This window comes from Astatotilapia calliptera, chromosome 15 (genome assembly GCF_964374335.1).
Source record: "Astatotilapia calliptera chromosome 15, fAstCal68.1, whole genome shotgun sequence".
NCBI classification, from domain to species: Eukaryota; Metazoa; Chordata; class Actinopteri; order Cichliformes; family Cichlidae; genus Astatotilapia; species Astatotilapia calliptera.
This window is the reverse complement of record NC_137436.1, coordinates 23819909-23963744: the sequence shown is the minus strand read 5'-3', so window position 1 is coordinate 23963744 and position 143836 is coordinate 23819909. Positions and strand designations below refer to the sequence as shown.

The 143836-nt window shown below is 41.0% G+C and overlaps 6 protein-coding genes and 1 long non-coding RNA gene across 12 annotated transcripts; 3 read left to right on the top strand and 4 right to left on the bottom strand.

Annotated features, from left to right (window-relative positions):
• Positions 1 to 6501: 6501 nt before the first annotated feature.
• LOC113006743 (Fc receptor-like protein 5) lies at positions 6502 to 13624 on the bottom strand. 4 transcript variants are annotated; one of them, XM_080290114.1, is made up of 6 exons: positions 13497 to 13624; positions 13391 to 13426; positions 8570 to 8833; positions 8245 to 8307; positions 7526 to 7666; positions 6502 to 6925 (listed from the first exon to the last, which is right to left on the bottom strand). In XM_080290114.1, the coding sequence occupies exons 1-6, from the start codon at positions 13525 to 13527 to the stop codon at positions 6843 to 6845; spliced, it is 618 nt and encodes a 205-aa protein (XP_080146240.1). In that variant the 5' UTR covers positions 13528 to 13624; the 3' UTR covers positions 6502 to 6842. The 4 variants fall into 4 exon arrangements, with proteins under 4 accessions (XP_080146240.1, XP_080146239.1, XP_025998681.1 ...); XM_080290113.1 differs by having other exon boundaries at positions 7526 to 7810; positions 13497 to 13623; XM_026142896.2 differs by having other exon boundaries at positions 7526 to 7810; positions 8245 to 8490; positions 13497 to 13620.
• A 5324-nt stretch (positions 13625 to 18948) lies between these two features.
• LOC145420670 (uncharacterized) lies at positions 18949 to 22364 on the top strand. The gene is made up of 2 exons (XR_013901984.1): positions 18949 to 19625; positions 19736 to 22364. It is a non-coding gene; the product is annotated as an uncharacterized LOC145420670 (long non-coding RNA).
• A 20809-nt stretch (positions 22365 to 43173) lies between these two features.
• LOC113006588 (hepatocyte nuclear factor 3-beta-like) lies at positions 43174 to 46513 on the bottom strand. The gene is made up of 2 exons (XM_026142652.2): positions 46250 to 46513; positions 43174 to 44343 (listed from the first exon to the last, which is right to left on the bottom strand). The coding sequence occupies exons 1-2, from the start codon at positions 46322 to 46324 to the stop codon at positions 43282 to 43284; spliced, it is 1137 nt and encodes a 378-aa protein (XP_025998437.1). The 5' UTR covers positions 46325 to 46513; the 3' UTR covers positions 43174 to 43281.
• Positions 46514 to 53242: 6729 nt separating this feature from the next.
• Positions 53243 to 55137, top strand: LOC113006688 (protein CEBPZOS). Its single transcript, XM_026142790.2, has 4 exons — positions 53243 to 53418; positions 53991 to 54108; positions 54198 to 54242; positions 54848 to 55137. Exons 2-4 carry the CDS (start codon positions 53991 to 53993, stop codon positions 54928 to 54930), a joined length of 246 nt encoding a protein of 81 aa, XP_025998575.1. The 5' UTR covers positions 53243 to 53418; the 3' UTR covers positions 54931 to 55137.
• Positions 55138 to 56608: 1471 nt separating this feature from the next.
• On the bottom strand, positions 56609 to 66309 carry cebpz (CCAAT enhancer binding protein zeta). Its single transcript, XM_026142902.2, has 17 exons — positions 66059 to 66309; positions 63913 to 65405; positions 63594 to 63828; positions 63333 to 63486; positions 62893 to 62981; positions 62745 to 62798; positions 62552 to 62654; positions 61923 to 61982; positions 61753 to 61819; positions 61556 to 61662; positions 60888 to 60948; positions 60358 to 60557; positions 60070 to 60105; positions 59185 to 59283; positions 58994 to 59055; positions 58788 to 58869; positions 56609 to 58309 (listed from the first exon to the last, which is right to left on the bottom strand). The coding sequence occupies exons 1-17, from the start codon at positions 66242 to 66244 to the stop codon at positions 58146 to 58148; spliced, it is 3252 nt and encodes a 1083-aa protein (XP_025998687.1). The 5' UTR covers positions 66245 to 66309; the 3' UTR covers positions 56609 to 58145.
• Positions 66310 to 67477: 1168 nt separating this feature from the next.
• On the top strand, positions 67478 to 78961 carry ndufaf7 (NADH:ubiquinone oxidoreductase complex assembly factor 7). The gene is made up of 10 exons (XM_080290112.1): positions 67478 to 67863; positions 67979 to 68139; positions 68501 to 68581; positions 71517 to 71627; positions 71728 to 71941; positions 72865 to 72923; positions 73457 to 73570; positions 75741 to 75884; positions 77571 to 77744; positions 78224 to 78961. Exons 1-10 carry the CDS (start codon positions 67785 to 67787, stop codon positions 78446 to 78448), a joined length of 1362 nt encoding a protein of 453 aa, XP_080146238.1. The 5' UTR covers positions 67478 to 67784; the 3' UTR covers positions 78449 to 78961.
• A 1751-nt stretch (positions 78962 to 80712) lies between these two features.
• On the bottom strand, positions 80713 to 137542 carry LOC113037457 (serine/threonine-protein kinase D3). 3 transcript variants are annotated; one of them, XM_026194546.2, is made up of 19 exons: positions 137273 to 137542; positions 133336 to 133996; positions 103662 to 103800; positions 100452 to 100583; positions 96964 to 97121; positions 94622 to 94811; positions 94302 to 94379; positions 93138 to 93312; positions 92550 to 92673; positions 91495 to 91572; positions 88571 to 88847; positions 84761 to 84813; positions 84579 to 84651; positions 84382 to 84488; positions 83959 to 84120; positions 83736 to 83834; positions 83146 to 83413; positions 82970 to 83055; positions 80713 to 82147 (listed from the first exon to the last, which is right to left on the bottom strand). In XM_026194546.2, the coding sequence occupies exons 2-19, from the start codon at positions 133630 to 133632 to the stop codon at positions 81974 to 81976; spliced, it is 2670 nt and encodes an 889-aa protein (XP_026050331.1). In that variant the 5' UTR covers positions 133633 to 133996; positions 137273 to 137542; the 3' UTR covers positions 80713 to 81973. The 3 variants fall into 3 exon arrangements, with proteins under 3 accessions (XP_026050331.1, XP_026050329.1, XP_026050330.1); XM_026194544.2 differs by having other exon boundaries at positions 82970 to 83413; XM_026194545.2 differs by having other exon boundaries at positions 82970 to 83413; positions 133336 to 133993; positions 137273 to 137528.
• Between the last annotated feature and the right edge of the window lie 6294 nt (positions 137543 to 143836).

Here is a 143836-nt window from a genome sequence, read left to right as displayed (position 1 = left end):
CTGAGCTGAGAGAGACAGGAGAGGAACTCCTCTTCCGGGATGTGGACTCTCGCCAGCAGAAGACCAGGGAGGAGGCTCCTATCTCCACCTGACTGTGCGCAATCGTGCAGTCCAGCTACTCTCCACCTCCGCGCACGGCCTCCCTCGTAGCTCCGCCAGATGCAGGCAGAGGCGTACCCCTGCCCTACTGTGGATTTCACGCGTCGCCTCCCACGGTCGCTATTCTGTCCGTCGGGACTGGATCGCCGGGTTGTGCTGGCCGATCGCCGAATGTCTCGTGGCGCCCCACAGTCAGGCCAGAGGTCCTTCTTCTCATATGCTGGCTTGCACACGTTTTGTTTTCCAGCTCTCCACTTTTCGTGTGTCTCTCTCTTTTTAGTCTTTGCGCTCACTATCTCCCTTAAGTCAGTTTGGTGGCTGATAGGCCACCACGGGGAACGCCCCCACCTCACAGGTGCCTACAATTGTCCGCTTAATCCACAGTGGAATAATAAAAAACATATTGTTCAATCAACACTAAACACACACTATAAATATGGAGATAAAATCATGCAATAGGAATATCAATAAACAAACATGCAATATCACTATTACAATAAAATCATGCAAATAAAATCGACACTCTGTACCAACACAGTCTGATCCAAAACAAAATATAAAAACACAATTTTCCACTGTGTGACATTAATAAGTTTGAAACCACCACTCAACCCATTTGAGTTCAGATATATACACTTAAAAGGGCAGGTGCAACAAGCCAAAAATAAAATTAATAATAATGTTGTCCCCTGTTGAAGAAATAGACAAATCTACAGAGGCACAAGAGGCCAGGTCCAGCTCCATAGAGCGAAGACTAACAGAAAAGGGGCAGGAGATGCATGAACAGGAAGCCAAGAAAAATGAAAGGTCATTTAGCAAGGCATATGAGTCCTGGAAGGAGTTAGCAAGAGGAGTTAGAACAAAGCTGAAAGGTTTCTGCTCAAACGAAGACCTTGTTAGAACACAAACGGACATTAAGGCTAAAGAAGTATTAATGCATGAACTGTATGAGCCTATCCGACGTAATCATACTTCTACTCCAGATGTTGTCAAGAAAATGCGTGTGTTGCCCTAACAACAGAAATTTGTGATCTCATTAGTAAACGACTAGAAGATATAGATAAGACTTTTAATGACAGGCTCGAGAAGGAGCGTGTAAGGATGATATTAAGTAAGGAGGAGTATGGATCTGTTTTTGGGAAAACAGAAACAGTTATTTCAGAGCATTCAAAGGGCTCAGATTCATACTCTGGAGCCACCTCTACGACTTCTAGCAAACGTGTGGATGCCGAAGCTGACCTTGCAGCTAAACTAGAACAGGCGAAGGCAATGCAACGAATACATGAACAGCAAGCCAAGTTGAGTAGCTTAGAGCATGAGTGGAAAATCAAGGAAGCACAAATGATTGCAGAAATGACAGCAAAGCTAGAGGAAGAGAGAACTAAACTGCAACAGCTACAGGCAGAAAATGAGGTAAAAGTAGCAGCAGCCAGAGTGAGAGCTTACAACAACTACGATGGATTGGAAAGCCTTAAGTATGAAGCAGATGACAAATCACAACTTGATAGCCAAATCATTGAATCTCAGAATCCATTGAATCCACAGGCTGAATCATTTCGACCTCAGTGTGCACCACCTGAGATTTTGCAAAAGCAACAGGAGGTCAGCTTAACACAGGAGCTTGCAAGCTTGTTCGTCTCCAACCGTCTGCCTGCACCTGAACCCACAGTGTTCACTGGTAACCCTTTAAAGTTTATACACTGGAAGATATCCTTTATGGCATTGATTGGCCACAAACCCCTCCCCGCAGGAGAAAAAATGTTGTACTTGAAAAGTTATCTTGCAGGTGAGGCACGGAAGGCGGTCGAAGGATTCTTCTATCGAAACTCAGAAGATGCATATCAGGGTGCCTGGGAGATTCTTCAGGAGAGGTATGGAAGTTAATTTGTCGTCCAAAAGGCTTTCAGGGATAAACTGATGAAATGGCCAAAAATAGCTCCCAATGACCCAGTAGCCCTCAGAGAGTTTTCAGATTTCCTTCAAAGTTGTGCCGAGGCCATCCCTCATGTTAAAGGGCTGGCAATTCTAAATGATTGTGAAGAAAATCATAAACTTCTCAAAAAACTACCCGAATGGCTGGTACGCAGATGGGGTCGCGTTGTTGTGGATGAACTAGACAGATGTCAAGAGTATCCACCATTTGCTCATTTCACCAGATTTCTACAAAGGGAAGCTAGAATAGCCTGCAACCCCATTGCTTCTCCCTTCTTATTAACCACTAAAGTAACAGATGAAAGGCTTCCTAAGAGAACCAAGGCACTCAGCACCAATGCTCAAGCTAAGCACTCTGCAGGTAAACCAGGGACCTTAATTTCAAAGCCAAGACCACCATGCTTCGTCTGCAACGATGAAACACACGGTGTCGCCAAGTGCCCAACCTTTGCCACAAGGCTTCCTGATGAAAAGAGAGCTTTCATTCGTGAAAACCGTCTTTGCTTCGGCTGTTTAAGAAAGGGCCACACTAGTAAAGAATGCAAAAGAAGGCACACATGCACTATATGTGGTCGAAATCATCCAACTTGCTTGCACATAGAGAGAATTGAGGGAGCCAGTGAAATGTTAAACAGTGATTCACCATCTGCAGGAAATGAGACAAAGGAAGTCCGTAATGTCATGTCACACACATTGACAAGATACTCCTCAGCTACGTCTAGCATTGTTCCAGTTTTTGTGTCATTGGCAGAAGACCCCCACAGTGAGATTCTCACATATGCTCTGCTCGACACACAGAGCGATTCAACTTTCATCTTGGGAGATCTGGTCTCTGCACTAAATGTGAAGACTCAGCCAGTGCAATTAAGGCTCAGTACAATGACAGCAGTAGACACAGTCATAGCTAGCAAAGTGGCTTGTGGATTGCAAGTTCGTGGGCTCCATAGTGAGTCGCATGTTCAGCTACGCCAGGCATACACAAGGATTTCATCCCAGTCGATAAGTCTCACATTCCTACAAAGGACACCGCACTTCAGTGGCCACATCTGAGGCAACTGGCAAACAAGCTGCAGCCACTTCAAGACTGTGAAGTGGGATTGCTGATTGGCTATGATTGCCCATCAGCACTGGCCCCTCTAGAAGTCATTGTAGGGTCAGAAAACCATCCATTTGCTCAAAGAACCGTGCTTGGCTGGAGCATCATAGGATCAGCAAATCCATATCTTGATAGAAAGGAACATCAAAGCTTTGTACACAGAGTGGCAGTAAAGGAAATGCCATTGCCTCCGGTCAATGATGTGTTAAAGGTCCTAGAAATGGATTTCAGCGAAAGAAACTATCAAGATAAATATGTTTCTCAAGATGATGTTCATTTTGTAAAACTCCTCGGCAGCACAATCACAAAAAGGAAGGATGGACACTATGAGATGCCACTTCCTTTCAAGGGCAGCTCTCCACCCATGCTGCCAAACAACAAGCGACTGGCTGAAGCTCGTTTGCAACACCTCAAGAGGAAGTTAAGGTCCAATAGGCAGTACCATGACCTAGAGCTGGGCGATATGAGATTTTTTCATATTAAGTTTCAAAATAGAACAAACGAAACAGACTAAATTGTCAATTCCACTTATTCTAAAAATAAATCTTAGTTTGTTTTACAGAAGAACAGACAAAACTGACTAACTTTTGTCGATATCAAATAAACTGAAAACTAAAAGGAAATTCTCAATCTCTCCTTGTTGTATAGCTGAGCTTTTCAAACAGTTTTAACAGTTACTTTAGTCTGACAAAAGCCGAATGACGAATTAGCGCTTCCAGTCAGAGACTGAGGCTACGTCCACACGTACACGGGTATTTTTGAAAACGGAGATTTTCCGTTTTCGTTTTAAAAAATAATCCCGTCCACACATAAAGGCAGAAATGAAGGAAAACGCTGCTATGAACATGCCAAAGCAGCAGGTGGCGCTAGATTCCTAACCGTGCGGAAATGTTGGCCAATCAGAAGTCTAGAAGCCTCGGTGGGAAAAAGTAAACAAAGCTGGGGCATAGAAGCAGAACCGAGTCGTATATGTAAGCATTTAAACACTGCAGAGAGTACAATTAACAGTATTGTATTGACGACAAACACCGACAACTAACGCCGAGGAGAGGGGCGGTGCTGACTCACGAGCGAAGCAGCGAGTGAATAAAATCAAACAGCCGTACCAGCCTTATGCTGTTCTGTGGTTTCTAAAGCTGCTTTATCACTGAGTAAATTAAGGAAATTATTTCTAAATGTCGCCTGGAGGACAAACAGATGTTAAATAATACGTCACGTTTCATTTGAGGTTTGATGCTAAACAACAGCAGGACTGTTAGAGCTTATGTTTTTACAGGAATGAATTATTTATGACGTTACAATAAGAGGCAGTTCCAGCAGAAACAGAGCCAGTCACAGGCTGTCACTGCAGAGAAGAAGTTAACTCATTTTTACTTTACTTAGAAAGCTTAGGTCTACTTTTCTGTGCATGTATTTATCCACACAGACAGATTTGGTCTTGATTACGGTTACAGTTTAAAAGCGGCAGAGGTGAATTTAACTGTGTAGCTTTGAAGCGCTCAAAGCAAAATTGTAGAAAAAAAACACACAGATGAAACATGGTGGATACATAGACGGACCAACTACAATGACAGAAGACGCGACTTAAATACACACAGAGAACACAGGGAGATTACACACAGGTAGGGAACACAGCTGGGAGTAATCAACAAGACGAGACAGAGGTAAAACTGAACACACACACACGAGACGCAGACCTTCACAATAAAACAGGAAACAAGAACACTACACAAAGACGCAGACTCGACACTGAGAGACAGACAGAAAATGACACATGGAACTAAACCCACACAAAACATGAGAACACAAATAAATAGAAACATGGAACTCTAATAATAATCATCATAGCACCCAAAACCACAACAATCATTCAAAAATAAACTAACAATCAAAACTCAAAATACTGGTTCGAAACTGACCCAGAACCGTGACAGTACCCCCCCCTCCAAGGGCTGGCTCCCGACAGCTCTAAACAAAAACCCAAAACAAAACCGAGCACCAGACCAGGGTGGGCGGAGGGGATCCAGGAAGGAGCGTCCGAAACAAAAAACAAGGAGCACAAGAGTCCAGAGTAAACCAAAAACACAAGAAAACAGTCCAAGAACACAGGACAACAGATCAAAAACAAAACCAGAGCTCAACAAGAGTCCGAGAAAAGTTCAGGGGGTCGACACGGGGGTCGACAACACAAGGACCAAGACAGTTCCGGAGGCCGACCGTGCACACGGCAACGGCGGCAGAGCAGGCAAAACCAATCAGGAGATTTGTAAAATAGCAATTGTGTATTTTGTTCACCTTGTATATATTGTTCACTGCAGCAGCCTAGTAGGCGTGACAAACCATTTTTGTTGATTAAGTTTTCTCCTGTTTTTCGTTTAGAAAGTTAGGTAAGTGAATTGTCTTTTGGTTGGTTTTCATTTTGTGTAGGAAAGTGTAGGGACCATTAGGGAGTTTTGTTTGTTATTTTTGGCACTGCTCACTGCTGAAGCAAATAAATGGCTTCTTAGCGCTTTAAAAGATACTACTGTTTGTGTTCTTTCTTGGGTGGTGCGTGAGTGGGGCCAATTTGTTGTTGCGTTCAATACACGCCTAGACTAAGAACGTAACACATTGAAGAAACCTGTAGCATGGCACATGGTGGACCCACTTTTCAGTCGGGTTGAGTTCTGGACTTTGACTGGATCGCTGCAGCACTTTGATTCTCTTTAAGCTCTTCTTATGGAGATTTGCTGCTGTGCTTCGGATCATTGTCCTGTTTCCTGACCCATTTTGGTCAAACTCTAGCTGTCATGCACATGGCCTCAGATTTGACTGTAGAATACTTTGGTGTGCAGAGATGTTCATGGTCATCTCAGTGACTGCAAGGTGCCCGAATCGCCACCCCTCCACTGATTCTGTCCTGTAGCTTCATAAAGTAAACAAAGGAAATCGCTGCAGTTTGTCAACAGATCAAAGTGAACTTCTCTTTTTATTGAGTGATATTATTGCTAATAATTAGCCTACACGCTGATCTGCTTTCTAGTGGCTGGAGCTCCAACAGAGTAAATGAATGTGAATGCATGCAAATTCCATTCATTGCTGGTTTCATATATAAAGAGTGAACATCTAGGCTTACAGTGTTGTCCGACAGTCCCTCCTTGGGTGTTTGCCATGCATTCTCTGGACACATAGAAGAAGCAGCAGAAGTCATCTGGTAGTTTATAAGCACTGATGGGTCTTAGATTTGGTAAATCACATAGATTAGATATTATATAGGAAATATATCAAAGTTCGCAAAGATTGTGAAATGGGGGTGTAAATGTTGGATTTTGGGGTTCCTGCATATGTAAGTGTAGAAGGAAATGAGGATTTGTACATATTACCAAAACATTAGGTGAAATTACAGTCATTTAATTTACAGATACCATTAGGCAAAGCTGAACTTAAACCTACAGATCATGGCAGGAGTACTGAGACATCAGTGATACAGGAAAGCATCTATACAACATTGAAAAACATGTTGGTTGTGGGAGGAGTGGGTAGGAGTGGAGTAGAAGAAATCATTTGTCTCTTTGGTAATAAACTGGGCTTGTAGATATGAATATGCAGTCAAAAAACTGCACTTTGTTTACCTCCAACGTTATACATGACTTTGTGCTGCCATAAAATATCAGATCTATTTAATCTAATATTTATTACTTTTACATGACAAAAATATTTCTCTGTTCTGTGCAGTTTAGAAATGATGCTCGATGGTGACCTCCATGATGTCAAAGTCCTCTGTCAGTTTCTGCTCAGGGTGGGGGTGTGGCGCTGTTGCTATGGAGACAAAGAGTTCAGTCATAATGAGGTAATAATAAGTGAGAAAAACAATCAGAATTTAAGGGGACCCATTTCCACATCTGTATTTTTCTTCTAAGGCCCTTCTAAAGTTGCTTTGCATGATTTACACTTCAAAGTAATCAACACAGCTTCACCTGTGCTCAATTTGTCTTACTTACACCTGAGAATTGATTGATAGATCAGATTGTCTTTGTTCTTACAGTATCTCGGATTTCGAGGCTCTCCCGACATTCCCAGTGTGTTAGCTAGTTTCAGTGTTTCCATGTATGATCCCATGCTTGTTTCTCAGTTTGTTTTCTTTATACTATATACTATGCAGACTGCCTATCTGTGCCAAACTGCCTACAATTTTTAAATAAAGATTTAGATTTTGGATTTTTTTAACAGGTCTTCTCTGTTCTGTTTTTGTGTCCTCTCTTCATTAATTGTTCTAACTTTGGCCGTTTCAGGCCTCTAATAGTCTTTATATATGGCAAAGTCCACCACCGTAGCTGCATGCATACAATTATGACAGAAAATAAACAAAAACACAACAGATCCCCTTTAATAGATTGATCATCTGACAGTGAAAGTTACCTGTGGGTCTTTGTCGATATAAAGACACCATTAGGACAGTTGTGATGACATATGGACAGAACACCACCAGGTGGCAGACCACTCTCAAGACAAGTGGTCGGTGAATGGAGACAGCTGGTGGAGCTGAATCAGTAGGCAGAGCTGTGGCAGAAGGAGACGCCATGGCAGTGGATTGGATCGGTGTGGTCATTGGGGTTGAGACAGAAAGCAAAGTTGAGGCAGAAGACAGGGTTGATGTAGAGGGTGGGGATAATGTGGAAGGCAGGGCTGTAGTTGTAGGTTTACCTGTAAAGAGAATGGCACTGTTCAGGTGATTCATGGATGAAATCTAAGATGGTAATCTTAGATGGACGCAACTTTCAGATCTCGTCTGAAAAGTGACGCTATCCATTGGCCACCAGGGGGCAACTCCTGTGGTAGGAAAAAAAACCTTTGGATGGTGTAGAGGTCTATGGGAAACTCAGCTTCCTCACTCTGCGACCTCACTAAGCACCTTCCTGATTACTTTATTGGGTAGTTTCAGGTTAAACAGAACACATAAGAAGTCTTTAGCCAATTAAAGTCTTTGGTTGGATCCGACCTGCAGGTTTGAAAACATCGAAGTGGTGATAGCTAAAAAGCCCGAGGTCTCATATTGGGACTTCACTGACTAATGGGTGACCTCATGCTATCTATGTCCATCTATGGATGAAATAAATGTTGATCATACTGAAAATTACCTGTGACAGTGATCCAGCTGGGTGGAGACTCCCCATGTTGACTGATGTGACATTTGTAGAGGCCTTCGTCAGACAGGGAAACATGAGGAATGGTCATGTGACCTGTCGACTCAGTCCTGATGACGGAGCCATCTTTATAGAAAACAGCTGAGAGGTTTGAATGTGGGGGCTTTGATTTACAGAGCAGCGTGATGCTGTCTCCCTCCATCACAGGAAGCACAGGACTCTGCAGGATCACTCGGCCACCTCCACACAGACACAAACTACAGCATTTCATCCACTGACACACAGCTTCACCAACACTAACTACACACAATATTCTTACCAGTCACAGTGATGTTGACGGTGTTACTGCTTATTCCCTCTCCGCACTCACACCAGTAAACACCACTGTCCCTTCTGAAGATGTAGGTGATGGTACAACACGAACCGACTTGTTTTCCCCACCCATCTCCACACCGACTCCTTTGTCGTTTGGGCGTGTTCCTCCTCACAGTCCATCCAGCAGGGCAGTCCTCAGCCTCACAGCTCAGAGACAAAAAGTCACCTTCAAACAGCTGAGAGCTGCTGGGGCTCACAGTCAGACGAGCTGTGGGGAAGATATGGATTATGCACATTTACAAAACCCTGAGGCAGCCATCAGATTGTCTCTGAGAATTACAGTGAAACAATTAATGCACACAGAACCATCCACAAACACCAACATTTAAGTATGGAAGGTGGTTTTTAAGGGCAGTAGTTGTTTGGGATCACTCCCATTTATCCAGGTTTATCTAGGGTATGGTTAAACTCCATGCAACCACAGTTATTCAGGATTAGATTACATTAGGTTAGACTGGAATTTCTTATATCCCCTGGGTCTTGGAATCTCATCATATGAGATAAAACATACAAACGCTCATTCACAATTTCATCTGTCAGTTTGATTGATAAAAGCACTTAAGATATTTTGTGCCTATTTAACTAATAATTTGGTAACCTGTAGCTTTTCCTGAGGACATCAGTTTATAATCTTCATTAAGGATACCCATCAGTCTCTTCAAATATCTCCTGGAGGAAGTATGCCAATTATCTTTGAATTTGAGATCTGAAGTTGTCAGAATGATTACCAAAACATGTAGTAAAGCTATAATGAATAATAGGTTTGTCATAGAGTAGTGCAGCCCTTAGTTTCACAGTTGAAACCTGAGGACATTGTGGGGCATTTTATAGTCTTTGTGACTCGGGTGATTGCAGTTAATTGCAGAAGATTCATAGTGCAGAGTGATTGTTGATAAAGGTTAAAAAAGAAATCCACACCAAATGGAATGTCAGTGAAGTGGAATCCTTCAGAACGGAGAAATGAAACCGCCAAATGCTGCAGTTCCTTTAATGTCCACCTGAGACTGGCTCCAAAAGTGGGCCATTCACATGTTAAAATGTTCAACTTTAAAGCAGAAATAAACATGTTAATTGAATTGAATTGATATACCTTTATTAGTCCCACAAGGGGAAATTTCATAAGGCTGCCGACCTATTGCACGCAATGGCTGCGCCATCTTACCCTCCGACTATACATACATTACACAAAACATCACATGGGGAAGACAGGTCAGAGAGGTATAACAATGGAAAATGCACCACATGAGAAAGGATAAGGAGAAAAAAATAACTCCCCCCACACTGAGCTCCAACAGGGAGATCAGTTTGAGAACAGAAAAAAACACCTCTGCACATAAAACATGAAAAAACTTTTAATACACCAAAGAAACACATGAAAAGCAACAGGGGTGGGTAAAGGGTGCAGCATCGGAAGGGAATAAGCGTCGAAGGCGTTTGGAAAGGGAGGGGGGATGAGTGTGTGCATATCAGTGTATATGTCTGTGCGTGTCCAGAGTTCAGCTGAGACAGTGTCCTTCGCCCTGCTAGGCTAAGTAAACAGTCTTCCAGCCAACCCAAGTGGCCTTGCATGGAATGGGAAGGAACAGTCTAAACACAGTCGTTATCAGGGTGTTTTTGTTCAGCTCCAGCCTTGAGACCGCAGCTGGCGCCAAAGGGGTATCCGCATGAAGTGATGGCGCTTTTTACTTTAGTGCGAACAGCTCATATGAATTTCAAAGCAGTTCTACAGTCCAACACTGGTCTCTCAATCTCCCGTTGGAGAGCCGCGAGCTTCGCCATACTTGCGTTCTGTGATGTTGTCATTTCATGTACTCAAGGATTCTGAGAACTCACGGCAGTGTGCCTCCCCCGAGATGTCATCCAATTTGCGCCCAGAGATGTTATTCCGAGCTAGCCCTTCCGAGATGTATCCAGTCTGCAGTCAGAGATCTTATTCTGAGTATTCACAGCAGCCGTAGCTTCTCCAAGATCTTATCCGTGCTGCACTCAATGAGCCCATTTTGAGAAACTCATGCCTCTCCCATCGTTTCAATCCCAGCGGGCAGCCTTGTGGGGGTTTGAACAGCCGGTTCCGCTTTCTTAATTCTTCAATAAGTCAGGGCCAAGTCAGCTCCGATCCGCCAGAACCCTGTTATCATGATTCCGAATAGGTAGATGTCTTCAGCACTCAAGCTCACCCAAGCTCAAACTTCTCGTTGAGAGAGGGGTGTCAATTGCATTCAGGGACCAGTTGATCCAATCCATAATTCCTCTTTTAGGTTTTAGAGAACAGACTGTGAGAGAGTGTTCCAGGGAAAAGTAATACAAAAAACACGAGACTAGACAAGGACATAAGAGGCTAAGCAGGGAAGCTAAGGGAGAGGAGGAGGAGGAGAGGAGAAAAGTGCGACCGCCTTCGTCAAGAGCAAGAGCAGAAAAACAAATGTTAACAGCCTGCTACAAAGCAATGTTTGGGTTTTTTGGGTAGTTTCCCTTGTTTTCATAACATAAATTCTTTTATTTAACTAATCCACTTGGATTTTGTTGAGGATTGGCCAGGTGTGGCACGTTAGACTGATAGTTGGATGGTGATATCGGCTGCTATAGATGCCAAAATCTGTACGGCTTTACCTCAGTTAATCAAAGTCACTCAACTGAACCTCTGAAGCATGATTGAGCTGCTGGCTCTATTTGAAGCATTTAAATTATGTTATTGAGCCTCCTGTGTGGTGCAGACCGTTGATTTTTCAGTTTTAATAACTGAAGTTGTAGGAATTGGATTGGTATGTTACTTAGTATCAATTAAAACATAAGTGTCTTTGCAGTGTATCCAGTTTGTGAATGCGGGTTTCTAACCAAGCATGCTAGCATTCATTTATCACTCAATTGTCAAGTCTAAATATGTTCACTTTTTATTTGGAATGGAAAGTTTATATATAGTTTGTGGTGATGGTGAGCAGCAGGTTAGGTCAAGATTCAAGGCGCAGAGCACACCATCTACACAGGATGTTTTCTGAGATGAGAGATGCCCAGTTTACTTATCTAAATGCTTCAAAATCAGGAAACAGTGTCTGTCATCAAGCTGAACAGGATGTTGTGGGTAAGTGAGCAACAGCTGTTGCAGAAGGTGCAATGGTGATCACCTTTCTTTCTGCAGGTCAAAAAAGGTTATGTGAATTCTCTTTTCTTGTTGTTATGGAGTCAGTCTGCCAGTCTGTTTATGCAGACATTGTTAAGAAGGCTCTGAAATGCTGGAAAAAAAAATAAAATGAGGCAGAATTTCAGAGCCCTCTTAACTAGAAAATATTCATAGTATAAAAGGTAAAATGTTGCAGAGCTTTAATTATTTTACTACTGAATGACCCACGTTCACATCTAATGTGACCTTTTTTGTCAAGACTAATCACTGCTGATGAAAGCTGGGTCTCCAACCACAACCCACCGACCGAACAGTAGCTATAAGTTTAAGTTTACAGTCGAAGTCCGAAGCTGACGAGTTTCAACATTCACGAGGTTGTGCATTATAAACTCGGGTCATATCATCAGTGAGGAGCTAACCAACCTGAACTGTGGTGACTGCTATCTTGTGCATGCATTTAAGAGGGTTTCTTGGCCACAGCAAAGCATTCAATGCACACCACTGCCCCCCCCCCCCAGCAGCTCAGCCTCAAAATGAAATTCAAATGAACGTGGAGACAGTACTTTTATGTGTAAATACAAAACTTCAGTATCAACACCACTGGATTACTACGTTGGGCAAAATTGCTGAAGCTTTTTTTAAATACTTCCTTTTAGCTGGATATCATCTAATGATTTGAGAAATCTGTCTCTAATTGCATCTTTTCCTTGCTCAGCTCAACGACCCTTCATCAGATTCACTACAAAACTGTCGGGGTATTTTGTGGACGTGAGCAAGTTCCATTTTGAGTTTGAGGTTATTTGGACGAAAGGTTCCTCTGTTACCGCTGCTTCCTCCACGACAGCTGCTGCCTGCTGTGTATACATGAAGTGTTATACAATACACACACAGGCATGTATGTTTGGCTATATTTGTGAGGACATTTACTCTTATTAATGCTTTGCCAAACCTGTTACGCCTAAAACCAAGTCTTAACCCCTTAAATAGGCCTTTGAAAGGGTGTGAGGGGAAAAAATCCTTCGTCACTTTGAATTCCTAAAATGTAAACTAGTTTGTACAAAGACAACTGGACATGACTGGATTTAGGCTTCTTTGTCTTTGGTTTCCTGTGAATCAGTCACTTCACCATAAAGTATATAGCAGTAAACCACGATTTAAAAAAACACATAATCATGCATGCACATTCAGCGAGCACATATCCTTCTAGCCTTACGCTTTTTAACCATTAATTAATGATTGGTATAAACCAAGAGTACCTTGTTGAAGCAACTTTTATGTATTTGACTACATCTTTGTTATGAAGCCTTCATTTAAAAAAATCCAGATTTAGATGCATATCTATATTTATGTCTCTGAATCACTTTCCACTGAAACTGCCACCAGAAATGACCTTTTATTTTATTTTTATTGTATTAACCTTGATACTTAAACCTTTAGCTTATCTCTGTACCTTTTTCTGTCTCAGCTCTGTTACGAGCTACATGGAAATAATTCATGGGAAAACTACGGAGGCCTGTGAAATTATATGTTCTGGTAAGTGAAAGCATATCTTAAAACATTCGTTTGTTTTTTGTACACCATGTTGTATTTAAACATGTAATTGTATAAAGTGGGGTTTCCTGGTAGAATAAAACAAAGAGATCTAACCTTGATTTGTTGAGCCACACAGCAGGGAGATCAACCCTAAATAGAATAACACTCAGTTAGTTTAAGTTTCACAATAATCTGACAAAAGAATATGTGGTGTACTTACACAGCAGCCACAGGACATATGCACCCTTCATTCTTTCAATTGGTCATATTTGACTGAGACTTAATAATGACACTTCACTCAGTTTACAGTAAAATGAAACTCGCGTCCCCTCCCTTTGTGGTTTCTTTGTCTGAATATAACGAAAGACCCTTTTCCATTCCATAGAAGCAGAAAAATTACGTAGTAAGAGATTTGATTGGACCACAACCTTAAGTTAACCATCAGCTCTCTCGTGGTTTGTGTGTTTTTCTGTTTTCAGTCATTGATTTATATTTTTCAGTATTGGCCTCTGTTTGGAGTTTCTTGAATTGCAGTCAGTAATAAAGACAAGGTGGGAGTTTTGGCTCAGACAATAGTAAAGATCCAAAGCGCAGAAAGTATGACAGCTATAGCTGTAAAACAGTGTCTCATGGGCCCCGGCTGGTTAAGGATGTTGTCTGTTTTTGTGTTCTCTTCACCTGCTGTTTCTGAAAATGTTGGGCAGGTCCTGTCCAGACCCACCCACTGGGTGGAGTCCTCAGGTTCCCACTTAACCTGTCACTCCTGTTTACTCATCAGGCATCCAGTATTTAAGGACCAGCTCGAGCTAGTGACAGCTAAATGAAGCTTCATGAAGTCTTTCAGCCAATTTGATTGCAAAAGAGTTTAATCCTCAGGCTTTATGTGCACACAGACCTCCCTCGCCACCTGCTGGTCAAAAACTGCCAAACACACAGACTTATCACTCTTCATTTTAAGTGCAGTCTTACATGTTGTGTTGTTTTTTTGTTTTGTTTTGGGGGTGTTGTTGTTTTTTCACTATGGATGCAAAGTCTGTCAATAAAGATTGACTGATTTACTGATCAGTAAAATTACAGATATTTGATTTTCAGATATCATTAAATAAAGCTGTGGTAAAACGAATCATAAATGATCAGACACAAAAAAATAGGGCAGAAGCACTGGGACATCAATGACACAAAAAGTAGTGTATACCATATTCAAAAGGAAAGCAACACAACCAATGGAACACCAACAGAAAATGTTAACAGAGAATAGAACAAAAGGCAGCCAACATCCAAAGAGGATCAAAAGCACTGGCAGCAATATCTAGGGACCTGTAGCCCCTAAAGCACCCACACCCATAGCTATATATTATTATTATTGTTATTATTATTATTATTATTATTATTATTATTAATAATAATAATAATAATAATAATAATAATAAAGTGTTTTCAGTAATAGGATCAAATTTGGAGACTGTATACAAAGACTCCAGTCATTTGTTTTTATTGTTGTGCTTTTTGTTAAGGACAATTAAAGACACTAAAATGTCATTTAGTGCTTTTATTATTATTTTATTATGATCATATTAGTTGACATTATCCCAAAAATCAGCTAACATGAGAAAAGTATAACAACACATTGTTGACAAACATGACACTCAAAATTACATTTTTCATTAGTATTCATGTGAGCCTTTTAGTGATATCAGCAGTGATGCTGGCACATTTGGGGAGAACTGTCTTTATCTGAATCTGGACACAGGCACACACAGCAGGGAAAAGCAGAGAGAGGGGGACGGAGACCTCTGACCTTTTAACTTGTCAAATGTTTTAAATACTGAGCTTCAGCAAACATTGAATGTGAAATTATTTCATATCACTTTATATCTTTTTTATCTCAAAGGCAAATGTCTCTTACACTGTATATAATGATGCATTATCTATCAAATAGATAAATATTGTTTTTCTAAATATTGTCTGAAAATGAAAGCTTACTTATACGATATGGGTAAAAAGAAAATCCCAAGATGTAAAAAATGTAATAAAATAAGTAGAGTAATATATTAAATATTATTTTATTGGGGGAGAAAATCAGACCTGTCAGTCATAACTGTCTTAATTCATATAGAATAGATACATATAAATGTACGCTGGTCCGGCTGTGGCCCGCGGGCCTTGACTTTGACACATGTGGTTTAGAGGCTGTAATTTCTGCAAAAGGCGGATCTACTAAATATTGATTTCATTTCTTTTTTTGTGGCGAGATCATTTTATATAGATTTATTATTATTGTTATGCATGACCCGGCGATATGAGGCGCTAATAACACACAAACTACAGATCCCATTATGCAGCGCTGCAGCCTCCTTGCAGAACGCTAGGCTACCTGGGAACATTCCCCCGTCAATCAGGTCAAACTTCTGTTAGCTAGCCCCTCACAATGGCGAAGAGAAAAGTTGATTCTGAAAACAGAGCCTTTCAGCACCGGCGGCGGGAGACTGAATATATGTTTACAAACATTGCTGGTAAACCTGTATCTTATTTGTGGCTGTAATTAAGGGGTTTAATTTAAGACGGCACTACGAGTCAAAACATAAGCTGAAAACTGAGCCTGTGGCCTTCCATTTTCTCAATATGTTCCTAACTGTGGAAACAGACAGCTTAAATCTCTGAGACAGCTTTCTGTATCCTTCCCCTAAACCAGTGGTTCCCAAACTTTTTTTTTTGTTAGGCCCCCCTTTGTTTTACAAGAAAATGTTTGCGCCCTCCCCCCATGCGTGCGCACAAACACATCCTCCAACAACACACACCCATATTTTGCTCCATTACGGTTTATTTCACACCTCAAACATTTAGTAAACAATTAAGCAAATACAAGTAATCTGCAATAAATTACAGGTATAATAAAATAAACTACTAACTCTTTTACGCTACATCCACACCTACACGGGTATTTTTGAAAACGCAGCTGTTTCTATGCGTTTGGGCCTTTCGTCCACACGTAAACAGCATTTCTAATCACAGAAAACTGAGATTTTTTAAAACTCCTTTTTTGCGTTTATGTGTGGACGAGGAATACAGAGTTCGTCACGCAACGTCAAAGGTATGTGCCTTTTTTCACGTCACGCTGTGCACCACGTTGTTTACATGAGATGACTTGCAGAATGGCAGATAGTCAGATTAACAGTATTTTATCTCTATCTGCAGGTTTTACACGCTTGCATATAAACACGCAATTACTGTCCCTCTATTTAGAAAGGCAGAGGCGTCACGGTGTGATTATTTTACGTGTAGTTGTTTTTTTCCTGTGTAATAATTTTCAACATTGCTATCAATACATTTTTCAAAAAATGCCTCTCTGTGCAAAATGGGTTTAAAAATATAAACAACTGTGGGATGCTGTTTGTCCGTGATTTGAACCGGGGGACAAATCATTGCAGGATCAGCCTGATATTATTTTTATCCCGCTGTAACTTTACTGTATAAACATCTCCAAAATGTCAGGAGTAGTTAATCATTACAACAAGTGTTTGTGAACTAAAAATCAAGAATGTGGGATACCGTTTGTCCGTTTTTTGAATAGCCCAGCGCTGCTCCCGACGCAGGGAAAACCAATTCTGCAGGGGAGACCTACCTCGGCACTTGTGCAGGTGAAGCCAAAGGGCAGATATGCGTCACCATATTTTCTAGTCTTTGGCTTAGAATGAAGTTGGTTTGGAAACATATTCAGCGATGCTTCATCTCCTGCTTTGTGTTTGTGTGGGAGCCCCGTGCTAGCAGTGTCCAAGCATTTTTTGTCGTCCCCCCCCTGCTCCCCCCTAAGGGGCGGGCCCCACATTTTGGGAAGCTCTGCCCTAAACCATGATGGTGAACAATCTTTGTCTTCAGGTCAATTGAAGGTTGTTTTGAGACCCCCATTGCTACTCTTCAGAGAAAATTAAAAGAGGAGGGAAACTTACAATTGGCCCCCTTAAATACTCTTTCTCATTATTGGATTCACCTGTGTATGTAGGTCAGGGGTCACTGAGCTTACCAAGCCAATTTGAGTTCCAGTAATTAGTTCTAAAGGTTTTGGAATCAATAAAATGGCAACAGTGCCCAAATTTATGCACCGGCCTGATTTTTAAACAATTATTGCACACTTTCTGTAAATCCAATAAACTTCATTTCACTTCTCAACTATCACTGTGTGTCTCCTATAATATATATATTTAACTGACATTTTTTATTGTAACAACCAATGATTTATACAGGAAAATAATGACTATTAACAAAGTTGCCCAAACTTTTGCATCCCACTGTATCAATGTGTCTCCAGGAGTTTAAATTGGTGCAGGGCTGCATTAAAATCCTCTACATTCAATCTTTTAGCCTTCTGATGAATTAACACTCAAATATAGACGCAATAAGTGTGATCTGGAAAACTGACTGCTTGTTAAATCAGTTTCTCCTTCAGCTCGCTATTTACCAGAACATTCTGCTATATCACAGGTAGACTGGTGCAGCATCAGCTATCTGTCTCACACGTCACTTTTCCATTATTCTTAATAACATGCAGATATACCCGATGAAGCTCTCACATCCTGCTTGCTGCTAGATATCTCACGTTCCTTCACAGGTATATCTGGACTGACATTAGTAGGTCTCAGATTCATAAAATCTCAGCTGGTGAACACGTACTCTTTTAACACTAGAACACCAGGACCCCTCCTGCAACAACAACAGTAATGGTAATGATGTCATTTCTTGAAGCAGTTAAGTTGTTAATTTTCAACCAAAAAAATAAGATTTGACAGATCAAGTATTTAAGAGTAATGTAATTGAGATTATTTGTGAAGGGTTGTATTATTATTTTAAATAATAATTTAGGTAATATCAGCACAGATTATGAAGTTAACATACACATTAGAATAACAGACAAAGGGTAAAACAAATAATACAAAAGCTAAGACATTAGAATTACACATTTGTATTAGTTTCCCTAGAAAAAGATGCTGTGAAGAAGATTGCCTACAATTTAAAATTGACCTCACAGCCGGCTACAAAAATGTAAGAACATTTGAAATCATTATGAAATTAGAACATTCAAACTTTTTCATCTTTCCCCAGTCACAAAATCTGTTGCCTGTCATCCAACATCAACACTGCTCTGCCTCTGCAACATCACCTCCTAAACTGTCTTGCTCAGGCCTGAAACATGTTTTGCTGTTCACTTGTGGATTTCATCCTTTATTTTCTCAGATTAGTTCTCCCCACTCTACTCTCTGCTCAGTTCAGATACATTTCCCCTGCTACTTTTCTGTTTGCTTCTCCACGCACTTGGTAAGGTAATCCCCCGATTTGCTCAGGCTCAAAATCCTATCATCAGCCTGGCAGTAGTTACAAATTTTTTATCTACCTATAGTCCCATTTATTTTATTTTTGCAATCATATTTAGCTAGCTTTTGCTCATGTTATAGCAGCCTGCATGTAAAATGTGTGTAAACAATCATGTTGCTGGACTATCGAATGTCACATAATAGTGGTTTTACATCCATTTCTATAGGGTCAAAATGACGTCCTAGGTACAAGTGGTCATTATATATATATATATATATATATATATATATATATATATATATATATATATATATATATATATATATATAATTATATATATATATATATATATATTTTTTTTTTTTTCCTTTCAATCCTACACACCCCAAAATTCAGTATTTGATGAATGACCCCATTTTAGGAGAAATTGTGCAATATAAGATCATGGGGTTTTAATTAAAAAAGTTACAGAATTTTTAAAAAGCCAATGGGTCAAAGTGACCCAGTTGGCATTTCTAGTGTTAAAAGGATATGCTTTTATCTCTCTTTGCTATTTATCAAGTGCGTTTGTTGTACGTTTGGCATTATTCAAAGTATTGAAACCGTTGTCCTTTGAAAGCTGTGACAGGTTCCAGCACAACCAATGACCCTGAAATGGATCAGCTGAAGGTGGGGGATGATTCTGCTCCTTCAGTACAGGAAAATGTCACAGCTGAACCTGGAGAGACTGTCATTCTCCCTTGCAGAAATCCTAAAAATATTCCAGTCAAGGTTTTAGAGTGGCACAGAGCTAACAGTAGTCAGTATGTGCTCAGCTATCGCGATGAACAACTTGATTCAGAAGACCAAGATCCATCTTTTATCAACCGAGTGGTTGTGAAGGACAGAAATATGACACATGGGGATTTGTCTTTGATTATGACGAATGTAACAACTAATGACACAGGGATATACGAGTGCAGAGCCTTTCAGAGTGGACCAAGCCGCATGAAGAGAGAAATTCTTGTCGTCAGCATTGTCAACCTGAAAGTCGCTCACTCTGGTGAGTTTATAAAGATAAATAAGATAAATTTTGTTATAAAGATGTTGCAGAGGGCACTTTTCTATAAGATGATATCTAACAAAAGTCCAATCATACACCTCTGTCTGCAGGCCAAAAACCTGGCGAGAGGATCGATGGACTGAAAGTGGCCCTGTATGTTGGAGAAGGGGTGATTATTGCTGTTGCAGTTGCAGTTGTAGTTGCAGTTGCAGTAACGGCTGGAATTTGTATCTATAAAAGACCTTCTCGTAATTCTCAAGGGGTAATATAGAAAAGTACACAATTTTTTTTAACAAAGGTCATGACTGAAGAGCAGAATTCATTTCCTATCTGAACCTGGGATGGGAGGAAGCGAGGATGGATGTGTTGGACTGAAGACCAAATACTGCCGCCGTGTGTCTGTTTGCATTGCTCTCAGTCTTCACAGAAAGGATGACTTGATAAAAATCTACCAGTGCTGAGGTTACAGGACTCGCTTGTGTGCAGCTTCAAAAAGATTAGAATTTCTAACACACAACTAAATTCAAATTTAAGAAACAAAAGTGACAGTGCCCGTTTTTTAACTAATTTTCCCCAGAGGTCTGGTGGTCCCTCTCTGAAGCCAGACTATTTATAACAGTTCCCAGAAAACTGAGAGTAATGAGTTAAACTCAGTCATCCAGATTTATTTGGTGGGAATTGTGCTCACTATCTTGATCTTTTAGAGCACAGGTAACAGACTCCAGTCCTCGAGGGTTGGTGTCCAGAAACTTTTCCATGTGCAGCACAACTGAATACAATTACTCAGGTGGCTCAAGAGTTGGCATTTCGTCTTGTAATCGGAAGGTTGCCGGTTCGAGCCCCAGCTCTGACAGTCTCGATCGTTGTGTCCTTGGGCAAGACACTTCACCCGTTGCCTAATGGTGGTGGTCAGAGGGCCAGCAGCCTCACCTCTGTCTGCCATCACCAGTGTGTGAAGGTGTGTGAATGGGTGGATGACTAAATGTAGTGTAAAGCGCTTTGGGGTCCATATTATATTAATTTAAAATAATTTCTTCCAACTTTCTTCCAACTTTCCTTTGATAATCAAAATATAATTAAAATGTTGTTACTGTTTCACTTTGTACTGTGCATAATGGCAATTGGTCCCTTTCCCGTCTATGTCTTCAACCAATCAGCACACAAGCTTGTTCCTTCTGAGTCGGTTAAATTGTGACGGCGCTCAGCTGAGAGTTATGTAAACAGACACCAAAGCAAGAGCAAAAATCCAAGAAAAGGAAGTAAAATGAAATGTTTGTTATGACTTTATCTTTCAAAAGTCAGCTTTTAAACTGTCCCTTCCACTAACGCTAATTGATATCAAGTTGAATTACCTGCTTTTCCATGTTGACATTTTTCTTTCTTTCGTGGAGCTTTGTCACTTTTTGCTCTTCTGAAGTTTTTCAAGAAATTGCTTTCTAATGAAGAAAGTCATTTGTGTTTCCAGTAGAGTCCTACTGGAGGATATTGCAAACATTTTTACTTTTTTTTTTTTTTTAATGAAAATGAAGTTGTTAATTTTGTCATTTTGTTCATACACATATGGGCAGCAATGGAAAACATTTTACTCAGAAGAGATGGCTGTTGAAAACGGCACATGCTTTTTATTTTTCTCTTTTTTTTGTAAACCTGGCTGTAATATGACCAACACTAGCAAGAAAAAGTACAAGATCAACAGAAGCAAGAATAGGATTCATTAAGAGAGAAGAAGGCTTTGCTGGCTGATGACACTCCAGAAGAAATTTAGCTGGGTTGCAGACAAAAAAATCATCAAGAAGATGTAAAAATGCCACGTCGACTCAACTTCATGGTCATTTTGGAGAAAAGTTTGGAGATGCAACAGGACTACACATGTTTGAAGCTCCTCATCAAAAATTACCTGATGTCCTGAAGTGTGACTGAATGGATCTTGTCCTTGACTACAGACCAGCGTGCTCAATCAGCGTGAGGCTAAAAGTGTCCCTACCAGCCTCACAACTGAAGACATTGTTCATTGACAGGCTTTAATCTAACAGTTTTCTCTTGTACATGTACAGATCACAAACTGTCAACAAAAAGGTGCTTATTCAGCAAACAGCTTAATCAGTAATGCTTCCTGATTACACAAAGGCAGCCATACAGCCAACCAACAACAATATGTTTCACAAGCCTGAAAATGAGTCTTTTAGTTCTTGCACAGATTTCCACGCATCTCAAAGTGAAAGCTTCACAGGCCTGAACCATCAATTCAATGACTTAATTCGTTTAGCTGTACCACACATTCCTCCTGCTGCTAAAACCATCTGGAAAACATACAACTTCAAACAAACTTTGCTATGATGAAAACTGACTTCACAGCCAAATTCTGCTGTAGTTCCATTCATCTTTTTACTTCAGTGATGTTCTTTATATCTCCATCACTCACTGCTGCAGGTAACCAGGCCAAACTGTTTCTCAAAGTTTTCTGTTTGTGATTTTGTGTTTTAGATCGTCACATGGAGTTTTGGCATGAGCCATCAATATGGAGCTTCCCTATCTTTCCCAGCCTTATAGATACATCCAAGGTGAATGACCTGTTGGCAGCATGCTGCTTAGTTTGTTTGCCTTGAGGTTTTTTTTTGTTTTGTTTTGTTTTGGGTTTTTTTTTAGGGAACTAGACAGCCAGCCCAGAAACACTACTTACTTGAACAAATTATTACTATTTTATCAATGTACGAGGCCAGTAAATTGTTGTTTCTCAGATTTATGATGTCACCCGTCACTAGTTGGGGCTTTGGCAGGAAATTTTGGACAAAGAAAATAAGTGGTTGTAAACTCACATTAAACCACCTGATATCTCACAGGTGTGAAGTGGGGGGGGGGAATAAGAAAGCAAACCAACCATACATTTCAGGAATATTTAAAATAAACTTTTACCATTGAAGAAATTCACTACATCTTTTGGACACTGATTACTTTAAGAACCGTATTTAACCTCCTCCGTTACACAGACTGATTATATTTTAATGTTTTCAGAGTGTTTTTGTACTTTTTTCCCCCTCCTGCTTAAACAGATAGAAAATTATTCACCAGCAATATTCCTTACACGAGTACATTAACTGTCTCTCTTTGTTAAAGACGTTGATGAAAAATCCTGTCACCAGGGGGTGACTGCCCTGACCGCAAAAAATGATTTTTGGCCTTCTAGAAGTCTGATGAGTTCATGAGCTCAGTCACTCGCTTTGTGTTATACTTAATACTAAAAGGAGGATTATCCAGGAAATACCTGCATATATGTTTTATATGAGGGGTCAGATCCACCTGCTTACAAAAAACAGTACAAAAAACCAACCATTTGTACACATATTTACAAATGGCCTGCTGAATGGTGCATGGAGCATGTTCATTGGTTCATGGACCTCCCTGAACTAATGGCATTTATTGCAATTGTCATCTTGCGGGGGGTTAACAGGGTTCCATCTCTAAATGACTGCTGGTCAGCAAACCTGGGAAACCCACAGATAATTGGAACTATGGCACGAAACCGCTTCCAAGACATCACGCTAAAGCGTAGGTGTTGCATGGTTTTTTGTACTGGTTTTATCAATAAATCTCAGCAACAAAGGACATACACCCATGTGTGTTGATTTCTCCCTAAGATGGCAAACTGAAACACTCCAAGTTGGTGACTTTTGGAGATTTATTTCCCTGGATGATTGAGAATGCATCAAGATGAAACACAAAAGGAAGTGCACAGCTTTTAGCAGCTCCCCCACCCCCTCAATCACACACCCCCACTCGCCTCCCTCCAGAATTCCCAGGTAACAACCTAATATACATATGAATGACTAGCCAATTTAGCTTCCACTTGGCTGAAGCTAAAGCTTAGCTAAAAGCCTACCAGCCATTTGGCTGCTCTCCGGGTTTTATAGGTAGAAAAGCCAAATGGCTGCTCTCTGGGAGTTTAAGTGTAAAGACTGACCATTGAGGACTGAGATCTGGAAAGTTTTCTGTTCATGGCTTCAAAATGTTAATCTGAGCCACTTAATCATCACTTTTACCTTATGTAATGATCCTGTGTGATGTTGGAAAATACAGATTTGTTCCGTTTGGTCAGTCCTTAAAAAGCTGAAAGTCACAAACTGTGATCATCTAGGAGCTCTAATGAGGCAGGAATGGATCTCCATGAATCAGGATTTGACCCAGACACTGATGTCCATCATGCCACATAATTGATAATAATCAGTTTTATCATGTTTTTGTTTGTTTGTTTGTTTTTTCCAACAGGAAAGAGGAAATGAGGGGTGCATGTCCTTCGTGCACTGATGGAGATGTTAACGAGGCTAAGGAGAAACCTGAACACTTTACCCAGATGTTCAGGACATGAAGAAAGGGTGGCTGCTGCACAGAACCAGGATCGGGCAATCCACGCTTGTTTTCTAAAGAGGATTTCTACCCAAAGTTGGGCAGATTTTCCCAAAGAAAATACTCCTGTGTCTCTACCAATGGATAAAAATGTTGTATTTTAAGTCTGTAAAATATTCTGTTTACTATTATAATGATGTGTATGCGTAGTTTTAAATCTTCTTTGATAATAGGCTTTTTAACAAAACTGGCTGATTTTAATGCTGTTAACTGTGCAGTTAAGTGATCATGCTCATTTAATCAAATTAAAACCTACTGATGTTCTGACCTTCATAGTCAATCTAGTATCTAGCTGTAGTAGTATGTTACAAGCAAAATGTATTTTAAGTATCACAATTACTCTTATAATCTCATACAATGTTGTGAATCAATGTTTGTTTCATTTGTACAGTCATTAGCAGCAGTCTTTAAGCAATTAGTTAGCAACTTGCAGTTATCTATAGAAAGAGATATTATGTAAAAATGCAAAAAAAATCTGAGCTAATAGACTCAACATTTAATATAGCGTCATGCACGCACCCATACATTACTTTTATTTCTGTAGAAATCTGTATTAGGACCTGTGTTTAACTGTATTTTAAATAAATTAACCTTAAAAAAAAGAATTCTTTGTTTACCTCAAACATTCAGGCGATCATACTTTATGATCGGATGATCAGGTTAAGAGCCTCGGATGACACAGAGGCTCTTAACCTGAGGAGAAGGGAAAACTGTGGAGTTATCGATGGTGGTAATTAAATGGGGGGGGGGAATGATAGGTGAACAGATTCCTTAATAACAAACTACAAAAGAGAAAAGACAAACGTTGATGGGATGCTGTCATGCTTTATCAGAATAAGTCCATCTATTTTCCTCCAACTTTTTAAATTCAGGGTTGCAGCAGGGGTGAGGGTGTTGGAGTCTATCCTACGTGTTACACAGTCCACCCTGGACTTTCACACCTACACCCAGATCAGCTAACAAGCATGTCTGGATTGTTTGGGGAAGCTGGAGAGAACCCATTCATACACAGGGAGAACATACGAGCTCCTCACAGAAAGACCTCAGCCAACCGGCAGGTTCAAGCTCAAGAACTTCTTCCTATGAAAAGATAAAAAAAGATGCTAGCAATATCCCGTTAGCACTGCCTGAGTTTTTAATTCAACTAACCTCTGTACCACTGGGCTGGCCATGGTGGTAGGTCCTAGATTTAAATCTCCCTGCTGGCTGGTGTCTTTCTAGAAACGTATGTTCTCCGTGTGCTTGTATGTACTTCAGCTTCTTCCCACAGTCCAAAGACATGCATAGGTTAGGTTAACTGGCAATTCTAATTCTAAATTGGCTGTACATGTGAATGGTTTTCTGTCTACAGACTGGTGATCTGTCCAGACTGTACCCTGCCACTTTCTGTATGACAGCTGGGATACAGTGTTTTCCTGTTTTGTTTTGTTTTTTGGCGGGGCCACTGTGTTATACTGAAGTCTTTAAAACATAATGAGACCTGATGTGAGTAGAGGCACATTCATTCACATCCTTTTATCCAAACTGAGCAACAAAGTCACCACAGTTAAAATGAGCCACACCAATAGTGACTCGTTTAAACTGACTTTAAGTAGAAATATGTTCTAATTAAAGACATCTGATGTCTTTAATTAGTGCCTATAATGTAACTGTGTCCAGGAATATCGGCATTAGCACACAAGTGTCCAGAGACAGAGGGAAAGTTTTAATTGTAAGTACTTAAAAAGGAAGCAAACCTGGTTAAGAAAAAAGGAGTAAAATAATGAATCATCAAACACATCCATAAAACATGGGGTTAGCTACAGTGGTAACCATTGCACAGCCCTACTGTAGCATTTTCTTAGGTGGAAATGAAAACAAAAAATGAAGTTTCTTTTTTCTCATTTCATTTCTCATTGTATTTGTTCAAAAGTAAATGTTAAGCTTTGTAAACCTTTGACGACTTCACATGCTCCTGATCAAAGGCAAACCATCACAGCTCGTTGGTGTGTTCATCATCATCTTTAACCTCTTGCTTGAATGTCGCTCCCAAAAGAACAAATGTTTTCCTGACACGTATAAGACTGATAATTATACAAAATTGTCTTTCTAATGATCTTTGTGAAGTTATTGTCTGCTAGCGATAGCTTTGATAGTTTGTTTTTCCTATCTGAAGAACCTAATCTAAACTTTACAGGTGACTCAGGTAAAAAAAACGTGCCAGTGCTGCTGATGTCAGCCTCCATCTTTCCATCTTTAGTATGTTGGCGCTGCACATATGGTCATGGCAGCTTATTGTGGCGAGCAGAGCCGAGGCTGATGGCTTTACAGAAGCTTTGCGCTCCCTGGCAGAAAATGACTCTCAGGCTTTTGAACATTAAGACTCGATTTGGAAGTCTGACACAGCAGCTGGTCGCTGTAACGAGCCATCTCACCCACGATCACTTCTCAGGGTTTCTGACTTAAAGGGATTTCTCCCCCAGATTCCCATTTGGAAGGCAGACAGCTGCATCGTGCTGCTGAATGCAGAATGAGACGACAGGAAACCTCAGAATGATGACAAGATCTTTTTATCCCTTTCAAATGAGAAAAGATTCATTATAAAACTGGAAGAGAGGAACTAAAGGGCAGCCGTGGTGTGTTTGGGCCGCTTTTCTATTGAATTTGAGCATTCAAAGTCCTTTTTTACTGCTAGCCTCATTTACTCATACATGTACTTTTAACTAAACACGCTTGCTATGTTGGATCGATGCACTGATGGATGCCTCACGGGCAACTTGGGATTCAGTATCTTGCCCAAGGATACTTCAACCTGCAGAATGGAGGAGCTGGGGATCAAATCACCAACCTTCCAATCAGTAGACAACTGAATCTACTTCTTGAGCCACATGTCATCCCTTGGAGCCCTCCAAGTTTCCTTGAAGTTTTCCTACCAAGGCCAGTGTCCTAACATATAATTCCCTAGTGACCTGATTTTGCATTACATCTTCAGATTATCTTCCATTTCTCTGAAATTGAACCTGGAAGTTTTTGCAAAATCTCAACAACACACCAAACAAACGGCACCAAAAACATTCTCCCAACTTTGCTTGACTTCAGTGGAGCAATAAATTTGGTAAACTCTACAAGCAGCTTTACTGGCTGGGATAATTTTGCATTTTTCACTTTTGTTGTACACATTTAGTGAAATCAGGACCTGATCAAAACTGCATACCTCCATCAGGAGAGCAATCACATACTAAGCCTAATACTTTCTACCACCAGAGTCCTTGTGTGCTTCCTAACATGGATTATTTTCACTGTTTTAAAGTGAAAACCCTAAAATGCGTCATCTCATTAAAGCTTACAGAGGTTCCTTCATTAAGCTGAAGGAGTCCAGCACGTGTGGATGAATTTGTACCATCAGAAGCTTAAACAGCGAGTTGGGCTGAATGTAAAGCCTGAAGCTCGTCCACATATGGACCTCTTGTCACACATCTTTTTGTATCTCATGATTGGTAGCTAGAGGATGCTCCAACCCCCAACAAATGCTCCATTTCTGTCCATTCATTCTTTCTGTCACATCCATCCTCTTTATCCAAAGATGTCAAAACACGAAACAGTTTCTGCTCAGCAGTTCTTATTAATGTCTAATTTAAAAAACATCGAGCAGCATGTCTCCTGTAATGTCAGGGTAAAAACAAAAACAACTGAACAGAACTTCAGTGTTGATTTCTGCAGAAACACAGCTGTCCACTGGTGCTTCTGCACTTTGGCCAGCAGATGGTGCCCCTGCGCTGCTCCTCGTTCCACTGCGCTCCAAAAATAAAGAAGTGAAAAAAAAAACATTCTGAGTCTTAAACATTCATAAAAGAAGCTGATAGCATAACAGGAAACTATAATAAAGAGAATAAATAATTAATGCACCTGAATATGTCTCAATTTAGAAATAGAGAGGAGAAAATAAAATAAGTACTTCTTTATTTCCACCTGTCCTTTTTAAATTATATGTATATTGTATAATATTTACTGTAATTCAAGCAATTTGATGACATTGACCATAAAAACAAGAATTCTTGTAAACGCTACAGAAATATAAGGTAAGACTCCTCTGTCCCCACAATTTAAATAAAACTATAACCAGCTGAGTCTCCCTGGTGACTGATTTTTAATATGCTCAACAACACCAGCTAAATCTAAGTTATTAATATGTTACGATGTCAGTTCAGCAGCAACAACAAAAACTCTTTTTTTCCAGATCTTCATGTGGCTGCTCATGAACTCAGGGTTATTTAGTAAAACCATGTGCATGCTGATGTCAAATTCAAGTAAAGAATTAGTTCTGCTCCTTAACCACGTGTGTCTATGTCAGTCTTGCTAGACCTGTTTTTACAGGCCTCAGCATAATAAATCAGATAAATCAGCGTTTGTGTAGACAGTTTACCTCTAACACACAATCTGACCTTTTGCAGTCAAACTGGCTCTACATAAAAATAAAAGCTGCCTTTACAGCTCCGTCATGTTGAGATTTGTATTACAGAAACATATTTTACTGCAGTTACATGCCTCTTCACAGTGTTCTCTGTTCATGTGAATGCGTGTGTGTGAGAATGCAAATGTGATCATCATTATGACACAGAATATGTTATTTAAAAGCTGAAATCACACATGGACTGCTCATTCTGTCACCTGAGATGCCTTCAGCATCAGCTTACACCTGTCTGTTCAGTATGGCTTTACATGCCGAGCACTGCTTTACAGACTGCAGCTTAAACTGAGCTGTCCATATTTTATTATCAGACCAACCAAGCTGGATTTGGCCTGCCTTACTTCGGATAAATGGGGTTTGCACCGTCACAAAAACAAATCTCTATCATTTAAATCATTAAACCTTTGGGCAAAGACTTGGTCTAAGATTCAGGGAGCTTTAGACTGGAAGGGTTAGGCGGCAGTGTTTCTCAAACTTTCTCCATCATGCTCCACACCACACTATGAACATCGCAATTTCTATCAATCACAACCGAAAAGATCCAAGTTGATATAACAGAAACTCCAAATGTCCCTGAAATGAAATAAAGTGAACGTATCTGAGTCGCATTTGAGCTCTGTTAGCTCTGAATGAGTTCCAGCAGCAGCAGATAAACAGACTGTTTGTTGTGGCTCAACGAGCCGCCGCTCATCTGGACTTTCACTCCTCTTCCTCTTCTTCTCTCAAATTGAACTTGAACTAACTGAGGACAGTTTGATATATTTATTTTGTTTGCTGCATTGCAAGATAACCAAAATAGGCTGATAATATTAGCCCCTGCTCTCCCACAACCAGCCTTACAGTTAGCAAAGCATCATCTGGAGTCTTATAGATGTGTAATCTGCTTGAATTATTGACATCTTTTGGGATATTCTGCAGCCACAGCTGGCTTCCTGTCATTTAAAACCACAGCTGGAAGGAATCTTCCCTCCATGATCCTCAGAAGATTTTAAGATTTTCCAGGTTAAACCTGAGGAGATGCAGAACAAGCTTTTTATTTCCATGATCATCCTGTGAGCTTAAACACAAAGACGTCTTTTTTCTCTTTAGGTTTTGCCTTGAAGAACCCACATGCAAAATCGCCACCAGAGTCCATTTAAAAGACGGTCGTTTTTGGTTTATCTTAGCAAAAGTAGCTCATTTATAGAAACAGTGCAACAGAGTCCGTCAGATTTATCAGCTACACAAAACTTATATTCTTGAATGTCAATCAAATATTATTTTTCCTGTTCTTTAAGGACACAAACAAATGGGTTTCTTTAATATTTAACCCCAGAGGACACAGCTTTATTCTCTGTGCTCTGGCATTCTTTGTTCAAGGCTTTTCATAGCTTGCTCAGCGTTTGCGGCCTCCTTAACAAAGAGCCACTAATGTGCTGATAGCACAGAGCACCAGATGTGTTTATCACTCCACTGTGTGCTTTACTTTGAATGACCTGCTCGTGGTTTTTAAGTGGAGGTCAGGAACGAGGCAGCAGGGAGTTTAGAGAAAGATAGATCTTTGTATGCAAAATGAGCTCTTTATTTGTGGCTGTTGAAACTTTTGACGAGTCCCATTTAAGGGGAAAAAATCCACTTTATTAGTTTTGTTCTCCAAATTAAAATGCATTGAAGCATTTTTTGATCTGAGAGCTCTGTGTAGATAAATCTACAGCGGTAACCTAAAACTTTGTGGTTCTTGACCTTTAGAGGACTTTCGTCTTCACTGGACGAATGAGCTGTCTAATGTCAAAGCTTCAATGACCTTAAAGAAAAAGCTGCATAAACTTTATAAATGTGTGGTCTCTGTCTCGTCTCTGACAGCCAACCTAGTCTCCATGAAAATACAACAAACCTGCCTGATTTACTTTTTATTTGATATGCGAGACTTAACCTATGTATTTTTCATCAGTCTGATATAAAATAATGATCATCTGCTGACTGATAGCCATGTACACGAAGTGAAGGGAGATGGGATGTGTCCACCATTCACACCTGAGATTCATTTCATTTTTACTTTCTTGTTTGTTTTGAAAAACATGATGTTGTAGGGTGAAATCATAGACTGTAATTAAAAGATGGACATAGCCACCGTGCCATGCTCCTTTTGGTTAGTAAAGTTAGCATAGCCTCAAACTGAGCACTTTTTAACCATCTTGGTGTTCGAAGTAACATGGCGAGGTGTGGACTGTGACCACATGGATCAGTTTACTCCAGGTAATCCATCTTTCTGGGGTTTTTTTTCATGTTCATAATCTACAAAATTAACTTTTATCCAATAAGGCCCAAAAGTAGAGGCCACAGAGCAAAGTAGCAAAGGCCTTTTTTCCTATTGGCTCGTCGACAACTCACCCCCCTTCAATGCAAAGAATGCAGGTATAAGACATGTTAATATGGATTTTACTATATACTGAAATAAAATGGTGATTTGAGGACCTAAACAATGTACTTTCTATGTAACCCTGAATTATTAGATAAATTGAATACAAATAGGCTAAGCATGATTTAAATTGGTGGCTGTGGTGTTAAAATGTGTTTGTGGGAGCAAGAGCTGTGGAGAAAAGATCTGCCAGAAAAATAGTTACTGGTTAGTAGTACAGGTTTTTTTTTTGCATGGATTACCTTTGACTCCACCCTGTGTGTAATTCTTTTACCAAGTTATTAAACTTTTCTTTTAGTGATTTTCTGTAAAATCAGGTTCCTGAAAAAGAGATTTTCAAACTTTAGAAGTTGTCTATGTGGTTAAATAAAAGCTATCTAGTAAAAGTTCTGAAATGCTGTGAAACTTTAATCTGGGAGCCTTCGCCACTGATTTGTTGCTCCTCCATGCTCAGACTTCGGTATGATCCTTTGCCAGCTATGTTCAGCTCCTCGTGTACCTGGCGGTCTCTGGAGGAAAAGGCACAGCTAAAATAATCTTTAGACATAATCCTTAAAAACTGTTGACCATGAGCGAGCAAAGCATTCACATTTTTACTTTGAAATGATTCAAAACTAGAAACAAAGGGCTGAAAACAGAGTTGGACTCTCCCTGCTGCCCAATATTTGTGCACCTTGTGTATCGAGAAAGCTTTAATAATCTCCAATAAAACATTTCAGGGAGCGTTTGGTGATGGGTGGCCCGCCCCTTTGGCTTAAAGCAATTAATTCAGCTTTCTGACATCAAACTCTGGGCTCAGCGTGACAGCTTGGAGCTCAAATAAAAAAATAAAAAAGCCAAGTTCTCCTGGGAACAGAGTAAAGATGGCAGGCTCTTTTCTCCACTGTTTGCTCAGTGGCTCTGAGAGCAATCTTCCCCCAGCCTGAATGAAATGCGAGGGCACAAACAATGTGCCGGAGTAGAGAAAGGGCCGGCGGGGAATGAACAGTTTGGAGTATTTGCTTAGTGGAGGAGCCGCCACAAAGGCAGAGCCACAGCGTTCCCATGAATCAAGGCGCCGTCTCAGGCGCCTTTTTGTTGCGGCGGGTCTCCGTCGCCAGCTATTAAACAGCACTACATATAACTGGTTTCATGTCACTTAAAGCCTTTTCTCAGTGAAACTGTACCATCAGGTGACCTGCTCTTGCTTACTTTATCAGGCTGGTCGGCATCCAGGCGGTTGGCTGAGCTCTGCTCTGCACGTGGCACCGCAGTTCAGCTCTAAATATTCGTTTCTCATCGAGTGTTTTCGCACTTCAAAGTTGTGAGAATGAAGATGACGTTTAGACCAATAACTCTGACGTTTAGCCATAGTTGACCGTTGCCCTGCCAATTTCCATCCCCAACCCAAACGCCCAGACTCGGAGCTCTCTGGGTGGCCGTGCTGGAGGTCTGAAAGGCACCCAGATTGACGCTTAAGCTCTTTTTCGCCTTAAGAAAGCGTCATTGTAGATCTCCATGAATGGCAAACTGCTGTTTATCTAAGATGGACCCTTTTTTTCAAAGACGTTCCACCAACGCAAGACCACAAATTCACAGTTCTCATCAGAGCAGGCGACTATTTTCATACTGAGATCAAAGATGAGAAATGGCCCTTTAAAGCAGCACTTGGCAAAACTTTACGGACAGCATCCAGCAGTCTGACCTGAGTGTCTGGCTTCAGGAGAGCTTGGGCAGCTGAAACTAACTCAAGGCCAGTTCATATGTGAACATATCCTCTGAGTTTATTTAAATCTGATCAATAAATCTGATTTCTCCTTCCCCTTTGAGTCATTCTGCAGAGCTGAAACAAACAAAATGTAATAAAGACAAATAATTTTTGATAGATTTGATTTCAGTTGTTCCTAAACATTGGAAACAAGCTTAACAAATCGATGCAAATAAACTACAGTCCATCTTTGTAACTCTGCCATATAAACTTCTCAAAGAGGGAAGAATGCCTTCATGAACCTCGTGATTAACATTAAAAAATGTTTTTTTTTTTATATTTTAGTATATTTCAATTTTTAAATATACTCTCTTAGCCATCTATAGCTGGTGACAGGAGACAGTGGGTGTCTCTCATTCCTGTTATCATCTCGTACTCTGACTGTCATGGGAGGTTTTGGTAAAGCAGATCACCTGAACATTTAAGCCTTTAAAGACTGGCCTACATGTTCAAACACCTTCCACCTTCTTCACACTTCTTTGCCATTGTTTACAACATTTGGATGGTGGCGGGTGGACTCCTAAGTTTGCACCCACAGACACAGATTCCTCCTAATTAGTCCAAAGTAACAGTCTAATAAAACATCAAAGCTGAACCAAAAACTTTTTGATATTCATTACTGCACCACACGCACATTATCTGTCACATAATTATGTTAAAATGTTCCAATAGGCACTGGAAGAAATATACTCCAGTGTTGATGTCTATCAATCCAAGCAGCCATGATCCCAAAATTTTAAGCCTGTTGGGCTGAAAAAGAAGCTGCCCACGGAGACCCAGAAATATGCTACATTTTGTTTTTGTTTCGTTTTTATAGCAGGCTGTAAACGTGTTTATTTGACATTTTGACACAGGCGTCTGTGGGGAATGACTCGCAAGTCACTGTTGGAGCCAGCGTAAAGCGGACATTGGAGGAACTGCACTACACCCCTGATTCTAGTACTGAACTGAAGTCATTTGCACATTTAGAAACAGATGTTTCAGAGGCTGAAACAATAGATGATAGTTCAAAATAAAACACATAAAATAAATAAGCCAAGTAAAAAAATATCCAAAAAGAAAATAACAAAGTCTGTTTTAAACTGCAAAGAAGAAACGTGGGTTTTCTGTTGTTGAAGCTTCTGCAGGAAGCATAAATTGGCCTGCAGCTCTCTGTGTTTTCACGCAGCATTTGGAGCATTTCCTGTAACGTCTTTCACTCTTGTATGTGCTTTGTCCTGGAAGGCCACCGCATACATCGCATCAGATCACAGTCAACATGACAGCTTTGGGCTTTTGACCCCTGAAGCCAACATGAGACCCTGCAGATCCTCGTCGCCTATGTTGAGCCGCTGAGCAAAGCAGAGCAAAGATCACGATTAACCGTCTTAAAAACCTGCTGCCTTTTGTAGACGGACGCAGCCTCGGGTGATCCGGCTGTTGCCGTGCTCTCTGCTGAGGCGAGAGGAACCCGCCGAGCAAATACAGGTGGCTGGAAGTCAGGGACGGTGGACAAAATTGAGATCTGTCTTTTCTTGTTGAAAAGTGTCCTTTGTTTCTTCAAGTCCTTTATTTGACACTTCACTCCTGCAATCCTGGTTTTATTCGCACATTTGGTGTGTGGCACCCATTTAAAGTATGTTTTTCAAAAACTCAGCTTCCACGCTGCGCTCCCTTTTCAAACCTGAAAGCTTGGTCCACCTTTTATATACAGTCTATTTGCGCTCTCGTTCACTTTTGGTCCGACACCTAATGTGATATCGCCATCTTAGTGTTGTTCCATCAGAGCAACTAACTGTGATGTGATGTCACAGACTCATGCTCTGCAGCAGGACTTTCTGTTTAGTTTTACACCTTTAGCTTTTGTTGTTTTTCTTTCATTTTGCCAGTTAAATCTCATTTTTCTTTCGCGCTTTAGCCCACCCCTGCATACTTCTGGTCTGCACCACCACTTGTGACGAGTTGTCAGAAAGGTTTGGCTTTTAGACTTTCTGGCAGAAACATTTTCAATCAGAAAAACTTTCAGAAGTCAGGTGTGCTGAAATAAGCAGTACAAGGAGCAGATTGTGGTGGATAAATAGCTCCATTTCACACAGAAGACTGAGGTTTGTGTCCTGTGTAAAGCCAGAAGTCAGTGCTTATTATTTCTAGACCTGGTTTACTTATATAATTATTTTAATATGTAATATTTTCAGTTGCAGTTTGGTTTGATTTGTTATGGATTGTAAAGGTTAAAGTCTCATATGCTTGGGGAAGATTATGCCAAACACAGTGCATCTGCTGCATTGCCTATTTTGCCTCCATCTCCACATTTTACCGGTTTTCAAAGTTTCATACACAGAGATATCAGATTGTGCATTAAGTGAGGGAATTTTCACCGTTTTTAATTGATATCTAACAACAACTGACACCACACGACCTCACACTGACCGCCAGCAGCACAGCATCATGTCCCTCCACCTCACATGCTCAGACACCCTTAATAAACCAAATAAATCTGTCCCCGAACTTTTAGAAGAGACGTGTCTGCTGGTCTTCACCCCGTCTGTAGTGTTTTTCTCCTGAGTGTGTTTTGGAAGCCGGTCGCAGGCCCGATAAAGCTGAGCGCAAATATGAGGAAGATGTGGAGGTTTGCTCAGTGTACACATGCTCAGACAACAGCAGAAGAGGCTCGGCCGAGAAGCAGCGGTCCGAGGAGGCAAAGGAGACAAAGAGATGAAACCAGGCTCTGAATTTGGGCAAATGAACCCAAACTCAGAAACAAAGAAGCAGCACACGAGTCTTTAAATTTCCCTCCAGATCGCCATCAACGCTGAAAACTGTCAGGATGTAGAGGAATGACTTCTGCAGGAGTGCTTTGTAGGACTGTAAAAAGAAGATAAATGGATTTAAAGGGACCACAAAAAAAAAAACAAATATTAAACAATTTTGTTCTGAAACAAGGTGTTGTTAAATGAAGTTAAGGGGTTTTTCACAAGAGCTAATCCCTTTTAGTGGATTAACAGCCTTAAAGTGCTGCAAACGGACTCGACACACTCTAAGAAATCAGATACTGTATATAAAAGATGCACATGCCTGTGACCACTGATTTGTGGATGTTTTGGTCATTACCCTTTTTTTTTTCTTTTTTCTGAGCCAGAGGTGGAGTGCTAAATACTTAAAAGGTCTGTACCTCACAGAAAGCCATAAATTAATACAGTACTGTGCAAAAGTGCTGAACCACCCTTCACATCTTTACATTTTAGAGGAAAAATGGGAAATATGGGCAGCGATTCATTGAAACATTTTTCTATCCAGGTATGCTTTTACTGCATTGGCAGTGTGTTTGGGATGGTTGTCATGCTGAAAAATTAAACTGTTGCCAATCACATGTTTTCCAGATAGTATTGCACATAACTGCACATTTCTGTGTTCATAGTTCCAGAAGTTTTGACTTGATCTTCCACACTGCCGACTGAAATACAGCTCAAATCGTCACAGAGCCTCTACTTTTTTTTTCCAGATGACTACAGACTCTCACTGGTGGATCTCTTTCCCGACCTCCTCCTTTTCCTGTGGGTACAAAAATATATTTTTTATTCTGTCAAACTGAGTCAGCTTTGAGATTTCTCATTATGTTATCTCAGTTATGTGTCTGAAGATGCATTTTAAATTATTTAATATTCTTTGTTAAGTTTTCTGCTATGTGTTGACACAAGACTGGTTGGTCCAGTGAGTTTGGTGCCTTTGTTACGCTTGAATGATTCACAGGTCAGTGTTAAGTGGCTTAACAAACAAAAGCATTGATCTGAAAGGTACGAGGACTAGAATGAAAATGAGTGAAGAAGCAGCCTGACAGAGAAAATCTTTCACTGACCTTCAGAAAACCTGAAGAACTCTTCCTCCAAACCGCTTTTACAAAATTACAAGAAAGATTGGCTCCTCGGAAACTAAATATAAAGAAATAGGGGATGGCTCAAGACATTTCTGTTATTTCATTAATTCATGGAGGTAAGGTCTAACAGATACTGGCAGGTGACAGGCAGCTGTCACCTGTCCGTCAATGTGAACACAATCCCTCCCAGCAAATACTGTCCCATAGATTTGTTTGTCAAAAGCAGAAGCTTAAAATATTTGAAAATAAAGGTCAAATGATTTTATTCATTAAATATTTGCTATTTTTTGTAAATGAGTGTAATATTTGGTACCAAAAAAGCCCCTGCATTTATGTCTTGGAGCGTTTGCTCAGGACTGTAGGAATAATTGTGCATACAGAGCTTACGTTAGGACATCCCTTATATGTATGCATGTGTGTGTATGGGTGGTAAACGCTCCTTGTCCAAACACAGCATCGCTGGCTAAGCTCTGACCTCGAGGCGCTCGGCATGCAGCCTTCCCATTATTCCTGGTCAGAAAGAGGTCATTATTATTCATAACGCGCTGATTGCTTTTCTTACGCAAACAGAGATGCTCAGCAAGGCGGCGAGTCTGATGAAGCCCCTCATCACATCCCATAACACCTCATCACACCTCAGCAGCAGCCTTTGTTTATGAGAAGTGACCATCGTTTTCCCTTTAAATTTCCAGTGACGCTGAATTTCCATTTGGATCTGCATGTTTTTCCTTTACCTTTTCTGCCATCAGGGAAAAAACAACCTTTGACATCTGCTGATTAAATCTGACCCTAAGCTTTCGATACAACTTTTCATTGTGGAATTATTGTGATTAGATGTCAAGAAAAGACTTCCAGTCAACAGTTTATTCAGCATCCAGTTGTTTTCTGGGTTGTTATTTGGTGAGTTTGAGAATAAGATTGTGGTTTTGGTTTCAAGCACATCAAAGTGGACATATTCTGCTCATTTGCACCTTTAAAATCATGCAAAGCTGCCCCTGTAAAGCTCAAAATAATCCTTCCTATCTTATACTTGGCCTTGGTGCTGCCCCTTAGTTGATCCTGTCTCTTTTAGCTCCTCCCCTTTTGAACTAATTTTGATCTGATTGGCTGCCCCTCACTAACAGCGCTGTTAAAAATCAGGTGGGCGGGACTTTTGTGCTCACAGTTGTGTATCTGAGCTGATATCGTTCAAGCCAAGAATACAAAACAGATAATAATGGATTGGATTTATATAGCGCTTTTCAATACCACTATTCATTCACACACTGGTGGAGGCAAGCTACAGTTGTAGCCACAGGTGCCCTAGGGCAGACTGACAGAAGCGAGGCTGCCGTATCGCGCCATCGGCCCCTCTGGCCAACAGTAGGCAAGTAGGGTAAAGTGTCTTGCCCAAGGACACAACGACCAGGACAGAGAGCCCAGGGATCGAACCGGCGACCTTCCGGTTACAGATGCGATTCCCAACCCCCTGAGCCAAGATCGCCCCAGATATTGATTACTGCAGTTATTTATAGATTATTGATTAATTTATGGATTAATAAAAAGAATCCCAGTCTGGATGTTTACAGGTTTACTGGATTAATTCATCTCCCTGATCCATAGTCTTAATTAAAGAGTTTGTGTTCTTCATGTTAATTTATTGGTGGTTTTGGGGAGGGTATTTTTCATGGCGTAGCTTTGCACACACCTTAAAAATGTTACACCTAAACACTGTTTTTCTCTCCTTTGTGCTTCACTGATGATGCTTTAAAGATTCATATTAAAGTTTTACGACCAGATACTGAAGCTGAAACTGTGTCACCAGAAATGTAAAGAGCTTTGTCTTAAAAATGAAACTTCACGCAGGATCAGCAGGCACCAATCCCGTGTGAAGTTAATAAGCAACCTGCAGTGTCTGTAGACGGCTTTTCTCCTAAACCTTTGCAGACAGCTCATGAAAACCTCGCCGGTGTCGTTTCACTCTTTTCTTCTGACACCTCCACCTTCAGAGACAGCCTGGTGTGTCCCTCTTCCAGCACACAACCTGTGTTTTACAATCAGAGTCGATATGATTGGCCCAGAGGTGCGGCAAGCTATTTTTTTTAAAGACTAACCTATATTGCTCAGGTCAGCTTTGTTTGATTTCGCAACAACTAAACTCTTACAGCAGGTAGAGGCAGGCACCAGTCACACCGGCGCACAATTAAACAAACACACTGATTTCCGTGTCAAATATTCAATGCACACGGATGGAGTCTTGACCTTGTTTGAAGCTGTAAGTCATGCAAAATGGCCCGCTTTAGTCTTTGAAGATATTGTTTACTCATGGCTTTGTGCACAGAGTGAAGCTGCAGGATTTTAAACTGTAAATGAACCACATTCATACGGAGCTTTTAAAGAGCTTTCAGTCACAGATTCAATCGGTTCTTTAAAAATACTTGGAGCTGTTTTCAGACTTCTTTTTTTTTTTTTTTTTTTGCCACAGTCCATTTCTAATCATTGCCAATAAGAAAAGGATCCAGATTAATTTTTTAATAAAATAAAAAAAATTCATTACACAAAAAGCAAAGTTTGTTATATTTCTGTTCATTAATTACATTTATTAGCCACAGCTTCACTCCACATGTTTCCCTGGATGTCTGCAGTGGCTCGATGCCCACCAGAGACGCAGCTCTCGGAAACAGATAGCCTATCATTTGAAAAGACTATAGGTGACTACAAAAGGAAGCTTTGGTGCAGCAGGACAAGTGGTGCAAATGTGCTTTGGGGGTTTCGTCCAAAATGAAAGCTACAACAGTTCTAGTTAATCTATTAGACAGAAGACTGAGTTCCTCTTGTGTACATTCTTATTTCTGAAGTATTCGGCTGGTAAAATAAACCTTGGAGGACACCGCCATGGGCTCAAACTATCTATAAAAACAATTGAAAAGACCACTAAAACTGATGAACTGACTCATCCTGATGCTTGTAACTCATAAATGATATAAAGCATACATCACACCCCGCACACCACAGCGTCTTTATTTGGAGATGGCGAAGCATCGTTCTGAATATATTTTCATATTAATGAGGGAAAACGGATCTCCTTCTCTTTGCAAGCTAAGTTCAAATTGATATGAGTATAAAGTACACAGAGACAAAATGCTGACATTAAAAAAAAAATAAAAAAGGATAATTAATGTGCTGACTGGAAGAAAATTGATTTTTTTTTTCTAAAAGGAACTCGATAACTAAAGAAGAAAATGTACACAGTCTACAGGGTTGGGTTTGTTTGTTTTGTTGTTTGTTTGTGGAGATGATCCATTTACACTGTGGAGCGTCCTTCTGCATCAGCTGAAATATTACTGAAGCTCTGTTACTGTCAGCAAACTCGTCCTTTTGTGGCTTTTGGAGTGTTTGGACAGTAAAATCAGACCATAGAGACATTGAGGAATATTTTCCATATTTTTACAACATTTAATAAACTGATTAAAATTATTGATTAAGAAAATAATCAGCACTGGTTTCTTGTTTGTGTTCTATTTTTTGGCTGGAGTTCTGGAACCTGGGTTAGGGTTAAATTTCATAAACTCGGGTGATTTATTAATTACCAAAACAGCTGCAGCCTGGTTTCCAGTGAGTCTGTACAATATATGTGACCAATGATACCGCAATAATATTCATTTTTAATGGATTTTATTATGTTGTTTGTGCTATGTACAGAAGATAAACAATTAAAAACGAAAAGAAAATGTCAAACAGAAGATTTAGATCTCAGTGGAGATGCAGGGAACACCTAGAAAATTTTAAAAAAGAAGAAGCTGAGTTTTTATAAGCACAACAACAGTAAACAATAACAACAACAACGTCTCCAATATGTGAAGGTCTTTTCCTTACACAGGGTTTTTCCCAAAAAACATCTAAAGGTTTATTAGAACAATTTTTTTTTAAGTAAAAATGACTTATTTTTCTAATCTTGTTAGTTTGCTTACTAATTTTAGGAAGAAGTCACCTGACCTTTTTGTGGTCAGTCTGCCTCAATTTGCATTACACCTCCAAACCCTAATCCTAAACCTCGGGGTTATTGTATAGTTTTTTTATTAGAGTCAGTTGGATCTTTTTTTCCTTGATTGCCAAAACCTTGTGACATAATTTTAAACACTCTGATGTGTAATTTGGGGTTAGGATAATTGAGACATCACAGGGTTAAATTCCAGGAGTTTATACATGAAAACAAATGACTTCACCATTTGAGCGGGTGTGATGTGCACATTAAAACAGATTATTACCCAAACAAAAGACAAAACATCATCCTGATATTAAACAGAGCTGAACTGGCTCTTTACACTCTGCCTCTCACATCAGGAGCGAAGCAAACATGACAGAGGACCGCAGAGTGAAGCGTGAATATGTGTGTTGGCTCAGCAGGAACAATAGGAAACAAGATTATTTAAAGACAGTAGAGGAGCCTCCCTCTCTATACGCACACCATACAAACAAGCTGAAAATGTGCAAAGTGATGCATAAAAATTCACCAGAATACAGAAAATGAAAAACCCTCACTGAATGTCGTCACTCCTACTCTGCCATATGTTTTCACATCAGTGCTTAACCTGTTGTAGTTTTTTAAATTTCATGTATAAACATGTGCGTTCAATTTATTTAAAGCATTCGGCTTATTTGAGCCAGAATGTCTTTGTGCTGAATAACTGTTTTCTTGACTGTGACCATGTGACCCGTGCAGCCTGTTATCTGCAGTTCAACATCACTTCTGTGTGACATTAATGTGCTTTAAGAGGAGAGCTTGTCACCTTTTCATGGGCTATTGTTCCAGTTGTTATCTGCTTTTATGTTATCTGTGACCCTGCGGGTGTCAATCAAGCCATTTAGTGCTAATGCTGCCTCAGAGTTTACTCACAGTCTTTATCTCAGTAACACGTTTTGCACCTTTAAGGATACTGCAGCTCAGCTCCCCCTCTGTGGTATTCCTGTTAGGCAGAAGATATTTGTATCCTTTATAATTTAGTGTCTTGATATACAAAAACTGACATAAAAAAGTTGCATTAATTTAATAAACACCTCAAAAGTATTTATTGATTTACTTCTAAAAGCAGACTTTAATAGACTTACTTTGATCACTGTAACTTTTTAAAAATTATTTATGCATTAGTGTTTAAATCTACTGTACTTTTTTTGCATTAAATTAAACATTTTATCTTATTCTGTTTCATTTTTAGGCTAATGTGTAGTTTTCTGTTTGAGTTTAATATTCTGCTTGTGCTTGTCTGTAAAGCGTGTTTAATTATATAGGTTATTTGGAGATGGGCTGGCATTTGTGCAGATTTTTTTCTAGTATTATTGACTCCTTAATGCTTTATATGCCTCACATCTGAACCTGAAGCTTCCTTAGAGAAACCAAACATAACCTCAGACGCATGTGTTTGTATTGTAGGAAGAAGCCGAAGAACACAGAGAAGAAGAAGAAAGGGAGAACAAAGACCCGAGGAAGATTTGACGGTGTAGAATTGATATTTCACCTAATTTGGTTTTGTATTTGGACAAACACGGGCTACATCCTGACATTCCACCTTAAAAATTAAGAAAAAATATGCATATTTTACTGCTTGGGAAAGTGTGCATCATTTTAGTCCTCAAAAAGGTGCACATAATCACCTTGAGGTCCAATAATCTAACTGAAAACAATTATTAAAATCATTTTGGTCACACTCCAGTTTTATATCTGTAAATACATAATAATTGTATTTTACCAAAAAGCAAAACAACCTGAAATCTTTCTCTTCTTTAACTCTGGAGCTACAAAAGGACAAATCATTCCCACTCATACTTTTTGGAATTAAAAGAAGCTCCACTGTGAATCTTTACTTTTAATTTTCACACCTGTGTAGCCATGCTGGCATCTCCACTCCTGAAACAGCAGCACATTTTAGAGAAAACCTAAGATGTTACACACCCCTGAGGAGTACATTTGTGTATGTTATATTTGCTGGTATGCTGGGATCATCTGTTACAGACTTCTGAGCACAAATGTTTGATGAGCCAGAGCCAACATCTTCAGGAAGACACTCATGTGAAACAAGAATCTCGAGAATCTTTTTTTACCTTTCAAAACGACTTTGTCTGCCAAAGCAGGAACACTGAGATCCTGCTTTGTCTTCCAGAACCTGTAGAACATTCATTTATTCTCAATTTTATGTAAATACTGAGATTTTTAAATAATATTTTTGGACTAATGATGAAGAATTATGCAATTGTAAGTCATAAATGGAGAATTGTGGAAAAATATACAACCTCATTGCAGGAAAATATAAATGCATGTGTGCAGGCCTCCACTAGCATTTACAAAGGATCTTCCAGGATGTTGTGAGCTCCTAATATTCTCCACATAAATGTTCCTTAAAGAGTCCTCAAAGTGAGAAAGATGGATTCATATGGAGAGGTTTTCCTAAAGTCATCCTCAGAATAGCTTGAAAGTATCTGATGTTACATGGGTGGGAGGTTTTTAAAAATTCTGTTGAATAGAGTCCTGGCACACCTCTGGTCTCCTTCCTCTCTGTTAATTGTGTTATTCTGTTGTGCTTAGATATATGTATACACACAAAGAAGTCAAATTTAAGGGAAAACAAACCTTATAAGTAATTTTTTTGGCTGCTTGAGTGGGCCCCGCTGTCCTGTCCGGTTTAACCTTTGTGAACTTTCAGCTGAATAAAAACGACACAACAAAGATTTCATATGAAGCTTTTTATCAGATGGATGAAAAACAGGGGAATTGCCCTTTATCACATTTACAAATGTACAGATCAGAGTTTTTGCAGTGGGGAGTCCGGCGGGGCCTCAGGAGGAGTTCATTATGGGCCTGCCGTACACGCCGTGATAGTACCCGCTGTCGCTGTGCACGGGCTCCAGGCCGGGTTTGGCCGCCATCAGAGCCCCGGACACCGGGCAGCCGTAACCTCCGTACTGCACCACCGGCTCCAGCTTGTGGTGCTGCGGCTCCGACATGAGGTTGTTGATGGAGAATGGGTGGTTGAAGGAGTAGTGGGTGTGGTAGGGGTCCGTTTTCAGGTGCGCGGCCTCGTGCAGCAGCAGCGGGTGCGGATGGTGCGAGAGCAGGTGCTGCGTGTGTGTGGGCGGGGAGGGCACGCGCACGGGGCTTGAGGCTGGCGGTTCTCCTCGGTGGGGTTTGAGGTCGGCGCCCTTTCCGTCAGATGACTGAGGTGACGATGAGGAGGAGGAGGGCGGGGAGTCCGAGCCTCTGCCTGGCGCTCCGGCCTCACAGCCCGGCTCGCTGTCCGCCTTCTTCCCGCACTTAAAGCGCTTCTGCCGCCGCAGGTAGCAGCCGTTCTCGAACATGTTCCCGGAATCCGGGTGCAGCGTCCAGAACGAGCCCTTCCCCGGCTTGTCAGGCGCGCGCGGCACCTTGATGAAGCAGTCGTTGAAGGAGAGCGAGTGGCGGATGGAGTTCTGCCAGCGCTGCTGGTTCTGACGGTAGAACGGGAACAGGTCCATGATCCACTGGTAGATCTCGTTGAGCGTCAGCATCTTGCTGCCGGACTGCTGGATCGCCATGGTGATCAGGGAGATGTACGAGTACGGCGGCTTGGCGTGCGTGTAGCTGCGCCGGTAGGCCTTGGACTCCCGTGGTCTGATGGCGCAGGCCTGCCCGTACACCTGGCTCATCACCGGCACGTTCCCGTACGGCGGCGGGCTCATGGGGCTCATACTGGGCGGCAGCGCGGCGGCCCCGGCGCTCTGCGTCATTCCGGAGGCCACCGAAGAGCCGCTCACCCCCACCGGGTGGCTCACGTAATGCGCGTTCATGTGGCCGGTGGCAGTCATGCCAGGCGTGCCCATGTAGGTGCTCATGGAGTTCATGTTGGCCGCTGGGGGGTAACACTGCGACACAGAGAAAGCCAATTAACATTAATTAATGCACGAGGACACACACACACACACACACACACACTGAGTTTAATCCCTAAATAATTTAATTTAATTTAAAGTTAACAGCCTGATAATGTCGCATAAATACACAATAATAAACCCAGCGGATTTATTTCAGCCTGACACAAAGATCAGAGTCAGAAAAGACCAAAACAGGCCAAAAAAGAGCGGAATAATTCGTTCTTGATCCGTGCTACGATCTGTCACTGATCGTAAAGTCTAAAAATAGTGAAATGAGTGAAAAAAAGGAGGCTGGAAACACACAGGCTGGAAATACACATAAAAACTCCAATAAAGCGTCACAGGCGCAGAGATAAAAATACACCAAAGCTTCTGATTAGTTTCAAATAACTGATCGGAAGTTATTTAAAACAGTGAAAACTGCTCACCACGAGATTCTGATTATTATAATAAAGACTAAGACTAACTTTCTGTTTGATTTTCCAATCACCCAGTTTAACAGTATCCATGTTTTTAGGGTTTCTAATACACCTGTATTCCTCTGTCTAATTCATCCATAACTCCTGTTATTAAAGATATTAATTGAGCTGTATTTGCTATAATCCGAGTCCGTCCATGTCTTTAAATCTATAAGCACGCACATCCTTGTAAAGGCTGCTTTCACTCTGTGGTTTTCTTGTTGAAGGTGAAGTCCAAATCTTCCACTTTACCTGTCTGTGACGTCTTTATACTTTATTTTTATTTCTTTTTTAAAATAGACCCGAGCTCACGCGCAGGGTGTGGGGACTACTGGTGATGTTAAATAAATCACTAATGCAACTTTTAGAGGGGACAGTTTTATTTGAATAGAACAAAATTATCACGAGAACTACAATTTTTAAAAAGAAGGTTTTTCACTTTAGATGTATAAACATTTTATTCAGCAAAAACGTCCAAGGAAATTATTTTTCTAACTAGAATAAAATCTTTTTTTTCTTTTTTTTTTTTTAAAATACATTTTTAGATAAATATTCCACATTTATTTTTCTTATTTTATTCTCTTGTTAACTGATTTTAACGCTTTTGTTTTATTAACCCAAATTCTTTGTGAATTAAAATCAGTTACACAGAGTTTTAACAGGAAGTCAAAGCGCTTGTTAAAATCTGTCCCTCAAGAATGAAAAGCTTGTGTGAAATTTCGTAAATCCTGCAGAAAAATAAAGGTGACGTTTAATCGCGTAAAAACGTACATTTTGTTGCCCGTGTGTGTCCTCGCTGGCAGCTGCAGCCATTTTTCTATTGCTCGGTGTTTGTTTTGCAGTTATGATGGAATCTAAAGCAGGCATCGTTTTTAAGTGTTAGTTACAGTTTAGATTATTTGACACAGCCGAGTACTGAAGGTCAAACAGCCTTCCGATTTTCGCTTTAATTACCTGGATTTCTAAGAACAAACTAGATCCCAGTTTAACAAATTCTACTGCAAATATTTACTTAGTTTACTTAAAATGAAAAACATGGCTCCTTGTTTTTACTTGAAATCCAGCCGAAAAGTGGCTCCTTTGACAAACTTAACATGCTCTAAAACGACTTTAAAAACTCTTTAATCTCTAATTTTATTAAACTAAACTTTAGCCTACACTCAGTAATACTAATAACTGGTTATACTTTTATATGAAACATTCAAACTGTGCGTAAACGTCTGGGGTAAATTGTGTAGGCTCGGTACAGCTGAGCCTCTCAGATTCCAGCTCAGATCCTGTAAGTGACCCTCAGTTATCGTTTTTCCATCACTGAGATTTTCCGGCCCGTGATCGGGTTTTATCTGCCTCCTCTGGGAAACCTCTGCCTCTGATCGATATTTAACCAATAAGCCAACGTCCCCACTGACTGATAACACCCACGGGTGAAATTCACGGACCTCGGGCTCTGCGTAGTAGTAGCTGCTGCTCCAGTCCGGATGCTCGTGTCCCTCCATTTTAACGGCGCTCAGCATCGTGCACGCTCCAGCTCCAGATTCATCCAAACAGCTCCACGCAAGGCTGGAAAACAACCACGTGAACCCCGCTGAATCCCCCCTGTCTGTTTATGACCGGAGCTGCTGCCTCTCACCTGTGCGCGCACTGTGGCCGACGGACGGTTTGTGCGCACTGAGCGTCTGCGACACCTGCTGCTCGCTGCTGCGCAGCCGCTGTCCAATCAGCCGCCTGCATCCCAGGGCCGGGTAATAAACACCCCGAGGGGGGTTGGTACGTATGCTCAGCTGGCCCCTGTAGGAGGCTCACAGCAGATTCAGGTTTAATTTTGACTCTCAAAAAATTATTAAAAGTGAAAAGAATTAAAGAAAAATGGCACCAAATCTGCCGCACAGTCAAGCAACGAAATGGACAGAATCAGATCCACAGATTCGATAGCTTTAAAGATTTTTCTTACCTTCTGTAACTCATTTCATGCATCAAAATGATCACTATTACACCTTTTTTCTGTTTTACACCTATGTGTGTTTTCTTTTTCAGTCTCATCTTCAACTTTTGTTTGGTTACATTTTGCCATAAAATTAGTTTGTGTTACGTTCTGTATTTTTATTTTTTTGTAAACATTTCAAATTTCATTTAAAACATTTAAAACGTCTCTTTCAACAGAGTGATAAGCTAGCATAAAGTTAGCAGCATCTAAGCACAGAGTATTAACATTGTTGAAGTATTAAGATATAGGAGTTACATTACAGATGCATATAACAAATCCAAAGGGGCAAAAAATGAGAGCAGGGAACTCGGGTGCAGGGCAGTAAAGCATGAGGCCATCTCTGGTACATGCAGAGGAAAACCAGGGGTCACTGTATTGTATAAGCACTGGATGGAAGCTTTTCTTGTGAAGGTGGTCTGACCAAAAGACATTTTTCTGTCTTTATGATATAAAGGATGTGGTAGTTTGTTTAGTATGTATAATTTCAACTAAGAATCCTCAAGAATTTAGATTTACATACAGTGGTTTTAAATACCAAAACGATGCCAGTTAATATCATAATCCTCATGTTTACAATTCAAGGCCGAGGGACCAGATCAGGCCTCTATGAATCCAGAATCATGAAGCTTGAGGTTCTCACAAAATCTTGGCCCACCTATACGCAGAGTGGAAATACACATTTTTCTTTCATTTTAAGAATAATGCATGTCTCAAATGTAGTTTATGAAGCTCAAAAAGCTGTAGGAGTGATAAAACACAAAACATGCTGGTTCTAGAGAGGCTGATCTTTAATGTCTTTATATAACCGTGAAATATGAACCTTTCCCTTTGTGTGAAAGTGTTTAGTTCCCGGCAGACCGGGATCTCCTCCTTCCTTTTCAGCTGCAGGGTTCACTGTTTGTGCGCTGACAGTGTGTGTTTACCTGCCAGTGAATCTGAAAGGATAGCCGGCACACACAGCCGAGGTGAAGGAACAAGAGAAGCTGGACCACCATGCTCTCTGCACACAGCCGCTGTTTTATCTTCTGTGGCCATCAAACATGACCGCAAATATTTCCCTTCATTTGTCGGTTGCACATGAAGACCGAGAGGGGGTCGAAGTGTTTATCAAAGCTGTGACACAACGAAGGGCTTCCCTCACCTGCACAGGATCACGAAAAGTATTTACAAGTCATAAGTTATGGATTAAACATTGACTGAAGACTTTAAAGAGGCTTCAGATACAACACAGGAAGACTTAACGAAGAATCAGTGGGCATGAAGGATGAATATGGAATCTGTGGCCAGGAAAGAGCTCTTCCTGTAAAAATTTGCAAAATCTTTATTATTAGCTTTAGATCTTTTATTTAAACAGGTAGTCTCATTGAAAATCGAGAGTTACCTTACTAAAAGTCACTTTATACATTATCATAAAATAAGAAAAACACACACGAGATTCTTTACAGGTACGAACCTTTAAAATGTCCCAGTTTTTTAATTTTTCTCTCACTGAAAACTTCACCTCCACATGAACACAGTCAACGTTTTGGGATTTCCCTACCTGGATGATTGAGCGTGAAAGATATTTTTTTATTTTGCATCCTGAGTTAAGATGGGCAAGTATGGGGAGAACATGGAACTACCACCTGTCTAGAGATCCTCATGGGGAATAAATGATGAAAAATAGCTGTGATTTATTGATTTGTTATAAATATTTTATTTTCATCAGCTAAAAATGATAATACTCCTTACTCTGCATCCACAGCCTCCAAATTCTTGACACAGGAAACAAACAGAGATGTTGTGTGCTTGATCGGCTCTTCATTACCCACCATACATATAACAATAATCCGAATGTTGTGATTTTTTTTTAAATTGGCATCACCTCCTGACCCTGCTATAAATTCAGCGACAAAACAGATAGAAACAGATTATTCTTTACTTCTTCTGACTACACCCAGCTCCCAAACATTATCCATGAACACTCTGTGTTTATTTGTGTGCATGAGTTCAGCAGGTCTCTGTCCTCCTGCCAGTCTGTGCTCTGTGTTGAAGGACACATCAGCTCCTAAAATGCATCACGAGGGCAGCAAAGAGAGAAGACTCCAGGAGGAGCTATAACTGGGGAAAGTGTGTCCTTTCCAAAAGTGTTTTTACCTTTAAGTATCACTAAATCATAACCACAACTGAGATATACGAGGAGGAGTCTTTAAACAACTTGTCCTTCATATTCAAACATTTGAAACTGCCTTCCAGCATTTGTCTGTGTGCCTGTGATTACAAAAGTTTTTTTTTAATCTTCTCACATTGTGCCATGTAGTGAATTTAAATAACAGAAGTCCTATGGAAAAAATGTTATGATCACATCAGTATAATGAAAAAATTTCACATCATATTTAACTGACATGACTTTAAAATGAGGCTCCAACATGGAGACGTTTCATTTTTACAGAACAAAGACACTCTGTGGAAGAGAGCCAGAGATTAATAGTAACTAAGGAGGACAGTTTCTGTGTCCTGAATCCAAACTGGGAGCTGGTTCCACTAAAGAGGGGCCTGAAAACTGAAGGCTCTCCCTCCCATTCTACTTTTTTTTTTTTTTTTTTGTCCCATTTGGATCTTTAGCCATCAGAATTGTTGTCTTAAGGCCAAGAAAGATGCCAAGCAGATTTATTTTACCAAGTGGATCATCATGGCCTTGCCATATTGGTCCATTTGATTGACCTGTATTATAATTATGTATCTATTTTATTTTCGGTTGCCACAAATGGGACAGACATGACTGGGGGATAGGACAGGGAGAAAGAATGAAAGAAAGAGGGAGAGAAAGAAAAACAGGGGAGAAGAGACGGTGAGAAGGGGGGGAAGAAAGAAAGAAAAACAAAACACCTGGATCACCTGTATGGAGAAAAAAAAACAGAAGAGAAAGCAAACCAAAAAGAGCAACATCATAAATACAACACCATCACAATAAACTAGCTAGCAGTAGATAACAGTAGATACTAAATATTAAACGATATTGTGCAGCACGCAAGATAGACAGCGCACAATGTGCTTTGAGGCAGCAGCCAAGAAAGGTGTAGTCCACGTCTGTGAACACCTGTGTGCACACCTGTGTGGATCAGCATGCTTGTATTCCAAAGGTTTCTCCATGTAACGATCTGCTAGGGAGTGTGGGGAGCCATAGCCCCGTCCCCCAGGGCATGAAGCAGGTATGGAGGAGATCCAGGCCCCAGACATTCAGAGGCCCCAGAGTACGAGGACCCGAGGAGGACCACCAAAAGGGGGTGAACCGTGCCACCCTCCTGGGAAGAGCTGAGTAGAGCCCCAAACAAGAGGTCACCCAGCAGCTACGGAGCAGAAGCCAGAGGGGGTTGCAGTGGCGTGCCCGCGGGCTCTGCCGGCAGCCAGCTGTGCCAGAGAGGACCGAGCTTCAGGCCCAGAGGCCTAAGGGCACCCCACCCCCCGGAAGGGGCCCAGCCGGGCCACAGGCGCCAGGCCCCACCAATCGGCCACCAGGAGTGAGCCAGTACATACATGAGCACCCAGCCCAGGTCGACAAGAACCACCAAAACACCAACGTCTGAGGGCATCAGCCACCGGCAGGGAGTGTGGTGAGGGGAGATAGGCCTCCGTACTTTAGAGGGCCTGAGATGTACCCAGAGAGGTTGAGTCTACTTTTAAATACTCTAGGATCAACAAGTAGGCCTGCAGCGTGAGAGCGAAGTGCTCTAATAGGGTGATATGGTACTACAAGGTCATTAAGATAAGATGGGGGCTGATTATTTAAGACCTTGTATGTGAGGAGCAGGATTTTAAATTAAATTCTGGATTTAACAGGAAGCCAATGAAGGACAGCCAATACAGGAGAAATATGCTCTCTCTTTCTAGTCCCTGTCAGGACTCTTGCTGGCTGCAGCGTTTTGGATCAATTGAAGCCTTTTCAGGGAGTTTTTAGGACATCCTGATAACAATGAACTACAGTAGTCCAGCCAAGAAGTAATAAATGCATGAACTAGTTTGAGGAGATGCTCAGAGAGGAGTTAAAGAAAGGAATCGAGGATGTGCAGTTGACAGAGGAGGTGCTGTGGTGATTGTTCTTCCTGTTGTGCTTCATGGGCCATCGTGTTTGCAAGAAATCAACTGTTTGATTAGCCATTCTTTGAAAGTGTGGACATACAATTTATATAAACTGTATGGATCCCACATTATGGAAATTCCCTTGTTACAGCAGCAGAGGAAGAAGCGATAGGAAGAGAAAGTGAATTAGAGATATAATAGAAAAAATGAAAAAATGAATCGTATACACTGTGATTGTTTACATGTACAGAAAGTGCAGTGGAAGTAATAATGAGAATACACATGTATTTTTTTAGACTGTATAAATGGTGTGTGCTGTACATACAATACACATATCATAGATGGCAGTATTTGAGATGGATGTCAGCAGCTGTAAGGCTGTATTTTTTATTTATTTTATTTATTTTGTTGATTGCATAAATTGCCTAAAGGTTTTTTGCTTTTTGTTTTTTGTTTTTTGTTTAAAAAAAACAACCTTTTGTTTCATTCAAAATTTAAAAAATAAATAAATACTCACAACTTTATTAACAGCAACCCACTACACATATTTACAGTAAAATGCGGTATTTGCATTGTACATTCAAAAATCACAAATTATTAAGTGTTGCCATGGTTATTTCAGTTGTTTTGCATGCTGAGGATATATTTTGCTGTTTCCGTTGTTTGAATGTTCGTGTGAGTCGGTCAGGATGAGGACATGTATTTATATTTAACAGTAACAAGCTGTTTGTGGAGATTAAATTAGAAACACTAAAATTAAAGCAAAATGGTGGTAGATACTGTAATTACTGTAAAAATCCTCTGTGGTTATGTGTTTAGCAACATTTGTGCTGTTTCACCAGCTGAAATTTGACTTTTAAAGTATTTTTCACAGCAACATAGAATAGATTCCACCATCATGCCTGATTATAGATTTGTTATGAGACATATGTGACTTAAGAATGGACAAAAGGAAACTGTATGTGGGAGAAAGTAGTAAATAATTTTAGAAATTAAACACATTTGTTGAAGACCTCTGATGCCCTCTGAGTGCAGTAGCTTTTAATGAGTTTCCAGCCCTGCAGAGGACTCTTTTCTAGCTCCTATTTCTGCACCTAATCATGCTGTAAAGTGAGGTTTTTGTGACCCAGGTGAGCAAATATTGTCTCTTAGTCTAAACCCGTTTGGCTGCTGCTTTGCTGAGTTTCCTGCAGGAATAGCAGCTGTAAAACCGAGGCAGCCTCTGGGAAAACTGGGAATCTAACCTGCAGCTGGTGCTCATTCAGCTAAGAATATAAAAACGAAATGACATTAGATTTTATTTCCTCAAAAAAAACAAAAACAAAAAACCCCCCAGAAATTGCAGGTGTCTTCAGTGGAATCTGCTCATGAAAGTGAATTCTTTCCTTATGACTGCTTCACAACTAAAAATTAAAAACAATTATTCAGACTTTCATCAGGTGCATCAGGTGTTTTATTAGACGTACCCCTTGTTTTTATGACAGGAGCTGTCATCTTGTTTTGTTCATCTTGCCACAACGCTGACACCTCCTGGTAACATCCCATAACTACAATGATTAAATCACAATTCAACATCAGAATTTCAGCTGACCGAAATTTTGTTGTTATGATAATTAAAAGAAAATATATATAGCAAAAACAGTAATAAAAGACGCTTTTAGAGCAGACGATTCAAGAGTTGATTCTATGTTGTTGTTGTTGTTTTATTATCACAGGGGGGAGAGAGAGTGAGAAACGGTGACATTATCTAAGACAGTTTTTGTATTTCTAAAAACAAGGCACTCGTACTTAGTCCTTTTAATCAGTTATTTATTTATTCATGCAATTAACCCCTTAGGTGACCGGACAACCGGTAAGATGGGTGAGGCCAACATTCAGCTTTTCTTGTAAGGTCTTTTTTTTATTTTTTTATTGAGTATGTAAAATTTAAAATTTCAGATTTTTCATCTTTTCACAGGGAATTCAGCTAAATAGTTTTTATTCAAACTGTGCATTCATTTTTATTTTTAATTTTCTGTTTTGCTTTGCGTTTGGTTAAATTTCATTTATGTATTGTGATATCTAGTTTGTCAATAAATAAATAAATAAATAAATACAATAAAATAGTCAAGAAAAATTATTATAAATTATTATAGCAAGGAGTTGTTACGTGATTGTTCTTTACTAGTGATTATATTGATTTGATGAAAAAAAATTAATAGAAAATAATTTAATAATTAGTCTTAATTCATTTATCAAATTACTATTTTATTGAATAAAAAAGAGAATTATCAAATGTAAAGGAGCCTCTTTTAGCCGTGTTATCACTAAAAGTCGCTGCCTTTCTATTTACGGTAAACAGCGGTTTTAATGGTTTTAATGAGGTAAGGACGCCAAAAAAAGTCGATATGTCCCTACCGAGCTTCCGTACCCCGGAAGCAGCGTGTTAGTAGTTTGCTGTGGTTGTTACAAGGGCAGAAGATTTGTTTTTGCAAGCAGTTTACTCTACTGATATAATTTATAGTGCTCTGATTTAGATTTAAAGCAGTTATTCATTTATCTCAAGTACCACAAATCTAATATAAGGTAAGTTCAGACTTAACAAAGGCGTTAAATAAAACGCCTTCAGTTCAAAACGAAGAAATAAGCGACCGTTTGCTAACATATTGATGTTTCCTGAGTGCCCGGCTTGTTGTGTCATGCTGTCATTAAACAAACGCGTTAAGGTTGAAAATCCAACTCGGATTTTTATTTTGGAAGAGTAGCAAACTATTTTCAAAATAAAGTTACAGCCTTTTTCTTCTGTCTGAATTTAATATAAAATATTGACGATCTGTTGTTTTTGTTATAGGTTTTAAATGTACAAAATTACATATAATCACAATAAAATAAGGTATTCTCATTCTAATCTAAAATATGTGCAGACATTATTTTAACTTTCACTGAAGAGCGAGGTCTGCTGTCTGTTATCTGTACTAGAGGTGCAGAGCTGAGTACCTCTGTGTAGCAGTGAAATAAAAATATTCTATCAGGAAAGTTAGATGCAGTGTAATGAATTAATGTGACCTTCATAATGGAGGCAAAATGAAAGAAGAGAACACGCTGTCTATCCCTGTCTTTGTAAATAAAGTTGTTTGTATTTGTTGGTCTCCCCTCAGATGTCTCCGAAACCTCTGGAGCCGCTGGCTAAGAAGCTCATGAAGGGCGTGATTGCTCTGGAGCTGCTGGGCGTCCTCGGGGCTTACGGTCTGTTTCACACAATGGACACCAGTCGAGGTATGAAATTATGATGTTAAATGGATCTGAAATAGGTCTGGCTTTATATCATCCTAAATTTCATGTTTTATATCCTGCACCACCTGCAGATTTCAGGAACACTATGAACAGGAGGTTCCCATCCATCCTAGAAGGTAAGAAGAATCTCCAGGTTCAAACTGGGGCTTAGCAGAAGGTGTTTTTCAACTCTAACATGGACACTGGCTTCTTTCATAATAGTAATTACTGTTTATATAGTGTGGTCCAGATTTAAAATCATTACTAAATTAGAAAATCAGAAACACACCTGCACAACGTATGAAAATAAAAATGTCAGAGCACAGATAACGTTGAAATGTACATACAACAGATGAAAATGAGGTCATATTTAAATCAATTAAAACCCAAGTTGGTGAAATAAATCAATTCATATGAAAATAAAAATGATTAGTGCAATTTCAGCAGAACAACAAAGTTTTTTTGAAGTTCATCTGAAGATACCAACATAGCACCAAATAAAGACAATATACATTAAATCAAGTAATGTGTAAAAGTATATTAGGTACACATTTACTGCAGAACAACCTGATTTTTTGAGCCATAAAATAAACAACATGTTTATAAACCTTCCTTCTGCTTTATGTGAACATCATATCATAATTTCTGTAAGTTAATCAGCTGCACAGCTCTGCTGCCAGTCTCTCAACCCACAAATTTCCAACACAACAAAATTAATTTTGTGACGTCCGCTTCCTCCCAGTTTACTACAAGTCCAACGAGTGGGCGGGGATCTACGGCATCCGAGAGAGAGACCAGGAGGCCTGGTCAGCCAAACAGGATTGAAGGTGTCCATCGACGTCATCGTCATTATCACGTGCAGCGCCTTGGCATCTGAGTCTGGAGCCTCCCGGCTGCTTCAGCACTGCACATTAGGAAAAAAGACATCACTTCCTGTAAAGACTCATCAGACCTCATTCATTTATACAGGAATTGTCTTTTCTCTGTGGAGAAGTTATTAAATGTGGCTGGTATCCAGCCCAGTCAAGGATATCCTGCCTTTGTTGTTATTTTTAAACACACATACTTTGTATATATTTGCTGCTGTATGAAGCAGCCAAACCCAAAAACCTCTTTTTTGTCTCACACTTGGTACCCAAGTACAATCTCAAGTGGGGGTGATGATATGGTAAATGGACTGGTTCTTATGTAGCGCTTTTCTACTCTATATGAGCAGTCAAAGCGCTTTATACAACTAATTCATTCACCCAATCACACAACCACTTTTTCTAACTGTTAAGTGCTTACTGTCTAACATTCATACACATTCACACTCTGATGGATGCATCGGAGAGCAACATGGGGTTAGTATCTTGCCTAAGGATATTTGGCATGCAGCCTGGGATCGAACCACCAACCTTCCAGTAGATGACCTGCTCTACCACCTGAGCTATAGCCACCCCCTTCCCCCTGACCTGACATCCTGGTTCCCTCTTGCGAGAGCATTTGTAGACACCCTGGTCGGGAGTCAAACCACTCACCTGAACTTCCAAAGGCGAGTGGTGTTACCACTATGCTATTGATCAATGGATATACATATATATGTAGAGGTGTGTGTGTGTATTCATGAACTTTCTTGATGTCCCTGTTACTCCCACTTTTTCTTTGCTGACCTTTAGCATTACATTCTTGCACTTCCTATTACTTTAGTTTGATATAATAGCTGTAAACTAACAACAGCCACAAGAGGTGTTATAGCTGTTGTACAAAATCAGTTAGTTTTTCTTTTTGTCTGTTGATAACATTAATTATATCATTACTGCTGTAAACTATCCATCCATCCATCCATTCGCTTCCGCTTATCCTTTTCAGGGTCGCGGGGGGCGCTGGAGCCTATCCCAGCTGTCATAGGGCGAGAGGCGGGGTACACCCTGGACAGGTCGCCAGTCTGTCGCAGGGCCAACACACAGGGACAGACAACCATTCGCACTCACTTTCATTCACACATTCACACCTAGTGACAATTTGGGTTATCCAATTAACCTATCCCCACAAGCTGCATGTCTTTGGACGGTGGGAGGAAGCCGGAGTACCCGGAGGGAGCCCACGCAAACACGGGGAGAACATGCAAACTCCACACAGAAAGACCCCGGCCTGATGTTGGAATTGAACTCAGGACCTTCTTGCTGTGCGGCAACAGTGATAACCACCGTGCTGCCTTGCTGTAAACTAATTTACAGCAATTTGTAAACTAATTTAAAATGACCACATTTATTGAGCAAGTGTACCTAATAATCTCCCATCAGTTCAGTTGCAAAATACTTTCTAGATGAATCATTTGGTCTATTAAAAGTTAGGAATTTGTGAAACAGCGACAGAAAATCAGAAAAATAGTATTGCTTGATATTAAATTACATTTAAAATGGTTTAATGTTAACTGCTATATTTGATCATTTTATCCATTCATCCATCTTCTTTTGCTTATTCAATTCAGGTTGCGGGCAGAAGCCGGAGCCTATCCCAGTTGATACTTAATAAGTTTTAATGGTTAATACCTCACCAACAAAAAACCTGAACCAATTTAAATTTGTAAATGTAAAACAACAAAACCTTGAAATGGTGCAGACCGTTCTACAAATGGCACATTATGATCAGTATGTTCAAACAGAAACAATCATTAAACCTGTAAACACACTGAACAGGATCATGAAACACTTAAATGTTTGTCTCACACAAACACAGGTTGTATGTGAATTGATTTGTTAAGACACAAGGAAATCTGCTGCTTATGTGTCAAACAGGCTCATCCCATGTCAGCTCAGATTTGCCTGAAAGAAAATTCTGACTTCTTAAAAGGAACGAATCATGAGATTTCTCAAAAATAACCAGCCTCCTGGTAGACACACCAGCAGTCTCAATTTGAAGTTCTTGAGGTTGTGCTTGAATTATCGCACTCATAGACTTCAGCCTCTCACAGCTGAGGATGAAGGTCGGGATGTTTTTACAGATCACTCTGAAATCCTTTTTTTGAGGGAGCACTTTAAAATTCCAATATCTAGAAAACTCCCAGAGCTTCAAATGTGTTAGAGTAAATATGAATGTGGAGCGTCAGCAGTGCAGCTCCAGTTAACGTAAAACGGGCGTTTGAAGTCCCTAAAATATTTAAATGTGTGATCTCCGACAGCGGATTTGGAGACTTGTAGAAACCACAGTAGATTTTATTTAGAGCTTCTCACATACAAGACACGGGATATTCTTGAAAACAGTCCGAAGGTGAAAAACAAACCAAGAAAACGGCACAGCGGCACACACCCTCTCATTGGCCAGAGAAATTTGGGCCATGAGGCTGGAACTAAAAACAAAGCAATATTTCCCTTCTCTACATAATTATGAGTTATATGTGAGAGAAGAGCGTAACAAATTTTGGATTTAATAAATTTACTTGGACTTTGTATATTGCGTCATACCTGGAAATATCACAGTGAACTTTTCCCCCAACATTTAAGCTTTAACGAGTGTAACGATTCACTTTTAGACTGTTTTAAGACAATTCTGTGTAAACAACATTGTGTGAGAAGCAAAAGTTTCTACAGGCTGTAGACATCTAAATATTTCAGCAACTTCAAGCATCCTTCATTCGTTCAGAGTCCATTTTCATAGAGGCACAGGACCAGATATTTACCTTAAAACACAAATGTTCCCTCAAAAACATCATGAAACAGCCCTGCTTTCATCCCATGAAGTATTCATTTATGCATTTTAAAACCAAAGTTTATTTTAAACATGATGGACTGAGATGGAATGATCCAGATGAGATTTGCAGCAAAATGTTCAGCACAAAGTCTTTGATTTTACAAAAAAATAAAACAAGCTAAATGTGGCTCCTCTTCACCAGCCCCCAGATTGAATCTGTAAACACCGTTTTATGTCCGCGTCCTCCCGCTTTACGATGAGACCGCTGAGTGTCCGGGAATCTACAGCGTCCGGGAGACAGACGAGGAAGGCGTGGTCACCGAAGGTGTCCCTCAGCTTTAGGCCAACATCTTCAGCATCCTCGTCATCTACTTCCTCTTCTTCTTGCTCCCAAACGTCCCGCTTCCCGTCCTGGCTTGGCCGAACCCCATCTTCTTCTTGTTGAACGTGGTCTTCTTCTTGCGCAGCGTCTTGGCGTCACGGCCGTGGATCCAGTCGTCGCGCTGAGCTTCCCACTTCAGCTGCTTCAGACCTGCACACAGGAAGTGTTAGAAAAGAAAACACATTTGGTTTATCTGTGCAGCGCAGCTGAGTGGGACTGACAGCACTTTCACTGTGTGGAGAAGTTATGAAACGTGAGACACCGGCCTTCATCTCGTCTGTTTGTTTTTAACCCTGTTATAACCTGAAACAGCCTCAGCATCCTTCAGCTCTCACATGTCAGTCTGAATGTAATCATTCTTAGTTTCAAGGTCCATTAAATGACATCACTGTAATAACAGAGATGGCTGTTGGGTCAATATAAGGAATAAAACTAACTTACTAATGAACATTTTAGTTATACAGAACATTTCAGGTGCTGTAATTATAATAGAAACCATAACGATGACCTAGAGGTCATATTTTTAAAAGGCATCGCAGCACAAAATCCTATCCTCAGCCTTCAGGTGGCCACTGGGCTTGCTCCTGCAGTAGTATGAGCTGTTCAAGGTGAAGCTCTGTGATCTCACCTGCTTTGTCTCTATTGGCCATGGCGTTCAGCCCGATGTTGTCAAACTTGGAGCCGGCATTCTCGTCCAGCAGGCAGCCAAACTGACAAAAATAAATAAAATAAAATAAAAAAAGAACAATAATGATGTTATAAGACCTTTGAAATATTTATGATTCCATAATCCTGTTGTGCTTGTTTCCATGAATTCTCTGAAGTCAAACTGACCTCTTCAGCAGAAGCAAACATGGCTGCATCTTTCTTTTCCTTCTTCTTCTTCTGTTTGGAACCTGAAACATTGAACAGTGATCAATAAAATAACCTCCGGAGTCGCTGACTGAGTTTTCTATACACAGCCAAAACAAACTGACACATTAAATTATGTTAATAATTCTTTGAGCTACAGATCCAGCATTAACCTAAAGATCCGGAGAAGTCGAGTTCCTCGGAGGATTTTCTCTTTCCCTTCTTGGTCTGTGGGGTGATGTCTGGAGCTTCCATCTCATCGTCTTCTGAATCTATACAGTGGAAAAGGTTTTTCCCAGTTTCAATATTACATTTGAAAAGAATTATTTTCTCTCATATCTTCTGTTCCAGTGATGGACGTTCATATTCAACACGGCCCAAGTTCAAATAAGGAGCTTAGTACGTGCACAGCTAATCCTTTCAGCCTCAGACTGCTCTAAACACTCAGTTTCACACTGATTTTCCTCCTCCTGGATCTTTATGATGTCACAAAGAGCAAATATTCTGAATATGGCCATCACAGGAATAAACGCCCCACTGACAAGTCTTCTGTGAGGGGCAGCCAATGAGGAGGAGCTATAACTGCTCATTTCAGACAGAGCATGGACTCAGTATAAGATAGGGAAGGATTATTCTGAAATGTGAATCATGCAAAGCTGCTCTACAAGAGTCCAAGAATGAAAATAAGGAGCTGAAAATAAGCAGAATAATTCCACATTAGCAGAAGGATAAATTCCAGCCATCTTTCATAATTTAGCATAGAACCCCAAATTTTGCATTCATTTATTAAATGTTTTTAAGTTAACTGTAAGATATTATATTTTAATTAGGTGCTGCTTTAACAGATGAGTTGACTGAATTTATTAATCTGTATTTTTATAATGATTAAACTTCACTGGTTCCAGAACCTTAAATGTAAATGTTTAGTAGTTTTCTTTGAATTATGGGGTGCTCGTCTAAAATAGGCTTACAGATTATTGGCTCAGATATCCCATGATGCACTGTGTTCCCTCTTCAGTATGTAAAAAACAGTGGTTAGGATTTCTAAAGGTACTGACCTCCAAATGCAGCATCTTCATCCTCCAGCTCAGGAACTGAAAGAAGAGGAGAAGGATCAGGTGTCTGTAAGAGCTCAGGTCGATTCTGTCCTTTAACTCATAACAGCGTGGACTTGAATATATGAACATCAATATAATCTCAAGTCAAATAATGACAAAAAAGACATTTATACAGGCAGAAAAAAATAAAGGTATTGGTGTATTAATTTAAAAACAGAGAATATTGAACTGGCACTCGAAACAAAGCTGGATTAAAATAAGTTTTCGTACTTTGTCATATTTTTTTACCTTCATCATCATCATCACCCTCTTCGTCTCCATCAGGGTCCATGAACATCCCTCCTTCTTCCTCCAGTTCGTCTCCGAAGTCTTCCTCGTCCATGCTGCCCAGAGACACCTCCTCATCGTCCAGGTCGTCCATGTCCGAGTTGTCCACGTCCGACTCAGAGTCGTCTCCTGATTTCTTATCTTTTTTACTCTTTACATTACTGACAGAAAAACAAAAAACGTTGTGAGGAAGAGGATGGTTCAGTCAGTGTGTAAAAGTCTTTAAAGTCTTTATTTGTTTTTTTAAAACAAAACCAAAATCGTGTTTGAGTCTCACAGCCAATCAGATTATTCTGTTTTTAAGACTAAATAAATACCAACATAATGCTCTTCCTAGTATTTCCTGTATTTGCTTTCCCATGTGTAGCAACAGTAATACAGAAATAAATAAAACAATAATACTGTAAACAGAAGGAAAATAAATTTAAGAATGACAAAGTAAATCAATAAATGAATGGAAATAAAACCCAAGAGTAAACCTGAAAACTCACCCTGCAAAGTCCAGATTATCACTGCCGAGGTCGGTAAAGTACGAATCACCTTCAAAGGTGTCTGCCAAAAAACAAACAAACAATTACTCAGCCAGAGAACTTTAAGTTATACTACAAGCAAAGGAGGAAGAACAGGAGGAGCACAGCCAGCCTCCGGTGGGCTGCTTGTCCTTTAGCGGGAACCCTGTCACAGCCCAGAGCCGAGCATTCCCCCGCGAACACCAGAACCGGCAGGTCGACCACTAACGGCCTGGTCTCTTCACGGATGAGAGCAGGTTGACACTGAGCACACGTGCCAAATGTTTAACTGTTGAAGGGCAGCAGCAAACAGCACCTCAGACTGGCCAGGAGTTCACCGATTCCTCATCAGGAAGATCCTCCCATCATCAGGATCACGCCCAGGTGTTATCAGGCACGTGTGGGCCAAACTCACAGTGAGCCAAACTACACTCAGACTGGATCAGCCTGCGATTTAAATTTTTACCTTTTATTTGAAATATAAAAGATTTTAAATGCAGTTCTGTTTACGTCGAAATGTCAGTGTTTTATGTAATCCGTGTTTATAAATTTAACTGTACAAGTGTCTCGACTGAAGCCATTAACCAAGGATCTGTGATGTTTTCATGAGGAGATACTGAGCATTAAATTAGAGACGATGGTTTATTTACCAAGAAGTTTCTCAAACTCATCATCGTCCACATCCTCCAGGCTCTCGTCGTCATCGTCACCTCGTGGCCGGCGTTGCTGCTTCTCCTGCTGTCGTTTCTTGAAGAAGCTGACGAATGAAACAAAGAAACAAAACTCATTAAACAGAATACAATCAAAAAACAGTGGAAATATGTCAGGTGACTTTGCTGGGACGCACCGATGGAAGAAGATCTCATCAACAGGAACCTGACTTTCTTCTTTGGACAGAAACTCTGCGCTGTTCACTGACACACACAAATAATTTAAAGGATCCACACTTCATCTGACATCAGAGCAGGTGAAGGAAAAAAAACAAACATAGAAAGTGTGAAATTTGTTTAAAGTTACCTGGTAGCAAGCTGACAGGTAATCTGTGTTTGGGCTTCATCACAGCAGCGTCGGTGTTTTCTAAAGAATAAAAAATATTAAAAAAACGAAAGTTTACACTTAAAATTATTAATATTAGTTCATTAAAGCCGTCAATAAACTGTCACAATGTGTGAAGTCAGCGTGATTAAATCTGTTTTGAGCCGAGACAGCAATGAAACCACAGACTAATAATAACAACTCTTCAGGATGTTTTTTATCGTTTTCCATCTTTCTGAGTTTGAATTTTTTTATTTTTCTGTCGTTTTTAGCTTGTAAAGACTTATTTAGATTGTCTTTACCGTCCACTGTCTCTTGTTTCTCTGCAGGTTGCTGCTGTTTTGCAGCTTTGTGCGTTTTTTGTATTTTATTTCATCCCCTCTTCATTGTTTTTGTTCCTCTTTTAAGTCCGTTTGTTTTAATCATCCTTTCTTTTTTGAATTATTTGAACTATTTATTGAACTATTTCACAAATGTGAACATTTGACACCAGTTTTCGTCATTTTCCCATCTACATGTGATCATTTTGTATCCATCTGTGTTTATGTTGCATCATTTTTGATCCATTTTACAAAATGCATCCAATAGAATTCGGTGCTTGTTTGTCTTACGTTCTGCTTTGAGCTGTTTGGGGTTTCTGAAGACAAATCGATCGAGGAAGCGGATGAGGGTGAAGTCCTGCAGAGGGTCCCCAGAGTACTGGATGAAGTCTCCCTGTGGAAATAAAATCATATCAAACATTAACAGCAACAATCATGACGACTACAGAGCTCCTGAGCATGTGGAAAGGGGCGGGGCTTTTACCTGCAGAATGGTTTTTGCAAACAGCGACACTGACGGATGGAAGTGCAGAGCGAGCTGCAGAGAACATCAGACATTAGGTTATACACAGCAGCTTGTGAACACAAGCTCTGGTTACGAACTTTGTGTTTATTAGGACAGATTTTTTTACCTTCTGCAGCTCCCATAAAGTCGAGCGATCTGCACCGCAGAATAACGGGTTTCTGTGCAGCGGGTCGTAGCTCTGAACACTCTTCATTCCTAAAAGAAAACAGGACGGAGAAACAAACATGATGAAGCTCGTCTTCTTATTTACTGTCCTGCTTTATTTTAATCAGCCAGGTGCAACAAACACACAAAATTAGCTGGAATAGAGAGATTACAACATGATCTAAAAGTTTTTCCTGATTCAGGCAAATAAAAAAAATCTGCAATTAGTTTCATGAAGCTAAAACAAAACAACTAGCTATTAAACAATAGCCTCCCAGGAAGACAGTGGGTGGAAATGGTGGAAAGTACCAGGGGCACTGGCGGTTATGTTAGATTAAACCCATCCTTCAACAACAGTTTTCAAACAGAGAACGTCAGCACTAATCTTTGCGTTTCACAGACCTTCCAGGTTCTGGTGATGTACCCATGATGCTGCAGGTTTGACCTCCTCTGCCTCTGTGTTTGTTTGTTCCTCTAGTTTGTCAGCATCCACGAATCGCTCCTCTTCATCATCATCATCTGCAGCGAGGTCTTTGAACGCCTCCTCTTCCTCATTCTGAATGAAGCCATAATTCAAAAGTTTAAAGCAGTTCATCTTTGAGAGCATTTTTGTCCAAAAGGAAAATCTAAAGCATCAGTTTTACACCCTCTGAGATTTCTTACCCCCTCCGCCTCCTGCAGCAGTATCTTCAGGCCCGGTTTGGCCCTCATGACCTCCGACACCAAGAAGAGCGCCCCACAGGCGAAGCTGGCGCTCTGCTCGGCGCTGATCTGCAGCAGCCGTTTGACAAAGGCTTTGACTCGCCTCAGCGCCACGTCAGCCTTCATGGATTTGTACAGCAGGTTCAGGAACATGTTCGGGCGGGAGGACGACGACAGCCCGGGGTCCAGCAGCTTCCTGCAACACAGGTGGAGAAAGTAAACACCTGAATGTTGTCTGTTTAGAGCCCACAAACAAGCTGCCAGGCAAGGTTTTCCTTACCTGTACAGAGCCACATAGTACCGGTCCGAGATGCTCTGCTGGGAGTCCATCACCTGGAACAGCAGCATGAGCGCCTGCACGGCTGTGTTGAACTTCACCAGATGAACCACTTTGAAGAGTGTGTCCATCTGCTCTCTCACTTTGTCGTCCCCGGTGCTGGTGTAGGGATACGCCCTGTTCACGCCCGCCAACAGCGCACTCAGCATCTTCGACTCAATGTCCTTCTTTTTGACGCAGGCACGGAAGAAGGAGAAGTAGATGGTGATGAGCTTGGCGGCGAGCCCGTCCTCGTCGTGGCTCAGGATCACCTGGCTGAGGAAGCACACGGCGTAGTACTGCGCCTTCGGGCTGATGTTGGGTCGGAACAGGAGCCGCTCCACCTCGCAGCACACCACCCCTTTCATGTTGGGGTGTTTGTGCAGCAGTGTCTCCAGCAGGTACGATGCCTTTGCCGCCGTCTTGTACTCGGGGTCTCCAAGCTTGTTTACCACTTGGGTGAGCAGCGCCTTCTCTTGTTCTGGACGGCTGCACAGCAGCTCATGAGCAGTGGCTAACGCCTTTGCCTTGGTGGCAGGCACTGTGTCGTGAGCCACCGAGTCCAGTGCCACCACAAACTCAGCCACGTGGTGCTTCAGCTGGTGCTCAAAGTACCAGAGGATGAGGCGGCGGTCGCGGGCGTCGCGGTTGCCGCTGGCCTTCTCCTCAAGCTGGTCGAACGGGTGCTGGGCAAAGGTGCGGAGCTTCCTGTCCCCGGGCAGCAGGTTGGACAGCAGCAGCTCTCGCAGCGTGTCCATTGCCATCAGACCCATCCGCCGACTGCCCTTCTTCTTCACCATGGTGACTAGGTTCTCCACGTGCTCCAGCATGTGCACCGGAGCGTCCTGAATCAGAACCGTCATGGCTGCCATTCTGTCCGCCAGCACGCCAGAGGAGACAACTGTCTTCATCCAGGCCGAGTTGGCGCCTTTCTGCAAGCTCTTCTTGGTCTTGTAGAGGGTCACCTCAGCCTCGAACAGCTGCTGAGCGAGCGTCTTGTACTGCGAGACCAGGGCAGCATCCTGTGGCGCCGACGAGCCCTCTTCTGTGTAATCCAGCTCGAACCACTTACCACCAGGTTTGATCAGCAGCACCTGCCGTGGCTGGAACTCAAACACTGTCTGGCTCTGCTTCGCCTTTTTTGCCGCCGATACCCGCGCCTCTTTTGTCTTCTTCTGCTTCTGATCGACGACGTTGGGCTGAGTGTCAGGTGCCGTCTCCTCTGCTTTCTCCACTTTGACCTTTTTAGCTTTCTTCTCGCCAGCAGCTGTGGCAGCCGTGGCGGCTTCACCCTCAGGCTTGTCCGGAATGGTTTGCTGCGTCGCGTATGCCCGGATGCCCAGCTTGGTGATGAATGACTCCAGCTCGCCCTCCTCCAGGTCATCTATCGCTCCTTTCATGCCGCCATCAACGAGCTCGTTGGAGTCTTCGAGGCCGGCGAGGAGGATATAGTCGGCCTAAAGACGTAGAGAAGAACCACAAAGAAAAGATTAAAAATATGTGACAAAGAATTCTGATTAACATTTGTGTATAAATTGTATTTAAATGTTTACTTTATTTGATACGTTTTTATTTATTTATGTAAATAATACCATGGAAGCATGGATCCATCCTGAGTGTATAACAACTGTTCAGCCAGCGGTCTAATGGTGTGGGGATATTTACTTGGCACACTTTGTGTCCCTTAGTACCAACTGAGCATTGTTAAAACACCACAGCCTTCCTGGTTACTTGAACATGACACTGAGTTCACTGTACTCAAATGGCCTCCAAAAGGATCAGAGCTCAATACAGGAGAGCACCAACAAGAGATCCGCATCATGGATGAGCAGCAGCTGTCTGATACGATCACGTCATTAAGGACCAAAATCTCCTAGGAATGTTTCGAGCGTCTTGTTGAATCTATGAAGAAATAAGGCAGCTCTGAAAGCAAAAGTGGATCCAACCCAGTAACAGCAAAGTGTACCTAATAAACTGTCCGGGGACTGTGCTTTTACGTCACATAAACTTTCGTGTCAGTTCAGAAAACTATAAAAACAAACCGACCTTCACAAGTTAAAACGCTCCCTGACTCTGTGAGTGTTGGCCCTGTTTCACCAGGTAAATTCACCTTAGTTCCTCCGAGCCGTAAAACCTCCTCCAGACTGAGCTCCTCTTCCTCTCTCTCCTCCTCTTTCGTATTCTTCTCTTCACCTTCATCCTTCTCTCCGCCGCTGTTTTTCGCCTCCGGCTCGTTTTCTTCGGCCTCAAATGTCACTTTTTTGGACTTTTTACGTTGCTTGTTTTTCGCTGCCATGCTGTTTGCAGCGTGAGGAAAACTGACCCGGATGTTGAACGAAACGTTTCCGGTGCACGGTTACCAGCTCTCATAGTGGGGTGCTATCAGAATTCAACTCAGAATCCATTTATTGTCACTAAACATCAAATGAGAACCAGCTCCCTGGTAGCAGAATTTAGAATAAAGACTAATTTATAAAAATCTTAAAATGTAATTATACAAATGTACAAGGTCATTATGTGTTAGCCAATATTTTTCACATTTGTGAACAATAAGAAGCCCGAATTGACTATTGGGAGGCTGTAATTGACGTAATGTAGTTTTTACACTGGTAACATCAATTAGTTGCATTATTACGGAAGAAACCTTTAAAATGTGACAATTTTCAGGCAAGTTCTGGTCTCCCAGAGAAGCATCCCTTCTAAGTTCGTTTACGGACCTTTATTTGAAATGAACCTCAGATATAAGATATAAAACAGACAGCGTCGGTTTTTATTTTTATATTTTTGTAGTCATATATGACTGAGGTGTGATGTCGATACTTGGCCAAAGATTTTTGGCGGCATTTCCGGCCAATATGGCAACACGCACGCTTTACTTTTTTTTTTTTAGATTGATTCGTTACATAAAAACAAATAAATCTAAATGATATGTTTTACACAAATAACTAAGGTAAATTATGTTGATGAGCACGCTAAAAAAATATTAAATCAAATATTAAAAACGAGTCCCCTACGTAACCGTCTGTCCTCCAATCACAGCGTTTGTTGTCCGTCTGAAGCGTCAAGATGCTGTTTTAAAACACGATATCAAAGGAAATGGAGAAAGATCTTTCAAAATAAAATGTCAATGACTATTAATGGGAAAGAATCCATTTATTGAAAGCTACTTTCCACAATGGACTTAAAAAAATCTAACGGGACACTGAAGGGCAGGTGTTGGCTTAATGTGCTCTGGAATAAACAGAGACAAATTCACAGAGACTGAAGATTAAGAAAGAAGAAAGATGTATCGCTGTGGTTTTCATGTCGTGCAGAATGTATCAAGTTTATAGGCATGAAACATAATTCAGATACATTAGAAAGATGTAGGCCGATTTATACTATTACTGTATCATTTCTTTATTGTTTTATTGCTGCTTTGGGTTTTCGTACAATAATTTATATTTACTGTATATCTTTAATCACTCGTTGAGATTCATTTTCTTTAAGTTTTATTTTGACACTTAACCGGATGGTATCTCTATTACTGCGACGAGCTTAGCGTTAGCATGTGTTGCTTTAACGCTTTTGCACGGGGACGGTGCAGCGTTTGACCTGCGGTAACTTACACACGGATATCCATAAACGCATTCAGACGTTTTTATCTTGTGTACCAGGAGATGAAACGTCGCCTCCGACGGCAGGTTTCTGTTGTTTTTGTATCCTTAAAAACAACAGAAACCTCGTAGTTGAAGCTAACCGGCTAGCCGCTGTGCTGTCAAAGAGCAGAGAGTCCCTCCATGTGGTTAAAGTAATATCCAGTAATGAGGTGGTTCTGTTCTTTCCTGTGAAGCAGAATGAGGGCTCTTCTCTGTGTTAAAGCACAGCAGCTGCTCAGCAGAGGTTTTATCCACCCTGTCAGGCCGGCAGCAGCAGGTGAGAGGTCAATCCAGATAATAAATTCAAATTCAATTAATAGTTTATTAGTGTAGATAAACATGGGGACGGTATGAGATTTTAAATGTATGAATTGAATGTTTCTGTGTGACAGTGCGATGGCAAGCAGCCCCTTCCAAACTCTTCTGCAGCTCTGCACCTGATGGAAACAACAAACCACCCTCCATGCTGCGCCACCTGACCTCTAAAATAAAAGCCACGGGGCCGATCCCTGTGGCAGAGTACATGAGGGAGGTGCTCACCAACCCTGTGACGGTACAGAATGATTAACTCCACCTTAAGTGTGTGCCAGAGTACCACTTGCAGGTCATGGATCAGAATTCAAAAGCAAAGCTTTTGTTCACTTTTGAATCCTCTGACTTTACTATAACAAATTTAAATAACCCTTATTTCTGTCTTTCTGGGCCTTAGTTCAGTCTCTCAGGTCATCCTCTGTCTGTAACAAACTTAAACTCAAATTATGAACACCCAGACCTCACAGTGACTCCTGTGGTCTGAACTCTCTGGGGCTTTGTGGTAACCACCAATCCAATGATAGTGTTAGCATGTAAAAGCAGCTGCTGGTTTTCCTGTTTTTAGTGAGTATCTTTTCCTTGTTTGTTTTCCCCCTTCTCAGGGTTATTATGTGAGGAACAACATGCTGGGACCTGAAGGAGATTTCATCACTTCACCAGAAATCAGCCAGATCTTTGGAGAGGTGAGGCTGGAAAAACCCCTCAAACTTTCAGTTTCATTCCACATGATGTTTCCACTCAGCCGGCCTCTGATATACACTGTTCACATCAGGTAAACGTGTCTTTGATCGGCCTTCGTCGGTCATTTTACTGTTAGCGGTTGACACATACTTCATCAATAGTAAATATTAGGGGTGCAGCGATATTCGTATCGATATTGAACCGTTCGATACAGTGCTTTCGGTTCGGTACGCATATGTATCGAACAATACAACATTTGTAATTTATTTTATAAATTTTCCTTCTGACGATGCTGTCTGTGTTGAGCGCTCAGTGAATCTGTGTTCGACTACTCCGCCTAGGCTGCACTGTCGAGCGCAGATCCACTGAGCGCTCAACACAGACAGCATAGTCAGAAGGAAGAGCGCAGGGCAAGCTAGCGAGACAGAAGTTAAGCTCTACTTGCAACAGGCAAATTGAACCTCATTCAGATCTGGCGTTTGGAATTATTTTGGTTTTCATGTGACGTATGACCCTGAAGGTAAGCGAGTCATGGACTAAAGTAAAACAGTATGTTGGATGTGCCATGCAATGCTCAATTACATTGGTGTGAACTAGTGTGTTAGCGCAGTTAGCTCGTTAACGTGTTGGCCGTCTAGCCCCATGCACGGAGCGATCGGCGGTAGCTCGTTAACGGAGATTTGCCATGTTGTGGCGTTAAGGTCATTTCAACGAGATTAACCTGAAAGCACTAGTGGGAACACAACGAATATGACTGCACATTTACGCCGACATCATCCTAGTGCAAAGACAAGTGGAAGCAGACAAAAAAAAGCAAGCATGCTACTAACTTTAGCCGAGTCATTTAGACAGCTGTTAGCACATGATTCTCCTTATGCTGCTGAGAATATAGCCCAGAAGAAGCGGATAGTATAGCTTTTATTTTGGAAAGAGCCATTTCTCTGTAATAAACTCTCTTTTCCAAAGATGAGTGATTCCTCAATCAGATACAGGGCTTGCAATATCGCTAGCCCGACGTCCCGGAGCTAGCGATTTTTTTCAGTCGGGCTACCAAAATCTATCTCTTCCCTGCCCGTCGGGCTATTGTAGGAAAAATATATGTCAATGCTTTTGCATTCTTTCAGAAATGTAGCTGGGTAATTATGTCATTGGCATCGGTGAGCCACTGTCAATATGTGACATATTGAAGTCGCGTTTGAATTTGCGCTTGTTTTTTTGCTTTCACTTTGCAATCATGCGAACTGTGTATAGAGAGCGACAGCACTGATCTGTGAGTGATGATAATTTGTGCACCAATTCCTCTGACATCGTCTTATTAATCGTTAGCTTACTATGCAAACATGACGCAGCAAGCTTAAACATGTGAGAGGTTGATCGCGCAGAGAATCGCTGAGCTTATGTGAGTGCGTGTGTAAAAGCATTTCAGTTCTGCTGAGCCAAATAAGACAGGTCAGGGTGAAGAAGTGACAGCCAAAGAAAAGCTTACCACAAAACGGAGAAGTTATGACAAATCAGACTATAAGGCAAAAAGAAAGTGCAGCTTTATGGTTTCATGGACAAAAGAATTTCTGTGGCTGCAATATGACGAGCTAAATAACCAGGGCTGCACATAAGTGGTCCGCAGGTGCGCATTCGCTGTCAAAATAAAAAACACGCACAAGGGTTAGGGTTAAATTTAAAAACTGTACTTTTGAGTTAAAATATATATTTATAATTTCAATAAATGACAAATTAAAAATGCATGAACATTTTTTTGTATCGAAAAAATATCGAACCGTGACACCAAAGTATCGAACCGAACCGAATCGTGAATTTTGTGTATCGTTGCACCCCTAGTAAATATGTTCCAAAATATTTTCAATTAAAAATTAAAATAGGCCCATTAAAAATTATTATTAATTGGTTTTCAGTTGTTGTGCGTGCTGGGGAGAATAACAGGATGGTCCTGTGTCATAGATATCATGATATGATGCTTTTATATCATGTAAAAAAAAAATTATAGCGGTATTTGCAAGTATGGTATAAAATGACGCAGCCCTGTTCTCACGGCACGTGGGATCAGCTTCTAGGTCAAATGCTGATAGATGACGATAAATTCCTGCTTCATTGGTGCTCCGATCGTGTCAGAGCTGGTCACAGTTTGTGGGCTTCTGCTTGTCCTCTTGCTTTTTGAGGAATGAACAAAACTAAAAACGTACTTAAAAAACGAGATCTTCCAGCAATCCAGGAGTCACACGGAAAAAGTGATGCCTCAGAGGCTCAAAGAGTTTGGAACTGAGATTGTGGCTTCAAACACCTATGGTCGGTCAATGCATTTTCTTAGCACAGAGGCTAAGTGAATACAGTTTGTGAATACAGACTTTCAGTATGAATGCATATGATGACTATGAATGTATAATAAAATACATACATACTTTATTTTAAAAAAAATTTGGCTCCTACCGAAAAGATAAATCACAGGCAGTGTGGTTTTAAAGAAGTTTTTTTGTGAGTTTTCCTTTGTTTAAACCCTGGAATACGATAAGTATGATGTGATCAGGACAAGAAGACAGATGAGTAAGACACCTTACAGTGAGGGCTTTTGTGTTTTTTCATGCTGCTTGAAATCAGTGTTCATGTGCAGTAAAAAAAAAGTTCCTTTTGCATAAAGTTCAGCTGTTTAATGTCACAGACCTGGTGATCCAGGTATGAAGCTCTCTGCACCGTGTTGTGTCTGTATTGTGCTGTTGCACTGTTTGTTTGCCATTTTCACACACTTGCACTTTATGCGGTCCTGTCTCTACTGTTATGTGTAGCACCATGGTCTTCACTGTGTACTGTACTGCTACATATGGTGGAAATGACTTGACTTTCCTTGAAAGCAGCACGTTTAGATTCAGTAAGATAAGAAAACTTTGTGCTTCTCCTGCTGGTTCAAACATGTTTGGTCTCCTCCAGCTGATCGGAGTGTGGATCATCAGTGAGTGGATGGGAGCTGGTCAACCCAAACAGCTGCAGCTGGTTGAGCTCGGACCTGGAAAAGGATCGCTGGCGAGTGACGTCATCAGAGTACGTCAGCCAGGCTTAACGCTTTTCTATGAAAGACTAAAGATTTCACCCCAAAGTGGAAACATCTGTGTCATCAAGTTGCAATTTTTTCTCTCTTCAGGTGTTCAGTCAGTTGCAGTCGGTGCTGGGCGGGGCCTCTGTGTCGCTGCACCTGGTCGAGGTGAGTCCGGCTCTGAGTCTGCTTCAGGCTCAGAATCTGACGGGAAACCGCAGCCAGGAGGCAGACGCAGAAGATGATCTGGTTTACCGTCGCGGAGAAACTGAAGCAGGGCTACCGGTGTCGTGGTACCGCCGGTTAGACGATGTCCCGACAGGTACACCGGAGCAGAAAGCAGGCTGTGGTCGTACTGGTTTATATGGAACAACTCCATGCCACAAAATTAGAGAACCTGAAGATGTTAGCAGGGTGTTTCCTGGTTAAAGTAAGCACATAAGCACAGTTAGTCCATCTATAGTTTAGGAGTTTGTGTAAAAATGACAAATACCTGAAACTGGTTACCAAAGTCATTGTTTTGTTTTATGAGTGTTTTGGCCATAGACATTTTATGTTTTGAAGCCAGATTTGACAAATGAGGTACACTGCACACTCATCAAACATACCCTACTTTAACATCAACACTAAATTAGACTGTTAATCACACATTAAACCTCGTGTTTTATTCAGTAAGACTTTACTAACACCGAGTCCATAAGGTCATTAGGAAAGCCTCTGCTTGTGCTTCAAATGAAAAGTTGGGTCATTACCTCAGAAATATCTTTACAATAAGAAGCCATTCTGCTACCAGAGGAGTCGCCCTCTGGTGGACAATAAAAAAAATGCAGGTTTGAGGAAGTGTTCCCTGTTTTTATATACAGTTTATGGTTTTGACAGTGAGTATTTTCAGTGCTGAATTGATCTGAGGACATCAGGCTTCAGGCTGATACTGTTACTGTTTCCATTTGAGTTCTTTATGTGTTCGCTTTTAATCTCTATTAAAATATGTTTTTTCACTTCCGGCGCCCCCCGTGCGTGGCAGCCTGTTACAGCAGCTCCACTCATTCTGCGCTTCCTTCTTATCTCCTCTTTACTTTCTCGTAATTTTTTGTAACTAAAGTTTTAGCAGTTAGATTATGTAATTATGGGCTACCGTTTTGTGCTAGTCTTGGTTGTCTTTCTCTGTTTTTATTTAACAAATTTCCCACGTGTGGGACTAATAAAGGTTATCTTATCTTCATTGAGTTTTTCCTCTTCTTCCAGGATTTAGTATCTTTGTCGCTCATGAGTTCTTTGACGCCCTGCCAATTCACAAATTCCAGGTGAGATTTAAAAACACAGTGTGTGAAATATTTATGTAGCAATAAAGCTTTTTCTTTACTGTCATATTAGTCCTTAAAGTCCTCTGTATACTGTGGTCTTGCATTGCATTTGACTACACTGTCATGATTGTTCCTACCACCAGATGGCACCAAATCAAAACACAAGAAGTCCATAAAACTGTGTTTAACGGCTGTATTTGGTGAAAGATAGGCTGTTTATGTGATAGGTTATTTGTGTAATTTAGCAGCAACTGTTCTTTGATTAATTTTTCCGTATCTGAGTTTTAGCAAAGTGAAAATTGGTGAATCTTTGTGTTAACAAGAAAAACCTGTAGCGAAGTCATTATGCTCTGCTTTAAGTTTAAATAAAACCATATGAAAAACAGATTTCATGTCTTGTGCAAAGGTTTCTGAGTGGCTGTTCCTCTGATGTTTGCTGTTGACGCCTGCAGCGCCCTCATAATAAGAACGCCTTTCAGCTGTTTTGTCCACAGAGGCCCATCTAAACATGTCCGTTTCTCTGTTTGGGGCAGAGGACGGAGAAAGGCTGGAGGGAGGTGTTGGTGGACATCGACCCAGAGAAGCCGGACACGCTGAGGTTTGTCGTGGCGCCGGCTCCGACCCTGGCCTCGACGTCGCTCGTGCAGGTCAGTAAATGTAGAGCTTCTGTGTCCAGGAAAGCAAAGCACACATTTATTAACATCTGCTTTTTACAGTTTCCAAATAAAATCTACACTCCTTTATGGTTACCACATCACAGTTTATTAAGGCCTCTCTGGTTCTTGAAACCAGATAAAGTGGCTCATTGTTTGAATTTTAAAAGTTCAGATGACCTCAAAGAGAAATGAATCCCGCCTTTTATTAAGACCCGCTTCTGCCGAGGAAGACGATGACAGTAATAATGATGATGATGTCAGACCTTTGGCAGGATGTTCAAAGTGTCTGAGCTGAGCTGGAGAGGCCAAATCAAGCAGGCTGTGGATGTATAGATGGCATAAATGTGGGCAATAAAAAACCAGATGAGGGCTGTAAAACAAACCTCAGAGAGTCTGTCTGAAGAGTCAATTTCCACAACGTTTAAAAGACTGAAGGACATCAGTTTTTAAAGTGGGTGAAAAAAATGCTTTGTAAGTTCAGATAAACCTCCAAGGATATAAAAGTCTGGATGTTTGGATTAAAGGGGAATTGTTTCTCCTTTGCACTGTGGAAAATATAAACACTTAAGTAGATGTAGTTTTGGAACAGTTTGAAGTCATGTGCTGGCTGTTGAGGTGATGAGATTTCTGGCCAGTGGTCTGAATGTCGAAGTGAAGAAATTTCAGAAAGTGCAGGTAAACTGCAGGAGTAATCGTGACTCTTAAGGGAGTATTACTGCTGGAAATGTTCTACAGGACTAGAACTACCCTCCTGAAGGTTCCATTGGTACTTTTGATGGATGCAGCTATCCCGGGTAGGAAGATGTCGAGGACCTTTAGTTGTAAGGCTCTTTTCTTCACTGTGTTAATCAGGTGTGGGGAACTCCAGGCCTCAAGGACCAGTGTCCTGCAGATTTTAGATCTCACCCTGGGTCAACACACCTGAATCAAATGATTAGTTCATTACCAGGCCTCTGGAGAACTTCAAGACATGTTGAGGAGGTCGTTTAGCCATTTGAATCAGCTGGGACACATCTAAAACCTGCAGGACACCGGCACTCGAGGCCTGGAGTTCCCCCACCCGTGGTGTAAATGGTGCGAAAGGTCCTGGTAGTCGTGATGCTCCACGTGGAGGTTGCATAAAATGTGACATATGAAGATCACTAATCTTTGTGCCAGGACCTGACTGACCATCCAACGAACACTAACGTTGTTTCGATGAGTTTACAGTAACCAGACATTTTGTTTGTCCGGGTCAGGAGGTGTAGCGGGTTCGTCAGTCTTTATTTCCTCATTATGGGGCGTCACCCATGCTTGAATGCTGGCTGGTTTGATTGCAACCTGGGAACGATGTCTTGGTTTGCCTTCACAATAGGTGCACATCCCTGTGGGTGGCAAGGGGCTTGGTTCAGCCTTCATGGTGTCATAGCTATGATTATGAATACAAACTGATGAAGCTCATCTGTCGCAGATACAGTCCCCTTAAGATGGTTTGAGGGATCTGCAAGGCAACAGAAAGGAAGAAAAAAATGTCTGTTTACTATTTCTGGCTGATTAACTGACTATAAAAGAAGGGCGTGGCCATCGTAATCTCACCGATTTTTGAAACTCTGTTTCAGCCAGTGTTATTTCTGCGTCTGTAGTGAAGATTCACCTTTTAAATGATCCTTTTCTTGCCTTAAATGATGGATAACTGTACCTGAGGGTTGTTTATGAGGTATCATGGAAAATGTAGGAAGACAAAATGAGAAATTAAGTTCAGCTTTTTTTTAAACAGGAGACGAACTGCTGAATTGAACTCTCCTCACTTGTTCCGATCAAGTTTATCACACTGCATTTGTTTATGGACTGTTTGAAAAAGGGAAAATGTTCAGAGTTCAACAAGACGTCTGTAAGTGTCATTTGTTCCAGTCAAAGAAAAATGAACGCTAAATAAAGCAGAAAAGAAAACATCACATTTGAGAAGCTCGAACTTGAGGAAATTTCAGCTTTTTGATTAATAAATAATTCCAAAAGATGTCCAGTCCACCTTTAAAAGGTGGAAACCTGACCTGTGTGTGTTTACAGTCCAGCCATGTTTTTGTCTCCAGCAGAGATGATAGAGTGAAGCAATGTACTATTAAGTTAGTGTGTGTGTGTGTGTGTGTGTGTGTGTGTGTGTGTGTGTGTGTGTGTGTGTCAGGCAGATGAAAAGCGGGATCATGTGGAAGTGTCTGCAGAGGGCGGGGTCATTGTGCAGCAGCTGGCCCGGCGCATCATAGAGGACGGCGGTGCGGCGCTGATCATCGACTATGGCCACAATGGAACCAAGACGGACACGTTCAGAGTACGACACACGCATCAAGCCCGTCTGCTAAAGCTTCCTGTGTCACATATGTTCAAAGTCAGCCAGATAAAAACGTCCAAGTCTGCATATTGTAAAAAATCCTCAGTTACTGCGATGGATTGTGCCAGCGTGAAATGGAACTGTGGGGCACATGTAGGCATCGTACAGTGGGGCGTGTGTGGGGCACGTAGGGCAGCCCTCACCTAGGGTCTGGGCGTACGGTGGGTGGGTGGGTTGGTACACTGCGGGTCCCACTGTGGGCAGCACACAGTGCAGATGTGCCCTACATGTGCAGCTACTGAGTCCCACAGTGAGCAGGGTGGGTCTGCCCACTGTGACCCCACCTGGGCCTCAAGGAGGGATTTTTGGGATGTCATTCACGCTAGTTATAAAATTACTGATACCTGCGAATACAACAGAATGGTAAGACTTATTTTTCTTTCATGTTTGGTAGTTTTTATCCAACTACGCCTAACAACAAGAGGGACTGGCCATAGACTGTACACAAAAGATGGAGGTTACCACCATTTCTAGCTATGTTAGCACGCTTTATCATAAACTGTACAGCTGATACAGATACCTGCTAATTAGTGCTAATTAACATACTAATATCATCCAAGAATTTCATCTTTCAACACAGGTAACCTCGAGAGAGGAAGCAGTCTGCCAGAGTGACCACGCCCCTAACTTTAAGCATTTATGGAGTATAAATGTGAATGAACTGGGAAAAAATCTCCCCTATACAGTTCTTTTGAAGGGTGAAGCTTTCCAGAAGCCAAAACAGTTTTTTTTGTAGCAGGCTGTAAACATGTTGGACGTTTTTGTGTATGGGAACTGACTCGTTTTTCAAGACAGCCTCAAGTGGACATTAGAGGAACTGCAGTTTTTGTGCACTTAAATGTTGTAGCCTCAGAAGCTGCTGCTAGGCTGCAACCAAAGATTTTTGTTAATAAACTGAATGCTTTAGTGTTTAAACTGAATTAGTAAGTATGAGTATGCAGTTAATCAACTAATAAACAATCATTTCAGGAATAAAGGTTTAGAGCAGCTCAACGGACCTGCTTATTTTACACAACAGTGGTAAAAACAGGTTGACTTTAATGCAGTCTCTAATACTTCCATCAGTATTTTAGGACCTCATGCACACATTTTGATAGGAACAATTCAGAGTTGGATGTATGTTGAGTCTTTAATTTGTCGTTTTTATTGATCACATACAGTGCACTCCGTGTGTCCTCCAGCTGTCGTGCTTTGTAATTCTTTTGTCTTCGTGAGGACCAGTTTGAGGTTTAGACCTTCATGTGAGCATGTTTTGTTCAGCTCTAGTGGAAGGAAGCAGCTGTAGGAAGCAGAAAGGCTCCTGTGCGTCAGGCAGGGGGAAACCAGGGTCAACCGGCCCGTCGCTCCTCTTCCTCAATTCTTCTTCTGAGGTTGCTAAGATTTCACAGCTTTTTTTTTTTTTTTTTTTTTTACTGGGTTAGAATCGTTTTAGGTGGTTAGAAATAGGTTTAGTTTTAAACCTTTTATTCATGCTGTACTTCTTAAACATCCCCTCATGTAGTTTGAAGGAAAAACTGTGTAAGAAGCCGCTACTTAGCTCAAATTTGCTACTGCCACTGTAAATAAGGTTTTGCGTTGAACCCATCATAGGTTTGCTCATCATTTTGCTCCTTTGCTGTTGGTCAGGGTTTTAAAGGTCACCAGCTTCATGACGTCCTCGCCTCCCCTGGCTCTGCCGACCTCACCGCAGACGTGGATTTCAACTATCTGCGGAGGATGGCGGGAGGAGGCGTGGCCTGTCTGGGCCCCGTCACTCAGAATACGTTCCTGAAGAACATGGGTATTGACACCAGGATGCAGGTGAGTCTTCATCACTGACAGATGCCAATAAAAACAATCAGCATGATTTCTTTTAGTGTCATTTCCTCATTTGGTGGAAATCCAACATCAAAGAGTGTGACTCACTGCTCCTTTTTCTTAGTTTCAGGTTAAAATTTGAATACACAGACCTAGGGTGCATTCCCACCAGGTTTATGCAAAAGTTCATTCACGAGTTTAAAAATATTACAACCTCTGCAGAAAAATGCTGTGCAGGGAAAAACTTTCAGCAGACATATTGTCGCCATTTCTGGGCAGGTGAAGCTGTTAGTTCAGTGAAACTTACTTTGTGACAGAACTAAAAAAATGAGCACAAAGAAAAGTAAAACATCGTATGATTGTAAGATGATCCAAAAACATTTTAGTGTTTCTGAGTGACACGCTGTGGCCCACAGTTAGAAAACCAGGATATCAGACACACAGTATGCCCCGAGGCTTTAACCCCCAGTTGTTCTCCACAGATTCTGCTGAGGAACTGCAGCGACCCGTCCACCAGGAAGCAGCTTATCAGCAGCTACAACATGCTGACCAACCCCGCCAAGATGGGCGAGCGCTTCCATTTCTTCAGCCTGCTGCACCCCAGTCGCCTTGCCAAGCCCCAGAAACCACAGGGGCTGAAGCTTGAGAAGAAGAAGAGCCCGGCACCGCTGCCTGTGGCCGGATTCACCGAGCTCAAGTTCGCCTGAAAGAGACGACTTTGAAATTTTGGCTGCCGGGTCAGTAGTGAGTGTAAACAACTACACTGTCCCAAACTTCTTGAACTGACTGCACCACAAAGCAAACAAAGAGATTTACAGAGCTAAAAACGAGCAGACAGCTGCTTCATCACTTCCTTTAAGCCTGTGTGAAATCCAAAATGGGTGAGTCATTAATTAGATTCACTCCTGTAGAGTCATTATAAAGGAGGAAACTATCCAAAAAGGCCAAAACTGTTCTTTTGTAGCTGTAAACATGTTTGTTTCTGCTGTAAAGTTGAACTTTTTAATATGGAAGTCTATGGGGCCTTTTGGAGAAAGCCTCAAGTGGACATTAGAGGAACTGCAGTTTTTGGCACTTTAACTTGGGGAGTGTGAGAGTTTGGACATTACGAAATGTCTGTTGGTTTAAAAGATCATGTTCTGATGTGTTTTAACAAATATTTAAGGAAAACACATTTTGTAGTTTTATGACCTATAAATAAAAATTTCAAAACATTAAAACATTCGTGGACTGTTCTTGTCAGATTATGGACACCAGACACTGAATGACTGGATTAAACTGTGCAGCACTTCGGGTCATAGGTCATCTGACGTAGGAGGATCTCGTTCCATTGGTCAGCCGGCTGCCATCCTGCACATCTTGAAGCAGTTAGCTGAGCTCACTGTTGTGCAGCAGCCATTCACAACGAGCCCATCGCTCCTCCGGTAGAAATTAAAAGATTCGGTTACATGTGGTGGCGGTGGGGTCGCTGCTGCCAAAACAAGCAGCGGCCCTCCAGATGAGCGGCGATCGGGTTCAGGACTGGTAATTAAATGATCATTTCCAAACATCCTGCAGATCGCTATCAGCTTTTCCTCTGATTCATGGTGTCCCTCGCTGGAGAGTCTGACTAGTACATTTGGAAGGGATTGCATGATTTCATTAAACCTGTTTTGAGCGAAGACGTTTGAAACGTTTATCACCTTGAATCTGCCACCGGCATCCGAAATTTTAGAAACACTTGTGCTTTTTAAATCCTTGAGATTGGAACAATTCACAATAGATACATCAGACTTTGTGTGTAGCTTAAACAGTCCACCCCAAATTCAAATTCATGCTACATCCAACCAAAATATGTATGTACACGTTGCCCAATTTTAGGGGGAACTTGTTCAGAAAAGACCTGCCTTCGATTCAGTGCAGTGGTTATTTAGAATTATTAAAATAGTAATTGAAAATTGAAAACAAAAACAAAAAAGTAGCAGCAGTAATGTGTATTGATCCAAAACTGATCCGTTCCTCAAGAAATCCACAAACCTCACTGCGAGCAGTTTATAAAAGATCTACACTGAAGATCTACAACCTTCATTAATATTTGTTCCACAGAACATTATTTAACTGAAACAAGTTAAAAATAAATGAATAAAATAAAGATTTGTGTTAGTCTTCATTAATTTGGTCAGATTTGGCATGGACACAGTCGAATCTCAAAATTTGACAAAATCCCCCCCACATGAACTTCATGTGTTCTCTCCAGGTACTCGGGCTTCCTTCCACAGTCCAAAGGCACGCAGTTAGTTGGGTTAGATCACTTGGTGATTCTAAGTTGGTTTGAATGGCGGTCAGTCCCTCTGTGTGTTAGGCCTGTGACCTGTCCAGAGTGTACCCCGCCTCTCACCCACCATAATTATGGTCAATTATTAAACCCACACTACAATTTTTCAAAATAAAAACAAAAAAACAAACAAACAAAAAAAGCCCAAATAATCAGATTTTTTTAAAAACATTTTGCCCACATAATTTGTTTCCATCAGTTTCATCTATGTGTGCAGGGTCACAAGGTTTCAGCTGTCACAGGGTGAGACGTGGAACACCTGTCCAGGTCATTAGTTAATCACAGGACTAACCTACAGTCAGTCAGAGCAATCAGTAAACCTAACACGCATGTCTTTGGACTGTGAGAGGAAGTCTGAGAGCGCACACAGGCACAGGGAGAACATGCAAACTTGGATAGGCTGTCGAAGTGTGACAAGAGTGCAAGTAGTCCTCGAGTAAAACACTGCTGGTGCCCAATGAAGGGTTTAAATCACTTCCTATGACTGATAAATAAAGGCAAAGTTTTTGTCTTGAGAGTGCGCAAAGCAAATGCCAGAAAAACTCAAACTCTATGGAGTAAGTCAAGACCTGTGAAGACGTCCGCCTGTTTTTTCCACAGTGCTGGAGCCTCGTCTAGAAGACGACTGGCACAGGAACAACAATGACGACTCACCCGCATTTTGCCGTTCATCTTTAATATTTTCATCCACATGACAAAACATTTCTTGCAAAAATATAAAACATGTGAAATAAATTCTCAGGCTGGAGTCAGATCGGGATTGACGAACACGTTAGAGTTCAGAAAGACAAAGGAGACAATAGCAGCTCGATTCTTCTCAGCTCTTCCAGAGTTTCTGAAAATAACTCACGTTTGTTCCTCTGCAAAAGTTTCTGCCATACAGCCACATTATTACAGGTCGGAGACAGTGATGTATGTCCCACTTAACTTGAATATAACGTCCGCATCTGTCACCAGCTAAAATAAGTCTGTTAGCAAAAGAGTTTCTTTAAATAGAAAAACTAACCAACTCTACTAATAATTAATGGTACATAAAAAATATTTCTTATTTGAGTCCAGGAAGTGTTCATTAAATAAACTTCATACTTAAGAAGCATTGTTAGACGCAGGGCCAGCCTCAAGTGACCATTAGAGGAACTGCAGTCTTGGAACATAGCATTGATATTGTTTTGATGCTTTAAAGGCCAAATCTGTTCTCAAAACTAGTCAGATAAAAGTAATTTAATCTGCATTGAATAAATGTTTGGTTGACTATTTGGCCAACATTCATTTTCTAATTTTAAGATTGTAATTGCAGCCTCGAGGGAGGCTAAGATGGCTTCAAACTTTTGCAGATGATCAAACTGAGACTTACTGACAGTGAAATTCTCGTGAAAAAAAAATTTCCCAATAGTGCAAAGACATCCCAACAAGAACAAAAACTACAGTCGGGAGAGAGCGCTTGTTTCTCGTGAGTTCCAGTTAGTCACAAAAGACGACATTGACATCTACACAGCTTTTTAGAACTACAATGTAACGGCCACCTGCTAAAACTGTGCTATCGAGCTGAAAAAGTGAGTTGAGTCTGGTTTTGGATTAGCCCTTCCACGACTCCGCTGGCAGTGCTGACGTATGTTGAAGCCCCAAGTTGAATTCTGGGGAGAAAAAACACGATGCTTCCGTGTTTCGGCTCTTAGCGTCCGTTTGTTTATGGCTTTGTAGAAACGAAAAAGAAACTGGAAAAAGATAAAATATTTGAAAAGTTTTAATTCTCTGGACCTGAATTATCGCTGCAGTGAGCTGCCTGATCAGCGTGTCCTCATGGGTCATCACACGCCGTCATGGGGGAAAGCCTGCGGCCTACACAGTGGCGCTTCTGTCAACAGTTTCCCGGGTTTGAGGCTAACCCTCTTAAGAAAAGTCAACATGGCCAAGGCCTCTAGGGGTCCTCCTCCATGTCATCCAGGTTGGGCGACATGATGAAGTGTTTGGGGTAGTGCAAGCCTCTCTCGTCAGCGTATTCCTCCCATCGGGCATCGTCGCTTTCGTGAGTGATGTATCGCTCACCTCGCCGTGTCTCGAACTCCCTGAGGTCCAGCCAGGTCTGGTAGTCCTGGACGACAATGACAACATTAAACACTTTTTTTATGCTCAGCTTTCACTCCATCTTTGACTGCTACAGGAGCTTTGCATGATTCATTGCTCAAAATAATCCTTATTTATGTTAGACTGGACCAGTTCATCCTCCATTTGAAACAAGCCATTTTAGCTCCTCCCCCCTATTAAGCCAACTTTCTTCTGATTGGTTGCCCCTTGGCTGTGGAAATCTGCTAAGAAGCATGTCTATAAGCCTGAGAAAATCTATTGTTGTATATTTGATATAGAGGTCAACTGTCCCTTTAAATCAGTGATTTAAGGTATGATTTGATCATTCAAAAACAGAGTTAAAATAATAACTTTATGTCCTGCATCACAGACTGTACACAAAAGATGGACACAGCTTCCAAGTCGAAAACATAAATATGAAGCCAACGTGAATCTGCATTCATTCTAATGGCCAGCAGGGGGCGACTCCTGTGGTTACACAAAGACTAGTGAATGAGAAACCAGCCTTGGCCCTTCTTGCTCTATGACCTCATTACATTTTTTCCTAAAGGGGGGAATAAATGTTTTACTTTCATTAAGTACTGCATATTCACTGTGAATCCACTGTTTGTTCATTTTATCTTGTGCTTTTATTTTATTGTTCTTATTCTGCCATTGTTTTACTAAGTGTTTTATCTTATTGTAAAGTGTCCTTGGGTGACTTGAAAGGCGCTCATAAATAAAATTTATTATTATTATTATTATTATTATTGTCATTATTAAATCTTTATTTACTTTAATAACGCTCATGCGATACTGCAGACTCTTCTAAGGAAAGCAGTTTGGTTACCTGCAGCCAGGGGTGGCTCAGCGACTTGTCCACGCTGTAGCGCTTCCTCATCTTCACCTGCAGCAGGTTATTAATCAGGTCTTTGGCTGTCGGAGAAGAATAGTCAAGTGGCGTTAAAACACACAAACTGTTACAAATGTGAACATGAATGAACCCAAGTCCAGATGTTCCCTTACCCTCTTCTGAGATCTCCTTCCAGGGGTTGGCTGGGTACATGAAGGCGGCATTCTGGATCTGGTCATTGATGTCCTCGTCCTCATTGAAGGGAAACGTCCCGCTCAGACTGACGTAGACGATGACGCCGACCGACCACATGTCCAGAGATCGGTTGTAGCCTTTGCTGCGGAGCACCTCGGGCGCCAAGTAGGCCGGAGTGCCAACCACTGAGCGGCGGAACGACTTCTCCCCGATGATACGAGCGAAACCAAAGTCGCAGAGCTTCACCTGGTTGAGAGGGGGGAAAAATGCAGCATTAATCCACTGGCTCTCCCGTGAGTTCCTCGTCCTTCTAATTTATAATTAAACAGAAGGTAGCTGTGGCGGCGACTATCGTTCTGCTCTGGACCCTTGGTGAGATCGGTACTATGAAAACTTCTGGTTCTTGTGGTCTGCAGTGCACTGGTGTGGAGTACTGTCAGACCCAAAGACAAGGCTCCCTGGAAAGCAGCTGAATGACATCAAGGACCAGCGCAATAGCAACCAAGTTCCAACCAATTGCAACACCTGGGTGAGCTGCCTCAGTGTGGGAAAGTGCATTTGTACTAACCTGAGGAAACGGCTCTGCAGAGGCCAGCAGGACGTTCTCAGGCTTCAGATCACAGTGGACGATGTTCTTGAAGTGAAGATGCCTCAGGGCTACCAGGATCTGCAGACCCAACAGTCACAAACTGAATGACTCCTATCAGAGTCCTATCAGACATCCACATAAACCCTGCCTAAGAAAACAGACAAAAAAGTGTCTCCTTCCGCCTGAGCTTTCACGTTCTCACCTGTGTAACCAGGAACTTGGTGAGCCGTTCGGGTAGCCGGCTCTTCTCGCTGGATAAAATCATCTCCAGCATGTCGCCGTGAAGCTTCTCCATGACCACAAACACCTGCTCGGGCGTCTCAAACATGCACTCCAGGTTAACAATCCCCGGATGGTGGAGGTTCTGTCACACATAGGAGACAATCTGTGAAAACTAGATTCTAACTGGAGCAATCTAATGAAGTAATTAACAGTTTTGTAAAGATGTTATCCATTTTTTAAAACTATAAAAAGGATTCCTCACACATGATGCTCGATTACATCTTAAATATTGTTTGATCACTGCATTCATCGTGGGAAGCCGAGATTGTGAGATTAAAATTTGATTGATTGTACAGCTCTAACTTAATCTCACATTAAATTGATAAAGCTCGCCACGTCTCACCTGAAGTATGGCCACCTCGTTCCTCAGCTGGCTCTCCTGCTTAGTAGGAAACCGCATTTTGTCGATGATTTTGATCGCCACGTCTCTGCCGGTCTTTCTGTGTTTACCTGCAGAAGATGAGAAAAGAGATCAATTTGATTGTTTGTAATTGCCTGTAATGCATATAAAATATGTCTCATTTTAACACGACCTCTCACCTCCATAAACGATCCCAAACTGTCCCGAGCCGAGGACCTCGTCAGCAAAGATCTGATACACTGAGCTGATATCCTGAACAAGACAGATTAGAGCACCTCAGACTGTGAGAACATCCTTAACTGTGTACGGACAAATCTGAAATAAAGAGGAAAAAAAAATCTGCTTGTGTGTGATGGCTTACCACATTTTCTTGTATCTGGGAGTTGGACACTGATATGCTGATAGACAGTTCCTCTGAGAAGACACAAAATAAAATACATATACATATTTATATATATTAAAAAAAAAAGGTGAAATCTGCAGGTATTTAACCCCCTTCACTTACAGCAAACACGTGTTTTTTTCCCCCCAACCTCCAAATCATTAAAATCTCATTTCCAACATTTCCTTGTTTATCAAAGACAGAGGTGACGGGAGATTTCCAGCTGGGATCAAACATGTGGATTTCTTTGTACACTGTACGACAAAAAGAGCCCTGACGACGTTTCGTTTCCAGCTGCGACAACGATCTCCAAATCGTTTTCCAGATCTCACAAGAATAAAAGCCTCTGTTTCCTGTCTCCTCCTTTCATGTGATGGGAGCATTAATTCGGGCTGACACTGAAAGCCGACGGCGCGTTCTGTGCAAAGAAAACTGATGAGCTGACATCGATTTCGGATCGCTGCCCGGGGTTTGATCGGGTCACCCCTCTGCGATCAATACCTGCAGTCTGATGTAGATAGGCAGCCTGTTGATATTTAGGTCACCATGCAGAGCTGATGTAGGTTTATCGAAGTGGGAAGCACACATATGCAAAGAGTGCTGAGGAATTTTGACCCAGGGATGCAATTCTTTCACTAGAGGCCTGGGAGTTTGCGCATCCGAAACATTCTTAGGACTGCACTCCTGTACACCTTGTGACATTTCCTCCAGTGACGTATCAGATCAAACATACAAAGTGCAAATGTTGGTTTGTGATTTTGTCTTTAGATTTAGAGACTCACCTGAGAATAAACTAATAAACCAATAGCATGTTTTTATCAAATATATTAAAGTTATTGCACAAAAACAGCTGATTCTGAGGGGGTCAGGTTGCTGAGTTTCCATGAAATGAGCCACATGAAAGCGATCCAGGAGCAATTTGTTGGCAATCTGCATTTTCCAGGAAGATGGAGCGTCACAAGGCAAAAGTGAGAACATCAAGTTAACATTTTGGATCCATGGAGTGGAAATTCCCAAGAGCTTAATCCGATCATGAATCTATAATCAATATTTAAAAAACAAAAACAAAAAACAGGTAGATAACCAAGAGCCCCTACACTGTGATCACCTTTGACCGCAGGGATGGATCAGACATGAAAAAACGGTTCTTTCTGTAAATACTGACTCTTTTAAATTGACGAAATGCTTCTTCCTGTCTAAACCTGTGCGATTACTGCTGTTCCCTAACAAAGACAAACCCCGACCACTGCAAGTTTATGTCGCGTAGATAGAATTTGTCAGATAGAATAACATTTCATAACAGTACAATAACAACAATAAAACGGTTGGACCACTGGAAAAAAAGAAGGATAACATCACATGAAGTCTTTAAATGCTTCAATAATCTCCACAGAACACCACACGACCTGTAAACGCAGCACCAGTGTTTGCATGCCTGCTGATTGCTTCCATTTATATAACTTTGACACTAATGGATCTGCAGCAGAGCAGTGTCATTTCTTTCCTTTTTTTCTTTTGCGTGGGGGTGGATTTCCCTCGGTTATACATGACTATAAAGGTCCAGTGGCGGTCTGTGTGTCTATGAGGTAATAAAACAAAAAGTGGTGTTACATCACCGGTGCATTAACTTATTGATGCCATGATTTCAAAAACAAAACATCCATTTTCAGGAGGAAATTGAAGCTCCGCGTTAATTACTCAACAAGTGGAAAACGCCACTGCTGACTGCGTCCCCTGAAGCGCCGCACTTTTATAACACACCAACTGTGCTCAATAACAGCTAATGCTCTTTTACTTTAATTCCACGAGGTGCATTTAGGTGCTCTAATTTAAAGGATGAAACTTAAGACTCTTATTTTCAGACAAAGAGACAGTTTAACCTGAGATGGATCGGAGCTGAGATGAAGCGGAAAATCCTCTGAAATCCCTTCAATCATGTTAAAATGCCAGCAGACGGCGTGTGTCTGCGCGTGTTTGTGTGTGTTGTGTAACGGTGGCCTCCTAAAACAATATTTGGAAGCTTTTCGCAGGCGAACAAACAAACGCACGTCCATTAAAGCATAAAAAGTCTAATCTGATTTCAGAAGCGACTCCATTACTGTATCAAAGGGCAAAGATGGGCATTAATATAGTCTGCATGAACCTCACTGGGTGTGCCTCCATTATCAAACATCTGCCTTTTATTACATAAAGATAAAATTTAGAAAGATATTCCATCTTTCTAAAAATATACAAACTGACACAGAAAGCTCGTCAGAGGTAGAACAAACCATAACAACGCTTTTCTACTACATGTACAACAAAAGTAGATGCAATCCATCAGTGGAAATATCCACAGGTTTAAAAATATGTCTATAAGTATACATACAATGGGGGAAATAATTTATCTCCTGCTGAATTTGTAAGTTTGTTCATTTACAAACAAATGAACAGTTTCTGATTTTTACAATAGTTTCATTTAAACAGAGAGAAACAGAGTATCAACCAAAAATCCAGAAAGAACACATTACATAAAAGTTAAATTGATTTGTGTCATTGAGTATGTATTTGATCTGTAACCCAGCTAGAGTTCCTGCTTCCACAGACTGGCTGTGAGCCAAATGGGCACGCAGATTAGAGTTAGTTAATCAATTACAGATACTCCTGATCTCTCCTTGTTGTGTATAAAGCACACCTCGCTAAAGAACCGGTTTCAAACATTCCAGCCTCTCCACCACTACGGACAAGAGCAACGAGATGTCAAAGAACAAGACTAGAACAGACTACAAGACGAGCAACACGAAGCTCAGTGAGAAGGTGATAAATGGGAAATGAAAGAAATCTAAAATGACCATCAGTCACCCTCGTGCTTTAGCTCCAAACAAGAGCTTGCCTCGCAGGAGAAGCTTGTTAATGACCTGAAGGCACCAAGAAGACCATCAGTAACACATTCCCGCAGTCAAGCATGGAGGTGGAACCATTACGCTTTGGGAATGTTTCTGACTGTACGGAACGACTTTATCACATTGGGGAGCCAATGGACCATTAAATCTTGCAAGAGAACTGACGGTGCTTTCTCATTTTCAATCATTTAATTTAGCTGGAATGAACAAGCCAATATGAGTGTCATGTTATTGGGTTCACTTTTTTGATTGGTTGCCATTCCTCAAGAGGTTGGGTCTTATGTAACATGAATAAATGCAAGACTAATTCCTCAAATATTCTGTTTTTGTCTTTTTACACGCTTGTAAACCACAGAGAGAGTAAAAGAAAGACTGGTGTAGCCACCATGATCTTGGTTTGAAAAGCCTCAAACTAAACACTGTCACGGTCGCCATCTTGGTGTTTTGAGTTGTGTCTGATAAGTCACGGGTTAAATCTCAATTTTTGACCTTAGAAATGACAATACTTCACAAAATGAATTCCTAGTTTGTTTTTTTCAGTATGACCTGCAGATAGCATAACATATCTACTGAAGTCATAGTTAAAAAAAACGAGAATGTTCCATTGCAGCAAGACCCACCGCCCCCTGCTGGCCGTTAGAATAAATGCAGGTTTATGACACTTCTATATTTATTTAGCCATTCAGTTCATGGTAGTATTGAGAGCTTGAAAAGAAAATGACTGGACTTTTTTGGGGGGGTTTGTTTGTTTGTTTGTTTTTTGGCTATTAACTTCTACATTGGCTTTTCAGACACAGCGGTCACATCCGTATTTTTTTTACACAAAACTGAATTTCCTGCTGAAGGTACAGAAGGAACAGGCAAAACCAAGAACAGGACCAAAGACTAAAGAGGGTCCGTCACTCACTGTGATCCTTCCCCTGGCCTGGCCCCGTGCCGACGCTAGCCTTGGGTGTGACGGGCATCAGCGCCTGCCGGATGGCTTTCTCCCAACTCTGCCCTACATCCCGTCCCACGCCAGATGCTGCCAAAGCTGGGTTGTGGTAGAGGCCACCGTTGTCCTCCCCGACGTAGTACACCATGCTGCCCGTGATGATCTCAAAGCAGTGTGGGTTGCTACCCTGAGGCAGTCTGCCAAAGTCTTGCGCCGGCTCCACCTGCAGGATCTCAGACAGGGGGATCTCCTATGGAATAAAAAAGAAAGTTTAAATCCTGGGTCTTGTGGATGAAGTAATCTAAAAAGGTCCCTTTAGCCTGTACTTGAACTTCGGCACTTATAGAACATATCTTCTCTGATTTGATTTTATTCTTTAAGAGTCAGAATCATCCATGAGGTCTTGAAATTATCCAGAGGGCTCCATCCGAGCACCTCTCCTCTCCTTGCTAAAACTAAGACACTCTTTGAATGTCAGTGTTTAAAACTTCTCTTCCTTCCTTTTCTGGCAGAGTGCAGAAACCCTGCACCCCTCCACAAACCCTTAACCATGCCAGATCAAACATTTCAAAAAGAGCGATTGGCTCAGTGGTGTCTCCACGCTCCTCGGACTCATTTGAACCTTTTGCCAAGTTCACCCCGAGCCACGCCCTCCCATCACCATCTTTTCATCCTCTGATTAAAAGGCAGGACGTGCCTTAGAAGCTTCGGGCACTTGGCAGTGTGGCAGTGAGCCAAAGAGGCGGCAGGGAAGCGACCCGACATCTCCAAAAACCACCACAGATCCCCCACCCTCCAACCACCCCACCTCCCCGGCCTTGTGCTCCATACCTCCTCCCTGGCTTTCTCTTCAAAGGAGGATTTCTGCTGCGCTTTGTGCTAAAGGTCAACAGGTCGGCGGCAGGCGCAAGATAAAAGGACGTGAGGTATGAGAGAGGGAAGTGATGGAGCTGCAGCTGAATTCAGTGATCACAGTTTTCAAGGAAATTATTTAGTCCAACTTGGAAGTTCAAAATTGGATTAAAAAAATAAATAAAAGCCACAGATCTGCACTGTCATTAAAAACACATCAGTGAGCACACTGCTGCTAAAGTTTACAGGCACTCGTCATGGGCATAAATGTCGTGGTAATTTGGGTCTTTTAGTGACTTCTTTGAACTGTTGCTTTTCCAGTTAAATGACTGTGCAGCATGCATCTTTAATGACTTTAAAAACAAGAATTATGAGCTTGAATTTATTTTGGATTTTCTCTCATTCACACATGGTCAAAAGCCTACATACGGGCTCAGATATAAACATCACACCCAATATTTAGCAAGTTGACCAGAGTTGGTAGCCACCAACAAGCTTCTGGTTCAATATGAATATTTGACACCTTTTATTGGCAGAATTGGTAGAATTCATTCAAACTGGTTGGTTTCCTGGCATGGACATGGCTTTAAAGCGTAGCCCACAAATCTTTAATGGGGTTGAGGTCGAGGATTTGTGAAGCCCATTCCAGAAGCTTAAATTTAGCCTGTTCTGTTTGAACAGCTAATTGTATCCAAGTTTCAAGCGTCTGTGGATTTGAAGTATTTTTTGTTTATTATTTCATCTACTTTGGCACAGAACATGATGTTACCACCGCCATGCTTTACAGTAGGTTTGAAAACCTCACCTTTACTTCTCAAACACCTCTTATCACTGTGGCTCTTTATCTTGTATAAATCATAAAGTTTTTCTTCAGCAGTTATTTGGCGTGTCCATGTGGGCAGCTGGAAATTTTAGTCAAGCTTGATGGTGCTGATTCTGGAGAGGGGGCTTCTTTCTTGGTCAGCAACCACTCAGTCTAGTGACGTAAAACTCACTTCACTGTGGACTGTTCATGGCAGGCTTCAACCTTGGTGGTTCCTGGGTTGTCCATCATCCGAGGGTGACAGTTTGGGTTTGTCTTCCCAACCTCACCAAAGTGGTGACATATCCAAACAACAATTTTTTGAACAATGATCTTGAATCTTGGATGACCTTTTTAGATCTTCACTGAATTCTTTGGACTTCTCCATGGTTTTGAGTATGGGTCAGTCCAATGAGTGGTGTCAAACAAATCCTTTTATGCTGGCAAAGAGGAACTACCAGTTGAAGCCAATTGTGATCACCAACAGTTAACAGGCCTTAGCAACGTGAACTTAAGACATTGTAGAAACATCAGCACCACTTCTTAAAAATATTTGAGTGAGCGAATGTATATGTTTGTCCTTGGATTAAAGAAAGTCTAAAATAAATTCAAACGTATGCACCCAGTTCTTGTTACAATCACAATGGGCGATCGTGGCTCAAGAGTTGGGAGGTCGCCTTGTAATCGGAAGGTTGCCAGTTCAAGCCCTGGCTTGGACAGTCTCGTCGTTGTGTCCAAAACCCGTTGCCTACTGGTGGTGGTCAGAGGGTCCGGTGGCGCCAGTGTCCGGCAGCCTCGCCTCTGTCAGCGCGCCCCAGGGTGGCCGTGGCTACAATGTAGCTTGCCATCACCAGTGTGTGAATGGGTGGATGACTGAATGTGTAAAGCGCTTTGGGGTCCTTAGGGACTAGTAAAGCGCTATACAAATACAGGCCATTTACTGAAATGGCCAGTAAATGGCACATTATTCAGTGTCGGTACAACAGATAGTTTTAATGTTTCTTTGCCACCTTTCTTTAAATATATTAAGTTACATTATCAACACAGAGCTTTCAACCAATGATAGACAACCTGCTCTTGGAACAATTACAGTGGACAAGCAGACAGTGATGTGTGTTAATGTCTTATGAGGTTCATGCTGTGTTACGGTATGAACCCGACTCCCTCCAGCTCTTCTCTTCACGTCGCTGCTTTGTTTGGCCGAGCAGCTGAAACTAGATCCGGGGCTCACCGGGTCTCCTACCTTGTAATACTTGGCTCCACTTTCATTCTGAAACAGAGTCAGACTCTTGCTGTCCAGCCTCCAGTAATGTCTCTTCCTCTGCAAAGACAAAACTTGTCATTAGGGAGAATGCTTTGAATCTGAGTCCAGAGAGAAAATAAAAATCTTTAAATCTCTTTTAGTTTCCAGTAATCAAAGACTTTCCTTTGAGGTTTTGAGTGATGGATATAAATGGAAGTATCTGAAGTACAAGAAACCGTTTCAAACAGTACTATATGTAGGACAGAGTCTTTTTATTGACCAATAATTTAATTCCCTGGATGACAATAGATGTGTTCACCTGATGCACTTAACTGCTTGTTCATTTCTAGTAGAGCATTTGCATGTAGAACATGTTTCCAGATTGTGTGGATATATACCAAAAACCAAAGCTCAGTGATTAAAATGGATTTAATAATTTCTGCACTGACTTGATGAAGCACCTCGAACTTCCAGACTGCAGTGCTAAAGCTGACGTAGGTTATCAGTGCCCCGTGTTTGTTCATCTCCAAAAACTACCAAGCTGAAATATTTGAAATTTGGCAGTGAGGTAGAGCAAATAAAAAAGGAAGAACGTTTGAAATTTTGGTGCAGATTAACATCACTTTTATTACATTTTCTAAATACGACGCTGGGATTAGTGACGGCTTTGCCTTTCTCCCAGTAACTCCTACAGCGAAGCACATTATTGAAAAATGCTATTCACATTAGCCAATTAGTGCTTACAGTGTAATGTACAAATTTTATATTTGCATTGTGTTTCATATGTCTTGTGTTTGAATATTGCCTATAAATGTTTTAGCTTTTAGTGTTTGTGTCTGTTTTTTGGAATTTTTTGCTGCTCCTAAGAGCTTTTAGCCAAAGCCAAAGGATTAGACTGGATTGATATTTTTACTTAATTATAAAATGAATTCAGATATTTCCTGCTTTTGTTGTTGTTCCTGCAAACAGACCAGCTGTGTTTGTCAGGCACCCAAAGGCCTAAAATAAAACTCAAAAGACACCTTAGTTTGTCTGTGTTTTGTGCTTCATCTCACCAGGTTGTCACGGTTGGTGTAGTGCACCAACCAGCCTTCTTTAACCACTGTGGAGCTTTTTCTCTTGGTGTGTTTGATGGACTGGACCACACGCATCAGAGGGATGTTGCTGCTGGTCGACGGGCTGCGTGAAACCAAATAAAAACATGCAAAGAAGCATTTTAAGGAAAAAAAGCCCACACAAAAATACGATACTAATGAGAATGTCAAAGGTTCAAATAAAAAAAATAAAATGCATGCAAGTCTTTGGAGGAGTTCCTTCTTTTCTCTTCTCTAAAGCTCTAGGCTCTCTTAACACTGAACACACTCGTTTGTTGTAGATTTCGGTTACAAACCACATGAGGGTGGAGCCATGCTTGTGGTTTATTGCTGACGGGGGTAAAAACATGCCATCCAACACTGGACGTCACTTTGAAATTGTACCGTATATCCGAGAGAAATCGAACCTGTTCACATCACACATATCATGATCTCTACTTATGACAAAGCATCCAATACTGAGGCTCAATAGATTTTCTCATGAGGATAAATTAAGATTTTTATAATGCTATTTTAAAGCCCGTCACCAGTTCCAGTCGTCTGCTTCACCTGATCGTTCTGACCGTCTCGTCATCCTTCTCGCAGTCTGTGCAGGGACCCCCGAAGAAGATCTTGTCTTCGGTGGACTGCTCGTCCTGCTCGTCCATGCTGTGACCTCCATCGCTGTTCACATCGCAGTCCACCTCCATCGTCGCCTCTGAGTCCATACCAGGACTGGCTGGCTCTGAAGAAACAGGAAAAACATGAGAGCCTGGGAACAGGTCTTAAAACTTCCAGCCCGAGATTTCACTGAGCTGCAGTTCCTCTAATGGCCAGTAGGGGTTAGGTGTAAAATGCCAAAGACTTGAAATGAAAACGTTTCTCAATCCAGTTTAAAAAAATAAAAATCAAAAATAGATCAAAAATACTCTGACGTGATCAGTGTAAAGTCTGAGCTCTGCAAACGTGAGATTTCTGTCTCCTTCATTTCTTATATAGACTCCCCACTCATTTCATTGTCTCGTAGAGCAGGTCACCCAAAGGAAAATCATTGTTAGGGTAATCAGGGAGCGAAATGAAGTCACTTTTTTCTTTTCTATCAAAATAAACTTATTACTTAAAATTAGAAATTTTTTGACATCAAAACCTCAGTTGAGGGTTTTTTAAAAAATATTTTCTGCCTTGAGTGCAAGAAATTCTGTGTTGTGTTTTCTAATTTTATTCATGTAATCTTTTATTATTTTCTTTTGACTTCTTTTCAGTGTTAGTCATTTTAATTATTATTTAAATTGCTGTCTTTTATTGTTGTATGGAGGGCGTATGTTCCAATGAATAATAAAAAAGGAAATCAGATATGGTGTTACAGATAAACAGTAGCCAGGGTGGGAACCCATTTAACTGTCCATTTAACGGTTTTGTTTTAGCCTCTGGGCACAACTGTGTATAGCCAACTTCCTGTTCCCTGCGCTGGTCAGAAGAACCTAATCGCATAAACTGTCATGAGATGGCAGCTGACGGCTTTGAGATTGCATTTCCTCCTTGATCTTCTCTACCTGTATGAAACCAAAGTGTCCTCAGCGGTCAATAAAAATCCAACAACAGGAAGAAACTAAAAAGAGTCCAAGAGCAAATCTCCCGTCCTTTGCCTACAGCGTCAGAATCTGTCTGCAGATATTAAATTTTGCCCATCAAAGGTTTCAGATGATTAAAGCGGTAAACGTGAAAACGACTCACCTCCGTTAAAGTCGACCTCGCCCAGGCAGTCTCGAGGTACTTTGGCTGCACATCTCTTATGGCAGTTAAATTTACAGTCTAAAAAGCAAACATACAAAAAACATATTAAACATTTTAAACTTCTTGAATAACCATGTGACGAAGAGTAACCGACGGTTCCCACAGAGTACTGCAGAGTCTCCCCACACACTTCACAGGGCGATTAAGAAAAAAGTGAAGGAAGGTTAGGACTTCACAGCAGATTGAATATCTCTGGAGTTTGGACTGTTGGTTTTCTAAGACTTTCCTGTGTGTGTGTGTTTTTGCGTGTGTGTCGTCACCTTTGCATTGCAGGCCCTGGCGGAAGAGGCCCTTCAGCAGGCGTTTGCAGAACTGGCAGATGGTGGGACGGGTGTAGGTGTGGACGGAGAAAGTGTGGGGGACTTTCACCCGACCCAGGACCATCTTCTCCATCCAGATGGGCCGGCCGCTCAGCAGGGAGTTGCGCTTCATGGCGCCCAGAAGAGGGCGCTGCAGAGGGGCGGGAAACAGAAACAAAAATGCGAAGAAGAAATAGGATTTATTTTTCTGTTTATGCTCAGATTTCCAAACAGAGAGCAAACTGACCAATAACACTTCAGTAACTCATTTTAGTTTGTATTTAAATTTGTTCTTCATGTAAAAACTAATCATTAAAAGACATCACGCTTAGACGCTGGAGGCAGAAAGTGCTTAATAATTCCTACCCTTATCTTTTATATCTGCAGGGCACTGCCACCCTGGAATAGACGACTTCCACCAGGACAGAAATGTTTTTCATAGAATCAAAAGTGATCATTGAGAACAGCTTTAGCTTCAGTGACCTTTCCTCTCCCAGCAGGGCTTCCAGATCCTCTGACTGATGAGGTCAAGAGTTCAGATTTTATCTCAGTTCTTCTGCCTCTGGCAAATCTTCAGTTTATAGTATTTTGTACCGATACAGAACCAAGATGTCTGAACCATCTGTGGATTCAACTTTCAAATATAAACAACAAATGATGCAGTCTTCTTTTTTTTCTCCATTTTTATGCAAGTTATTTTATTAATTACCACAAACATCCTGAAAGAGGCAATCAGCTGAATCTGGAAACAGGCGAGCCTGTTATGTTGTTGCGCTCATGCATGCGCAGCTTCACGTGGGTGTTGGCAGACTTATCTACTGATTATCACAGTAAAGGTGCTCTGTGTTCATAATGTGAACAAGAAGCACAAATCTGTGCTGAGGTGACTCACTCTCCTAGCATCATTTACATTTAAGGGAAAAGTATTAAATTTAGTTTTCTTTTTTCTTTTTAAATGCACTTTATGAGGTTTGCAGTTTGCCCTCCTGAAGCTCCTTCTGACACACAATCTGCCGGAGCAACTCGCCCAGCTTGCAGGTCAACAGCATGTTCTTGTTAGTCTAAAAAACTAACTCTTTATAGCAATCTACTGACCTCAAAGGAGAGGTCAGAGGTCAAACGTGACATATATGAGGATTTTTGTAAACCATTATGTTGGCCGGAAGCTTTTGGTGGATGTAAGCCAAATTTTAAGTTTTATCAGAATTCATTTAAAACTTTTCAAGCTATCGTGTTCACAGACAGAATAACACACAAGCACACAAACGCTTCTAAAAACATGAATTAGTGTAGAGTTTGTTCTGCGTTCTGCTGTATGTGTCTGGATTGAGTCCACCATAAGGCTAACACGCTGACACACAACTAGACACTCGCACGCCCACATCTAAAGCCAACTAACACTCAATTAACCTAACGAGCGAGCGTTTGGACTGTGGCGGGATCACGCAGCTGATCTTTAGGTGAAAGTTTCTCTCGTTTTTGGTCTTTGAGTGATGTTTTTTTTTATTAGTTCTAACTAAAAGGAAATGAAAGGAGTAGTCAGAGCTTCAGAGGTTGATCTGAAACATCAAATTTAGAGATTTGCTCACTCATCGTGAAAGCGGCGTACAGACAAACTCTTTTCCATCCACGAGAACAAGAACAATGACTGTCCTTGTACAGCATGCAGCTTGCAGGGCACTGTCCCGGCAGGAGCAGGAAGCATGTGACACAATGGGCCTGAATTAGTACAGAACAGTTGGATAATCCACCTTCTCACTTCACTGATTCACCATATGTGCATGGACCTCTAGACCTCCTAACAAAGTCCAAATTATCTGAAATGTCCATGAAGAAAGTGAGACTTCTTTAGGATCTGCTGCCCGAGCGTGATCACACATCGGGTCTCTTAAAGGAACAGTTTCTTTCTGGGATCTGTAAAATCTAGCTTGGCTGCTTGTTAATCAATCAGACTAACTGATTGCACAACATGCTGCTCGGGTCCACTCAGGTCAGATACGTATATGGGTCTGACTGTGCTCGGGTCCCCCTCTGATCTGTGTGCTTGCTCAGCCTGTGAGAATCTGACTGTGACTCTCTCTGCTTGTTGGCTTGAACCGGATGGAAAAATCAAGCGGTTTGCCTCGAGCCATCAGACAGAAAGTGCATGTGTGTGTGTATGTGTGTGTGTACTGGGGCTGCACAACTGCAAGGGAAGTCTGTGCATACATTTTAACTCATTCAAAAAAAAAAAACAACAACCAAAAAACCAACTAAAATGAATACGACTAATGAGTGATTTCATGCGAGCGCAGCAGACCCACCTCCTCCTGCAGAGCCGGGCTGAAGTCAGTGGAAGGTGGACGAGCGACAGACAAGGTGGCGCCTGGCAGGGAGACGTTTGACAGTCGCCTCTTCCTCACGCCGCTGCAGTTGTTGGGGATTTTGAACGCACACCGCTTGTGGTAGTTCTGTCCACATCCTGCACAGGAGAGGAATCATTATTAATCATCATTAAGATTCACAGTTCAACTGAAGTTCTGATCCCGAAGTTAATAAAGGAACCAAGTCCGACCCATGGCCTTTGGGAGACACCCCCAGTACCTCCAGCTCTTCCAGGATGAGACCAAGGCCCTCCCCGGGAGGCATCCTAGTCTCACCCTCTCTCTAAGCCAGAGCCCCAACAACAATTGAGAAAGATCATATCTATCATTCATATCTATGATTTCATTCTTTTGGTTTCACAACCACAGATGAGAGTAGAAACACAGATAAACCTGTGAATCAGCAGCTTTGCTTCCATGTTCAGCTGCTTTGAATCTCTGTCTCTCTTCCACAACATGTTTTTTATCCTGTCTTCCTTCTCTCTCCCCAACCAGTCGCGGCAGATGGCCGCCCCTCCCTGAGCCTGGTCCTGCTGGAGGTTGCTTCCTGTTAAAAGGGAGTTTTTCCCTTCCCACTGTTGTCAAAGTGCTTGCTCATAGGGAGTCGTATGATTGTTGGGTTTTTCTCTGTATGTATTATTGTAGGGTCTACCTTACAATATAAAGCACTTTGAGGCGACTGTTGTTGTGATTTGGCGCTGTGTAAATAAAATTAAATTGAAAATTGAATTGAACATAAATCTCTGGTCTTGTGCTGCAGGAGGGTCATTTTGTAGCTTTTGTGGCTAAAATGTGCCGAGACTAAACCTCAGGAATGCAGATTCTTGATAAAACACGGCAGGGCCAAAGCAGAGCATGAACCTTTTATTTTTCTTACCAAGGAAATTTTAACCCTTCAGACAGGGCCGGGCTTTTAAGTCCTTTCTGTCCATTTTCTATGCAAAACCAGGTTACTCAACATCACTGGCTTATATGAAATATGGATACGGTTCAAATTAACCAGTGTAGGGTCATGCGACGACAGCACTAAGTACCAACTTTATAGCACGTCTGGTCAACAAGCTGTATTGAATTCAGATGCCTGCTCACAACTGGAGCACAGACTTCATGAACAATCTGTCTGTACGAGTAAGGCCAAAGTAAGGCCCATTATTTATCAGATAAATGCATTAAAATGTGTCAAAGTATTAATTTACTCTTCTAAAGGTTCATTTATGCCCAACAATCTTCTCATAGCCAAATTATCTGTTTAAAAACACAGAATTTATTGAGTCCAGGATGTGGTTCAGAAAGCTGTTTACAACATCTGAAGCTTAAAAGTGCAGGAAAAAAAAAAGCTAAAATTTTCTTCCATCAAGGTTGTTTTTCTATTTTTTTTCTGTCGCTTCAGGTTTGGGAACTTTTCATTTTTAACCATTTCAAACGTACAAGCGGAAGCCAAACATCAGCTGCTCGGGTGTCTCTCTGCTCGGCATCACAACAGAGCGCCGAGATCAAAACGTTAAAGACAAGACTGTCTGAAAAATGACTGCAGGAAGTCGACGAGCCGCTGCAGCTTTAAAATCAGGTCTAAAAACCAGTGTGTGAATATCCGAGTGTGTGTATGCCTCTTTCTTTCTTTTTTTTCCCCTCGAGGTGATGATTTGGTCAGCGTGGACGTGGTGGAAACCCGAGAAGCCACCACGTGTTACCTCAGGGAAAATAAAAGTTTATGAGACGTGTTAAAGCAAACATGACATCACTGTGAACTCTGATGGAGGTTTAAACAGTCGAGTTTTATAGGTTTGAAGGTCCAGTTATCGGTCACTCAGAGGGAATAGCATGCAGCCTGCCGGACCTCTATTACATCCCTGCTGAATCACTGACATCACTTCCCATCTTAATGTTTAAATAGTGAGGAGCCTATTTTAATGCACACACATCCTGAAAAGGATTTCTGATGACTAAATCTGAGACTTTATGCTCATGATCGTTAGACTGCTCTTAGCAGGCCAAGCGAGATATTCCAAAACTTTTTCCAAAATTTTCCAGTTCCTCCTGGGAGACTAACCCAAGGTGTTCCCATCATCTCTCCAGTGAGACCTGGATCTGTAACTCTGGGTCTTCCCACACACCCAGATCACCCGAGCTGGCTTTTTGGCACAAGAGTGCAATGGCTCTATTCTGAGCTCCATCCAGAGGACTGAGCCCCTCACCCACTGAGCCCGGCTCAGCCCACCCACTCACAGAAGCTCATTTTGGATGCAGGCATTTGCCAATCATTTGTTCAGTCACTAACCAGAGCTCATGACCAGGTGAGGGTAAAAGCAGTTTGGGACAGCGCCCACACTGCTGCCAGTGCCACAACGACCTCGCTCCCTCCTCTAACTCCCTCACTCGGGGCTAAAACTGTACCTCAACCCAAGAGTGGTGGCAGAGAACCACAACCTTTAATGTGCTGACTCTCATACTGCTCGCTTCACCAAACCCCAACTCAAACACCAAACCAGATCCCTGGCAGGGTCCAACACTCACTTTGAACATGCAGCCGGCACAGCCATGAAATTTTTGCTAACAACAATTTTTTGCTGAAAATTGAGAAAATGAGACTTAAATGTAAGCCAAGAACTGTGAATTCAAACACTAGGACAGCATCTATATTTTCTACGTATTTGCTTCTCTGTTACTTAGGGTTTGGCAACTGCACAAATATATTTGTTTTGTGGTCATTTTTGGGGCAATTTTTTGTGTGAATTCATCTCCAAAAACTCATCTCTGGCTCTACTAGAGCGGCTTTGCATGTTTCATAGTTCAAAATAATCCTGTTTATTTTATAGGGAGCCTTGGTGCAGTGCCTGTTTTGTTTTATTCAGCTCCTCCGTCTGTAAGCCCACCTGTCTCTTCCTTCCATTAGAAAATGTTTTGTGGGACTGTTCCGACCACCCTTCCTTGAAAAGCGTTTCTGGGAATAAAATTTCCTGGCACGGAGAGCTCTATCGGACCCCTCGCACATCCTCCATCTCGAGTATGAGCTCTTGCCTTCCGGCGGGAGACGGCGAGCCTAAAATGCAGACTGAACTCTTTTTAAAAATTTATTTTTGCCCACTTCCATTAAGCATTTAAATAACAGCTTTTTTATATTTATTGGGTCTTTGAGTCTTCTGCCACAGCACACAGAAAAATAGTCAAAGACTCTAAGGGGACAAAGTACATCACAGCATATCAGAGGAAAAGTTCTGAGAGTTAGAGCTGTGGGACTAACCCCTTCCTTGAAAAGAAATTCCTGGGACTAAATGCTCCCGGAATAAAAATACCTGGGATGTAAAGTTCCTTGGACAAAACTTCTAGCCACTGTGTTAGAAAAACAGTTCCCGGGACTAAGATTTCGGGGTTCTCTGAGCGGAAACGGACATGTCAGCAGCCTAGAAGCTTCCTGAGTGCTTCCTCACCTTCACATTTGAGTCCCTGTCTGACGAGCCCCCACAGCATCTCCCCACAGTCATCGCAGAAGGCCGGTGCCTTGTAGGAGTGAACGTACAGAGTGTGAGGTCGGATCTGGAAGTCCTCCTCTGTGGCGAGAGCTGAAACAGAAACACACACGCAGTCAGACTATGACTGTCTCTGTGGGAAGCTTTCCACCCGCGCCAGGAGATGGTCCCCCAAAATGATGATGCTCGGGCTCTGAGCGTGAGCGTATCAGAATTACAATCTGACAAATGAATTTATCGCTAGAAATGGTCACACATACACTAAACGTCAATGTCTGGCACGTCTTTCAGGGGTTACAAAAGTAGAAAGCCTCACGTGTTAGTTGTACCCTGAAGTATTAGCTGAAGTTACACAGGATTTAAAATATGCAAGTAAAGAGAAGAGAAAAGTGTTTAAATGAGGATGAACTTTTCAAGCTAACACATAAAAACATCTTGTTATTGGATGTGTTCTTTGCATTTTCAACCTTTAATTATTGCATTTTTTGAAAATGTTTCCTCTACTTTAAATGTAATGTGTATGTACTACATATATACACAACCACACAGACCATTTTGTGCTGCTTGTGTGTATAAAAGCTGGAAAACAACTCAACCGAGCAGCAAGAATCACACTAGAGCCGGTTTCATCTTGATCGCTTGGCGCTCTGGTAGCAGCTCGAATGGTAACAGTGAAATAAACCAGCTGAGCTCTGCAGGGTTTTGCAGCAGTAGCAGCGAGAGGTGCACGAGGAGGAGGAGGAAGTGGTCGTGGGTTTGCACCCTGTGCGGTTGCGATACGTTTTCACCCTCCTGTGTAATTTAAACCTGGCGCGGCTCTGCGTCTGGGTGTTCGGCTGTAAAGGTGTCAGTTTTAGTTTTCACAGCCCAACATGTTGACACATTTCAGGAAGTGACAATCCTATGCACAATATTATGTTTAGAGCGAATGGGGGTGACCCAGGGAGGCGGCGCTGGTGGAGAGGAAACGAGATCTGTGCCAGCCTCATTTTACCCGGAGAATACGAAACTGATGCGAAAATACATAATAAAGATACAATTTAAATGTTTAAAACTTACCTTTGACTTCAGTGTGAAACCAAATACACGGTTAGGCAAATTTGATTCATTTAATAAACGACCGTGTTTTTCATTAAGATACATTTTAAACAATTATTTTATTCTTACTGCTGATTTTAAAGTTAATCTATTTATTATTAGCTGGAATCATTTTTGATTCTTGTTCATACCTTAAATGGTCCTGAGCTCCCAAATATTAAACCATGATTTATAGAAAATCCAAAAAAAGAAATCCCACAAAAAACGACAACATGCAGTTGTAAGTGTGTCTTCTGTTTCTGCAGCATGCTTTCTTTCTTTACTCATGCTTATCTCATTAATGTCTGTGCATCTTTCTAAGCTGTAGCAGGCTAAGATCTCAGGGACATCATCTACCGTAAATGTCGGGCTATAAGCCGCTACTTTTTGCACAAGCTTTGAACCCTGCGGCTTTTAGTCAGGTGCGGCTTTTCTATGGATTGTCCATGATTTTTGTCATATCGTAAGACGATTTGTTTTGTGTGTTCCGCTGTTGTACGGCACTACGTTGCCTGGCGGAAGGATCGGGGTTCAAGAGTGGTATGTTAGTCACATGTCCGTCCGCCAGGCAACGTAGTGCCGTACGAAGTAGCGCGAAAAACAAACTTCAAAGTAGCGCTACGCGTTCAGCGGGAGTCGTGGATGATGAGCGGCGATAAACTTGCAAGTTATGCCCAACTCCACCGGTGGATTCTGACAGCGTGGAAAAGTGTGAAAACATCCACGATCACCAACGGATTTTGAAGGGCTGGACTGCTGCATGATGGAGAGGAGGACACCGCCACGGCCCTTCTGAGGGTGTTCGACTCTGACAATGAGGATTTCTTTGGTTTTGAAAGTGACAACGAAGGAGAGAAGAAGAGTGGATGACGAAGCCATCATGAGCCTGTTTGTATCCGACACTGGAGAAGAGGACTTTGGTGGTTTTAGTGCGGAAGAAGAGAAAGATGGTGGTGAATGACTGACTTTTCTTCTTGTTAAAGCTGTGTCACTGCACCTGAGCCTAAAAGGTAGGCCGAATCTATTGTTCTGGTGTGCTGTAGGTTATTGTTATGTACTACATGTGCAAATATGTACCCATAACTTGTTTTTCAAAATATTAATAAAAGTGATGTCTCCAAACAGCCATCTCTTTCCTGACAATTCCCTTTGTGCATATTCTCTTACATATGATAAGTCAACATTGAAACACCTGCGGCTTTTGGTCAGGTGCGGCTAATGTATGTACAAAACAGGATTTTCCCCTGATTTTAGCTTGTGCGGCTAATATTTAGGTGCGCTTTATAGTCCGGGAAATACGGTACTTGTCTGAAAATAAAGAACTTAAAAACTGGGAAAGACTCAGCAGCTACCAGAGGAGGACATACAATGATTATTGACAAAAATGTGAAAGAATGTTATTTATACAGGACATGCTCAAGCATGAAATTCAGAAAAAAGAGAAACCTAAGGTACACTCAAGAGAACAAGAAAATGGGGGATTCAGTCTAAATAGAAACACTAATAAAAGCACTAACGGGACAATAAAAGCTGGACTCTATCTCAGTCTGTTTCTAAACACTCCAAGTAGAAAAATTACACCATTTCAGAACTGAAAACAGGAGAAGAAGAAGTTGAAACAGGAAACAAAGCAGTCACGCACGTTTTCGGCATTTCATTCAAATGCTGCAGCGATCTTGCTCTGTGCCATCTCAGCATCTCCATCCTCGTGCATTGATGCATCATGTAGACACTGCTACATGTGTCAGGTTAAAGAAATCAGGAGGTGTATGACGAGTCGAAACACCACCACAAGTGCACCATGGGCCTGCAGCTGTGACGACATTTAGCATAAACTCCCTGCAAGGCCGCAAACTGGCTGGCACGGGGTGATCAGTTACACCAGATCAGCTACATTTAAACTCCGACGGGGCAGGATTGGAGTGATGGGTTGTGGATGGGTAGGGCTGCAGCATTTCTGGCTAAGTATGCACACTTGATTCCATCACTACTCGTAGTTTTGCATGTTTGATAAATGTTTTTTATCAATTCGAACATTATATCCACCTGCTGAGGGAAAAAAAAGAAAACGGACTAAAATTATTCATTCCTTACCAGAGAGCACCACCTCGATCAGGTCGCCCTCCTGGATCTCCTCAGCGGAGATCAGACGCTGCAGGATGTTGTCCGAGCTCAGGTCGTGACGGAAGAGCAGGATCTTGTCGTACATCCCAAAAAATCCACATTCAGGAAACTGAGGAGGGAAAAGGGGAGGTGTTATTGCTCAGAGTTCACGTCCGAGCTGCAAAAGGTTAATGAAAGAAACGACACAGACACACGGGTAGTGTTAAACGTGCTGCGCTATTCAAATGTTTTAGGGACTCTAGGTGACTGCATTTGTGCCCTCACAGAGAAAACTGATCATTCCAAAACACCGGGCTACAGTTTGAAAGAACAATTATCCAGAAAATTAAACAAAGAAAAACAGAAAGCGATACATTCATGCAACACTCATAAAAATCAGTCAGGCACAGTCGTAGCCTCATGGTGGTTTTACATGTTCACCTGACTCCTGTGGTGTGGTAGTTGAGTTACAGACCACATGCCCCCCCCCCCCCAGCTTCCCCTTCTGCTGATCGCTACAACATACAGCCGAATACAGACTGTATATAAAAGACGGACACATCCACTGTGACATTACCCATTAGTTTGAACAGCAGTTTTGAAGCCTCAATTTTGGTTTTATGTATGCTGGATATGCCATTTTTAATTTTTCACTTGCATGAGGTGAGCACAGTTACTCAATAGGGTGGAGTGCTGATTGATTAGTTAACAAATAATTTTAGGATTTCACCCACTGGTGCTTTTTTTTTAAGAATCAGTCTGAGGATTTCAGGTATCACCAACTTAGCTTTTGAAACCAGGCATCGTGAATAAGAGTGGATCTAACAGTGACACTGAAGGACATTACAGTTTATACTGTAGTGACACTACAGCCTACCCTGCTTTACTGTCTTTCCAAGTGCCAAAACTGAGAAGGTAAACGTTTTATTCAATAAGACTTAAAATTAGTGACCGAGACCTTGCAGCCATCAGGAAAGTGGTCACTTTATTTTTGATCTCAGTAAAAAGTAAGGTCATTTTCCTCTCATGTCTTTTTAAACCAGAGCAGGCGCCCCCTGTTGGCCAAGAAATATTGCTAGATTAGCTTAATGGCTTCACTTTACACAGAGCCTTTAGGGCAGCTTTTAGTGGTAACTCGTTTCCAACTAGGAACTAGCTAGCTTTCAAAATAAAGCAATCTAACATATTACACCACTGCCGCCTGCTGCGGCTTTTATCCCGCGGTAGGTTTTTAAAATTATAGCCCGAGGGGAAAACCCATCAAGTATGACTGAAGAGGAGGACTCATTCATCATAATCTGTGCGATGAAAGAGATAAATGGATAGCGACTCTTAGACATAAACACATGTAATAAAGCACTTTTTACACTCAGGCGGGCCACTTCCTGTCTCGTTTGTGGGATTTTTTTTCAAAAAGTTCTGACTCAGTGTTTGGAACAGTTAGCAGCAACTGGTCTTTCAAAAATAAGACCGATTTTTAAAAATAACAAATTTAAAATGAGCCTCGTAATATACTTGGGTAATGTGTATGTGTGGGGATACACTGATAGTAGTTAGTGTCTTTATATTTTGTGCCATTCTGAGCACTAGCATGCAAAACAGGAGATCATCAGTGAATAAAGCACCTAAGAAGGTTTTGTTTAAAAGAGAATGAACTTTAAAACTGGTGCAGGAAACCCAGATAATCAGTAAATATGATTTTAGTCCTTGAATATAAATTTAAAGTGTATTAGGAAGAAGAACACCAACATTTACGTCTTTTATTTGAATTGCAAAGTTTCTGTGCTCTATTTGTTTTACAGCCGCGCTGAACTATCTGTAAAAGAGCTGCTCTAGCCTGCTGACCTTTGACCCCTTTCAGTGAACTATCATCAGTTTATTCTCACTGCAACAATTTTTCCACTTAGATGGAAGTTTTTTTTGTTAAAATCATGACCTCATCGCCTGTCGTGGTCCGGCTTCTTTCCAAAGTCAAAGATTACTTAACCTTTCCGTATGAGGAACAGATAACAAGTGATGAAACAAATTCACAGAAACGCCACACTGGGAAACTACCAGAAGCCCACAGCAGCTGAAATAGGTAGAATTAAATCAAGAATTAGATTTTCTGCTGAAAAGCATGAAGATTCCTCAGCAGCTACAGCTCCTTTTTCTCTTTTAACAGGAAGTTTACAAATGTTGTGGTGACAGCTCCACGTTTGGGTCACTGTCCATGTCTAATGCAAAGCCGCTTCTCTGTTTAGTTCCCAGACCAAAAAAAAACCCCAGAGAGAATCTAATGTTTGAGTCGGTGCTGCTTTGCTTGAGGCACAATGCCTCTGCAAGGGGGGACAGGCCAATAATCTTTCGTAAAACTTTCTCTCAATACTTGTTATTTGAGCATTTAGTCCATATAAGGAAAATGGACTAAATAGTGCATATTTACATTAATGTGCATTTGATCACCACCATCATAATTAAAGAACATTTGAAAATACATCAAAATACAGTCTGAAAGTTTAAAAATACAATATCTCAGGCTTCAAGCTGCCCTGAATGCTAGGTTTCAGACGGTTTTTTCTACTTAGCTCTGGATGTCAGTGGGACCGGATCTCTTAAAGGTGGAATTTATGGCTCAGCAGGGGATGACCTGTTTACCTGCAGAGAGCTCCGCAGTCAATGGAGAAATTCGTTTCATGCTTCTTTCACGCCTGGTGACCGTTATTCAGGCCCCCTTGTCAACCAATCAGCATCAGGCAGACGCATACGTCATCTGCTTCCAGCAATGCACAGTCTGGACTTTTGAGAACTGCGTGGGTTATAACTTCTCTCTGCTTGTTGGATAAACGGTAACATGTACGCAAAGAGACATTTGTGGGACCATGAACTCCTTTCTGATTGGTCATCTTAGGTACAGAAGTCCCACCCACCTGCTAATCAGAATAAAACTGGCTGAAAGGGGCTCATTTCAGACCCATATTAGATAAATAGGAATTATTCTGAAGCGTGAATCATGCAAAGCTACCCTAGTAGAGTCCAAGAATGAAAATTAGGAGCTGGAACTAGGCCTGTTTGGCCTGTTACTCCACTTATCATTCAGATGGTGCCTAAGACAAGCGATGAATGAATAAATAAAAATCCTGGTTTTAGCAGTAAACTTAACTTAAATATTTGGACAGAGACAACTTTTTTTTTCTAATTTTGGTTATGTACATTACTTCAATTAATTTTGAATGAAACAACTCAGTCTGAAGTGCAGACTTTCAGCTTTAATTCAGTGGGTTGAAGAAAGCGATTCAAATACATAAAAATGTGAGAAACTAAAGCGGTTTTTTTTGTTTTTTTTAAACACTATCTCTTCATTTCACGGGCTCAAAGTAACTGGACACCCTAACTAACTGAAAACAAAATGTTAATTTTTAATACTTGGTTGAAATCCCTCTGCTGCTAATGACAGCCTGAAGTCTTGAACACATTAACACCACACCGCTGTCGTGATGAGGTTTGTCTCTTTACTGTGGAAATGATTCTGCGATCATCCACCACTGCTGTCCTTGGTGGGCGTCCAGGTCTATTTGTATTTCTGAGTTCATTAGTGCTTTCTTTCTTTCTCGGGATGCACCAAACTGTAGATTTTGCCACTCCTGCTACAATAGCAGGAGTGGAAAAGGAGTGTTTTTGGTTTTTTTTCCTGTTTTCGCATATTAAGGATGGCTTGTTTCACCTGCATGGAGAGTTCCTTTGACAGCATGTTGTCTGTTCACAGCAACATCTTCCAAATGCAAGCATCACACCTCAGATCAGCTCCAGACCTTTTATCTGCTTAAGTGATAATGACATAACGAAGGAATTGCCCACACCTGCCCAGTAAATAGCCTTTGAGTAAACTGTCCAATTACCTTTGGTCCATTTAAAAAAGAGGGTGGCACATGTAAAGGAGATGAAACTCCTAAACCCTTCATCCGATATACAGTCCTGATCAAAAGTTTTAGACCACCTGAAAAATGGCAAACAAATCATATTTTGCATGGTTGGATCTTAACAAGGTTCCAAGTAGAGCTTCAGCATGCAACAAGAAGAAATGGGAGTGAGACAAAACATCTTTTGAGCATGCAATGTATTGAAAACAACACTTAAACTGAAACAGGCTGTTTTACAGCTGATCAGAAGTTTAGGAACACACCTCCAAAAAACCCATAAACCCTTCAAAGCAGAAATCAAAGTTCCAACCATGAACTCAGTAATGAGTAGCTCCACCGTTTTTGTTGATCACTTCAAAAATTTGTTGCGGCATGCTTAATGCAAGCGCTTCAAAGAAGCGAGTGGGAACATTTCTCCAAGTTGTGAAGACTGTCTGGAACTGTTGTCCATTTTTTTAACTACCCTTGCCATCCATCCCCAAAGGTTCTCAATTGGATTTAGATCAGGAGAACAAACATGATGGTCCAAAAGAGCGATGTTATTCTCCTGGAAGAAGTCCCTCCTCCTGTAGTCACTGTGTACTGTAGGCGTTGTCCTGTTAAAAAAAACCCAGTCGTTACCACTCAGACAAGGGCTCTCAGACATGAGGGATGCTCTCTGCAACATCTGGACATAGCCAGTGGCCGTATGACGTCCCTTCATTGTTCCACTGAAGGAAAAAGCACCCCAGACCATTATGGCGCCCCCTCCACTGTGGCGCATAGAAAACATCTCAGGTGGGATCTGCTTGTCATGCCAGTAACGTTGGAAACTGTCAGGACCATCCAGGTTAAACTTTTCTCATGAGGAAAAAAAACAAACAAAAAACCTTTCTTCCACCTTTCAATGTCCCATGTTTGGTGCTCTCTTGCAAAGTCCAAACAGTCAGTTCTGTGGCGTTAAGGAGACGAGGCCTTTGAAGACGTTTTTTGTTTTTGAAGCCCTTCAGTCTCAGATGCCGTCTGATAGTTATTAGGCCGCAGTCAGCACCACTAACGTCCTTAATTTGGGGCGAGGATTGTCCAGTGTCTTGACAGACAGCCAATTGGATCCTCCAGCTCAGTGCTGGTAAAAATTTTGGGGGGGTTTCCTTGACTTTTTTGTTCCATAACCCTCGGGATCATTTAAGAAATTCCAAATGGCTGTCTTACCGAATCCCACCTCAGCAGTGACAGCATGCTGTGAGAGACCCTGCTTATGTGGTTCAACAACCCGACCATGTTCAAAAAGGAAACGTTTATTTGCCTTTGCCATCAGAACATCATGACAGTGTGACCACCTGAGAGAAAATTAAATTTTTTTGCACAGATTTTGCCTTTTAAGGACATGTGGTCCTAAACTTCTGATCAGCTGTAAAACACCCTGTTTCAGTTTAAGTGTTGTTTTCAATACATTGCATGCTCAAAAAATGTTTTGTCTCACTCCCATTTCTTGTTGCACGTTGAAGCTCTACTTGGACCTTGTTCCAACCATGCAAGATATGAGTTTTTTGCCAGGTTTGAAGTTTAAATAAATGCATACTGGCTTAATAAAGACACGCCTATACATTTGTATGAAATCAATATAAGTTACAAAGAAACACCAACACATGTAAAAATGGAACTTCTCACTACCTCTCACGACTTTCTCCGTTTCCTTTTTGTTATTTTCTGCACAATTCCTGAGAAATAATGACATTAACTTCTCTGCGACACGACATCTATAAGTAAAGACTTCATTTAAAGGAAACGTGGCAGTGGTTTGGCAGGTTTTATTTCCTTAACCATACAGCGTATATACCTCACTGCTGGCCATTTTGATACATGAGGTTTTCCTGCTTTTGAGAGCACAAACTGTACTTAACGGCACCCAGACTTCACTCACAGCTGGTCCTGCAATAAGTAAAGATGTACATGGTGTTTCTCCTAATTGCCTGTATAGTGTATTTAAAACACTATATACACACTATATATGGTGTTTTTAATTTTCCTTTTTATTTATATCATAATTCACGCGGGTGAATAAAAGTCCATCTCAAATCTTCTAAGTAACTTGATTAGTGAGGAAATAAGGAGCTAATTTGAAGAGTTTGTGCTCTTGCAGCTTTGTGAAGGGTGTGTGTGTTTTTGTGATAAAGTGTGTGTGCAGTGGATTTGGAGTTCAGCAGCTTCTGCAGCCTGCAGACGGAGCAGGTGGAGCAGCTTCCTGCTGAGCTGAGCAGGATGTTAGCAGCGTGCAGAAAGCATGCAGTGTGGATCCTGCAGGCCGCTGTGACAGCAGGAAACAACCCAACAGGTGACGAGGCACAAGCTGCGTGGATCACGTTAGATGTAACACACACACACACACACACACACACACAGACACACACACACACACACAAAGTGCATCATGAATTATGGCTGAGGTCTCGTCACTAATACCCTGCAGTCATTCGCCGTGCGGCTACACACTGCCTCTCAAAAAAAGAGAGATGCTGACAGTCAGAAACACGGGAACAGGACGGTCTGATCAGGGACACGATAAACAACAACAACAACAACAACAACAACAAAAAGCTGTAGAAACTATTTGGTGTCTGAGTTCTCACAGGAAACTCAGCTCATGCTGGCCTATTTGTGATGGGCACATCCTCCGAAAACATTGCAACCCTGATCCTTTTGTGGCTCTTTGTACTTGCTGTCAAAAAATTTCATTTAAAAACTGTTTTTAAACTTGTCTGCTGGAGTCAGGGGCAGTTTATTCCTCGATACAGTTGCTGCAACCACCGAGGCCCTAACCTTGGACAACCAGGGGCACCTCATCCTCAGCATTCCCGTGGAAGCACTTAAAGTTAAAAGGGCAGAGAGGTAAGGAGGCTGAAACCCATGCAATGACTTAAAAGCAAGCAATAAAATATTAAAAGCAGTTGTAACACTGACAGGATTCTAGTATGAGTGATGTGTGGTCATGCTTTTATGTGCTGGTGGAGAGCTGCAGGGTTTTGGACCATCGAAGGCGATATTTGTTTTCTTCAATGGTCAACCACTCAACTCTGATTAAAGGAAAAAAAACAAGACAAAATAACTGTTACTGATCAGTTATTACTTTCTAAAGTTGAAGCTAAGTAGGTTTGGATTGTGTTATAAGAGCTCTGCTTTAGCTCGTTGTCCAATAGGAGGAAATAAAATTGTGTCTAGAGGGCATGGAGGATGATGCTGCAGTCACTCAGCTGGCCTGATGTTGTTTCTTTAATCAGCAGAACAGGTTTCAGTTGCACATTCATTCTTTAAACATGACAAAGCATCATTAGATTAGACAAAGTGCTCCTCTCTACATCAATATTGATTTAATACATAAAACCAATTTAAAAAAAGAACATTTCTGCACATTTATGGCTTTATATGTTTAGTTGTTTTATTGTCATGCAGAAGCACTCCTCCTGCATGATTCACGGTTTGAATCTTGGTTTCAACTGCAGTTACCTCACACTGGACAAGTTCATCAACTTAGCTGAAGCAAGCGTAGCCTCTATCATGGAAGGTACCAAGCTTTTATTTTGGAATTCTGCATCAATGAGGAGTGAGCTGTAGCTCTAACCGTGACAAAAAAGTGTGTCGAAAGACTGAGCAAATATCTACGCTAAATTTACAGTTTAGATATAGAAAGCAGAGAAAATCTTTACTATTATAAAAACAATAAGTGAAAAGGTCGTGAACTTCTGCTGGGCATGTGTCAGCTCCTCCTCCGTGTCTGCATTGCTGTTCCTTATTGATTTTGCCACCTGAATACAAGAATATTCGGCCAGATGTTGAATGAGATAACAGCCCGTGGGCCAGTATATAAAGGTGGACTCTGACACTATAGAGCATCATCAGCTTATATTCAAATTGATGACTGCTAACCTATGACAATGGACGCCCCGGGGTGCATGTAAATTTTACCATGGACGTGCACTTCCTGTCCGGCATGTTTTTATAAAAGACAATTCACAATATAACATAATCAGATGCCATCAGCAACATGTCATGCACACTCCCAGCTTTGAAATAACCTCACATCTTCCTCTCCCATCCTGCCTAAGAATGACGTTTTCACACATTATTTTCTCCCTGGAAAATACACCAACTCTACTTTCACCTCACAGGCATTAATCATACGTCATATGAAACCATGTTTAATACGAACTTACTTGAACAGGAGATAGAGGCCCCTTTAATCAAACCGAATGAAGCATTTCAACTTTTTATTTTTATCTTAAAAAAACTTTCAGAAAATCACCTGGACCAAAGAAACCTCTGAAAGCAGGCCTAAAGCAGGAAGCGGACTGGGTGAGGTCTGAACCAGAAGTGAAAACACTTCAGATCAGCTGCCATGACGATGCATTTGGTCTCCATCCAATTGTGTTGGATATAGAGCCGTCAGCTGACGTTTGCTCTGAGGTGAGCAGAGAAGCGCACTGAGAGGACCGTTAATGCACCAGAGTGTGTGTTTAATACACACTGATCCTCTCTTTATGGGTAATCCTCCATTAACCGGGTTTACACACACACACACACACACACACACACACACACACACACACACACACACACACACACACACACACACACACACACACACACACACACACACACACACAGTAATTTTTCCTAACTCTTCTCTGATGCTATCACCAAACTCCACAGTCTGATTTTGGTCATTAAGGGTCTCAGAGGTCAAAACCTGCAGGCTCTAAGCTTTAACCTTTGACCTCCAGACAGCACGGTGGAGCCAAAACTCCTGATTTATTAAAGACTATGACACATATGACACAAACCACACGCACAATTTTAAAAGGTGCCTCTAGTCCCATGTGTGCGTCAAGTACAGCAGGTGAAAAAAAAAAAAGTTTAATTTTAGCAGGCATCTAGTACAATATTATTCTGCTTACATTAGCATTAGCGATATCTCCCTGTTAACAGCTTGTTTCCTGCATGTTGGGGTGTTTTAAATGCCAGTGGTACTTCTCATGTAGATTGTTTTGTGAGGTTGTGTTTGCACAGTGGCCAACTTTGACGCTGAGTAGGTGCTGTGATGACAAAAGTAGAAGAAAAACTGAAACTTCTGGCTCCCACAGATTTCCCTTACATGCATATGCTGTTAATAACACCAATATCCAACAGGGAATAAGAGATAAATCCTAGTTGCTAAGTTACTGTGTTACAGCAACCAAAACATGACAAGCAACTTAAAAATCAACTAAGGGAACAAAAAACCTCAAAGGAAAAAAAAAAGGTTAATGTTACATTTCTTCTTTCAGCTGCTCCCTTTATGAGTTGCCACAGCAGACCATCTGCCTCCACCCAACCCTTTCCCAGCATCCTCTGCTGTCACTTCAACCCTCTGCTAGTCCTTCACTACATCCATGAATCTTCTTTTTGGTCTCCCTTCTGCCTAGAACCTCCATCTTTAACATCCTTCGTCCCTCCTCTGCACATATCCAAACCTCTCATTCTGAGCTGTCCCCTCTGATTCACTCATCCCTAATCTTGTCCATCCTGGTCACACTTCAGCTTCACCTCTGTTTTTCCTCCTGAGCCTTTCTGAAAGATTACATTAAAGACCCGCCTTTATATTGAAGGAAAATAAAGGTTTGCTGTGCCAAAAGCCTTGAAGCAAATACAAAAGCTAAAAGAGAAATGTTTCTGCATAAAACATCTGAACATTACCTAAAAAGAAGACTGTGTTTGAAACCAAAGCATAGAAGGATGACGCGCACCTGCACTACGAGCACTTCACTGCGATTGGTTGCTTGTTATAGATGAAGAAACAGAACCTTTAAAAATAATCCTGGTCAATAAAACAGCTGCTTAAGATCATGTTTATGTATCCAATTACATCTCAGTGCTTGACGAGAGAGGGCTGTGTGTAGAAAAGGCTGTAACTTGATGATGGCCGAAACAGTGTTTTTGTTTAACCCGTTGCTGCTGTCGTCATCGACAGGCAGAAAACTAAAAATTGTGTCACCGCCCAGAAACTTCTGGACCAAACAGAAAAAATAAAAAGTCACAGCAACTGCTGTTTGCGTCACACCTAGCAGAAGGAGATGAAAACATTTGGGCCGGTAGCGACGTGAAGAGCACAAACAGATAAAACCGCTGCTGTCTTCCGCTGCTCCAATAAAACTCTCGGTCGTGCTTGCCGTGTGCGTGCAATTAGCCTGGAGGGACGGCGGTAAAATGTGCTGATGGGAAACGTGAAGGCAAACAGCTGCGAGTGTTTTCCCCGGCATCCGCTCGTCTCTGTCACCTCGCACAGGAAACAACAGGATGCAGCGCAGAGAGGGCCAAGGTTGTCAGAGCGAGTGAGAGCGAGTGGGAGTTTCATTCATCCATTTGTTAAAAATCAGTGCTCAATGCAAAATATGAAAACAAAACTCAACAAATCGTGGCTGTCCATTAATAAAACTGTGCTTATGTTACCTGAGTGAGCACTGAATCCGTTTAAATGGTATGAAATTGGCTCATGGACAACACTCTGTTCCCTGCTCTCTTTCTGAGACCTTTGAACTCTTTATTATTTGTTTTTTTTATCCAAAGAGGAGCTCAGGTCAAACTTTCTGCTGCTCGCTTTGAATATCCAGAGGTCACTGCAGGAGACCAAACTGCAGTCTTCATAAATTAATCATTAATTCCTTTAATTTAACACCCTCCTGCAGCAGCTGTTTAAGGCCACCTGACTCCCCTGTCTTCCAGTCTAATAACCTCACATAAAAGCTTTGCAGCACCGCGACTGGCACAGGTGGCATGAAATTCATCAGCACGTATTACTTTATCCATTTATCTGCTGCTAATAAAGGACAATAACTGCTGATTGAGCTCATCTTTCAGAAGTCTACATCAATGTTGACTGATGGTGAGATCCACTGACTGGCTGGAAAGATTAAAAATGTAAGATTTTACCGATTACTTTTAAAATCACTGCTCACTCGTATTCTCACACTCAGATTGCTTTCCCTACAAAGAAACACGTCACATGGCTTATCTTACATTTGTGTAGTATTATTAAGTTTTTATTTAACCAGGAAAATAGAGTCGTGATTAATAAAGTCCTCTGTTAGTGCCCTGGCCCATAAATTCATGCATTTTCATTGTGGTTTGCAACTCATTGTTTCAAATCTAAAATCCTGCTCTTTCCTTATTTAATACTTTTGCAAAGCCAATCACTGAGCCCGATCAGCCCCCCTGGTGGGCTGCACTTCTGCCCCAACTAATGCTAAAGTGAGCAGCAGTGCTGAGAGACGCATGTTTGAGGTCAATGATTGAGAGGTGAATGTTTGCTTTTGGAGTTTGAACCCTTTAACCCCTCACATCGATCCCACACTTGGGATTTTCCTACCTGGCTTATGTAATTAGTATCTGATGGGAGCAGAGCAGATCATCACACAGACTCTGAGTCAGGTGAGACTCTCCTCACAGATGTACACCATGTTGAACTCAAAGTTTCCAGAGAGCTAAATCTGATAATCTGATCCTGGCTGCCAACGATGCACCGATCCAACTTCACCACCTCTGTTATAGTACTGCCAACAGTCCTGATCCAACACCAGTATTAAATTAATAAGCTGTGGGGTGGCGGTCAGCACTGTCAGCTCACAGCAAGAAGGTTCCTGATCTTCCAGCCCCATCCGATTGTTTAATTAACAGTAAAGAAAATGGAGGGATTGATGGGTTCGTCGCTGTGAGGAAGGAACTGGGAAGAACCAGCTGAATGCGCTCAGGGTGTGCTCACATCAGGCACCGCTGCCTCGTACTGTGCCTGACGATAACTTATAATCCAGTCTGAGTCTCTCTGCTGTCTTTTGCACTCACTTTCAGTTTGACGCACAGACAGGTGCTTTTCAAATGCACGCTTGCAAAGCACAGGTTTCGTGATTTTGCATTTTGCAGATTAATTTAGGACGAAGTGGCACACTGTCCTCTCACATATTTACTAATTAGTGATTTCTGCAGAGCCAGCCATCTGTCAAAGAAGTGTATGACAGCGATCGCACTAATGCTTGCTTGAAGAGGTAAGCCAAGCTATGTTTGATCTAACCGGGGAGGTATGCACATTGGTCAAACCAAGCGATCTTTGACAGCCTATCGCAGTCGGGCATGACACCAACCACTTGCTGTAACTACGCCTAAGTTCCCTAACTTTGTATAAATTTACTGGATTTACAAATTTACTAGGGCGCTATTTACTAGTTTAAAAAGATAGATGAAAAAAGTCCAAGGCAAGAACCATCAACAAACTGGTTTCCACAGTCATTTTCCAAAGATGCCTAAAGTCAGACCACAACACATCCACTTGCTTTCCTGCAGTTTAGAGGACATTGCAGCGCAGTCACTGGAGACTAACTTTAAAGCACAAAAATCTCACAAAATGTGTTACAGAGAATCACTTTGCATGTGTCAGATTCATTACAACATGAGGAACATGCACACAAACACACACTACAAAAACATCCTCCCTCCTCAGATACCCCCGCGTGTGTTAAACTGACCTCAGCGCTTCCTTTGCATTCATTCAGGAGCAATATGACCACAGTTAAAGAAAAGAAAAAAAAAGTTTCGACACCAACTCAAAGCTGCCCAGCGCTGAGATTTCACAAACAAGCTTACGCCTTTCAGAGCTGCGACTTTTTACTGATAAAAGTTCACAACTGCAGCAGAAACTCCAGATTTTACAATCTCTTAAAGATAAATGGAAACAGCCAATAGTGTGACCCATTCTGAAAAGAAACTGCAAAATCAAAAACACATCTGCTGAAAAACCACAGAGAAAGAACACAAAACGCTCCAGCTAAAGGCAAAAGGACCAGCAGATTCTGCTCTGCGTCTCATTTCAGATCTGAATTATGGAATATGAAGTTGATCACAGAAGAGTTGAATGGTTTGCGACCAAAACATCATCAGATAAACCACAGAAGACCAATTGGTCATGGTAGAAATTGGTCTGTGTTTGCAATACTTTTCGTATTGAAGTCTTCATTTTATACCATGAGAAACAGGAATGTTTGATGAATAATAACCCTCTGTGGTGAATAATACAGCAGGAGACCGGAAATGTTCAAAGTAACATCCCCCACTGTAATCTTCAGCTCACGAATCTGCTGTAAAAATGTACCCGTTACAGCTACTCCACAACAGTAGCCATTATATTAGTTACATGATACTAGGATCGCCTTAATTCTCCGTGGCAGAGATTCAGGGTGCTGGAAACATTCCTTTAGAGATTTTGGGTTCAAATTTGCTGGCCGCACATCCCTGATGTGAATCTCCAGTTCCATCACATCTCAAAGGTGCTCTGTTCGACTGAGGTCTACTGACTGTGGAGGCCGTTTGAGTACAGAGAAGTCATTGTCATGTTAGGGAAATGAGTTTGAGATGGTTTGAGCTTTGTGACATGATGTGTTATCAGAAGATGGGCACGCTGCGGTCTTACAAGGATGGATGTGGTCAGCAGCAATACTCAGGTAGGCTGTGGGGTTTACACGATTCTCATTTGGTCCCAAAATATCCAAAGTGTGCCAAAGCAGGAGTGGAACATGGTGTGGTCTTCTGATGCTATAGCCATCTGCTCCAGAGTCTGAAACGTTCTTCTTCTGCAGACCTTGATTGTAACGAGTGGTACTTTGAGTTATTGTTGCCTTAAACAGCATGGCCTCTGTCACTCACTGGGAATTTTCTCTTTTTAATATCACTCTCTGTAAACCCAGAGTTGATTATTTGGGAAAGTCCCAGCAGATCTACGGTTTCTGAAATCTCAGACCAGCCCGTCTGATACCAACAACCATTCAAAGTCACTTAAACCACCTCAAGCACCCAGCTCATTAATTAAATAAACTAATATACTGCATTTTATTCTTTAGTAACTAATCAAAGCCAGTCTGGGTACATTCTGAACATTAACAGTATCATTGTTAGTTTTCTGATACACACAGTCTAACATCTCTCGCATGACTCGCCCTCTGTACTCGAGGCACAAGTACAATACGTTTAATATTACAACATTTTTTTTTTAACTTCTTCTTTCACTGTGGTTTTTCAGTCATCACTTTTAATGGCCAGGACTTTAATTAAGGAAGCGGCAAGTTTCCCCACTTACGGTGACCTCAGAGATCACGCTGTCAAGCACAGGAAGACATCTGCCTACCAGCGAGCCCACTAACACAGACACCGTTCCAGTACTTCTCACACTAACTTTGGTCATTTGACATTAAAAACTGGACATAAAGCCCCCTTTTTAAGAGCAGCAGACACAGACAAGGTGATCCTTGCACATGATGTCATCTCAGCTGACAAATTGGATGTAAATGAGCTGCAGATATCCCGATTAGATTAGACATGGTTGCGCAGAGCTAAGTAAACATTAAACTCAAACCAATTTCCTTTTTCTGACCACATGACATCGCCCAGACGGAAACAAACACACTTCCTGGCTCTTATCACAGTGGCAGGTACAATGGAAGCAGGTGAATGAGGTCAGTATCCAGGTCACTCATGTGCTGACATTTAGCAGTTGAATACCAGCGTCGTAATTAGACGCTATTACTGCTGATCATCTGCCACACAGGCAGGTGTGTTCACTGCACTTCCTGCAAGACTCAATTCAAGAGAAAAATTACCCAACTTCTTTTATTTCAATTGCAGGCAAAAGCCTGTTATGTATAAAAACTTCCTGCTGGACACGGACAAGCTTCTGGCAGGTAAATGAGCTCATGCAGAGAGCTGAGAATACATTATCAGATCTGACTACACATTTACAGGCAAAACAATTCTCCTCACACATTTATTACAGATTTTACTACTGTCCTCCAGTGTAAATGCTTCTTTCAACACTTTGCAAACACATGTTTTAATATAAAATGATTTTGAAACCCTTGTGCAGACATTTCGTCTAGCACATCTGGATCAGGGAATGAGACTGGAACATGTGCCGTTTTTCTCACAGACATTCGTCGTTTTCCTCAGGCCAGCGTACAGCTCACCTCGCCAAACTGTAGTCAGAGAGAAGGGTCTTACTTGACTCAGTCCATGCAAAGTGGTGGCAGCTCTGCTCTTATCTATACCAATTACATAAAACAGGAAGGAAAATGGCAAGTGTGAGATCGATGTGAGGGGTTAAAGGTGACGTTCAAACTCCAAAAGCAAACATTCACCTCTCAATCATCGACCTCAAACATTCCTCTCACTCAGTACTATTACTTAGTTTAGCAGTAGCTGGAGCAGAAGTGCAGCTCACCAGAGGGGCTAATTGGGCCCAGCGATTGGCCAGGAAAGCACACAACAAAACATGTATACTGCATGTTGTCACAGGAAGCAATGAGTCGCAAATCATACAAATGAGTCAATTAAATTCTTGAGGTTCTCTTCCTTGTTAAATAAAAATGTAATAATAGCACATAAATGTAAGATAAGCCCAGTGATACGTTTCTTTGTACTGACGTTCACCTTCAAAGTAAAAGCTGCACCTTTTGCAGCAGCTAAGGTGAACGCGCTCCATTTCCTGTTTGCACTTTGTCCAAGTTTCACTGCTGCTCGCAGAAGAGTTGATCAAGATGATCTGCTGCAAGCCAAAACACTCATAAGGACATTTTTAGTGCAGCGCTCTCTGCGCTACTGGAACCCCTAACCAACTGTTTGGGGAACACACACTTTTACAGAGATAAAGGTAGTTGCTAGGCCAAAACTTTCAAAATAAGAGTAAGCCCGTTGCAATGATAAAACATAATTTGCATCTATGTACATGGTCTGTATTTACTGATGCAGGTGTGCATTTCAATTAATAAACAAATGTAGGAAGCATTTAGGTTTTTCGCATTGATCACACTTTGAAGTATCCCAGCTTAATTTCAAGGAATCTGTCATTAATGGATTTTAATAAATTACAGCACTTAAAGTTTAATGTTAGCTGGTTAATATCTGGCTCTTCACTTACTGTAACTAAGCCAATCTGGCCCTCTGAGGGAAAAAAAAATGCTGCCCAATGCAACTCTAAACTGTCCCATCATAAACAATGGCCACTTATCCAGGTCCGGGTCTCCCCGTTCACCTCAAGCTCTTCCAGGGGAAACCAAGGCTTTCCCAAGCCAGCCGAGGGACGCCAACTCTCTAACATGTCCTGTGGCTGCCCTGGGAACTCTTCTCAGTAGACACATAGGAGCCACCTAAGAGCCATTCTGGTCAAATGGCTGAACGACCTAAACTGGCACTTTCGATATTGAGGAGCAGCAGCTCCACCCTAGTCCCCTTGTGTGTGGCTCAACCTTTGGAGGAGGCCCATCTCCACTGCTCATATTCTGGATCTCATGCTTTCTGTCACCTCATGGTCATAACTGAGCTCAGGAGCGTATATCAACCAGTAATCGATTAACCACAGTGCAGAAACTGTTATAACTGACTAAAGAACCAAATGAAACAAAAATTAAATGACCTTTTCATTACATCTACAAACAAAGTATAAAACAAAAACTATAAGATTGTATACCAACTATAACTATATATTAAATAATTTAATTAATATCAAAAACACGAGGCCTAAAGTCATATTAAGAAAACTGATTGTGGGGGTTTAGGGCTCACACAAAATACTCGATAGTTCGGAGAAGTTAGAGCATCCCAGGACACAAAATCTAAAGAGACACTCAACAGGATAAATAAAAGATTTTATAACAAACTTTTAGTTTCAGACAGCAGCTGTGTGATGATCGGGATCAGAGTTCAAGCTGGAAACTTTGTGCTTTTCAAGGGATTTTCTTGACTAATGAGACGACAAATGGAGCTCAAAAGGCTAAGCTGGGATTTTCAAAAGTTAAAAAAAAAGCATTGCAGTTAATGTTTTAATTCAACATCTTACATAAAAGGAAGTAAGTGACAGGATTAAACCTCACATCCACATTTAAAACGTTAAAACTGAACACTTTACTCCTTTTATAGCATTTTTAATCACTAACATTTATTAAAAAAAAAAAAAAAAAATTTTAATATTTTAATTTAATTCAAGTCGAACTATTCATTCCTGGCTTCAGTTTTTTTTGTACTCTATAGTGGCTTTGCTTTATTCTCTATTCAAAATAATCCTTATTTTATTTAATTTATATGCTAAGCCTTGGTCCACATTGGCTACATTTAAACTTCTTATTAAGTCATCTGTACCTTGCTTATTTCTAAGAACTTATAAAATCCTGGACAAACCTGGAAATGAAACATAAAGGCTTATTTGAAGAGTGTATCAGCAGAGAAAGAGCCCAGGCAAAAGTCATTAATGAGCTTCTCACGGGCTCAAACAATGGACCCGTTTCTCTGCAGTTTATTACTGAGACTGGAAAACATTACTGGGATAAAAGGAACTACATTGTGTGAGTCATACTAAATACTGTTGAGTTTGGTTTAGTTCAAAAGAAGTGTGACCACTGATCACCTGTAGTGAGGTCATTGCACAGGCTTCCTGTAAAACTGAGAAGTCAAACTTGTAATTCTTGGTTTTGAGACCCTGCGTGTTCTCAGACGTGCTCGTACGCTGCGACCCTGCTCAGGTCATCTGGATCAGGCTGGTTACTCGCTGCTCTCCAAGATTGGTGAACATACGTTTACCATATAGGCTCCATGCTGCCTGGCATCATAATCAAGGTTGGCACATTCCAAACTTTAAACCACATTAAAATAGGTTATTTTTCTTATTTTATAAATTTTAAGCCAGTTTTCATTTTTTTTTACAGTTGATTTCATTTTACATTTAATCTTTAATTGATTTAACTTCTGGATTTTTTAAACCACCCTAGTGTAGCCTTATGATTGCTGTTTATAATTATATTATTTTTTGGATTATGTAGTAACCCGGTTACGGTATCTGTATGAACTGCATATGGAGAACTGATTGATTTTGTTTATGTAAATAATTTATGTACATAAGCCATCTATTCTTATGCACTTGAAACACACCTGGAACTATGGAGTTCCACAGGGTTCTGTAGTGGGGCCCATAATCTTCTTTTTTTACCTTATTTAAAAAAAAAACAACACAAAAACAAAACAAACAAACAAAAAAAAAACCTTGGAAATTTTAATTTGTCTGACCCTGTAGAATCATGTGATCCCCTAAAAAACACAAAAACAAAAAAATAAAACAGTTTTGGGTGAAGACATTTATCTTGTTGCTGTAGGATATTAGCCTGAGCTCGATCTTTGGCTGCTCTTCTCATCTAATATCTATCAAAAAGGTTTTTAATATGAAAATGGATGTGTGTGTCCGTGGAGCTTCTACAGAGAGCCAAAACTGCCAAAATCCAAACCAAATAAAAAGACAAATCATTTCATCATGTTGTTTTCTTTTCAGACATTCCCTTTAGGGGTCGCCAACATCTGCCTCTTATATCCTCCTCCTTCACTACATCAGAATCAGATTCCTTTATTAATCCCTAAGAAAATTATGTAATTTATGAATCTCCACTTAACTCCTCCTCTTTTCCTCTTGTCTGGCACCTCAATCTTCATCATCCTGTGTCCAATATATCCCACCTCCATACCATCTCACCCTTTCCTCTTTAGCTTTGTCTCCAAGCTGTTCCGCTGATGCACTCATTTCTAATCCAGTTCCTCCTTAAATGCGTTTCCTATGGGTTTGCTTGTTAGTTTATTTACCCTGTAATAGTCACCTCATCTGCATACTGAAACGGAAGAGAACAGGGATTTTTAGTTTTTTTTTTAAAGATGTAAAATGTATGTAGATAAATTAAAACAAATGGAAACAAATGATGTAAACAAAAAAAAATAGGGAGGAAAAAATATGAATGAACAAAACAAATGAGAAGAATAAATGATAAAGTCAATATAAAGAGAAATTAATTGATAAATATTAAATCATAAAATGATGTTAGATTATTTTTGTGCACTTAACTGCATTAATTTTTAACTGACATCAAGTCATTTATTGATTTAGGCAATTTAAATCCTTTGTGCATTTTAACAACCATGTCAGTGGAAATGAAGCATATGTGCAGATGCACTCAGCCCCGCAATGAGATTCAGATTCATATAAAAGCAGAACCAGACACACGTGAAGCTCTATAAATCGGACACAAAGACAGCAGCCGGGTCATTTCAGAGACACATTACATCCACTTACATTCATTTCCCGGAGACACCCCAACCATAATCCACAAGCACTACTTCCATAACCCAAATCCTTACTCAATGCTCAAATCATCTGAGGATTGTGGAAACAGGCACACAGAAAATAAGGTACCTTTATAGGGTGATGTCATTTACCTATGACACAGGTATTATCTATTTATTCTTTCAATTATTATTTTAATTTATTCTTTCACCTTTATACTAGTCTTGAACTTCTGGTGATAATTGTGTATTTTAAGGGGAAAAGATGGACTTTATTATTTTAAATAAAAAGGCAGCTAAGAAATTATTTCATATTATTCATTTCCACACTTCATGCCCACCCACTGCTTTATGTACCTGCACCTTCAGCCAACTATGAATCAGGTTTAAACCCACAACCTTCTTGCTTTGAGGCGAGAGTGCAGACCTCTGGACCTACATGTAGCTGATTTATTACACAGATATATGACGGAACCTGTCACAGTGCTTTAAATGGCTTTTATTTCACTTTAAAAACAGTAAAACCTTGAAATATAAGAGTAAAGTCAATATTTTACCCCATTTCTTTTTCAGCAAACACAGACCATCTGCACAGTTTGTACCCGAGACTTTTGGATTCTACATTTTGAAGACCCATAATTAGCATTTTGGGAACCACCATGTTGGTTTTTATAGCCAGAAGTGACCACATCTGGACCAGAGGGTGGAGTGCTGAGTTATCAGCCAATATTCATTTGCAACAAACAGTCTGCTGACATACAAGAATTTTACTCATTAAAATTTAAGCACAGTTTTAACCATATTAAAAGTCAGATAATTCTATTAAAAATGCTCTAAGAACCAAACACAAACAAACATAGCAGAGTCGTCCAAAGTTGAAGCCATGCAGATAGCTAGCGGTTACAACTGGTGATACGGTGGCTAGTCTACTAGCCCTTTTCAATTTTTACCTATTAAACTTAACAGGATGCGACTCGGTTTTGTTTGTTTTCTGTTAGAATAGAGTAGCACATAATAAGTGTGGGGTCGTTATAGCAACACAGCCGGAAGTCCAGTGATGTCATTTGTTTGCAACACGAGCACCACAACAAGGAAGGATGTTTGTTGAGGCGATGATATACCTGCTGCTCGATCAGTGGCTTTTTGTCTGACTCGGGGACAGCTGTGTTAGTTTGTGTGGAGCCATTTCCTTTGTTTCTGGATTTCAAAAGTGGTGCTTTTAATTTTTGTGAATCATCGAGTGACGCCACTGACTAGCCAATCGGTGGCATGCAATCACATTTTTCAGTGTCTACAGATCTCTTGGAACCCCAGCCAAGTAGGTACTTAAAATAAAAAAAGTACCTGGTACCAGGTACAACCAACTAGTGGAAAACCCTAAAAACTGAGTCGAGTCAAGTCGAGCTGAACTGAACTGAGCGGTTACTAGTGACAAAAAGCTAAAGGCATATCCTAAGTCCTGCATATGAGTAATTTTAAAGAAACATACATCCTCAAGCACTTTGTTATCATTTGTAGCTGTAAATGAGGGCTGACTTACTACTGGAGTGCACATTAGACAAACTGCAGATTTGGCATTTATGTATTAGTTTCATTTTTTTAAACTTTTGGAGGTTGCTACTAGCAAAATGAACATTAATTTGTGGATTTTCCATAAAAATGATTCTCTTCATGCATCTTTAGTCAATCACCGTTTGCCTTTGGTGTAAACAACATGTATATTCTGTATTTGGGGTGACATATGAGCTGCACACCTGAAGATTTACAACAACTACAAGAGTTACAAGCATTTAAAAGCACCATAACACTGACTCCCTCTCACATACCTGTGCTACTAACATTCACGTCTCCACCTGAAGCACCACCTGGCCTTGGCAGCCATGGAAACCAGCAGAGTAGAGGACACAGCAAAGAGAGACACTGCTTTAAAGGATATCCTTTATTAAAAGCAAGCACATAGTTTTGTAATGCTGGTTATTGTTGCCGAGGAAGAAATTTAACACCTGAACCACTGGTCACTGTCAAATAAGCTAGCATGACTTTTTCAGGTTTTCTAACATTCAAATGCAAGATTTAGATGTGATCACAACAACCTGAGAAACATTAAGAGCTCATAATCCAGGTTAGTGAAGTTCAAACTGTAACTGTAAATATCACATTATCCAAAACCCTTTGTTGGTGGGCATCTTTTGAAATACAGACAGTGTTATTTTTATTCACCCCATTGAAACTGCTCGTTTTAAAAGTTTTAAGCTTCATAAATTGCTCTAGGATGTGTTGAGTGATGAAGGGCTGTTAGTGCTGGGATTAAGTATGTTAATGGGGTGCTTTCCAGTGCAGGAACTGGTGGGCAGGTTTGAAAATGCCCCTATAGGGCCAGATGCAGGGTCTTTTCTGGTTAGAAGAAAAGCACCTAATCAGGGGGAGGCCGTTCTGAGCAGCCCTTTAAAATGCTAGCAGAGCTTGGTGGGGATGAGGTAAACAGAGACAGCAACAGGTTTCAACAGCGTAAAACTGTCAAAACATACAAACACAACGTTAAAAGGGGAGGTTTAAAGGAGTTTCCTCATTCCTGATCCATATAAATGCTTGCAACTTTCACAGTGGTCACAAATAATGAAGAAAATAGAGATCAAGTATTTTCTGTGCATTTTGTATTAATGGCCAATTTGTCTTTAAAGGAAAATTCCTCTAATTACTGTTAGCAAACAGCAAACAGTATGCTCCAGACTTAGGAGCAGACAGCAGGACCCCACATGAGGTCTAAGGTGAGCGATTGCTCGAATGAGGCTGATATTTCTTCTCTGTAGCTCCACACCCAGATGTACTTTAAAAGATATCAGTCAAGAGCAGAAAAACAGTTTGAGGCGAGAGTGACTTTTCGTTCACACCACAGAGGAGTCCGTTACAATGAGTCAAACCCTGAGAGATCAATGTATAGATGACTTTCCCCAGGTATGCATTGGTGTTATTCTCAAGATTATTCAAATGTAGAGGAAGCAGGTCTGGATTTCTTTTTTTTTTTTTAATTAATTAATGTTGTTGGTTCAAAGCTGAGAGCTCAACCAAATCAAACTCCTGAGTTTCTGACACAAAAGTTCTGATTGTGACAGGTTACTGTGACTTTGAGGTACTAAGTTTGAAACAGAGGCTGGGTTTTTAGGATCACCAAGTCTCAAGGAAAACTCCATCTGTGTAGAAAATCAGAAAATAAAAGAGGACCTAAAATCGAACCTTGCAGAACACTATAGGTAAACTTACTTATGGTGACTGAAAAAGGTTCTTTCTAAAAGATCATAAATTCAGTTAATTAAAAGCAAAACAAGCCTCTAATGCTGCCTTTTTTCACAGATGAACTGGTCAACCCTTCAGTACATCTGTGCCCGGCCTGCTTGTTCCTTATTGCACTCACAGTAAAGGAGACTCTTTGCAATTCTGAAAAAGTGACAGATTATAAGACTGAAAGTCACAATACAAGTCTCCTACAACTCCACACATGCTGCTCCTTTGCTTGCTGCTGATGCAACACACTAAAAATGCTGCAAGACCAAAACCAGGAGGCTGCAAAGCTCCGTAAAGTTTTGAAAGCTGCAGGAGAAAAATTCTCTGCGATCTTATCGCTGCTTATCGTCTGCTCAGTGATGATTAAAAATACTGCGGTTTCAGTGTTTCACAATCCAGGATGGGACTGTGTGTGTGTGTGTGTGTGTGTGTGTGTGTGTGTGTGTGTGTGTGTGTGTGTGTGTGTGTGTGTGTGTGTATATGGTGAGGGTGGCATGGGATGAGGGTGTAGCAAGGCAACCTGCAGAGGAGGGGAACTTCCCTATACTTTGCCACGACTCCTCTGGCCTCCTACACACGCACGCGGCTGGACTACAGTAAATCAGAGCAGATGCATCCACCCGCCCACAGACGGAGCTCTCAGCTTCTTGATGTGGATGCAAAAGGAGGAAAAAAAAAAAAAAAAGGTTGAGAAATTCCAGCGATCGAGTCATTTTCGGCACAAACCAAACAAGACCAGTTTCCACCTCTTCACCTCTTTAAGCGTTCCTGCTGGAACATCTACTTTGGGTTTTCAATCAGACAGAGAAAGAAATGACACTATAAATTATACTGTAGTTTTAGCAAATAAAACATTTTGGTAGTTGCAATATTTTTTAAATTTATTATTATTAATTATTATCATCATCATCATCATCCTGGAGCGGGCAAGCAGGTCAGTCTCTACATGCATTTCTATGATTTTTATTTATTTATTTTTTTATTTTTTTAAAATGCAGATGCACAGAGATTCCCAGGTGGCAGAGAAGAGGGGAAGATTCTGCAAGAGCTGGAAAAATCCTCTGCAGTCACTTTATTTCCCCGTTTCCACTTCTTCTTTTCCTGTTGCACATGTCACAATTTCTTTTTCTCAGTTGTGACCAGAGATGGGCAGTAACGTGTTACTGTAATCTGATTACTTTTTTCAGGTAACGAGTAAAGGGATTACTATTGCAAAAACGGTAATTAGATTACCGTTACTTTCCCGTAGGAACGCTGCGTTACTGCGTTACTAAAACCGTGATTTTTTTGCAAGAATGTCTCATGACAGTGACGTAAGCGAGTGCGCCGTTAGTGACAACAGCTGTGTGCAGATCAACAATGGATCATATATCGATTGTGGGAGAGAGTATGAGCGTGCAGCGTTTAAAGCATGGAAGTACTGACCTTACTTTGAGTTTGATTCCATAAAAAGTGACAAAAACATTAGTGTCCGTTGTGCGTGGGAAGAAAACTTCTTTTTAAAGCGAAAAAAAACCCTAAACTTCCAAGCAAGTACCGAGTGCGCAACGACGTAATGGGAGACTCACAGATAAACTCGCGGATTCTTCCACTGACCGCTGCGGCACACCTGCACCAGGGTAAACCTCCGCCTATGCCACTCCTGCTGTACAGGTGAAGATAGAGCAACAGTACCGCTAGTCTTTGATGTTATTTATTTTCTGCTGTGTTTTACTTGCATCCATTTGAAAGAGTGAGTGTAAACACACAAAAATATTTTATGTGCTGGAATGTGCAGAAAATAGGTTTAAATGTTAAACAAATTTCTTCCAGTCAGAGAATGTTGCATATAATTTAATTTTTGCTTGATGCATAAAGTTAAAAGGTTAAAACTAATAAAACAAGTTTTAAAAAGATACTTTTCCATTTGATTAAATTTTGTATGATGGATTATGCAGAAAAAGTAGAATTGGGCTGAAAGATCTATCGCTTTATCACCTCTTCAGGTTGTAAATCGTGTTTTTAAAAAGTAACTAAGTAATTAATTACTTTTGAAAATAAGTAATCAGTAAAGTAACAGGATTACTTTTTTGGGGGGGGAGTAATCGGTTATTTTGAGATGCAAATGAGGAGACTTCACTCAGGCAAGTCTGCTGGACCAGACGGAGTGAGTCCCCTTGTCCTCAAGGCCTGTGCCCCCCAGCTGTGTGGAGTCTTTCATAAACTGTTTATGCTGAGTCTGAGTCTGCAGAGGGTCCCGGTGATGTGGAAGACATCATGCCTCGTCCCTGTACCAAAGACGCCTCGTCCCAGTGGCCCCCAGGATTACAGGCCCGTGGCACTGACCTCCCACATCATGAAGACCCTGGAAAGGCTCATCCTGGACCAGCTGCGACCCATAGTAAGACCACATCTGGATCCCCTTCAGTTCGCTTATCAGCCTCGTCTCGGAACAGAGGACGCCATCATCTACCTGCTCAATCGTGTCTACACCCATCTGGACCAGCCGGCGAGCACTGTGAGGGTCATGTTTTTTGACTTTTCCAGTGCTTTCAACACCATCAGGCCGACCCTCCTGGGTGATAAGTTAGCAGCGATGCAGGTGGATGCTTCTCTGGTGTCCTGGATTGTTGATTACCTGACAGGAAGACCACAATATGTACGTCTCCCACAGTGTGTGTCTGACAAGGTGATCAGCAACACAGGGGCACCACAGGGGACTGTCCTCTCCCCCTTCCTCTTCACCTTCTACACCACAGACTTCAGCCACTGCACAGAGACCTGCCATCTTCAGAAGTTTTCTGATGACTCTGCGGTGGTTGGATGCATCAGCAGGGATGATGAGACAGAGTACCGGGCTGTGGTCGACTCCTTTGTCACGTGGTGTGAGCAGAATCATCTGCAGCTCAACGTGGCAAAGACCAAGGAACTGATCGTGGACTTCAGGAAGACCAGGAAACACTTGACCCCTGTTTCAATCCAGGGGGTCAGTGTTGACATTGTGGAGGACTATAAATACCTTGGAGTACACATTGACAATAAACTGGACTGGGCTAAAAACACCACAGCACTTTACAGGAAGGGCCAGAGTCGTCTCTATTTTTTGAGGCGACTGAGGTCCTTCAACATCTGCCAGAAAATGCTGAGGATTTTCTATGAGTCTGTGGTGGCCAGTGCGATCCTCTATGCTGTTGCATGCTGGGGGAGCAGGCTGAGGGTCGCAGATGCCAACAGACTTAATAAACTGATCCGTAAGGCCAGCAATGTTGTGGGGATGGAGCTGGACTCCCTCAAGGTGGTGTCGGAGAGGCGGATGCTGTCCAAGATAAAGACAATGTTGGATAACACCTCCCACCCACTCCATGACATGTTGGTCAGTCACAGGAGCTCGTTCAGTGAGAGACTGAGATTACCGAAAAGCACCACTGAACGACACAGGAAATCATTCCTGCCTGTGGCCATCTCCCTGTACAACGCATCCACTTAACACACTGTTTGCTGCTACAACTACACATGTTTCTTTTCCAAATATTTATTTATAAGTGACTTATGTATGTATGTATGTATATATATGTATATATTGTACTATTCTTAGTTAGCGTATTGTCTGTCTTGTCTTAATGTTGGTTTAAAATGGAGCACTGTAACAAAAAATAATTTCCCCCAGGGATCAATAAAGTATTCTGATTCTGATTAGCTACTGATTACTTTTTTCAAGTAACTTGACCAACACTGGTTGTGACACCTAGACCTCATGTTTTGTTTGCAGTTTGTCAGCTGATATCTGCCTACATATGCTCACTGATTGCAGCAGGCCAGTAAATCCAGTTTTGCCCTTGAATTCTGTGCAAATGTCTGCACCAACAAATTACATGCATATTTACTACATTAGCAGACTTTAAACAGGTGTGATTCTTAGCGAGGGGATGAAAAAAATGCTTTTATGTGTGGGGGAAACCACAGAAAACTAACGCTGTAGGTGTGATGATACATATTGGCAGATACTGGAAACAAGCTATCAAATGTGGCTTTATCTGAAAACTTCAGAAGAAGTAGTGATGGTATAAATACACATGTCTGCGTGTTTGAAATCACTGTAGTAGGCTGTAAAGCTGTCAACAAATATTTGATTCTAATCTCACCTTTGACAAACAGACCTGCTACGACCACCTTAAGAATACCGCGAGAATCCGTTTAACACTCAGGTTTAGTGACAGGTTTTTTCCTTTTGTTTAGATTATTGTAATGACTTTCCAAAGAGTATCAGTCATAAAGCATTAAAGTGCAAACACCATTACAAAAACTGAGAAACGTAAACATATTACACCAGTTTTAATGACTCTACACTGGCTCCTCAGAACTTCTGTAATTCATTTTAAGATTTTACTTTACTTTTAAAGCCCTTCATGGTCTGGCCCCAGAACAGACTGGCAGAGGGAACAGTCAGGTGGAGGGAGGAAGAAGATCTAAGACTGCAAGAAGAAGTGGGAACATGAAGAAGGTCCAACAGAGATGGTGAGGTTGAATGTCCGTAGGAGAAATCTGTTTAACTGGGAGCCAGTGAAGCTGTTGCAGAACAGGAATGATGTGGCGAGTCGAGGTGGGTTATACCCATAACGTGGGCAGCTGAGTTCTGGACCAGCTCAGGCTTATAAAGGATACGAGAATGGAAGGATAGAGTACGATCAAGGATGACACCCAGACACTTAAACTGTTAAAGAATTTCTTCCTTATATTTTTTCTTGATTTATTATTTGATTCTGTTATGCTATACAAATAAAACTTGATTATTTTCAATTTTTATTAAAAGAAAGCATCTTAAAAATCTCAATGCTTAGACCTGACAGTGACAAACGAAGAGATTTTAAAGAAATTTTGCACCCGTGTGGAGCTTTTTAAACAAAAATTCAAACATGATTTTGATTTTGTCGGCTAAACTGTGAGCATGCATGAGAGCAGAAGCCCCGTCACTTCATTTTCATGTTAAAAATTGGAAATCAACTTCCTCACAACAGCCGTGCCTTCATATCACAGAAGTGGTGAGACCTGGACGTACGCACGTATCAGTGTTTTTTGTGCACATTTTTTGGCATTTAGGCCAAATAATGTGCACACAAAAACAAAAAAAACCAAACAAAGACACTCTTTCGGTTGCCATTATGCGCAATAACAATAGATACAGCCTATCAGCTGGCTGTTTTATCACTTTCTTTCACTTTGACCACCCTGTTGCTCTTGCGACCCCAAACACACGACTGTAAAACAGGAAGTGCAGCCGCTGACACAGCAATGCCAACCAGGAAGTGACATTCCCTGTGAAAAAGACTTTTCCTCTGCTGAGGGTGGGAGCTCAGCCAGTGACAAGCTGCAAACAAACACTGCCTAACAGACTGGATGTGCTCGCACAACCCAGCCAGCGCTGGAAACGCGTCTGCAGAAAGAAGTCAAAAATGAGAGCATCACTAGGTTTTAATCTCCAACCCATCATGCCTTGCAAACTTGCTGCAAACTGTGTGTGTTCATTTGGGTATGTGTGTCTGTGAGTGCGTGTTGTAGCTTGCTGGGAAATGCACTGAGTGATGTAAACGCAGGTGGTACGTTCAGCAGTGGTAAAAACCAGAAAACCAGCAGATGGTGAGAGATAAGGTGAGGCTCAGAGCGGAAGCTAGAAGCTTGTGAAGAAGCTCTGACACAAAGTTGAATGCATCCCCAAGTGTGTCTAACAGTGTCGGCCTGCCCACTTTGCTTATATTTGGCGACACATTTCAGCAATTTTTTTTTGGTTTTATTTTTAGACGTGCCTGACAGAATGATGCCTGCCCTGGTCGCTATATGATGGACTCTAATATATTTGTATATCACCGTCTGCAAGCACGCAAGGACCCACTTAAGGGTTTTTTTGGCATCAGACCATTAACATCGGGCTTTGTGCACAAGTCCACACACCTGATAATTATTTGTGTCCACATAGGATTCATTTCTTGCCTGTGGGGGTTTGCAACGGTCTCTAAACAAGCGCAATTCCCGCCTGGTTTGCAAACTACCTTATAAAGATCTCACCCTGGTACTTCGGTTCTCATTTGTTTTGATGGTCCTTCATATTATTAAGCCACTTCTTTAGACAGGCTATAATTGACTGTCTTGGAGTGTACCTACTCACAGTAACACTTAGTGTGTTTGGGAAATCCCCTGTGAGCTGGACGGCCATTCTAACAAGAAACAGGTAAGGAGCAGTTCATGTGCCTCCGAGCTCAGTGACGACTACCAAGATGATGGAGCTGCAGATCATGCAGAGATTGACAGAGTCACTGGAGACGCAGCGGACTAATCGTTATTAGCTCATCACTGCAGAGGAGAACATTTAACACTCCTTCCTCCACAAATGCAATCAAATGCTTGCAGCTCACGAGCTCTCGCAGACATCGCGGCCAAAGTTCAGATTTGTTGAAGTGCAGAATGTGACAGGCTCGACACACGACGATTAGAAAAGAGGAATCCAGCAGGGCAGCGAAGGCAAAAAAAAGAAAAAAAAGAAAAAAAGGAGGAGAAGTTGATGCTGTGAATAAAAAAGACTGAATGACACGTTGTGGGTTTTCCTCCTGTAGGCTGACCAGAGGAGGAAAACACTTTCTTCAGAACAGTTTTCCATTCACGTAGACGTGCCGGGGTTGTGTTTTCTCAGTCGCTGGGATTGTTGTTGGTCAGCACAGATTATAATTGTTATGACTTCCTCCAAATAGCACCCTCTCCTTAAAGCTCTTAAGGTAATCAGTACAGGTACACCAAACAGACCGGCATCCTGCTGTTTTGGAAACTCTCCCTTCTGTGGCTTCCTCAGCAACGAGTGGGTTCTACACCGGGGTGGAAAGCCGCATCGGCATGCTTGAGCCTTACTTTGATCCAAGGAATCGAATCATGCATATTTATGTGCACATACACACCCCGAATTTAAAAAAAAAAAAAAAAATTTAGGACTTTTTATTAGACAACAGGGTGGGTTTAGACAGTCACCAAAGAGCCTCGGCTCAGAATCAAACCTGTGTCGCTGCGTTCAGCCCTGCAGCCTATGGTCAACCGGTGTCTGAACTCCGACCTTTGACCAATAAGTTTATATGAAAGGTAAAAAGAAAGTTGTGTGGCACTGAGCCTCTGAGGGTGGGGTGAGGAGGACAAAGGGATGCTAAGGTGCTGAGCCTCATTTCTATACAACTAAATGGGTGGATGTGGGATGTGAACTTTTTTGAATCCTGAAGGTGAGACGTGCCAGTTAAAATCTCCAAACTTCTGCTTTAAGGTTGTGGATTTAAAAAAAAAAAAAGAGGAAAAAAAGGAAAGTGTACAGAAAAAAAACCCTTTGGTTTTACCTTCTGATCCACGATGGAGCAGACGAGCTCCCTGACGGAGGACAGCGACACATCTCCAGGGTCGAGGGTGACCGCCTCCCTCGTGAGTCCGATCTGAAGCAGGAAGGAGATGCCGTGGAACGAGCCCCGTGAGTTCGTGGGGCTGGGCGCCGACTGGCTGCCGTTGGAAAGCCGGCTGCAGATGGTGGCTGGCGGGCTGGGAGAAGGTGATGGGGTGGGCGGGGCCGGGTGATGAGGTAGGGCATGGAACGACCTTGGAGAAGCTGGCAGGGGCGGCGGGCTGTTATCGGTAGACATTGTCTGCTATCTGTGACGTGGTGGTGGGAGAACGACCTCGAAGGTGAACATCCAAAATTTAAAAAAGAAAAACGGTCAGCAGAGCATCGTGCGTCCAATCACTTTTCCCAATTTTTCAGCACTGAAATCCTGCGAATAAAGCTTCCTCTCACTGCAGAGCATCTCCGAGGCCAACCAGAAGAAAAATAGACTGAAGTAAAAGCCTGAGCTCTCGGGTAGATCGCCTTTAAAGAGTTTTATAACGTGGTTAAATCCTCAATAAATCCTCTGACCTGCTGGATGAGACTGCTGATCGGGAGCAAGAAAACAACGATGAAATGCTGCAGATCTTCCCCGTCTCTGCTGCTTTCACTCAAAACATCTGCTAGAAATAGAGACAGAGGAAAGATGAATCAGTCAGGAAAAAATAAAATCTCTCAAACGTTAAAATCTGTAAGAAACTTGCACATAAATAGACATCAACTTTGGTGGCACTGAAATCCTTACTCGAGAAGCTACATAAAAATGTTTATACTCAAGAGGTTAAAGCGCAATCAGTAACTTGATGATGTAATGATTAACTGAGCTATTCCATCTTAAAATGTTTGTGTAATGCCACAGAGGGGGCACACTTTTACATCTTTACCTATGCTAAAGGTCACAGTGCACACTGGGAAAGATGAAAGGAAACATCACAACAATATAACAATATACGCTCGAAAGCTGAGTCCTTTCATGTGGCGCCATCAGAACAAATGCAGAACAGTTCTTAACATCAATATCAAAATATGAATGTCTAAATATTGTGAAATCTTATGTTAACATATTGAGCTTAAATACATGTGAAAATAAAAAATAAATGACCATAAAAACGCAAGAAGAAAATTGTGCAGGTGTGTTAAGCACAGCTAATTTTCAATAAGTCATTAGTTACATGAAAATGTAAATGATTTTAATTGTTTATGTCAAGGTTAAAGACAAATTTGTAAACCTTCCGATGACTTGTAGCCGTCACAAAAGCCTGTTCTGTTGTACCTTTAAATTTTTTCATAAACATGTTTGTTATTAAAGATGCAGGCAGTGACGACTGGTCCCTCAGCATGAAGGCCACTTGACTGTAAAGAAAAGATGGAAGAAGAGAAGCCTCCTTACTGAGAATTTGGGCATGAAAAGCAAACCTAGTGATGCGTGAGTTTACAGGTCATTGGCCAATGAGCACATCCTGGATAATCCTCCTTCTTGACTCTAATAACGATCGTAATTTACAAAATGAACTTCAGCAATTTTATTAAATATGACCTGAAATTAGTGACTGAGCCCAAAAACTCATCAAGAAAGTGTTTACTGAGGTCACAGATAAACAAAGCACAGGTCCCATTTCGATGTTTTAAAGCCTGGAATCTTCTTGGGTGTTGCATAAACATGTCACTTCCTGTGTCCATGACGCTGCATTATACAACACCCACGAAGGACACATCACACTGCTGCACATGATTAAAAAAAACAAACAAACAAAGAAAAAAACCCAAAACCACACGGCGCAAACATAACGTACAAGCGTACGAGGGATCACATGATGCTGATTTACTGTTGCCAGTAGGTGGCACTGTGACTGTGACTCAGCTGGATCAATGACCGAGTTGTCTAGCATGTGAAGTTTAAGACAGACTAGAAGATATATACTCAGTCTAACACAGAACTTCAAAACTTTGAAGAAATGTGTTTCGATTAGACTGGCCAAAGATCACGCTGATGCCTCTCTGGGTTGAGTTTGTGATACACCTTGAAAAACAGTGGACTTCTTGTTGGGTATAAGGCATGGCTCGAAGAGGATTTTCCATACAGCTTAAGATGTGTGTATTAAATGCCATACGTGTATGCAAAGCAAAACAGCCGGGCAACTGCATTGAAATTTTTCAGGGGGCCCTTTGGGACCATTTTGCACCTCTCAAATCAAATCAAATCAAATCACTTTTATTGTCACATCACATGTGCAGGTACATTGGTACAGCACATGTGAGTGAAATTCTTGTGTGCGAGCTTCACAAGCAACAGAGTTGTGCAAAATACAATAATGTAAACAAAAAATACAAGAATGGCTGCATCTGAAACTAATAAATATATGTACAATATATAATAGTATATGCATTTCTGGATGTGTATACTAAATATTTTTCTACGTGTGTGTGTGTGTGTGTGTGTGTGTGTGTGTGTGTGTGTGTGTGTGTGTGTGTGTACACACATATTTTACAAATTAAATAGAGTAAACAATAAATAAAATATATAAAATAAAATATACAGAGTGAGACATGTGCAAAACAGTGGCATTACTGTACAATATGGATCTCATATTTAAAACCCATAAAATACAAAGGGTTTATCCACTTCTGACATGTGTGCAAACTTTTTGGTGAAGGTTTGAGCATATTTAGCCCCTAAAATAAAATATTGTGTTGATTCGTTTGCAGAAATAATAAAAATAAGCAGCACAACTCCAACAGAGGCTTCATACTTTCAGTGCTCAGGTGCTAGCGAGCCGCTTTAAGGGGTATAAACCTGAAGGGAGGGATACTCTTTATCTTAATTTATCTCATTTGAATAATATTATTAATATAAAAAATGTTCCTTTTTTTGTGTACTGCATGCTTAAGGACTTCTCCCCCCCCCCCAAATATATGGCTCTCTGTTATGTCTCTACAAGCAACAAAGCTCACTGAGGCCTGTTGCTGCCCCTCTGTAGGTTTCCAGAAGCTGTCCAATCAAAAAAAGTTCCTTTAAAGAGAAGGCTGGCCTTAAAGAGACAGGAGCACATAACGATTATTTTGAACCCTTATTCATGTACATGTATTCTAATAAAGCTCCAATATTAAAAAGCAGAGTTGGACATGAGCATTGCAATCACTGCATAACAATATGAATGAAACAGAGACTAAACAGCAGATGAGCATTACCGGACGCTTTTGGTGTCTGACAGCTTCCACATGCGCCATCGAGTTGACTTCAAAAAGTTGACTTCATCATCTCGACACTTTCTGACTTCTGAAGCAGAGTTTATTTATAGAATTGAATTGCATAATAACGTCTGAAACAGGTGCTAAAGTCAGGAACTGTGGCTGCCGGCAAGCTGGCAAACCATAAAGGGACCCATACTGCTCATCTGCTGTTTGCCATCTATCTCAGACAGTGTTACACAGAAACTTTCTATGAATAAATTCTGCATTTTGAACAGTTAAACTGCAGGAACATCAGGGTCAGATTATCGCATTATTTACAGACAGTTTTCATTTGAAGCCAAAACTAAAGTCCTGGTTTGAATAAGTTAAGCGGCGCAATATTGATTGTTGACATGAAAGATATTGTTTTGTTATGTTTAACTTGAAATAAAAATCTCATATTAAACTGCCGCTTCATGATTGTGTAAAAATTCTGATTTTAACTTAAAACATTTATTACAGTCGACTTCTAGCTCGTGCACATGAATATGAGCCGTTTCCTTTTGATCTCTCTGTAAACTGTGGTTGGCTACATCTGGATTTTCGCTCACTTATGAGATGATAAAATAACTCTGAATTAACTGAACCTGCACCAAGACTGAACTTTGCCAACAGGTTGTTTGCTTTTCACGCGAATGAAAAACAGAAGTTAAAGGCATCACAAGTACCTCGGAGAGCCCGGTGGTTTCTCCGCTTCCATCGCAGCACAGGCGAGCAGAAAATGTGCGTCCCATTCAGCGGCAGCTCGGACCGCAAAAAGGCCGAGTTAAGGAACACAGACGCGGTGGGTCCTCCACAGCAGGTCCCGATGGGACTGAAAGCGACAGTTAAAAGCAGCCAGAAGGACCTTTGGACTTTTGTTTTTGACTCTTTCCTCTCTAAACTCTCCTGGGAAGTCGCAGTCCGACCGAGCAGCTCCAGCTTCATGCGGATCTGATGATTATCAGCTGCGAAACACGCAGGGGCAAAAAAAAGTGCAGCTCTCACCGGCAGGAGGAGGTCACACTCTGAGGGAAATTCAGGGACCGGACAGCTGGTGTCTCTGCAGCCCCGCTCTTTATGATGGAGGCTCCATAATCAGGCCCTGTCGGAGATTTCAGGCACTCATGGCTTCGGTTGCAGCACAAAGATTAAAAGTGAAGATTCATGAGAAGTAAGCAAAGACTGAACAGCTGAAGCATCAGAAAAGGCTAAAACTCTTTTTCAAACCACGTTGAACTTTAAGCATTGTCTTTTGTCTGTCTGTTTTATATATTACATAGTTTTATGTGAAACACACAGATGTAAATGAGCTGCTTTGCTTCAGTTTTTTATTTTGATATTAATGTCCATTAACGTAAACACTAAAACAAATATCTTACAGCAATTACCGGATTTCAGCACAAACTTTGGAAAAGATGCTGCTTTACAAACATTTCTACTTTTTACATTTGAGAAATTTAGTTAATAAATAATATTAACATAACAGAGATGAATCACTTGTGATTTTCTTTTAAATGCAGAGTACTTGAGACAATAAGTCAGATTTCAAAGTAAAATAGCATTTATCAAAAAAGAAAAACAACTCATCTAAAATTTAATTCAATTTAGTTTTATTGCAATAACTTCGCCAAATCACAATAACGGTCACCTCAAGGTGCTTTATATCATACAGTAAAGACCCTACAATAATGGAGACAAACCCTACCAATCAAATGACAATCTTTATTGGGCTAATATCATAATGTCTATATTTGAGAAATGTCACTGTGTCATAAATTAACTTTTTATATATTTAAAAATAGACAGTATTCACATCATGTGCTAAGAGACAGCAATTTTAGTTTTGTGCCCCATACACCACACTGTTACAGGAGTCCTGTTCTACTAAAGGGATGCCTTGATCAGGATTGGAACACCTGACCTTCCACTTCGCCGATGTAACATTAAAACTAGGGCAACATACAAGAACATCTATTGCAAGTCCCACGTCCTGCTAAGAGACACCTCTGAGGGTGGTTAACAGCTCCACACAGACAAGCAGGTGATGACTAACCAACCAGTCCAGTGTAGAGATAACTGCAGCAATCCCAGCTGACAGTAAACCGAGAAAGTTCCAGGGGTTTAAGACCAGCTGGACCAGATGTGGAAAGTAAAGACTAAAGTGGTTTTACTGTGATGGGAGCATTAGGAGATGTAACCCCCCCAGACTGAAAGAGTGGCTCCATCAGATTTATCAGAGGTCTCCGTCCTCTGGTCCTATGACCAGATAAGAGTCTGAACCCTCACGCTGCCAGACCTCTGGGAGACAGAGAGGTCAATTTTATTTACAAGCCTTCCAAAGACCCCCTCAAAAAAGTCTTTATCGAGAAAGTATATACAGTTTGTATATATAAAGAATATATATAAATATATAAAGAACCCAGGAACACTTCTAAGCGTCTAGTATTTCCTCTACTAGAACACAGAGTGACTCATCTTCATAGACAATCTCAGAGGCAGCTTCAGTGCATTCTGTTGAATTTCAACAGGTGGCTCTGTGGCGCCATCCGCTGTCGAAAACAACGCATTAAACGACGTGTCTCGTAAAACTTCTCCAAAAACAACTTTAAAATAATTTTTTAAAGTATATGTGTTTAATAAAAACAGTACATTACGTCATTGATTCTTTATACAGTAAAAAACAATAAGTGCTAATGACCACACCGACATACAAACTGAATGAATATTACCAAGGCAATGAATAAAGATAATGTAAATATTTGTTATTCCTGCGGGAACAATGCCCAGATTTATGACTTGAATATGTTCTAATGAAACGTTACACAGCTGCTGTCTGCCTGAAAATACAGCAGCATTGGCAGGTCTCTTCCTGAAACACCGTGTGCATATTAATATACATCATTCCAGTCTCAGCTGCAGCTTTATCTGCAGCTCTGCAGCTGGCTGAGGGTAAACACAGAGGCTCGGTTACTACGGTTGAGTCCCCCTGTTACAGGAATCCTACAGCTGAGAGGGAAACAGCTTGCAGACAGGAACACAGTGTAAACCAAGGGTCAAAGATCATTTTAAAGACCAAGTTGAATGTTGCTTTCTTAATTTAATTTCTTAAATTCTAGCCGTTTTTCCCTCACCAGGCCTCCATTACAATGTTTTATTATTGTTATGTATTTTAATGTAAAAAGAACGATTTTAATTATTACATGTAATTAATGAGTTTTAATTTTCTCTCAACTTGATGATCGAAAGTACTCATTTTATTGTGAAGTTAACATTTTTGGCCTTTCTATTTTCTCTTAATCTTTTCCTTAACAGTGTATGTAACAATGTACAGTTTATCAGTTAAATATACCTCTTAATAATAATAATAATAATAATAATAATAATAATAATAATAATAATAATAATAATAATAATAATGATAATAATAATAATAATAATAATAATGGATTGCGTTTATATAGCGCTTTTCTAAGCGCTAGTATGGTGATGACAGCTTTCTTTAAAAGAGTGAAATTAGCAGTAAAGTGCAAAATCAGCTGTTTTAAATGTAAGTGTCTGGATTCGAGGATTCTGTCTTCCTGTGCTGATGTCTTTTATTATCCTAGTGATGCTGCCCATTAGCTTCATTGTGCTACTGAGTTATTGTTGAAGTTTTTGGTACTTGGTGGATTACTTTGAGGTTCCCTCAGTGTGGTGTTCTGATTCTGAGGGGGTCCAGTGGGAAGCACAATGTGAAAATTCTATGTCTTTCTACTTTAAATAATACTGTGATGCACGTTTAAAGATAGTAGACTCAATAAATGTAGAAAAAACGAGATGTAGTGTTGACATTGTAATGTTACTTTCTTTATCTGAGGTTAAAAATCACCTGTTTTGTAAATAGATCTTTACAAAAAAAAAGTTTCGAGGAAGTGTAAAGGATTTCCCACTCATGTTTTTGTGGATTAAAGTTGTTTGTTTGTTTGTTTGTTTGTTTGTTTGTTTGTTTTAAAGCTCATATATGGTCCGCGTGAATGTTATCAAAAAGTACTTTTTTACACTTACAATAAGTAACTGACTTAAAAATAAATAAATAAATAAAAACAGGCTATTATGGGACAATTTTACTGTCTGATACTCGAGATCAGACTGGGCTGCACGTGGCTCATGAAGTAAAGTTTGTTTCCACGCAGAGTCAACGTCATGTCTAATTTCTGCCAAAAGAGGGCAGTGTTCTCTAAAAAACTGCCGTATGTTTATTCATGAAGAAGTCAGAAAATATCTTCACAACATATTTGTTCTAGTGATGCAAACCCAGATACCAACACCAATGTTTCACTCAACAGTGCAATACCAATAATTTTTCCTGATGCTTAATTTGTTTGTTGTACTGTGTATTACTGTAAACAGTAAACTACATTAGTCCTGCAGTAAACCAGTTTACAGTAAACTTTAATAAAAAATAATATGATAATAATAATAATGTAAATGAAATTATCTTAATGGTAGTGCAAATTCCTCTGAAGTATTGTAAATGAATACAGCAATAATATTATAAACACATTTGCAATAAACCTTTCACAGTGTAACTTTGTGCTAAAATAAGGTCCCCTGAAGGTTAAACTTCCCCCACCATGTTTCCTCCTGCGCAGTCCACCCATAGATATTAACTCAGGGTTCTTACTGTGGTTGTACATCTTGATAAGCAACCCTCGTTTCTTTCCAGTTTTCTACTTTCATTTCACATCTGTCTCCTCGATCGTTACGGTTTAGACTTCTCACCCATGTTAGCAGAGTCTGCTGAGCTCTTCTTCCCATGGGAAACATCAGCAGAAAAAAAAAGTCCTAACAAGCCAACACCCAGCACACATGACAGAGCTGCTGTGGAGCTCAGAAGATCAAAGATCTGATTACAGGCCAGAAGAAACATTTTTAATGTGATAATCAGCCGTGCAGAGGCTTTGTTTCATATGAGGCTGAGAAGAAGTCTTGGTAGGAAAACACTTCCAGTAAATGCATGCACAACTCATGTGGACTGAATATTACCAGAGACACATGACCCGATAAAACACCGTCAAAGGCAACACCCACATTATTTTAAAAGATGAAAAGGTGTAATGGCGTGGAAAGCAAGACAAATATTGTTTGAGTTTCCTAAACAAAGTTCTTTCCCCATATTTCATTTTCTGTGTCCACCCTCTTTATGAAGGACATAAAGGTCTCACAGTCCTTTACCAATCTGGACTTTTACACATATCTTGTTGTTGTTTTGGTTATAAACATTTATGGGTTGCAAACAGCATACATACTCTTATATCACAACAAAAATGGGCATATTTCTAATACTTACATGGGATGAACACTGATATCCTGGATGATGGGAGGAAAAATAGAAATATAAAAACTTAGAAACAAAATCTTATTCATGATAAATGTCTTTGTTTAGGATGACAGTCAACTCATCTTCAGAGCTTCCGAGCTATGCAGCGACTAAACCTCACACCTCTGAAAATGCTGCTGCGAATCTTCTAATAGGCTCCATTTAAAGATTAATCAACTACATTCTTGGTTTGAAACAACTCAAAACTCTCATTTTATATGATGAATGCTCTCTATATACACTTTTTTGAAAGTAAAAGTCTCATGGAGATTGAGAGAGTAGCATTGACAAAGAGAAACATTTTCACAATCCTTAAAAAGCTAATAACTTCAGGTTCTTCTGGGATTATTCCGGAAAATGGGGGCAGCGTTTTTAAAAGCTTGTTTTCCGAGTTGTGTCCGTAAATGCTGGAAACACTAATAATAATATGTTGAGAAAGTAAAGGCCACACTGATTATGGTTATTACACATGTGTACAGTACATGTACACAGATAACAGGGAAGTCGTCCATGGTGACATTTAATATAAAAACAAACCAATGGCAAACATACAGAGACGGACATTTAGCAGCAGCAGCGTAGAGAACAGTGATGTACATGATTTAGACTAATAATAATAAACGTAAAGCACAGTGGCACACACTATCTAAGTTCCTTACTGATACCGAGCAACTGCATTTACAAACAAATGACCCTGATCCAGTAAAGACAGAAGTTATATCTACCTAATTTACTTTCTTACTTATTTTCTCATCCCATAAACAAATCATAGTCACATTTTCCAGGTCATACTTTAGGAAAATGTTTACAAATGTCAAATTCAGGCATTTTTTCTTTATATGACATAAAGAGAAAATGCCTGAATTTGACATTTGTAAACATTTTCCTAAAGTATGACCTGGAAAATGTGACTATGATTATGTTATGTTATGATGGGGAAAGCACTTTTTAAAAAACTGCAGAGAAAATTCGAAATGTAAGTCTGAGGTCTGTAAAATGACATTTAAAGGAATAAAAGGGCATAATTATATTTTGGAATATGCTTGGGACATTTTCAGTGAAGGTGAAAACTGGGATTAAAAGTGGAAATTGACAAAACCAGCAAATATGATTAGTCTCTTTTTTTCCTGTTAATCTCTGTTTTGTATTGATGAAAATGAAGCCCCTGATAGGGTGCTAAGAACTGCTAAGAATATATGTTTAACTATTTTTTTAGACCACCTGCCATAAAAACAAGAAACAAATAATTTTGAAATCTGTACAAAAAATATGTTTAACACTAAAAACTATATTGTTATTTAGATGCCAAATAAACAGAATTTAAGTTTTTATACTCTGAGAAGTCAGAAAATAATTAAGCATAAAATTAATCCACTAAAACTAATTTTGTATTCAAGCACGCAAGTAACTAAGTGGAATGTAGCATCTTAATAAAAATAATAATAATGATGCGCTTCACGAGCAATTTGGAAATTTAAGGATAACAGCAAAAATTATACTGAAGCATTATAATATAGGAAAGTGTTTGTGGTGGATTAGGCAGTACAGAACATTAAAAATATAAATTGGAAATGGCTAATATTTAGGGCAGCTGTGGCATATACATAACACTGGGTGGTGGTCTAATAAATTTGTTAAGTACTGTACACATTACAATAAAGCTTGATTATTTTAATTTTTTATCAGCTTTTTGTAATCCTGTTGTTGCTTTGTTGCTTAATTGTACATTTGATATATGTATTTAAACAGAAAAGAAAAGCAAACAAACACAAGAAATAAAAGAATAAAAAATTAGTTTCTTTCAAATGCTGTTAAATGCTTTAACCTTTGAGTATTCAAAAACATTCACATATATATATATATATATATATATATATATATATATATATAT

Bases quoted from the DNA above. Each gene is read 5' to 3' on its own strand.
- ndufaf7 (XM_080290112.1), top strand. From the start codon at position 67,785: ATGAGGGCTCTTCTCTGTGTTAAAGCACAGCAGCTGCTCAGCAGAGGT. The intron at 72,924-73,456 runs GTGAGATTTAAA...TGTTTGGGGCAG, and splicing joins TGCCAATTCACAAATTCCAG to AGGACGGAGAAAGGCTGGAG. The intron at 75,885-77,570 runs GTACGACACACG...GCTGTTGGTCAG, and splicing joins CCAAGACGGACACGTTCAGA to GGTTTTAAAGGTCACCAGCT.
- LOC113006743 (XM_026142896.2), bottom strand. From the start codon at position 13,527: ATGAAGGGTGCATATGTCCTGTGGCTGCTGT. The intron at 13,427-13,496 runs GTAAGTACACCA...TATTCTATTTAG, and splicing joins ATATGTCCTGTGGCTGCTGT to GGTTGATCTCCCTGCTGTGT. The intron at 7,811-8,244 runs GTAATTTTCAGT...TTCTCTTTACAG, and splicing joins CAGCTGGATCACTGTCACAG to GTAAACCTACAACTACAGCC.
- cebpz (XM_026142902.2), bottom strand. From the start codon at position 66,244: ATGGCAGCGAAAAACAAGCAACGTAAAAAGTCCAAAAAAGTGACATTT. The intron at 61,663-61,752 runs GTGCGTCCCAGC...TTCATTCGTCAG, and splicing joins GATGAGATCTTCTTCCATCG to CTTCTTCAAGAAACGACAGC. The intron at 58,310-58,787 runs GTGAGATCACAG...TCCTGTGTGCAG, and splicing joins GGCCAATAGAGACAAAGCAG to GTCTGAAGCAGCTGAAGTGG.
- LOC113006588 (XM_026142652.2), bottom strand. From the start codon at position 46,324: ATGCTGAGCGCCGTTAAAATGGAGGGACACGAGCATCCGGACTGGAGC. The intron at 44,344-46,249 runs GTCCGTGAATTT...TCTGTGTCGCAG, and splicing joins ACTACTACGCAGAGCCCGAG to TGTTACCCCCCAGCGGCCAA.
- LOC113037457 (XM_026194544.2), bottom strand. From the start codon at position 133,632: ATGTCTACCGATAACAGCCCGCCGCCCCTGCCAGCTTCTCCAAGGTCG. The intron at 94,380-94,621 runs GTGACGACACAC...TTTGCTTTTTAG, and splicing joins CCAGGGCCTGCAATGCAAAG to ACTGTAAATTTAACTGCCAT. The intron at 84,652-84,760 runs GTAAGCCATCAC...TGTCTTGTTCAG, and splicing joins CCCAGATACAAGAAAATGTG to GATATCAGCTCAGTGTATCA.
- LOC113006688 (XM_026142790.2), top strand. From the start codon at position 53,991: ATGTCTCCGAAACCTCTGGAGCCGCTGGCTAAGAAGCTCATGAAGGGC. The intron at 54,109-54,197 runs GTATGAAATTAT...CACCACCTGCAG, and splicing joins CACAATGGACACCAGTCGAG to ATTTCAGGAACACTATGAAC. The intron at 54,243-54,847 runs GTAAGAAGAATC...GCTTCCTCCCAG, and splicing joins GTTCCCATCCATCCTAGAAG to TTTACTACAAGTCCAACGAG.